Below are 144,179 nucleotides of genomic sequence, written 5' to 3' on the forward strand. Positions count from 1 at the left end.
TGACAACTTTAACAATAAAGAACTCAACTTTAAAATAAATTTTAGTAATGGAAAGTACATATATAAAACATCATGAAAAGCTATAAATAGGTCCATATTTTATGAGATAAACACTGCAATCAAGTAATTCAATCCATACCTCAACTCCTACAGAGCTGCAACTGAAAAAGGATGAAGGAAACAAAGAGAGGGAGGCAAATCCAACTTGAGGTACATCGTTCAAATCTTCTCTAGTTTTAGAAATCTCCATGGGTCCAATTCCAAAATGCAAAATCCCCCTCTCATCCATTGAAACTCTCATATGTGAATTTCTATCCAAAAGCAATGAAACTTATAAAAACTTATGCTCGCAAATTCTCCCTTACATATTATAATTTTAATTCCTAAAATCACCTTGAAAATTACAACCAAGCTCTCCTAAAGATTTCATCTCCATCTCCCCACAAAAGAAAATGAGAATCCATGTAAATAGATTTCCCAAAGGTGATTAACCCCCAACAAACCCTTATCTAAAATGTATAATTAAATAACTTAATATAATTATATAATCACAACTATATAGTATATAATTATAACCATAATGAATCCTTTTATAATCATTAATACACATATTTATAATATGTACCATAGAAGATATAAGTAATATGTGATCTACTCATATTAGTAAAAGTTGGTAATTAAGAATATCATACCTCATATGAAGTAATATTTAATTGTAAACAATACTATACCTTAGTCCCAACATTAACATTATGTCAAATACAAAATATTATTATCTATGTGACTATGAAGTAATAGATCACAACATTAATATTAATATGTATTACTTACTATAAAATATAACAGCCAAATGGAATAAAATCTCATGCCTCATAGTAAATCTAAGCATTCAAAGAGGCTATCATAGTCAACTACTAAACACATGGAGAAAACCACAAGATCAAAAAAGTTCAACCACAATCTACAAGGCAAGTCAAACCAAACTCTTGACAAAGCATGAAACCCTAAAACATAACATAACAAAAATTATATGAGAATCACCCCAGGAGGATAAATAAATGAAATGATCAAAAAAATCACATAACCAAAAGAATGAAAGTGTAAAATCACCAAAACCAAGAAATTCAAAGCAAGACAACTAATCCACCTAGGAGTCATTAGTCAAAACATCAAACGTAAACTCTAGAATAGGAAAGAATGATTACCAACTAAGAAAGATCATGATAATGCCCAATCCCAAGGTAGGGCTAATCATCTAAAAATAAAACCTATGAAAAGAGGAGTTACTTTGTGGGGACCTCGGCACTACCTTTGCAACAACAACTTTCGAGGACCTTGGTAGTACCTCTACAACAACAAATTTCAAGGATTTTAAAGGAACACTCAAACTTGTTGTAGTGCCTGCCCCTAAGTCGCATTTTAGTCTTCATTGCCAAACTCTTTTAGGCCAGTTTTATACTTGATGTTTAGTAGCATTACTTTCAGATTATTAGATGTTGTTTTACACTCAATTTATTAAATGATGAGATGACTTGGTACTCTATATTTCATGCATGTATGATGATTATTCAATGTTTTCAATTATCAATGATGATTAGTTATATGGTTTATTATCACATGTGCTTTCTTATGGATACTTACCCCATACTGCATGTGTATGGTGTGCGTGTTTGTTTTCTTTATGTATGGTGTTTCTGATGTGGTTAAGGAAGGGAGTCGTAGTCACCTGCTAGTCGGGATCTACACGATGCACCACTTCCTGCCATTGTCTATTTAGCTTAGAATATTGTGTCTGTACATGCGTGAATTTTATGCAGGTTGCAGGTACCGGGTATCGACTTCCCTGAATTGCCAGGATGAGCGTACCCTATCGCATTATCTCAATGGTAAGAGAGGGGAGATAAACTCTTAAGTCCAAATCCTAAACCCTTTAGCCAATTGTCCTAATTGATAATTAGGACAAGTATTTGAGTTAAGTACCCTCCGAATGCATCAAATGTTGTTATTTCGTGATTATAACCCTTTTTGTTTGATTTAGTATGTGTTCTTCTATGATGGGTTTTCATATGTTGCTTTATGAGTCCTTGATGTTTTTTCTATTAATTAAGTTTAATTAAAAGGATTAATTAATGATATAATTTAATAGAAAATTATTATGATATTTTAATATTTAATTATATTTAATTAATTGAGAAATTAATTAAATAAAAAGTATTAAATTTGGAAATAAAAGTTTTAAGTATAATTTTAGAATGTGATAATATTTATTTAATTTAATAATAATATATATTTAGAGTTCATTTTTAAATAAATGCTAAATATTATTATTAATTGAATTAATAAATATTTTATCAATTAAAGTTTCTTAAATAAATTAAAAGTGGAAAAGATATTAAATTATTAAAGGTTTCTAGATCGCATGATCTAAGCATGAGTTTAAATATAAAAGAAATTAATTAAAACGATTAATTAATGATTTAATTTAATAGAATATTATTATGACATTTTAATATTTAATTATTTTTTTATTTAAATTGAGAAATTAATTAAATGAAAGGAATTAAATTTGGAGATAAAAGCTTTAAGTCTAAATTTAGAACGTGATAATATTTAGTTAATTTAATAATAATATATTTAGAGTTCATTTTTAAATAAATGCTAAATATTATTATTATTTGAGTTAATAAATATTTTTATCAATTTAGTTTCTAAAATAATTTAAAAAGTGAAAATATAATTATTTAATAAAAGATTCTAGTTCGCATGACTTATGCATAAGATTAAATAAAAGAAATTTATTAAAAGATAAAATAAGTGAAAATAATAATGTTACTTTAATTTCATAAAGTGCGCATGAGATTTAAAAGTAATAAAGATTAAAAATAGAAGTCAAGTGGAATATTAAATAAAGTTATTTATTAATTCAACTTAATGTGCATGAAAGTTGAATGCAAAAGAATAAGAAAAGATAATAAAAGTTAATTTGGAGTTAACTGAGTTGTGCATAGAGTCTTCTCGGGTAAACGCACAATTAGTGCCTCGAATTGAGGAGAAATGACTTATCACAACTTTGGGGGTTCATTTTTGGGAGATACGAAGTTGGACGGGAAATTTTGGGGAGACATCTTTTGGAAGCGATTTTCAGAAGGCAAATACCAAAGAAAGATTTTGGGAAGAAGGTTATTGAGAGGAGCGAATTCTCTTGCAGTTCCTGGGGATTTCATAATAGCATCAGGATCAAGTAGGGTCTTGTGTTGTTGATTATCGATTAAATACGCAATTATCCTTTCCTGTCTTCTTCGTGTTTGGGATTTGTAAATCCGAATTCTCTGTGATGAAAGTTTTAAACTTTCAATATTGTGAATTTATTAATTGTTCGTCAATAATTTCTGTATCCATGGAGACTGGATGAATTATTAGAACCCTTGTTTTCTTGATTTAGAAATTAAGATTTATTTAGGTAAGGATTTTGAATGTAAAACTGAAAGTTCTAAGTTATATATATATATATATATATATATATATATATATATATATATATATATATATATATATATTTTTTTTTTTTTTTTCCTTGGAGGATATTGTCTTAATGAAAATTAAATCAAACTAAATTAAAAATAAACATTATTTATTATATATATATATATTTATTGTTTTAATAAAATTAAATAAATCTTATTTAAAATAAGATTAATTATTTAATACTTTTATTAAAATCGAAAATGGAGATTTGTTTTAAATTATAATTTAAAAAAAAAAAAAAAACGTTTTAAAAAGAATTACTTTATTTAATATTGTTATTAGATAATTTTAAATTATTAAATTATTAAATTATATTGAAATTTTATTATTATTTATTAATAATTTTATAAATAAATAAATTATTAATAAATATAATATGATTCTTTATGTATCATTAATTAATCTTAGTTATAGTTTGACTTAATTAAGATTAATTAAATTGAATATTTGTGTAAGCAAGTTTAATATTATAACATCGATTTTAATGGAAGCTCATATTATTGTAATCAACAAGGATTATTAATAATTTAATTATTACCTTAGATTGTTTTAGGACTTTGACTTAAGATCAATTAAGGGTAATTAGGTGTTTCATTTGGAGTTAGGAACGAGTTACTTTGTAAAGGTGAACTATGGGTTCTATCTGTTTAAAACATACGTTCAACTGGAAATGGAAACCTCAATAGTATATTATCAATTAAATTGAACTATAAAACTTTTTATTTGAAAATAAACACTGAAAACTGAAACCTTATTGTTTAACTCAACTGTATATTTCAAATCAAAACCAATTGTGAGACTATGATGTTTTCTATATATTGTTTATGTTTGAGTGTTATGGGGTTGGTTTAGCGTTGACCAGTTTAGGTTGTCCCCAGAGGCTCGGGGTTGTGAATGTGATGTTATGATGATTTGTTCTCGATCTTTTCAAACCAACCAAGGTAATGTGATAGTATGCTCTATGATGGATGTATTTACTGTTTGTTATTGCTTTCCAATTTCCTTGTGTGAAGCTGAGGTGTATGTATTTGAGATATTTGACTTAACCATTTTCGAGTCTCGATCAGTTATATTTGATAACCATTTTTGAGTCTCGATCAGTTATACTTGGTTTGCTTTTCGGTCGCTTGAGAGGACTGAAGTGTTTGTTATGTTCTTGATGATGTCATGTTTTGACTTGACCATTTTGGAGTCTTCGATCAGTATTGTAATTTACTATTGGGATACTTTCTGGTTGCTCATTGGAGAACCATTGGATTTTGTGACTTATCATTGATGCCTTCAGTTACTGATAGAGAACTGTCGTGATCATATGATTACTATTTGATATTATCGGTTGCTCATGAAGAAATGATGTAATTTTGTGGCTTATCTTTTATGATATTTTTCAGTTGCTTGTATAGGACTGAGGTGATTTTATTATGATTCTTGATTTGTAATTTCATGAGCCTAGGGTAGGTTATCTATGTGTAGTGTCGGGAAGTGGCTTGCAATGGGGATCGGGGCCCTAAGAGGCTGCCTGGAGTAACCCATTGTAAGTTGTTTTAATAAGTGAAAACATTTACACTAAATAAGGGAAAATGAACCTAATAAGATAATTGTATGTTCTCTCCCATGCCTTGAGTGCTAGTACAGACTAGGATGGGGTAGAGAGAACGCTTGGTTACGACCTTGCATTCCATAGTATGCCTCGTCAGTACGAGAGGATACTAATGGCCGCAGGGATCAGTAGGGACCCGAGATTCCTAAGGGATTGCTCGGGTAACTTCTACGTGACTTTTGCGATGACACTTTCCCGCTTGCATATTAGGTTTCCTACGTGTCTTGTGGTACCTCTGGGATTTAGATGTCGATCTTTTTAGGAACCCTTGAGTTAGCATACTTATAGGATTTCCTGGACTTAGAGAGTATTTATGATTATAGGTTTTGTTATCCTATTTGGGACTTGAGACTATCTCCTCAGCGCGGTGGGAGTGGACCATTTAGGTTCCACGCGGTCGGGTGGTAGTGCTTTTACTCTTACCATTGAGATCCGTACCGTGGTCACCGTGGCTGGAGTTTTTGTGATTGGCATTTACCTACACTATGTTCTTGGATTAGTATGATGGATGGTTAGATTTTATGATAGATGTTTTATCATTATGGATGTATGGATGTATCATGTATGGTGAATAGTTTCATATATTTTTACTGTACCTTGTATCATGGATTTGAGGATGTTGTATCTTGATCTTTACATATGTATATTCTTTTAAACCTTTCATACCCTGTGACATGTACAGTGGATGATGGAGCATTCCGAATTAATTTGCCAAGGAGCATTCAGAACAAATGTATATTATGGACATTGGAGTTTCTGATTATTCTTTTATATGTATGTGACAGTTGTTAGACTTAGAATTAATTAAATTTAAACGTGACTCAACGTCTTGGGATCTTTAAGAATTGTAACTTGCAATGTATGGTTGTCGATGATTACATGTTATTGCTTCCGCTACTATGTGTTTTATGTGTATGCTATTCATTCTTACTTTTTTTTTTTTTTTTTTTTTAATGTTTAGCAAACTTAGTGAAACTTTAGGTTAATTCTTTTGGATCCCTTGGAGGGGCGTTACACTTGTGTAGTAGGTGCAGTTGATGCCTAGTACCTACATCACAAAGATGGACAAAAAATACACACACACACACATAAAAATAATAGTAGACAATGATGGGGGAGTATGACATCATGTAAATCTCATGTAAAAGTGACTGTGATTGTCTCCCCTCATCATACTAGCACATCAAACATGATTCGTACCAACACATGATTCATTAGTATTATTAGCATACATATAATTATAACCATGTAAATGCAATAAAAGAAGGTAAATCATCATCAATGATAATGAAAAATTGACATGTAAGCATACTCAAATATATAAGAAATATTTCTAAATTATTACTCAACATGAGGAATTCCATAATCAATCATAGAGATAACAAGGATCATATCTACACAAACATTAAAGATAATGATCGTAGACATATTATTTAAAGGAAAGACATAATCTAATAATGTCTCATCATATAAGTCTAGAAAGGAGGAACACATTGTCCATAAATGATAAAATATTACAATCCTATCCAGTCTCAAGTATAACACGTAGTATCATCAAGATGGGTATACAATTAACCCTTTAGTCATTACTAGTAATTTATATAAGGTATTCATAATCATTGATAAGGAGTTCCTAACATAGAAACATATAGATTTATTAGGTGGAACCAATATCATGGACATATAAGAAGAGATGAATACTTATGAAGGAATATACCCAAAAATAATTATCATTTCTCAAACTATAATGTGTAGTTATTATAGTTAGAAAAGAATGGGTTGTGCAAACACCTCAAGAAGGATAATACTCTTATCAAAATAAACATAAAATTCCTAGTAACATTCCCTAACTTACAACATGCATATCAAGGACACGTTAGGGATGGAGGGGTATTACACCTCTCAACCATCCTTTTCACCTCATCCCTTGAACCAGAATACAAGCTCCACATACGGAAGATAGTTGTCATATCAATGTTTGTTTGTAAGAAAAAATTGGATGCCACATACTTGATACCCAATAATGCCTTGATCAAAAGGAAGAAAAGAGGATGACTTGAGGTGAAAACACTTGATAGCCACTCATCTATCACTAGCCCCTTCAAATCAATAAGTTGCTTCAATGCATCAAAGTGCCAACATGAATGAAATGCACACCTCATTTTGTGTAAAAGGGAAAGAATTTGCTTCAAACAACCCCTAACATTTAATGCACATGTGATGATATTTGCGATGTCAGTCTTCAAATGTATTGAATGCACCAAGCTCACTATATTGAATAGTATTGATGTCATCTACCATCAAATTCAACTTCTATCAAAACTCGACCAAGTTGGAACCAAATTTATCAGCAAAGAACACTACCATCTTAGACAGGGAGTCTGCCAATGCATTACCTTTTTTGTAAATGTGGGAGATGTTAAAAATTTGAAAGACCTCCAATTTTCTACAAATGATATTTATAATTTTTTCCAATTCCATATTTAGGCTTTGTAGTTGGTAGTTGCATTAACAATCAGTTGTGAATCACCTTCCAAGTAAAAGTCTACTGATAATGTTGCCCAAGCCTTCACTTCATTATTTGTGTCATCTAACAACTATTAGTTTCATTTGTGAGAATAGTTCCACTTACATCATGAGTCAAACATCTAGCCTCCAAAGGATCAGGGTTTCATTTCAATTCTCCAACAAAATATATCTTTAACTAGGGGAGATGATCTAGTAGCCGCTTAGGCTAACTTCAGGCACCTAGAACCCCTAATTCGTACGCCAAATTTTGCTTTTTTTTTGGTGAACCTCCCTAGGTGACTGAAGAGCTTAAAGCTAACCTTTTGAATTTTTTTTTGCATTTACATGGCTCTCTATAGAATTCATAGAGTGTGAGGTGGTCTAAAAATGCCATTTTAAAATGTTTGTCTGGAACCCATTATGTTCACCCACAATAGTCGCTGACCCAAAAACTAGTACTTTTTGCTCAAATGGACCAATTAGCAATCAAGAACGCTAAAAAGTGATCAACTATTAGTACCTGTGTGATTGGCTATTAGTATATGTACTTTCATTTTTTGGGGCTTTTTATGAGTGGTAATTGTGAGGGATCTATAATGGTAAACGTAGAGGTCATTAGAACATGGGCAACTACTGGATGTCTCCCCTATTCTTTCATTTGTCTTATTGAATCACTCTCCTAGACCAATTGGCTAATAAATGCTTGAAGACCCATAAGCAAGAAAATTTTAAGCTTGTTAACTAATAAGTGCCAACAAATTATTTGTAATATTTTTTTTGTAAACATGAAGATAATGATTTATAGATAACTAAGTGGTAAATAACAAGGTAATAAGGAGAAAGGTAGGGGAAACGAGCTACTTGTCGCCCATGTTTGAATGACTGGCACATCAAAATTTCTAATTACTGCTCATAAGAAGCCTCCAAAAATGATAGCACATGAACTAATAATTGATCTAATAGATCATTTTTTAGCTTTCTTGGTTGCCAATTAGTCCATTTGTGTAAAAAATACTATTTTTTGATGAGTGGCATTGAGGATTGAACATAATGGGCTCCGATAAAGGTTTTAAAAGAAACTTTAGACCACCTCACACTCTACTAGTTCTATTAAAAGAAAGCTTCGTAAATGGAAGAAAGCCAAAGAATAACCTTATGCTCTTCACTCACCCAGATAAGTTCCCAAAGTTAGCTTGAGCGACTACTAGATCATTTTCTATATAAAGCAAGGGTCCCATAGGAGGGGCTACAACTCTAATTTTAGGTAGAAGAGGTCTCATGAATTTTTTTTTGAGGGGCTAAAAGATCATTTAGAATCTTTTCCTCCAAATAGGTGCCCCTCTTTTTTAGGCCTCTAAAATTGAGTGGGATTGGGTTTAGCCCCACCAGCTTAGAAGAAATGTTTGCCACATGTCAAAAATTTATAAAATTTATTCCCACCAAAGCTAAAAATTTAGAAAGAAAATAAAATTCTTTCTTTTTCAAAATATTTCATGAATTACAGAGTCCTTTAATTTAGGAGGTGTAAATTTTAAGAAGAAATATAATACAAAATTCATGGACTACTAACATTTAAATATTTCTAAGCAACCACAACTCTATTTTTATGGAAGCCCCCTCCATGGAACCCCGACCCAATAGATTGCAATAAAAATTGTCAAACCACCTTAAACTGGGGAAACTGGTTAGTTGCAAAGGTACAACTTGTTGAAAATGTTCAAATATTTTTTAGTTCCTGCTGTACAGGAAACTATCATGGAGGGATTCACTTAACTAGTTATTAAACTTTCATTGAACAACCAATTTCATTGTCATTTTCTCCTTTTCATATGCCCATTCTGATTAATTAATCTTTCAAATATGGTGAACATGATCGACAGTTACTAGCAGCAAGGGCATGTTTGGCTTTCACATTATCCAAGACAAGAGAAGACACCAGAATTGAGGTACATGCCTTGAGGTTAGGATCATTTTAGACTTTTTCCTTATACAATGTCTTTCCCATTTGTTGCTATGGGATGATCACAAGCACTAGATGGTGGCTAGGGATTCTCCTATTTCATGCACCTCTAATGCCTATCTTTGTCTTCCAGTTGTTGTAGATGATTAAAAAAAGATAATCATTCCTATACAAACTAGCTACAAATACTTTTCTTGTGTAGAATACGTAGGATGTAGGGCTTATTGGTTAGAGGAATACAACCACATGATTTTGGGGGGAATTCAGAGGTATGGAAAACCTATTCTATTATTCTGCTACTTGTAGGTTCTAAAGGATTTGAGCAATACAAATCCACAAAGCCTAAAGAATCCCTACATGTAAAAAACTTATCACATAGAAGAAAAAGACAAGAGGAGGCAAGGGTTTTGCTTTGAAAATATGCAAATTGTATCCTCATAAATGAAAAAGATGAGAGATAATTACAAAAGATCAATCCTTATAGAAGGAGATCAAAACCCGAAAAAAGGGTAACCTAAAAGGGAAAAGCCATTTAATAATTAAGATTAATTATTAACTGTGAATGCATAAGTGCATAAAGTGAAACCTTAAGAAGGGAGAAAAGGTAATTTAATAAATGAAATTAAATTAACCTTTTTGACTAATAGGTTCTATTGTTCATTTGTTTCAGTTTTGCTCATTTGCATAAACCCTCAGGTGCTCTATTTCATGCTTGCATTGCCTCTATATTCTTGAAGTCGTGTCTATATTTTTGGTATTTTCTATCCTGTAAAGCTATAACAAGTCCACTAAAAACCAAATTCCTTAAAAGAAATACAAAGTCTGGCTAGATTAATCATTATCATGCCACCTGCACTCAAGCACTATATTACACAAGAGTAGCTAATCAATCCTGAATTTCTCACTTGATAGAATAGTTAATGGATTCAAAACTTCTCAGAATTTCGTTTCCTGCCAATAAATTTGTATAGTGCTTGAAGACTAACTACAGATTTATCCTTTAGGACTTTGAGCAATCGATTCCTTTACCTAAAATCTCTTACAATGAAAGAAAGACCAATTTTTTCCCCTCAAATTTACTCTGCCTTTAACTTCACAAACTCCCTATTCTCTTAATAGTGATTAATGAGTGAATAATGAATCCAAATAGGCTAAGTGTATATCTCTATTTTGGTTTCAAGTAATTTTTGTGACATGGGGGTTCACCATTAACTCCAACACTTTGGACTATATCCGTCCTTGCAACAATCACTACAATGAGTAATTTTCCCAAAATAGTTTATATGTTGCGTCGAAAGTAATATTGTTACCAAATAGAAAATCAACACAAGGTACATCCGATTCCTTGTATTTCTCGTTATTCAACATTGCAGCTTTAGATGAAGATTGTGATCCAAGTATATTTTAAGGATACAAAAAGCCTTGTGATGAAACTATATTTTAGTTGGACAAGGTGGAATTCTTGTTTAGGCATGACCCATAATTGGAGCCCATAATCTTTGTTGTACCTACCTATGTTTTATGTGTGAAGTTGGGATTAATGGTTGTTGTTGTGGCTGTGTTAATCCTCTTCTTATAAGCCCTATTTTTGGCTCCCACTAATAGCAACTTGATGCTTTGTAGGATAATTATAGGGATGCCCATCTATTTCTTATTATGGAGGTTCACTTAGAAATGCCTTGTTGCTTCTTCTCCACTTAAACTAGTCGATTGTCTATTTCTATTTTGCTGGATACATAGATTAGAAAACCATGTTGTTTGATGTTTCCCTTTCATATTGTTTTTTTTTTGTATGGTACTTATGCTTTTTGTTCTTATTATGTTAGTTTAGTATTTGAGGCATAGTTCTCTTAAGACTACCACAAATATGAGTTTTAGTTATTTTAAAATATATTTGAACATCACTATCATCCTCATGCATATTAGGATCATACAACTTAAAGGGTCATGATCTCTAATTCTTCCTTCCCCTCATCTAATTTTTGCCATGATTCTTCCAATGTACAGTCATTTATTATTTTTAATAGTTTACACTTAGATGCCCACACCCAGCTAATGTGGGAAAATTGTATTTGTCATCTGAAAACTCATGTAAGGTTAAATTAGCCAAATATGCTTCAATCTTGTTCTGCATACCATAAGGTAGTTTGACATTACATTTTTTAGTAGAAGACAGTAGGAGATTTTAATTCATACTTCTAACTAGTATACAAGGATGAAAGATAAAAACTACTATAGAGTCAATTTATGATGGCATTCACATCCTTCTTCCCATATATCTTCAATGATTGCAGAGCTATATTTTCCAACCATGCTTCCATGAGGAAAACAAGGATAAAAATTCTCTCTTAAATTGATCATTGTTGTTTATTACTCTAATAGGTGACCTTGCCAAGTTCCCATGCTCAAGTTTCTGGCAACTATGATATGAAAGTTTGCTTAAATCATACATACTAAGCTTAAACATAAAAAATCTTATGCAAAAGAATTCTTGAATAATAAACATGAAGGCTTATCTCTTAAACCCTAGCAAATGAGAAAGGAGAACCACTTTCATCCTCATGATCAGCTCCTTCCTCCTCGTCAATACCCTCTTCATCTGGTGCCTCTTTCTCATTGTCTACCTCTTACTCCTCTCTCTTTCTGGAATGTATGAACATCATCCTCCTCCTCCTCATTGACATCACCATTTTCATAATTCCCAATCATATAGAAAAATATTTTATAATTACAACAAAGAATACTAAGAATACTATGTCACCACTCTACATATAAACATTATTGTCCATATTAAAAGGCTTTATATCTCCAATGATATAAATTTACTTATAAAATTATCAATTCTATCCCTTTATGTTTTTGAAATAATCATCTTTTCAGAATTATGAAAAACTTAATGTTCTTTAAATCCAACTAGGCTAGATCTATCAAACATACCAATATAATATGATTTGAATCAATTAACTTGTTATACTGCTTACTATGATGTTGGGTTCTTATTGACATTGCCATAAATGTAATCTACATCTCTTCTTCTAAATTAGAACATATAGTTCTCTTCTAATATTGACTATTATAAACTGTATTTGCTTTATCATTTTGATCTCTTTCAATTTAATTTGGTGTCTTTCAATCTAATTACAAGTTGTGTTTCAATGAGATTAGAAATTTAAATTTTATATCATATCAAGAGTTCAAAAATGATCAAATCGATAATGTTGATATTGATTATTTTCTTAAACACTGGCTACTTTATTTGATTATAAATTATTTTAGTGCTCAATATTGCTCAAACAAAACCTTTGATAAAGTTGGCAACTCTTTTATCCATCCCATCAAAATATGTCACAATGTGTGTTGGTTGAGTCAAGGTTGGGGTTTGACTTGATTGAGGAGAGCTTCTCATAATGAAGCATAAGGTCACAAGGTGCATTGGCCTCCTAGCCCATGTGGTAATGGAGGAAATGTAGATCCCATTATATAACAAAATGAGTTTACAAATACTATTTCACAATCTACAATAACATTAAAATGTGTTTTATTTTTAGATTCAAATTGTTAACATTCATTTGCATCAACATATTACATCTCTAATCCTGATAATGACTAAAAAATGTAGAGAAATGTAAAATAAATATTATTTAATTGAATTCAGAAATATAAGAAATTTTAAGAACCCCTACTTATAAAATATTATTTAATTTAATCAAAAAATATAAGAAATTTTAAGAACTCCTACTTTTATTAATTTACAATCCTCTTTGAAGCTCCTTAGATTTCACATTAGCTCACATATAATTTATGGTGCAGTGAGGGTTTAGTCCACCATCTGCTCAACTAATAAGTTAAATGGATAAATTCACAAATCTGGCAAAATGTATATTGATAAAAAATTGATAGCTTCATTAATGATAGAGGGGTGGTTCAAACTAGACCACACCCAATTGGAACCCAAGCATACCAATCTACAAAACAACAAACTACAATCAAACTATTAGTGATCTTGGTCATGTGGATGGTCAAAGTCATCAACCAAGTAGATTTTGGTTACAAATTTTATTATGTTTTGACATTTACAACTCTAAAAAGAAGATTACAACTCTAAAAAGGAGATGTGGAGTTGGATCAAGGATAAGATCCATAATAAACTTAACAAATGGCACAATAGATCTTTGTCTCTTGCGGGTAGAATACAAATGTGTCAGAAAATCCTTTCTTCTTACAACATATATTATGCCTTTGCTTGGATGTTTAATGATTACCAAGTGCTGGAGATTCAGAAAGCCATTAGAAATTATCTCTGGTCTGATGGAAAAGGGAATAAAAAGACTCACTCTGTCAAGTGGAGTTGGTGTCATGCCGACAAGCTCCTTGGGGGCCTGGGCCTTAAGGACCTTAAGTTAAGTGATCTCGCTTTGGCCTCTAAATGGATCTTTCATGCTTTGGAGGGAGAGGATCCCTGGAAAGTCTTGATTTGTAGTAATATCAAAAGAGGTTATCCAAAAAAGGCTAAGTTTTGGAAGGACCTTCCCCTTGCTGACCTCATTTGTGGTGATTTTCTATCATGGTTCAAGGCTTTGTTGTGTTTAAGTCTATTTGGAAAGCTTGGAACCATGTTAGGCATTTCATCAATAACAAGGACTTCTTTGATAATAAGACCCTCCATGGTGAAAGGTCCATTTGGTGGAACCTTAAGCTGGGCAATAAACCCCTTGCGCTTACCCAAGGATGCTCTGCCAAGATATGAGGCAACTACGGGATCAAACAATTCGTTGATATCTTTGAAAAGGACACCCTTATCCAGTGGGAAGAGTTAAAGAATAAATTTAACTTACCTGATTTTCATAAAAGACTTATATAATATGATTGTTAAAGCTAGTAAGGATATCCCTACTTTATGTCATGTTGACTCTAATAGTTATCTGATTATTAAATGGCCTGGTGGTATCATCATTTCCAAACTCAAAGCTAAGGATATTTACAAAGTTATCAATCACAATGAAGATATTATTAGTCATATTAATAACATTTGGTATATTGATCTGGACACTCCCGCTTGGAAGAAACGTTTTGATTATCTCGGGAAAAGTTCTATTGATCCAAAAATTAAATGTTTTAAATGGTTGCTTATTCTTAACAAGCTTCCTATTAGAAGCTCTTTCTCTGATACTGATTATTGCAACATTTACAGAGTCTCGAAAACAGAAAGACATATTCTATTTGATTGCAGTTTTACTAAATAGGTTTGGTTAATGTTTGGTATATCTATTCCCTCTACCTTTAATATTTTTGAAATTATTATTGGTTTTATTTCTAATGCAAAAAAATATGTTAACATGTTTTGGGACATTCTCTCAGCTAACATTTTGTGGCAAATCTGGAAGTGCATAAATGAAGAAAGGTTTCAAAATATACCCAAGTTGCTTGCTGAGTCTTTTCGAATTCTCACTTATTTTAAAAAAAATTGCAGGTCCAAATTACCATGAAAACCAACAATTCGAAGTTTAAAAGGCTTCTTAAAGATGATCATGCTGCGTTCTTTGCTAATGAGGTAAAGAATGGGCACTTATAGAGACAACAGTTGGATATTATTCACATTTTCAATCAAACAGTTAAGCTCATTAGCAAGGAGGTTAAAAGGACTCCCCATAGCTTCACAGGGGAAATGATCTACATGCTGAAACAAATTCAAGATCAAAAGAACATGGTGTGGATGGAAGGCCCAATGGGTTGGACATCGTGGATGGATATGTTTGAAGGTGTGCTCCATTAATTTCTCCTTTTGCTCCTCCTCTTTCTCTTATTCTTGGGTTTTTTGTAATTCCTCTTTTGTGATGTGAGGCTTGTCCTCTGATCTTTGATACTTTGCGAATTTATTGTATGATTTTGAACTTCCTATTCTTAATACAAAAAAAATATAGAGTTAAATGTTTTATATTTCTTATTTAGATATATTAGTTAGTTTTACATTGATGTTTATTTTTGTTGTTTGTAAAATGTTATTTCTTTAAGTTTACACTATATTTTACTAGCTACTATTTTACAATCTTGTTCTATTTTTTAAAGAAAATTTTACAAATTGTAAAACTAATACTACCCCTCAAACTAATTAGATATTTTGGTAGTTTGAATTAAGTAATCGACAATTTATTTTTTTAAATCAAATATTTTAACTTATAATTGAATTGGTAGAAATTACTAGTTCATTCATATAATACAATTTCTATTGTTATTTATATATTTCCTAAAATAATATAATTATTAATATTTTTTAAATTCCCTTCAACTCTCTCCATCATCCATATAATAACATATCATTCTCTTTTTTAGCTCTCTCTTCATATCCTTCTTTTCTACCTATAAATCTCCATTTTCCTTCTTCTCTGATTATTGGCAGGGACTTTGACACATTGCATCTCTTGTTTAAGGGGGAATTACCTAATGGACATTTAATAGAATATTGAGAAGAACTTAGCTTAAATAAATTCATGAGAATATTTATTAACGCAAACCAATGTTGAGTGCATTGCATGCAAGAGGTCAAGAAAACATGGTATTCAACTTGCATCATACCTAAGCAATAAGCACATAAATGAATTGTGATAATGCAATATGGTTTTTAGCAAAGATTACTGTATGACAAAAAAAATCATATTACCACTCAATTGTGTAAACGCATCTCTAAATCAAATGGTTGGGTATTCTAAACTTGAACAATTGCTTCACATCTTCAAGTAAAATTTGAAAATTGCCTAGAAAACCATACAAAGTGATTTCTGGAAACTATAATTTTTAAAAAGACACCCAAGGATGGGGAGAATTATACAAATCAACCAAACATACATAAATGGTAAGATAATATTTATTTGCCAAGGAGCTCTCAATATGATCATAATTACCAAAGAACATTAAAAAATAACAATAAGCTATAACTCATGATAAAATAAGGCTAGATAGTAAGATACATGTGAGGTATGGTCTTGGAGTAACATATGGTCTCACATTGAATGCTAGGTAGGCAGGTTTGTTGGATTTTGAGTTTGTGTAAATTGGAGAACAAAATAATTTCTATTGAAGAGACTAAAGAGTATTATTGTATTCGTAGTGAGACTCCATTAGTAAATGAATCAGGCTTCAACTTGTTGGCCATTTAAGGGAAGTGTCGATGTAATAAATAGGTAGATAAGCAACATATAATTTCCTCATTTATTGGTCTATATGATAATCTAGTGATCTAGTAAAATTTAGCTTCTATTTTGATAATAATAATAATAATTGGTTTCTATTGACTAGGAAAGCATTTTAAAACCTTGTAATGATTGAAATCTTGAAACTTGAAGCAAATTTGAATGTACATTTTGAGTATAAGACAAACTTTTCTCATTTCTCATTTACCATTACTTTTTGATATAAAATTAGAAAATATTGTTTTGGAAAACTTTGTTTCCTAATTGATGCTTGCTTGGATATAAAATATTAATAGTTTACTGACAATGTAGTTAATTATTGAGACTAAACATGTTTTACCTGCAAAGAAAATAATCTATTTGTGAGACTAAACATGTTTTACTTGCAGAGAAAATAACCACACCACAAATAATCTCCAGCACTTGGTAATCATTAAACATCCAGGCAAAGGCATAATATATGTTGTAAGAAGAAAGGATTTTCTGACACACTTGTATTCTACCCGCAAGAGACAAAGATCTATTGTGCCATTTGTTAAGTTTATTATGGATCTTATCCTTGATCCAGCTCCACATATCCTTTAAGGAGGGCTCAACAGAGAAGGGGATACCGAGATATTTAACAAGTTTGGATGGGTCACCCCATTGGAAACCAAACTTCTCAAACCAATCAAGAGGGTTGCTATCCCATCCAAGACAAATAGATTTAGAATGGGATAGCCGAGCTCCAGATATTTTACAAAAGAAATTAAGTTTATTGATCATGGCTTCAAAATTAGACTCGGAGGCTTCATAAAACAGAGAAGTGTCATCAGCAAACTGGCAATTGATAATATCCTTACCATCATGAAGGGTGATACCTTTAACTGCAGGGGATAAAGTGTTGTCCCTAAGAATATAGAAAAGAGCTTCAGAGGCAATAACAAAAAGGGCTGGGGCAAGAGGGCAGCCTTGCCTAATTGATCTTTCCAAAGGGAAGGGATCTAACAGGGATCCATTAACATCGACCTGAGCATGAACATCTTTAAGGAACATTTTAACAATGTCACAGAAGAAAGAGGGGAACCCAAAAGCATCAAGCATCGTATTGATGAAATTCCATTCAACTCTGTCATAGGCCTTTTCAAAATCCAGTAAAAACATAGTAACATTTTGATTAGTGTGCTTAGCCCAGTCAAGAGCCTCCCAACTAGTGAGCAAGTTCTCTAAGATATATCTACCTTTAACAAATCCAGTTTGGGAAGGGCAAATGAACTTTGGGAGAATGTTTTCTAGCCTACGAGCCATAACCTTAGCAAGGATTTTATATGAGAGATTTAACAAAGTGATGGGTCGCCGGTTTTTAATAAGGGACTTATCACCCTCCTTAGGGATGAGTTTGATAATCCTAGAATTAATGTCACTACCCAAAGTTCTAGTGTCTATGGCTTCATTGTATATATCAAGAAGAACTTTACAAATCCATTTGTTGTTAGTTTTATAGAATTCCATAGGCAAACCGTCAGGACCAGGGGCTTTATCATTACTAAAAGAGTTAATGGATTGCTCAATTTCCTCAAGAGTTAAAGGCTACTCAAGAGAGGAGGCATCAATATCTGATATTCTTTTGGGAATAAGACCTCTACATAGGTCTCTAAGAGCCTCAGCATCCTGAGAATCCTCGGAGGTGAAGAGATCCTCATAAAATCGAGCAAACTCATTCTTAATAGTACCCAAATCTGTACTCATCTGGTTGTTAATCAACAACTTATCAATAGTCTCTTTAGCCTGCTTTTGTTCAATAAGATTGAAGAAAAATTTACTACCTCTGTCCCCGAAGTGAAGCCAATGAGCTCTTGATCGAACTCTAGCTCCCATAGCTTTATGATGCTGATGCTTCCTAAGAGCATTCTTAGCATGAGCGAGTTGATGACAAAGGTGAAGATCATCAAAGTTGTTTTAAATAGCCATCTCAGCATTATAAAGGTTGTTATTCAGCCAAGACTCTTTATATCTAAAGTCCTTGGCTTTCTTTTGACCAACAGTTCTGAGTAACTTCTGCTAAGTAGCAATATCCAAATTCCATCTACCAATGTGAGATAAGGAGGGATAATGAGACTCATTGATAAGACTTATTATGGAAATAGCAGAAAGGATGTCTTCATCTTCCAGAAGACTAGTATTGAGGATGAACTTACGATTACCTTGATTGTTGCGGATCAAGGAAGGTCTGAAGTTGATAGAAATAGAGATAGGATGATGATTTGAAAGAGTGGTAGGGGAGACACTCACCAAATTGTTATGCTTATCCGAAAGCACAGAAAAGAAGTTGCTATTGAGATAGAATCGATCCAGCCTAGAATAGATTCTAGCCTGACCTTTCTGAAAGTTACACCAAGTAAACCAGAGCCCAGGGTTAGCGTTCTTATTCCCACTCAAGGGATCAAGTAAAGATTTAACATTTTAAAAATTATTCCAAGTAGTTCTTTCTTGATCTTTCGAAGAAAAGGGAAGACCTCCCATTTTATCTTCCTAGTTTTCGATCATGTTAAAGTCACCTCCAAATAACCATGGGACATCTGGGAGCGAGCTGAGCCAAGACCAAAACATAGTCCTTTCAATATAGTTGTTGGCAGCATAAATGACACATATACCAAATTCAAGATTATTATAATTCACAATCAACCAAATAGCTCTATTGTAGGGAGAAATACCATAACACTTAATTCGATAACCCCACTTAGAAAAATAGATAGTGATAATTAATATTGATTAGACATTTTGAAGATTAAAATAATTTTTTTTGAAAAGTTAATCGATTTGTTACAAATTTGGAAAAGGTAAAATTGTAATTAATGCATGGTAGACATGTATGAAAATATTTGCTTAGAAATGACAAAAATAAACATCAATGTAAAACTTGAAAACTTAAAAGATAAAGTTGTAATTAATGCATGTTAGATATTTGTATTTTTGTTAGAAAAAATAGTAGTCCAATAAAAATACGATTTATAAAATAATGAAAAATTAAAAAATGATATAAACATTTGAGTTTCTTCTAATCTTTTTGATTGATTGATTAATTGAATTGAAAATTTGAATTGAATGATTCCAGTGTTTAAGAAACCCACTCACTCACTCCTTCCACTCCAGTAAACAACCACTTCTCAACCGTGCTTGGAGCCAAGCTACCCTGCAGCCCTTGTTTACAGGAGGAAGCAGCTGCAGAAATAGTGAGTCATTAAAGTTTCCAGCTTTTTGATGCCATGAATTCAAGACTGAAGCAGGTGGCAGCAGTCGTCAAGCTGTCTGCGAAATATAGATGCTCAGCATGGAGCTCAAATAAAACATTGAGCAAGTTAAATGCAGGACTGAGAAGTGAGAGTACTAATTCTCCAGTGATATTAGACAATGAGGATGAAGGCAAAGATAGTCTTGTGGGCATAAACGAAAGCTCTATGGTTGCGGACGAAACCTGCAGTACTTCTTGGAGTGAGCTGGGTTCAAAACTGAGAGCTGAGAGGATCAGTCGTCCACAAATAGCATTACCCAATGAGGATGAAGACGATGATAGTCCCGTGGGCATAATTGAAAGCTCTATGGTTGTTGACGAAACCTGCAATACTTCCTGGAGTGAGCTGGGTGCAAAACTAAGAGCCGAGAGGATCAGTCGTCCGCAAATAGCATTGCCCAACGAGAATGAAGACGATGATAGTTTGGTGGGTATGGATGAAAGCTCTATGGTTGTGGATGAAACCTGCAATACTTCTTGGAGTGAGCTGGCTGCAAAACTAAGAGCCGAGAGGATCAATCGTCCACCAATAGCATTATCCAATGAGGATGAAGATGATGATAGTTTTGTGAGCATGGATGAAAGCTCTATGGTTGTGGACGAAACCTACATTTCTTCTTGGAGCGATGAAATTGCAAAACTGAGGACGGAGAAGATTAATCACCAACAAATAATATTTCCCAATGATGATGAAGACGAAAACAATATTGAGAGCATGGAGAAAAGTTCTATTGCAGTGGATGAAACCCGCTTTTCTTCTTCTTGTTCATCTGTTCCTGAAAATTACTCAAAGTTTAAACGGCCATCATCAGTGCATTCGACGGAGGTTGAGAATAACAGAGTGAGTTTAATTGGAAGCATATGCATGCCCCTTAGGTTTAAAAAAACGGATTCAGGCCAAAGTCTTCTCTGGACTTCAATTGACATGCGGGATGAAAACTTTCGCATTTCTGGCAGGTCCGAGATGAATTCTTTAAATTTGGTCTTTGCTTTGGCACATTCAAGCTTCACTATATCTCTTTTATTTTATTTTTATTAAAAAGGTCTGCTGATATAGTTGACGAGTAATTTAAGGGTTTTTCCTTATTTAAAATAGGCGAGACGGCGCCATATTCCTGCACCGTCGATGTCGTTTGGGGTTTAGGTATGATATACATTCTCATGTGGAGGAAACTTGGGCCGTATTATAAAGCTTTAAAAGAGGATGCCGTTTAGGGTTTAGGTATGATATGCATTCTCATGTGGAGAAAACTTGGGCCGTATTATAAAGCTTTAAAAGAGGTTACCTTGACAAGTTGCAGACTCATAAATACAACCCATTAGACTTGGGCGTGCTAAAATGTATCTATATCGTTAGTTGCCGAGTTTGTAGGCCTACTTACTGTAGTACGGGGATTTGAAACTAGGTTATGCTCTTGAATTATCTCTCATTGTCATAATTCATTCCAGCGTTTCGAAATCATCCCCTGGACTGTTTAGGTTCATTTTTTTGCCGCTGATAAAGCTTAATTTCCAGTTTGCAATATCGTATACACCTGAGCTTAGATTTTTGTTAACGATCATTGTTTGGCCTTGATTCGTTTTGCTGTGAATATTATCTTGCTTTCCCGCTTATGGTTTTTGAAATTTGTGAATTTTACAATATATTTGCACTCATTTGAATTTTTCACTGAACCAGTGGATTGCTTTGACATTTGCTTTTTGGATAAAGAGACATGTCACTGAACAAGGTTTTTTGTATAGTTGATGGGATATAGACTTCTTTTCGATGATGAGAAAATGATATAGATGATGGCATATGCACTAAAGTGTGACCCAAAATGAACTAAAATAGATTAACTTGTTAAAACTCTCTGTTTCGAAGCATGAGCTTCAGAATACATGGAGAAAAAACACGTCTTTTACTGGTCAAAGATCTCATCTAGGGTAGCCTCATCATTTACTGAGTTTGGCCAAATTTTATTTGCCGACTTGAAGTCAAATTGTCAAATTGTCGCATTAGTTTTGCCAAGGATGAGTTGGGGTGCTATGGGAATACATACCGCATAGAGTTACTATCACAGTAGCATTGCCTTGGGATGCATCGTGATTACCTATGGCCCAGGGGATCAAACTGACCAGATGGTATTTTCAACATGTTGGTTTTTCTTCCTTTTTTATGGAACAACCATAAGTTCTCCATTTTTCATTTACATCTCATTATGTTGACTTTTCACTCCAGAATCAAACTGTCTTAGAGCACAGGTCAACAGGTGATCAAGATCATGAAGGAATTAAGGCACACCTTAGGCATTGCTGATATAAGTTTTTTGTTTGCCTTGTACTTCAGGCTGCCATGCAACTGATATCTTGATATATGTAAATGAATGAAATGGTTAATGATTAGTTTAACTATGTGTGACTCCAAGTGCATGCACGAGACTTCATTACCCTCCAGAAGGATAGGGAGAGGGATGCAGACATAAGATGAGGTCAAAATTGTCATTGACGCCAAAGTTCATGCCTTTTGAGATAAGTTGACCTAGATAGGGTTTGTTGTTTTGGTCTAGTGCCATGGACAATAGCTTTAAGTTTTAAATAGAGCTTATGAAATTGTAAATATTTAAACAGGTTGTGCATACCCTTTTGGGCAGTGATCAATAAAGAAGTACAATTTTGTTGTTTGAGTAATCATTATTTATTTTTAATTCTAATTGGAAATGTGATGTAAAATGGATCTTAATTAGATCTCATAATGTATTCACATGAGTTAGAAAACTAAAACCAAAACAGCATCAAGTATGGAAAACACAAGGGGTAATTTTAAAGGGTTTGAACCTAGAGGCACCAGATCTAATATTGACTATGATGAATGACACCTAGGTCTGACTTAGAAACCTTGAACATCAGGTCAAGAGTCGAAATGAGATGAGGAGGGAGGACTAAGGAACCAATCATAGAGAAGTTTCATATAGACCCGAGTTTAGCATAAAGAGTGAACATAGAGTTACCTTAGAAGCTCGACGTCATTTAGGAATGAGAGATTAGGTAGTGCAAGAATTATCCCAAGATATGAGAAAGCTTAAACCCCCAAAGTTTGAAGGCTTTGCATCAACTTTCAAGAGACATTGCCAATTCTTGGATAATTGAAATGGAAATTTACTTTGAAATAATGTGTTGTTTTTCATGGTGCTTGTTTGATCGCAAGCACTGATTTACCCTCCCAAGTCCAATTCATAGACAATATCTGATTGTCTCCCTCGAGCACTACTTTTTTTTCTATAAAGCAGATAACGTGTGATATACATTATTTATTGCCCAGAGGAAGATCTGATTGTTCTTTATATATATATATATATATATATTGGTGGCACCCCTTTACCAAGGATCAGCATACTTGGCCCAAATAATTAATTCAAATAATTATATTATATTATTGAATGATATAAAATATAATTATATAATTATATAATATAAAATATAAGTATATTATAATATTTATATCATAATATAATTATATTATCTCAATAATGATATAATAATTATATTATCAACATATTGATATAATGATAAAATCTAGACAGGAACAAAAAAGAGAGAGTAGTCTGTAAGTGGTTGTTTTGAGGACGCTTTTCTGCATCCTTGAAACTCTAAAAACTACCTTGCTGGTGTCTTCAGGGCAATCTTTGTGGCTTTGTTTTTTCTTAGTGGCCTTTGTATTTATTTCGTTGTCTTGGGTTTCTTTTTGCGTTCTTGGTTAAGTCTGTAGTTTTTTGTATACCATTGCTGTTTGCTTCGTGTGTGAGTGACATTTATTTTCTTTTGTGAATGTTGTTTGGAGTCTGACCTTTTTGGTTCTCCCACACGTTTGATCTTTTATGGCAGTTAATGAGGGTACTCTGCCATCAGAGAATGGGGAAAATAAAGGTACTATTGCCAACTCGACTGCACATAATTCTTCAAACATTCTTGTGGCAGAGAAATTTTCCTATAAGGCAGTTGTTGTTGGTATTTCCATCCCAGTGTGCCCACCTACGACTTCGTTTGATGGCAGAATCTCCAGAGATACAAATTTGGAACCAAGCAGACGGTGCTAGAACCAATGGACGTGGAATGGGAGTCGAGTGCAACGTTGAAGATGCAGGTTCCGGAGGAGGAGAAGAAGGTAAGGCTCTTGAAAACTCTCTCCCAACGGTGATATGGTAAGAGCTATTAAGAATGAGCAATCTAGATTGAAAAGTTTTGCTTTTTTGTTTGTTTGTATGGATAATAAATTTCTGCCTGTATGTAAATTTCTGGATGATCCGATGAATAATGTGTGGGGGCGCAAGCTGGGAATTCATGCGAGTTTTAGCGGAATGATTCAAAGGGGAATGTTTGTTGTCTTTCTTAAGAACCATGCCATGCAAGAAAAGACCCTCAAGAAGGGATTTGGAATGTTGGTTAGACACTATTTAGGGCCTTCCCGTGGAACCCAAAAGGAGACTTTGAACAAGTTCTGGCTAGGTCTTCTTCTAATTGGTTGGAGGTTAAGAACTCCCAACCGGAATTCTCGCCCTTTCTTCCCCAAATTCTTAAGCCTATTGGTTTGGTTTTGCAAGTTGAAGAATCCAGAGTGACTCTTCCTCACCTCAATGCGAGAGTTTTGATTGCTCTCTAAGCAGAAGTTGATATACCAAACCAAATTCAAGTAGAATTGAAAAATGAGTTTTTTACTTGGGAAATCTCCCTTCTTGGAAATCTTGCAGCCTGTTTTCATTGTAAACTTAATGGATACAATAAGAAGGATTGCCCGACCTTAAAGAACATTCAGAAAGATTTTTCAATTAATCACAAGACAAAATATTCTCAGGAGTTGGCCGTACACCCTCCTAAGGCTAATGCTAGCCCTGATATTCAAAATATCCCTAAGGAGTCTCCTCCGAAGAATGCACCAGAAGTTTCTGGGTTTATCTCTCTTGCTAACCCCCTTAATGAAGAGGAGTATGATGTTATTGTTACTTAATTTTAACACATGTTAAAATTCAGTCATGAAAATTGTATTTGCTAAAAGCACTTTTCATTTTATATTTGAAAGAATATAAATGTCCTTGTATTATTCAGTTCTTGAATATACAACTGATATTTTACAAAAAGAATGAAATGCTGAAAGCAAAGTATCTCACACAAATCGTGAATACAATTGCTGTCTTTCATACGTACTAAGAATAAGAAAAATAAAACATATGGGAGAAAGTCAGAGATAACCAGTCATTGCCTTTAAGACTTTGACTGCTTAGGTGTTCTTTGTTGTCGCATTGTCGCCCCTGGTCCAGCTCTCAATCCGGTAAGCTCCTGGTTCTTCGTTCCCTTGCAAGAGAAAGAGGTGGGGTTAGATCTTTACGATCTAAGCAATGACTAGTTATCTACAGCTACATACTCACACATGTCATATTTCTCTTATTTTGAATACATACAAAAATAGCAAGTGTATTCTAAGTGCTCAAATGCAAATCACAGAAAGGTAGTTTGTGAGTGTCACGAGCCCATGCTCGAACTTCATAAAACTATTTCCAATATTCTGTTGAAATGAAAAAGAATGCTGTACTGTATGAAGCAATAAGAAATATGAAGGAGATACAAACTGAAAAGTCATGTGCAAGTCAATTTTGTAAAAGAAAGCAAGCAGGCATTATATTAAAGAAGATACTATACTGTTACAGGTGAACATCCAAATGAAAAGGCCATCCAAGAACAGGGAACATATTGAACCAATGAGTGTGAAATTCTTTGCTCCATACAGCTTTAACAAGAAAGTGGAACTATCAAAATTGCGAATGAAAAGATCATTTTACTCATTGGTGTCAGCAGTAACAATAAACAACAAATATTTCAGAAGATAACCAACAAGAAATACTTCAAGCAATGCTGAAAGTTAAGGAGTTTTCATTGCAAATGTAGAGCATGCTACAGGAGAATGTCTTCGAAAAACCTCAAGATGCAGATGCAGATGTATTTTAAAAGGTGGATCAGCAGCAGCAGTAGCTGGATTAAGGCCATGATCTCAGCTCTAACTCTCAATCCAAGCAACCCAAATACTCCTGTTTACTTATTGCCTAGATTTACAAACAAAGCCACAGTAGAAAGGGACTGGAGAGTCCCTATTCAAATACCAAAACAGTTCTGGTTAATGCACACAGCAAATGCATATGAAGAAATAACAGATCCAGAGAATGGCAATGTTAAATTGTTGTACAAGCCTGCATCAGCACTTACAAATGGTTCTCTTTTAAAAAAATGTTTGGGTATGACTGGACTCAAAGAAGACTTGACCCCACATACCTGAATAAGCAGCCATTGATAAATTCAAATGAAGACGTGGAGGAAAATCTAGATCTACGGCCAAATATGGGAGATATTATGTTTGCTTTTGTCGTCATCCGACTCAGAAACCCACAACAAAATCACAGTGACAGTATGGAAATTCCAGCATAAGGAAATCAATGTCGGCATCAAGTATAGAAGGGTTACGGCAAATAATATGCATACGAAAACCCTCAAGTTTATATGCAAGTGCAGAGAAAAGTTTCAATAGCATGGAAGATCCATATTGAAACTTCATGGAGTTTTAAAAGAAAAACCCCATTTGGGTTTTATGAAATACGATTTTCAGAGTTCCAAAGGAAAAAATAACAAACCATCAGCATTGCATAATATAACAGTATATTCAAACTTAATACCCTGCAGATGGCTTCAATGTTGTCTATTTGACAATAGAAATACAAATTATTCATGGCGGCTGTAAGGGATACAATAACCCCAGTTTTTGTAAAAATGAGCAAATAATCTCAATCTCAAAAACCCACAATGAATCTTTTCAAGTATCTTTCATGGCGGCCAAAGAGAAAACAGAAATATGCATTTGCCAACTGGAAACCCAGGAAATGATCAACACATTTTTTTTCAATGCTCACAAATATATCAACAAATTGTGCTTCCAGTTTAGCACAGAATGGCAACCTTAGTTATTGGATTCATGCCCTAGAGGCCGGATCTAGATTCGGGTCCGATCCGGATCCAAATTCGTGCTTGGATTCGTGCAGATCCGGGTAGGATCCTTGTTTTACATAGTGGATTCGTCCGGATTCATGGCCCACGAATCCTGACGAATCCACTGTGTAAAACAAGGATCCTGCCGGGATCTGCATGAATCCAGGCACGAATCCTCAAGGATCGACAGGTTTAAGTGAGTCTAAGTTATTTAATATGACTTTTTAAAATATATTATTTTGCTTTCTAGTGCTAAAATGACCTTTTTATGCATTATATATACTAATAAATGAGAGAAACAAATAAATAAATAAATAAATAAATAAATAAATAAATAAATATATATATATATATATATATATATATATATATATATATATATATATATATATATATATATATATATATATATATATATTCACGAATCCTCCACGAATCCTAATCGGGAAAAAAAATAAAAATCACGAATCCACGGATCCGATTCACGTGCTAGTTGGGGCTTGGGCAAGATCAGTAATATATATATATATATATATATATATATATATATATATATATATATATATATATATATATATATATATTCACGAATCCTCCACGAATCCTAATCGGGAAAAAAAATAAAAATCACGAATCCACGGATCCGATTCACGTGCCCGAATCGGATTCGTATCCCGAATCGGTAACTAAGATGGCAACTCAAAGCAAAGCAAATATGTCTTTCATCCATGAAAAACGTGCCTTTCAAATGAGAGCAAAATGTTACCTTCCATGGCGGCTTGAAATGATCGAACAGCAGCAAGATATCACTTAAAATAACTTCAAAAATGGCGGCTTCACACAGCAAAACGTGTCGAGCAGGAAAGAAAAATGCAGACTTCAAGCAAGCTCAAAAACCCTAGCCGATTCCCTCTTACATTTCTCCATGCAATGTGAAAATGCAAGTGAAATCTGTTTTAGGGTATTCAAACTAATATATTTCCCTTTCTCCATTTCATAAAATTTGAAGTCCGTGGGGACTTAAGTGGGTTTATTTCCCATTTTCATTTTTTCACAATGTTTGTATATGCCACGGGTTATAAGTGTTTTTAAACACTTATTTTTTTTTGCAAATCATATGAAAATAAAAATATATAATAGTGACTTTATAAACTATTTTATATTTTTATTTAAATTGCAAACCTTTATAAACATGTTCCCTATATTTACTATCTTTAACATTGAGGATAAGTGGATAAGTGTGACCTGTGTGTAAAGGAGGAGAAAGAGGAGAAAGATTAGCTGAAGACTTAGTACTTCAAATCTTTTGAATCATGAGGAGGGATTATAGGGATTTCAATTTGGGTCGAATTTAAACTTTGACCAAGCATTTTGGAGGTCTTTATGGCCAGTTAGAGCATTGTTGGGGGATTTTGACATGAGTCATGGGTCTCATTATGACTTAGTGCAGTTGTTAGGAAGTGAGTCATCTTTTTGATAAGTTTTGACTCCCTTTTTGTAGCTTGGTTTCCTAATTTCGACCAAGAGTTTTGTATTTAGTATTCTGAAACTGTGATACCAAGGATGGATGGATGCAGTTCTGAGAAGATAATAGACTATTGTGACATTTGATCGTCCTTTGTATGCTCATTTTTTTGAGTTGTATCTTTGAAGTTGATGTTCGTTGACCTTTGAAGGCATAATACAGTTAGCTGGATCTACTTTGGGACTCATTTTTGTGTGCAAGGCTGGTGATTTGATGTTTATTTTCTGTGTTCTATCAAGAACCTTTAAGTTTATGTCTCATTTTTGTACCTATATGTGCTAGTAAAATCGTTATTCATAGGTCATAAGTTGTGTAGTTTGATGAAATCATATTGATTATGGTTTATATCTTTCGATATTATTCATTAAAGCCCTCTTTTGAAACACTTTTATGCAGAGATTTTCATCAAAGTTGTATCTCATAATTGATTGTATGTCACATCATTGTGTTGTTAAACGTCAAATCCTTCATTATTGTTTTGGTGTATCACCTTTCTGGTTTAAATAATCCTCTTTTCGTACTTCCTACCCTTTTTCCTCATAAGTTCATAGTATAGGTGGAATATCATATAGCATTCAACAGGAACCGGCCTAGAATCCGGAGGTTCAGTCACTTACATAGTTTACCCACAAACTCGTGATTGTTCCCATGTTCACCAAAATTTCTAAGTATTTAAGTACTTAATTTTAGGGTGCAAATTCTGGTGATAACAGTTATTCAAGCAAGATCCTCCCCTGTATGTATTCCCTAGACATCCATCGGTTGCTCCCCTAAGATCTCCCTTGGTCTGATAGCTCCTCCACCTAGGAAGAACGCTCAACAAATTGCCCTTGAAACTATTGCTGCTAGGGCTGAAAATATTAGGAATTCTAATGCAACATGTTTGGTGCAGATTGAATCCCCACTCGAATCACCCCTTGTTGCCGTTCCTATTGAAGGCACCATCCAACCTAGTGAGGAGGTTTGGATGGCGGACAGTTCCAAGATGTGGTTAAGAGGAAAATAATGTCTGATTGGCCTTCTATTTCCGAAGGAGAAACAAATGCAGTTAAACTCAAGACCCCACAAGTGCTTGAATGTTTTAACAGGCTGTATAAGAATAATAAACCTACCTTGTAATGATGAACTACTTAATATTCACAACTGGAATGTTAGAGGTATGGAAATGGCTGACAAGAAATTCTTGGTGAGAAAATGGTGTAACTCTCTTAAGAACAAGGATTTTATTTGTCTGGAAGAGATTGAAGTGGTTGGCAAGTAGGCTACTTCTAACCTTTATCTTGTCTGGGACAAGGCTAGAGCCTTCTAGTCAAACCATGATAAGGGTAAAGGGGGTATTGCCACTATTGTTGGGCCTAAATTCAGTCAAAGTATTATTGATGATGGTTGCCCCTCTTGTCACAGAGCTCTATGGGTTCTTGTCAAAATTCATGATGATATAATGGGGATTTGTAATGTTTATGCTTCAAATGATTACAGGGAGAGGGATGGACTGTGGGAATGGCTCTATGCCCATCTTCCGAAGGCACATTGGATTTTCGCTGGAGACTTCAACATGGTGGAGCACCCACAGTCGGAAAGTAATGAGTTCTTTTTTTGGGCCAGATGTAAAAGGAAGCTTAATCTTATTGACCCCCTTGAAGGTAGAAGAAAGGATCCTCAGAATATCTGGTTCACTTGGTGTAACAACCAACTAGGGAAGAAAAGGGTGTATTGTAGACTTGATAGGGTCCATTTCAATTCCTCCTATTTCTCTGCTAATGATGCTTCCCCTATAGTGGTTCCCTCGACCTCTATTTTCGTTCATTCTCCCATCTCTATTTCTTTTGCCTTATCTTTAGATCATTCCACCAAGAGTTTGGCTTGGCCTAAAAATTCTTTTAAGCATAATGTCTCTCTCCTTGAAGATGAGGATACTTTAGAAGCCATTAGATCTGCCACCTCTTTATCCAAGTTTTGCAGTTAAGTATTGTACTCTTCAGGAGAAAGTGCTTTGATTCAGGCTTCGATTAAAGTTTTTCAATTTGCGGGTAAGAGATATGCTTTGGATAGGGCCATGAATGAATATTCATTACAGTCAGAGTTGAAAGATATTGAATGGCATTTGTAGGAGAAGGGTGTTGATAGTAAGTTACAAAGCATGCTAATTAGAACCAAGAATGAGCTCAGGAAGATCCAAATTTATAAGATTCAAGGGCACAAAATAAGTGCTAGTATGAACTGGCTGAATGAAGGTGATAAAAGATCCAGATACTTCTTCAACTTTATCAAGGTCAAATAGACTAGAGAGAGGATTGATGGGATTCATGATGATAATGGGATGTGTTCCTCCCAAGATGATAATGCTAATGCATTCTTCAAGTTATATATGGGTCTGTTCTCCCCTATTGTGCACTCTCATAATGAAGATGTCCTCAATAAGTGCTTGCAGTTGATCCCTAGGAAAATTGATAAGAAAGATGCTAAAATTCTGAACAAGAATATTTCTATTAATGAAATTGAAAGATGCTATCAGAGATATGAGTAATGGTAAGTCCTTAGGCCTTGATGGTATCCCTAATTTTACAAGAAGAATATTGACAGTATTGTGTATCATTTATTAGATCTCTATGATGATGCATATTAGAAAGGCATTCTAGGAGAGGACATTAATAGAGGTGTGGTGACACTGCTGCCTAAACTTGGTGATAATACACTAGAGAAAAATTGGAGACCCATCACCTTGTTAAACCTATCTTAAAAAATTTGTTAATTTTCCCAAGTTTTCCAAATATGCTGTAACTTGTTATAGCACTTGTAGAATTTTATGTGTATATCAAGTTACCTTCTCAAAGCATATGCATATGGTTTTAAGAGGCATGTCTCAATAGAGACATGTCTCTTTAACTCTCTTTAATTATCAATAACATTTTCTTATTGTCATGATAAAGAGTAAGCTATTGAATTATATATATAATATCAGATGTCTAGTATATGTATATATTAAATGAATTAAGTATTTATCCGACACACACACACACACACACACACACACACACACACACACACACACACAAAGTACCTAATATATTTTTAATATATATTAAATATCTTTAGTGTATTTTATCCGACTGAAACTACGTTAACATTAACACTCCCTCTTAGTTAGGGCGAACAAACATATAGGCAAATATTACACCATTGGTAATGTTTAGGAATGACACATCGGGGAAATCTTTGATCAGAAGACTTCCATTATATGACATCATATTAGTATTGGCCTATTAGAATATCAACACATGATATTCACCAAATACTATTTTGACATCATATTAGGTAACACGATTACTGGCCCATCACAATATCAACACATGATATTCACCAATGACTAAGAGTAATGGCCTATCAAAACATCAATAATTAATATGCACCAAGTACTCAATACAGTAATGGCCTATCAGAATATCAAGGCAAGATATTCACCAAATAGCTATCATATATCTATACAAACAACTTATAGAGCATCAATTTAATGACATCTTACACTTAGTTGTTGATTGACAAGATAAAGCGTTTCATAGTCTATTTCAACATTTACATAAAATGCATATCATGATTTAAGTTATTGTAAGATTGTCACCTTCCAATAACTTCTACAAATACAATTGATAATCATTTGGAAGTCATCACTTCCTCATGATGTACACAGGGGCAGGCTTATACACGCATGGCATCAAAAGTTCGCATGAAGTCACCATGAATACTATCATGTGGTGTTGTCATGACATCCAAAATGAAACATATCAAAGAATAAGGTTTTCACCTCAAGCTTATCTTTCATAGACAAGCATGTATTACAAGGGATTGCACTTGGAAATTCTTCTTATAAAGAAACACAAACCTTTTGACCTCCTTGTCAAGGTTACTAATAAAGAGTCAAAACTCCCTCTGAGTTTGATATCAACTTTTCTAACCTCTTAGCACTTCTCCGATGAAGTGACAGACTCCCTCTGAATCTATTATCATCCCTCTAACCTCTTGGCAGAAAGTCGTGTCATGCTTCCCTAGTAAATAGGTATCCTGATAGCATAAGGCCTTCCAACCTGCATGCATGAAACTTTATCCCATGAATCATTGTCCTTTAATTGCTATAGTTTCTGATCATTGGAGAATCCGTCTCGACATGGTCTACTCCCTCTGAATCAATACAACCAAGATCATCAAAATTTTGACTGAGGCATATCTTCTATCTGCTCCCTCTCTTTGTCCAAGGTTGCCTCCATTGAAGTGTCAGGCTCCCTCTTAATATAGAAGGATACTTCATAATCTTAATCATCAAAGATATCTGCTTCAAGAGCCTCACATTATCCAACATGATCATCAGATGACTAATGAATTCGAGATCAAAATGTCTTTGGAGTTATTGGCATAAGGTTGAGTTCTGCTCAATATTTAGTAGCATGTGTAAAGTACCAATCTTCTTTTCTTGCAAGAACATTTTGGGAAAAAGATCAAGGCAAATAGCTCTAATAGTATAAATAAAAATAAAAATGAGAGATATTTACTTTATTAAAATATGATACTTAAAATTATACTCAAAAGAATACTTATCTCATGCAGTCAAAGAATGATGCCATAATGGTGAAATTCCTTAGGATTTGGGACTGATTTTAGTGTAAGAGAGTTCCTCCTCATCAAAACTCTACTTCACATACTTTTATATTTTTCACTTCCTTTTGATTCACTTATATTTTTATATTTTTATTCTAACTTTTCATTTTAACATATAACTGGAAGAATAAACCCAACACAAGCTCTCCATGGCTTTTCCCTCCTTGGAGATGAATTTGCCAGTAAATCACATGATGAAGATTCACATGTACTAAGAATTGTATAGATGTCTCTATAACTCGGTTTGCGGTTTCCAATGTATGTGATTTATGGATATGTACATAATTGATCTCCATTTGGTAAAGCCCAATCTGTATATATACTATGGATCTGCTTCGATGACCTTTTATAGTTATCTCAAATACATAAGAAATGGTAAAAAACCCGCACAAAAAATGTCTCATGCACATCCCATCATAGTGTCAAGCATAAAACATAATAATAAAATATCATTGGTATAATTTTCTTTTGTAGACTGAAGGTCCCACACATGCAATACCAAAAGAAGGCGTCGACTCAGAAATGTTAAAAGCATTGGTGCCTATGACACAATCCTTAGCAAATGCATTCATTCTGATTATTGAATGATTAATCCCCAGTCTCTTGGATTGAAATGGACCTTGTTAGGTGAGACCACGTATTTTGTTTTTTCATAGAGTGAATTTGTTTATAAATTATAAAAAATATCTGATTATCAACTTTATGACCATCTATTGTTTAGAAAACATCCTTTATATTGCCAGGTTAATCTCCCCATGAGGCTTTTCATGTTAAGTTTGACTTTCATCAGGCATACCTCCTGTTTGATGGACCATTTCCTCTTGACACTAATCAACGATTTACTCAAAGGCCTACTTTCAGACAGCTTCGACTTGCAAACCTTTTTGCCTCCATTTGGGCTTAGCTTCATTCAATGGCAAACTACAAAGCCCCTATTTGGGTGCATTTGTGCTTGCACTTCGAAATTGACAAACTTAAATGTTTGCACTAAACTTTTTTTCATTCTTTTCAACGAGTCGTGTGGCTCATCGTCATTTTGCCTGACTCTCTAGCCGGTGGAGATATTATCCTTCTCTATTCGAAGCTTCTCATCCGTGCAAACATTGACGATCCAAGCAATTTATATTTTATGCCTTTGATCCATACCACAATACATTGCCCTTATCATCTATGTAAATCATACTTCTTTTGACACTACGATTCTTATTACATACTGTGAATATGCTACAACATGAGCCACATTGCATGAGACCACAATTCTCCCCGCACAGTGATTTCTTGGTAAGAATTAGCGAGTCGTTGAATCAAGGGTCATCCAACAACATTAGCTCACTTCGATGAGCCGCCCAACACATTCAATACGTTGTGAGCTTGGCTTTTCCAAACATGGATGCTTAGTAACACTATATGTGTTATTGTTTTATACTATGAAGTCTATTGTATTATTAATAACTTGTCGTTTATAAACTTCCTCCGATTATTGTATGTTCTTCATGTCATACATGTTGCTCACATATTATCGTCTTTAAAATGGTCAATGACATATTAAGAAAGCCTATTCAACAATCGATTCTTTATTGACATGTGCACTCTCTATTTGCCTTTTCTTTAGTTATGATATATACCTCCACATTATAATATTTGCTAGCACTGTCACCTCTGCTGCAACAATTCAAGGATTTCAAATTGATGTGGCTTCCAAAATATGGTGAGAAGGTACACATGGTGGTCTTACCATGAATTCCTTTATGCGCGATGTAGAGAGAGTGCATTCATTAGTTGCTCTAGTCACCATGAATTCCTTTATGCACGATGTAGAGAGAGAGTGCATTCATTAGTTACACTAGAATCAAATTTGGAATTTCCTCTGCCACATTGGATATCCACACGGATGTGCTCACTTCATCATTCATTGACTCCTGCTTCAGTGACTCCTGCTGAGTAAAGATTGCAGCATGAGATTGAATCGAGGGTGCACGGGTATTTCTTGGTATGGGTTCACAGATTTGCGAAGAGTGTCTGAACAAAACTCGAATTTCTGAAATCATATCATCTGTATGCATCAGTTTCGTATTAAAGCTCTGATACCATGAAATGTTTTCCAGGTTTTCCAAATATGCTGTAACTTGTAATAGCACATGTTGAATTTTATGTGTATATCAAGTTACCTTCTCAAAACATATGTTTATGGTTTTAAGAGGCATGTCTCGGTAGATACAGGTCTCTTTAACTCTCATTAGTTATCAATAACATTTTCTTTTTGTCAGGATAAAGAATAAGATATTGACTTTTGTGTATCAAATATTTGAAATGAATTAAGTATATATCTCATAGATATACAAAATATTTAATATATTTGCATATATATTAAATATCTTCAGTGTATTTTATCTGATTGAAACTACACTAACATTAACAAAATCATTGCCAAAGTTCTTGCTAGAAGGCTTTCCTCTTTTCTTAACAAAGTGGTGGCTGTAACTCAGACTGGTTTTATTAGAGGCAGATATATTCTTGAGAATCTTACTGCTAGTTGGGAGGGCATGAATTGGGACAAGTTTTCTGGACAACAGATTCGAATGATGTTGCTTGATTTTGAAAAAAGCTTATGATCGGGTTGAATGGCCATTTGTCATTGGTGTCTTGAAAACCTTTGGATTCCTACAGTACTTCTGCAAATGGTTATCTGTTTTGTTCGAAGACTCTTCTACTGTGATTGAAGTCAATGGGTTTTCTGATCCTATCATGCTTAAGAGGTCTATTAGATAGAGCTGTCCTATTGCCTCTGCTCTCTTTGTCATTGCTGCTGCTGCCCTTCATTACATTTTGAGGGCTCCTAGTCTTTGTCCTCCCCCAAGAGGGTTCTCTCTTCCCAATAACGATTCTCTCCTCAACATGCAGTTTGCAGATGACACCAACTTATTTGTTGATCTTTTGAGGCCAATTTTGACAAATACCATTAATAGGATCCAATTCTTTTGTTCTGCATCTGGTGCAAAAATTGCACCTCAAAAGTCAATCATTCTTGGTTGGTTTGATGTCAGTCCTGACTGGCTTGTGGGAAAGAATTGGCCCTGGGTTAGTCCGAATCATATTGTGAGATACTTGGGCATTCACTTTGCCATTGACCCCTCTAGTAAGGACATGTGGAATTGGGTCCTTTACAAGATTAATAGCAAGCATCTGAAATGGCAGACTCATCTGCTATCTCTTGGGGGTAGATTTCAGGTTGTTCAAAACGTGCTTTCCTCACGTGCTCTGTGCTATTCTTCTGCTTGGCTTTTTTCTACTTATCAGTTTAATCTGCTTGAAAAAGTGTTGAGAGAGTTTCTTTGGTCTGATGGTTTGGGGGAAAAGAAAAGGCATTGTCTTAAGTGGGACTAGTGCACCATTCCTAGATAGGATGAAGGATTTGGCCTCTAGGATGTTAAGCAACAGGGCATTACTTTGGCTTCCAAATGGGTTTTTAATGCTTTGGTGGGGGATGAGCCGTGGAAAGTGCCGATAAGGAATAGCATTCACCTTTCTGCTATTCACAAAGGTAAGAAGTGGAGGACATCATTATCATTAACATTGTTTTGAAAGACTTCAAAGTCAAGATTTTTGGATCCAAAGTATTTTGTTCCACTTGGAAAGCTTGGGTTTAGGTGAGGAACCTTATTTGTTCCAAATATGCTGTAGGTGGCCCTCCTACTTATTTTGTTCTGGATTGTTCTCAATGGTGGGGGACATATCTTAGTTCCAAACCTCTTGCACTTACACAATCTTGCTCAGCCAGGAAATGGGCTGAATTGAGGGTTGTCCTTTTAAGGGACATTCTTGTCAACAACTGACTGGGTTCCTGTGAGGAAATCAAGGATAAGTTCTCTATTCCTGCTACTCATAAGAAAACTTACTCTATCATCTCCAAAGCTATGGGGCCTTGGTTTCCGGGCAAGATCCTCAACTGTGATAACTTCATTTTCCAGATCAAGTGCAATGATGGGGAAATTTTTAATTCTATGACTACTAAGAAGATCTATAACATGCTTAGAAAAGATAACTACATTATTAAGAGGATTAAGAGTGCGTGGAAGATGGACTGGCCTTGCTCTAGATGGATTTTTACTTTGATTATTTTTCGCACTCACATGTGGAGTCTAAGAAGTTATGTTTTAGATGGCTCCTTTTGCTGCAAAAGCTTGCAATTGGGTCTGTGTTGTCTCCTGCTGCCATCAAGACCGTTTCCTGCTCTATTTGTGATTGCCCTGAATCTTTTCAACGCCTGTTTTTTATTGCATTAATGCTAAGAGAATTTGATCTTTATTTTTTCCTTGCATTAATAATTGTAAAGATAAATCAGGTTTGTCTATGATTGATGCCTTGACTGGTCTCTGTGATATCTTTGATTTGCATCTAAACAAATTCTGGTTTGCTTTTTCTTCTGAAATCTTATGGTACTTATGGTTGAGGAGAAATGAAGAGATTTTCCAAAACAATAGGAGAAACCTTACTGAGTTTTAACTCTAAACTCAGTCATTTTCATATCATGTATCAGGTTTCTTTGGTGCCGGACATTCCCAAAGACAGGTTTATGATACTGGTCAGAGAGGGAGTGATGCTGATTTACAAACAGGACATCCAGTCAGTCAGTTACTTTAATGTCTACAAAGATATGCTTAATCAGGAGGAGCTCGAGTTGCTCAAGGAGTTCACAAACAGTAAGGGCATTGATATTCAAGCTCAGAACCAGAGAATTGTTGAAGAAAGAGCAAAGAAAGCACCATCTTGGGAAACCCTATTCCTGTTGGTCCTGTTGTTGAATCTATTTCAGGGACTTTTGAGACTGACAGAGATGATGTAAGTTATAGCATCATTGGAGCTTGGGATAAATCTAGCAGTTCATACTGGCTGATACTGGTTTTATTGATTTTGCTCTTAATGTTTATAGTTGTACAAGTGATGTAAAGCTCCTTTCTTTTGGGTTGTTGAGGTGGTACCTTTGGTGGTACCCCCTAGGTTCAGGACTCTGCGCAGTTTGGCCATTGAACTTGCATAATTTTTCTGTGTTGATTGTACTCTCAGTTTAATACTCTCTTAATAGGAAAAAAATAATAATATCAATATAATCATTATATCAGAATAATTATATTATCACAGCCTTTATGTTATCTATGTCGGCCTGAAGGAATCCAACCATAGCTACAATAACATCAAAAACTCGCTCTAAGCTAGGGAGGAATCTTTCTCAATAACATCTGGTTCATCCACCCAACACTAACAGCAACACACCCTCTTAGCTAGGGAGGATCTTCTTAAATATCTGAGTTATAATGTCTACCATGGCTACCCGCAAAGGTGGCTCCATCATGGCTACTCCCATGAATGAACAATGCAAACAAACACAACTGTTCATCATGGAATCGTTCACGTAATGTCGTCATCTCACGATGACGAACATCGTAGCTATTCTTAGATAGTGATTCAACACGTGTTTAGTAATGGAATTAGTCACGTGATTTCCACCATGGCTAGTCCTAGAATGGGATTGGCACAAGGGCACACCTTGGTGAAGACCTTGATGAAGGCAATGAGGTTACAAGACTTCAACAAGGAGCAAAAACATGTGTTTGTATGGCCAAGTTGCCCCCATGAGGATCAAGAGGTCCTAAATTTTGTAATAAGTCCTATTTTGTAAGGCCTAGTGACTTAGGATGGGTTATAAATCCTAAGGTATACTATGGTCAAATGGACGAGGGTTGGGTAGATTTGTGTAAGAGGGGTTGAATTGATCACTAACATATTTATGTAGGGTCTAATGCACCCTTGGTAGATTCCTAGGATGTCTAGGAAGGTAGTTTTCAAATTTTGTTTAACAATGTTGTTACAAAAAGTTGCTGATTGTCTTTTGTTTGAATATTGGTTACCCAACATTCGTAACCTCCCACAATTGGTTGTAACTGGGGGGAAATCAAGAAATTGATGTAAACAATCAATGGAAATAGTGTGGAAGAAGAATTGATTGTGAAGATTCATATTTCAATAAAGAAAAGTGCATTTTGCTATGAAATTGACTATTATTTCCTTCTCTATACCCTTGTATGGATTCAAATATGAAATCTAACTCAATAGGAAGTTGGAGAAATCTCTTAGCTTTCTATTGAACAAGTTAGAGGTCTTGAGGTGGAGTACCAAGGGAGAAATCATATCACAGTCACCTACAGGTCGTTATTTTGAAGAAAAAATCTCCTTATCTCCAATGTAACCGTTGGAAAAATTCCAAACCAGGTTCAAATAAGAGGTAAGAGAGTGTACTTTAATTTGTATTTGGTTTTAGATCGATTGGTTGTAATTTTGGAGAGATATGAGTAAAACCCTAGCTAGGCATCTCAATGTGATTGGCAGAATTAATTAGAGAAGAAGCAACAATCCCCCATAACTTTCAATGGACATTGATTCAAAGCCTGAAATTGGAGATTTAGTGTCATTTTGAATGCCCCTAGACGTTCCAATGATTGGATTGATCTAAACCCAAGTTTAATTGATACTTTGTTGAGGGCTCCAATTAGGCCTCCAAAACCTAGATGAGGGTTTGTAAGTTTGTGGAGTTGTACAAAGATTCAAACACCGTCCTTTTAGGGAAAGTTCAGCACTACCTTGTTACAAAGGAATATGCAATCACATTGGTAGGTCCCTTGGGAGTTTTGGACACAAATTCACAAAATGTATCTAGACAAGGCTACTAGGAAGACTGCACTAGTCAGAGCAGTTTAGGTGGTGGATGGAATTGAAACAAAGTAAAAGGTTGGATGCATTGGGGAATGACAAGTGGATATTTTTATCGTTGAGAATACATCCTAAAGCTTGAGAATAGATTGGAGTGACCTTGCCAAAGGAGGAGTGACAAGAACGCTAGGAGGACAAGGGTGCAACAACACAAGGAAATTTAGATATTTGAGAACAACTCAGTAAGGGTTATGGGGAACACCAAAAGATGAGTTGGTAAAACAAGAGGAGACACTTGAAGGTGTATGGTTTTGAGGTTGAGTACTCCTAATTGAGGGGGTAGAAGTATTTGTCTTGATCAAACCTAGGCTCGTCTTGAAACCAAGTTAGGTGGGAAGTTCAAAGCTCTACATCAATTGGTCCATCATGGTTACTCCTATGAAATGAAACAAGCAAGCACAAGTGTTCATCATGAAATCACTCATGTGATGTCATCTCACAATGGCAGTCATCGTAGCTACTCCTAGAGGGTGACTCAACATAAGTGTTTTAGTCATGGAGTCACTCACATGATCTCCATCATGGCTACTCCCAGATGGTGGAACCACCATTGCTAGTTCTAGAGTGTGGAACAAGGGCTTTCACCTCAAACTTCTCCCTTACAGAGAAGAATGTATTACAAGGGTTGACACCTCAAATTTCTCCATCTCAAAGAAAAATGCTGCAAGGGTTGATACCTCAAATTTCTCCATCTCGGAGAAAAATGCTACAAGGAATTGCATCTCAAACTTCTCCTTCAATGAGATGATTTCATTAATAAGGGACTTTCGCTTAAACTCCTATCTCACAAAGAAGAATGCATTAAGCAAATCTCCATGATGACGTGGTTCTCTCTGAAACAAGTGTTTTCCTTCTAACCTTCTTGTCCGAGGTTACGCTTGATGCAATGTTAGACTCGCTTTGAATCTGATGTCTACTTTCTGGCCTTCTCGTCCAAGCTTGCCTCTGATGGATTGTCAGACTCCCTTTGAATCTGATATCAACTTGCTGACCTCCTCGTCCAAGGTTGGCTGAGCTGGATTGTCAAGACTTCCTCTGAATGTTAATTCGTTCTCTTTGAAGAAACTTATCTAGATGTGTTGCTCACGTGGACTGTTGAAGCAATTATAAAAGAGGCGAGATCTATATTAAACACTTTTGAGAAATTCATTATTTCCCATACGTATCGAGAGGCTAACTCTTGTGCTAATTACATCGCCAACCTGGGTGTACAGGCGAAGAGGATGATTTATTGGCAAGATAATCTTGCAAGAGATCTCATTTTAAAAGAGAGAACCAATGAGGACAGGAGACATTGCCTCATTGGAAGCTTAAATAAAAATGATGAATATGTTAAACCTGTATTGTGATAATTACAAATTAATGCGAAGGAACCTGGCTGTAAAGGGTATTGATGAATGACACTTTCTAGGCATTTTTGGGTCTTTTTTTCATTTGTCTTGGCATTACCTAGAGTGCTTTGGTTTTCAAAGAAGTGGGTGTTCATAGTAGTTACAAAACCATGGGCAGAGAACCTAAACGCTAGAGTTGAACTCCTATTAGGAATGTAGGGATATGCCATATGTTTGGGACTGGTTGGAGAAGGGAGGGGTCAACACTTATCTTGAAAGACTTCATGGCTTCAATCCTGAAGCTACTATGGAGTTTTTCAAACTTTGGAGGGAGTATAATGTTACTTTATATGGGGTCTCCTTCCGTCTTAATACTTTCTTTATCTTTAAAATCACCAGTCCACTGAGCGAAGGTTTGAAGTTTTTTAAGGAAAGAAAGATTCTTGAGGAGGCTTTGCCGAAATTTCTCAACGATGAAGCATAAAGAAAAGCGTTGGTTAAGGTGGGCAATTTCTTTTCTAATAAGCAAATTAAGCCTATATGGCTGCACGTTTGAGTTGTGTTAGGGCCTTTTTATGTTAGATAGTAGAATGAAGTTGGTTTATTGTTTCAATTTCGTCTTTCTTAACCACTTTCGCTATGGGGACAAAATTTCTTTTCCCTAATATATTATGAAATCTTTGAACAAGAGTGTGGTTAGCCATAGAAAGAAACCTACTTGCCCCATCTTGCATGAAGGCTTCATCCTTCTCTTTGCAGAATATTGTCAAGCCGGATCTCCCAATGCTAGTTTGAAAATAATAAAGGAGGGTGGTTCTAGAAGCAAAAACAAAACCCTCGGTTCTAGTATAAAGAAAAAAGGTATGTAGAGTGATGATACTAGGATGGATACAGGGGATGAGGAGGATGCAATCTCGATTGACTTCTAGGATGAGAGGGAGTTGAAGGATTTGTGGGAAGACAATAGGGATGGTATGGAAACAAGGGATGATAGTGACGAGAATCTCATTGTTAAAAACCAAAAGTCTCCCTCTGCAACCAAAATAAGGAAAGTGGATTCTAAGGAAAAATCAGTTCGGGTCATCAATAATAGGAAAAATGAAAATAGAAACGAGAGTCCCATTATCAACATTGTTGGGTACTCTACTTCATATTCAGAGGAAGTGCAATCTGTGAAGGAAATGAAGACTTTGGGGATTTTGTGTTAAATATTAACCATGATAATCGTATTGGTCTGAAAAGTGCATACTGCACCTTAATCTTCACCTTTTGTATCACACGTGGCATATATATATATATATATACACTAGACTTGTGTTAGAATGGGCGGCGATCCTTGGCAGAAATTATATTGTGTACTAACTATAACAAATGGTTATGTTAGTTAAACATTGTATTAATTCCTTCTAGGTGCCGATTTCTTCAAGTAGTGTTTGGGCCAATCTAGAGAGGGTCATGTCCCTTTAAGGGACATGCCCTTTGGTCTTGATATAAAGGGTAGGTTTTATTGTAGTTTGAGGACACACAATAAACACAAGTCTGCTCTCTCAAGCAATAATACCTATACAAATATATTGCAGATATAAATCAAATTTAGATCAAAGTTAAAGGTGATAACTCCTACCTTTAGAACATTAAGAAGATTATTTTTAGCAAGTTAAAGGATATTATATAAGTCTGAGATTTATTATAGAATTTGCAAAATTTTTACATGGTATCAGAGCTCTGGTAGTCGAACCTAGGCTTTGCAAATTTAAGCAATCAGACCTTAAACATATCTAGCACCTTTCTCGTACCTTTAGTGGCATACACAATTAGACCCAAGGATAGGTTTGATAGGAAAGAACACTTTGATGCTTGGAAATTCAGAATCATGACGATTCTTGAAGAAAATGAAGTAAAACAATTTGTTGATAAAGCATCCAGACAACCTCCAGTTGAACCTCTAGTTGAACTTGTAAACATAAGCTGCTGACTCTATCAATTTGTTTAAGAGCTTCTTCAAGGTTCTTCATCAACTGTTTCATATCCATATGGATCTTACTTAAGCTGTTAAGCCTCTTCAAAGTAACTGTGCTTTGATACTAATTGTTAGAAATAGGGATTACTGGGGGGGGGGTGGTGAATCAGTAATCTACAAATTTTAGTTGCCAATTGGATATTATTACTTACTTTAAACCATGCATATTAAAACAATAAAGTAATGCTGAACAGTAACAGTAACAATGCACAAAGATAACTCATAATACCGTATTTTGTTAACTAGGGAAACCTTGGCCAAGGGAAAACCTCGGTAGGGATGACACCCACTAGATAATATACTGATATATAAGTTCCTTGTTAGAGGATGGATTAGGAGTCAATGAGAAAATTCAGTATAAGGAGTCCCTGTTAGGAGACTTTGAATCCTTGTTACGAGATTCCAACCCTGTTAGGAGTTGTGGTATAATGTATGCAAGAAGAGCTCACTGCCTAAACATGCAATTTCAGCTACAAGAAGAGCTCACTGCTCAAACAAGTAATTTATTGTTATCTTCTTGCTTTATTGATCTCTGATCTTCAACTCGATCTCGGATCATCAAATAGCTCATATAAAACTTCGCATACGTCGCTTTCATAAAAGTTCGCATATAGTCACAATTCGCAATTCATACTGGTACTTCAATTCAAGATAGCTCCTTTCTTATCACAAAATGTCCTTTGCATAAATACCATGCCTTTACACAAATTGCTGCTGGGTCGGCTAAGACCACAAACCACTTTTCCAAGTTAGAGTAAACATCTAGGATGTCGGCCCTAATTGGAAAAGTAATTATTTTGTAAACAAAATAATTTTTTTCCTTCAATTCTGCTGTCCTGTTTTGCTTCAAACATGATTCTCTTTGTTTTGTACAGTCTGTACTGACTTCTGAGGTTATACGTGTCATCATCAATATGTGTACTCTCTCCATGTAGCTTCGCTAGTCATAATATGACGTGTGCAACAAGTTCTAAACAAAACAATATATTGCTGTAAACCAAATTCTATACTTACACAATTTTCTGATTACCAAACACTATCTTTATTTCCAAGGTTTGCTGTGAACGTGTACATCATGTGTTGCCATAAATAACAACAATTACATATTACTATTAGCCAATTGTCAACAAAATTGGCAATTAAAAGGGTCAATTTCACTATGGGGCTTAGTGATTTTCATGTTTTGTTTAAAATTGGGCCATTTTGGGGGGCTAACTTAAGTTTTTGTTTCCCTTTAGGCAAGTTGGCCCACTTTGGAGGTCAATAGGAGGATATAAGAAGGGGCTTCCTCCTTCTTATTTACTCGTTCATTTCCACTCCTCTTGCTTGCTTGAGCGATTTTTCCTCCAACTGGGCGAATTTCTCCTTGGCAGTGATTTTTGGAGGTCTGATTTTCCATTTTTGAGCAGCAATTTCTTCCTCAGAGATGGGCGATTTCTGCCCTAAGGCGAATTTGGAGGAGAAGATTTGATTTTTTGCAAGATTGGCAGCAATTTTTTCCTCCAGTTATGACGATTTTGTTTGGTGGAGAGGCAAGGCGATTTGAGATCTGATTTTTTGCAATTGTGGGCGAATTTAGAAGGTTGAAATTCTGATGTGGAGCAGACTTTTCTGCCCTAGGGCAGCAATTTTCCTTTAAGTTGGGCGATTTTGGCAAGGAGGTCGAAATTTGGTGAAAGGAGCAGATTTTTGCAAGTAATCCATTTGCTAGGGCATCATATTTTGGAGGACTGAAATTTCTGAGATCAGATATGAATTTGAAGGGGCCCGATTCTTGGTAAAAGACATATTTAAGGTAAGATTTTTGTTCATTTTTAGAGGTGAAGATTGGTTTTAAAGGTGGATTTTATTCCTTGTTCTTGCTTGGTTTGTTTATCTTATCTTCTTCTTGCACTATTCATCCACCTCTTCATCATCTCCATTGATAAGCTGAAGATGAGAAATATAAGTGTAGATTTCATGATAGGACATTTGTAGAGGCAGAAATAAACTAGACCACCCTAGGATTGAAGTTGGGAGATATAAGTGTAGTCCATCCTAAGGTAATGAAGAGGGTAGAGATAGGATTTGGAGAGGCAGAAATAAACTAGATTTCATTGATAGAAAGAAGTTTAGAGATTGATAAGTGTAGTCCATATCATTTAGAATGAAGGGGCAGAAATAAGTGTTTAGGATGGTGGATGTTAGTACAAACAAGAATCCAAAGGGAACGAATACCAAAAAAGACAAGGAAGACATGATGCCTAAGACCACCTTCGTCTCGAAAGTGAGGCGAATAAATGACACCAATCTTGGCACGGTGAATATGGTACAGTTGAAGGATAGATTGGAGGAAGGACAATCTCCCATGGCGAAGAAGATCTACAGGAGCATAATTGTACATGCGGCGCCTTTCCCTCCTACCTTGCCTTGTATGGAATTGGTAATGGAGTGTGCATCCCGGTTTGATATTGTGACCAAGTCCATTTTTGAAGGGAAGAGAGTGTTGGCTAACATCAGCGGACAAGTGGTTGAAGATGTATTCAATATTCCTCAGCATAAAGACATGACAGTGGTAATGATGGATCAAATAACCAAGTTCTTTTAGGATAATCAGGAGGCCTACTTCAATCATCTAAAGCAGACTTGGTTACACGAAGGCAAGAAAGGAGTTACCAAGTCGTCAAAGCTCACCAAGTTAGATTTCAAATCAGAATATGGCGACCTTATTATGCTTCCCAGCCGAATCATGGGCGTGGCTCAAGGTATGCAATTCGAGAACTGGATGTACTATTTTATTGATGAAATTGAAAATGGAAAGAGAAAATTTGATTGGACTAGAATTATAAGTGAAAATTTAGAGTTGCAACTATGGACAATACAAATTCAAAAACAATTCTACATGGGAGCCTATCTTATCTATCTGATTGCGAGAGCATATGAAAATCCTGGACTTAAGACCTTAGGAGTGATTGACAATGGGCTGGGGAAATGTTTGGTGTATGAGTGTTATCTACAACTTCATTTGCACAACACCAAAGATTATAAGATGTTTTATGATGCCTTTGCCATGAAGACGGTAAGGATACTGCAAGGGACACTTGCTAGGAGGCTCTCATTGGAAGCGGAAGCAAAAGTTAAGAAGTATGGGAGTTGGTTCATCCAATTTCCGCAATTCACATATATTAGAGTAGCAGGAAGTACGGTTTGTCCCAAGAGACTTCCAAGGTACACACTGAACAAGATAGTTTTGATGGAGTTGGCTAGGCAACTTGAGCATTATGACAAGATGATGAAACTTAAAGGTGAGACCGAGATTACCTTCTCATTTGGGATAGGCAATGATACTTGCCCCAATCCTGTCGCCTTTGCAGTTGCGGAGAAGGAGTTAGAGTGGTATCATCTAGGATGATATAGAGCAAGACAAGGATTCGATCTTAATGGTCTTATCAAGGCATTTCACGAAAACACATTCAAACATATTTCTATTATAGAAGATTTTTGGGCCAATGCATAGGATGACTTTCATGTGAGAAAGCTAGCTTTCTCAAGGTTGCCAATGGGCATGATGAGGGAAATCAGATGGAGAGGCCTTGATATTCCCAATCAACTAGAAGATGATGAAAATGTGCTAAGAGAAGATTACAATACAGTGGATGGAACAAAATTGGGTCTAGTGGATTGGGATGATCATCAAGATCCTTTCTTAGAGGCAGTTATGAGGACAATTGATCTACACCATGAGTCATGGTACAATGATAAGTTAAGTCAATTACAAAGTTAGAAGGTATGCCTTACTTATGAGATAATGAAACTAGAGGATAGAGGTCCAGCGGAGTCAGTCAAACAGAAAGGTGGGGGCAATAGCTAGCAACAAAGAGCAGTTAAGAGCAAGAAGAAAAATTTGGAGGTTGAGAAAAGTAAAGAACATCGGGAGCCTCTAGCAAAGAGACAAAATGCAACACCGTTAAGGGAGAGCATAATTGAGGCTAGGAGCCAAGAGGTTAATACAAGTGGACAAAGGGTCTTGGTAGAGGTGAGCTCTAATATGGAATCAAGTGGTTACAGTGACAATACCGAATACTCTCCTCTCTCAGAGAACCGACATGGAGATGATATGACAGTCACTAGTGAAGAAGAGGATAGGCCAATTGATATTGAGGAAGTAAGCTAGGCACTTAAGGCCTTTGGTGATGCTTTGCTAGTCGAACCGAATCTAGATTTGGGGAGATGCACTGCACCGCTATGGTTAAAGCAAATGCTTATGCCAAGAGGCGAGGTGGTGACTGTCCGAACAGTTGAAGATATTCAAGGGTTAGTGGAAAAAGAAGATAGTGAGAAACAAAAACAAATTTCCAAAACGATGGAAAAGGTAATCAAGAGTGATGATGAGGGTCACCGAAAAGTTCAGATTGCTATACCAAAGGTTAGCAAGGCAGTGGATGAGATTGTAGCCCAAGAGTATGAGATAGTAGAGCATAACTTGGGAAGAATCATGGATGACATGGAGTGTGAGGAGATCCAAGAAGGCATGGTTTCAATTAGAGAAAGGTTGAGAAAGGCAAACGAGAGGAATATAAAGTTGGAGGCCAAAAACAAGTATTGGAGAGATTGCTAGCCTATCCAACAGTGGCATCAGGCAACTCTTCCACAAGATAGTGGAAACAACATAGAAGAGATATCGGGTCAGCTGCGCGAAATCAAAGATTGGATCAGTGATATAATTCAAGATGGGCGAAATTTCTTGCCTTCCTTTATCTTGACATTCAGGTCATTAGTGGCTATTAGAGACAAATTTAGAATATTTGAAGGGGAGTGGAAGGATTTCCTTCTAGTCAAGGACTTGGCCATTCCTAGGCTACAGGTAGTTATTGGGCTATCAGAGAGATATTTGGAGAGAATCAAGTTGGTGGATGAAGGAGGAATGAGTACGGTGGAGTTGTGTTATGTTGCCTTGACCATCAGATTGAGGATACTTTAAGAGATATGGAATGAGATTGTACAACATAGCCCAAGCGTTAACACTTCCATTTCAACCATGATGAGCGATGTTGGGGTTGCACTTGATTTTGAAGATATCAAAGAGGAGAATGTTAATGAGACAGAGTTTGGATCGAGATTGGATGAGTTGGGGAAGGTTGCCATCAGGAAGAAGCATTTGGGCACCGTTGCCTCCCTCAGTGCCTTTATCGGATATGCGAAAGAATATGAGAAGGATCATGAGAAGACACTGCTAGCAGTGAGCAACATGATGAATTCAGTTGAGCTCAAGATGAAGCACACACCTTGCCCTCCCATGAAGGAAGTCAATGATAGGCTAGCCAAGTTTATTGCCTTGGCTTAAAAGATGAAGGAAAAGGGTAGAATTATATTAGAGGATTATTTGATGTAAGCCCAAGTAGCAAATTCTTCTTTCTTCTTGGGTAGGATAGGTGTCTGATTCTGATTAGCTATTATTTTGGTGCCTTCTCATTGGTTACCACTTTCCCTTTTTTCGTTTGTCCATTGATGAGGTAGCATTTTCTCATTGGCTGATGGGGTGGCAACCCTTGTTAGGGTTTCTGGGATTTGATCTGGATCATTGATTTTGCCTCTTAATCTCTACCATTGGTTGTAATTTTGGCCCCTATATAAGGCCATTTGCTTTCATTTGTAAAGGGTTGAAGAAAATTGTTGATTTAGATAATACCAAAATTGCTTCTCTTATCATTGTTGTGTCTTGCATGGTGATTAAGAACACTTGGTGTTATTGCATAGTTTCTACTTCCAGTAGTTAAACTTAAATTCCATTGAAGTTGTTAAAGTAGATTTTATTTCAAGAAAGTTGTTCTGCAAGAGTAATAGTAGATGGATAGTTGTATGGTGATGTTAGTGGATGTTTGATAGGGATCCATAAACTAGGCTGCTAGCATCCTAGCAGCTTGTTAGGAAGCCTTGCATGGTAATCTAGTCTTTTTTCCTTGAATCATTGCATCTATGGAGGTAGCACCGTTGGTAAGCTTTCATCAAATATAATCCTCGCCCATTTGCTAATCTTTCCATTCATAGGAGTAGAAGTAAAGTTATGAGTAGTGTAGTAGTTGGAGTTCATTCAAGAAGAAAGTTAGAAAATTTGAGCATTGGTGACATACAAAGCCTCCATCATCGCCATCAACATTATTTGGCGCTCATATATGTTACACAGCTAGATTTCATCATCATCACAGCAAAAGTTTAACATCCTTGAAAGAACAACGTAAGCCTGCCTATGTGATTAACCAACAAATCACATTAATATAACTGAGTTACTATCCACAGGTGTAAGGAACCTTGGAGTTTTTCTCATGTTCTTCATGAGTATTTACTTTTCAAGAGAGAGTTGAGTGTTTGGTATTCTATATCAAGTATTCAATTGGTATATGTTATGTAGTGTTATAAAACTGACATCAACACATACTTGGTTTTTTTTGCCAACAACCTCGAAACCAAAACATTGAGTCATGTAGAGTTCATCTTGCAACTCTCCATTGAGGAAGGTATTCTTAACATCCATCTGATGAACTTTCCATCCAAACCGAGCGGCGATGGCAAGAAGAAGATGACTTGTACTCATCTTGGCAGTAGGAGCAAAAGTCTCCTCATAATTAATGTTGTGCTGCTGGGTGAACCCTCAAGCAACTAATCTGGCCTTATACTAAGTTACCATCTGCATGATACTTGACCTTATAAACTCATTTGCAACTAATGAGTTTCTTCTTTGGAGGAAGATCAAAGATAATCTAGGTGCAATTCTTCGAAAGACTGTGGTATTCTACATAGCCTGTTCCTATTTTAGACTCCCTTTGGCTTCTTTAAATGTCTGAGGATCATAAATACTATGAAGGTTGGCCATGAGAGAAAAATTTACTATATGTAGCTGCTTGCCCTTAATTCTAGAAGATCTACTCTCAATGAGCTCATCAAGACAAAGGTCAGTGATAGTCTTAGCCCACCATTTAGGTTGGAGAGTAGATATGCCAGCATTAGGAGGAGGAATAACCAGAGCTGGAAAAACTGAAGGTGGAAGATTAGCATCATCAAATTGAGAGTTTGCATCATCCTTCCCATCAGGTGGACCTAACGGAAGACAAACACCCAAATCAGAGGCCTTAAAAAGCTGATCCTTAGAATTTTGCTCAGACAAGGAAGATAAAAAGGTCCTCATTCTTCATCAAAGACAACATCACAATTGAAGATTTAATGAATAGTGTCTATATCAATCATTTGGTAAGCACTATGGTTATCACTACAACCTGTAAACATAACCTTTAAATCTCTTAAGGATTTCTTCTGATTCTTTACATTTTAAGAAGTAAATCCATGTTTTCCTAGAGAAATCATCTATAAAAAGTATATAGAACAAAAATCCTCTAAGAGAAGGAACAGACATAGGTCCACATAAATCTGAGTGGACTAATTCTAAAATATTGTTAAATTTTTGTTACATCCCAATTTTTGACCTAGCTTGAAATATAGCCGTTGAGGTTCGTGTGAAGCCAGTTGGCAGTTTAATTTAATATAATTTGGCGAAATGGTAAGATGGTTGTTATGTTTTCAAGTGAAGATATCATGTTAGTTGATCGTTGATTGCGAATTCATGGAATTAAGATGAAAGGTTAATTCTTATGATTATTTATGATTAAATAATATATAATTTAATTATGAAGAATTTTCCTTGCAGTAGGCATATCGAAGGGGTGAAAGCATTGTCAGAAAAGAATTAGGCAGGGCATCACCATCACTGGGTAGATGGGTAAAAGACCTAGCTAGAATACATCTACAAGACTTGCATGAGTTATTTAAAAATTTAATTAAATAATTCGGTTAAAATATATAAACATATCTCTAAGGATTTTAATATATCTTTCATCATAATATTTTAATTAATATTTATAAATGTTCGTATATGTATAAATGATTTGGCACCATTATACTTTAATTAATAAAGTAATGTTGTTTGTATATATAAGATTTTAATAATGATCGAATTTTAACAACATTTGAATTATTTATTTCGAGTTATATTCTTTTATGCTTTCCTTGTTTTTTATCGATTAAATAATTGGAAATTAGAATCCATTATAATCCTCCAACTTATGTTCTTGCTTTTAATTGATTTACTTTGAAGGAATCAAATGGTTACCTTGGAAATGCGAATAGCTTCTTTATAACTGTTGGGTAGCCGTAATGTCGGCTCAAATTTATATTTGGAACCTTTAAAGTGTATCGGTAGGAAAAAAAAGAACCTTGTAATTGGCTCTCTTTTCATGCAAAATTTTTTCATCGATTCGCTCAGTTTATTATGACATTAACCCCTGAATCTGATATTACTTGCATCACTCACTGATGGAAACCAAAAAGGGTTTGACTTGTATTTTTTTTTTGGAACCATCAAACGTAACTCGGCATTCAATTTGGCAACATCATTCACTGCGGAATTCATAGCAAAGAGGCGGGTTAAAGACAAGTGGAAGTTCTTTTTGATTGTTGTGACAGAGTGTGTCACGTGAGGGATGTTTTAACCTTTCTTTACTTACCTTTTCTAAATGTTGAGTCGGCTTAAAGTTAAGAAAGTACAAGTTCTTTGATTTTAGTAATCTTGCAAGTTGTCGTTTTTCTTTCATGGTTAAGATACGAACTGAGTTCAAACGAATTCGCTTTTTCCAAGTCCTTCCAAAATTTTAACAGTGAAGTCACATAAGGCATTGCCGAACCTAGGTAATTAGTATTCTCTTTTCATGTTAAGTCAATGCATATAAAAAGCAATGCATGTATATGCTTTCACCGCTGGATTCTCTGTTTCTTTTAATATATTTCTTCTTTGTTTCTTTTAATATATTTCTTAAGTAAAACAACAGTAGTATGGTATTAGAGATACCAAGTCCTTAGCATGATGTTTGCTGATTAATATGAAAACAAAGATAATAGATTTAATCATTCTGGAATATATTATACTGATGTAGTCTTGCCGTGGAGTTCTCAATAAGTGAAATTCTATTCATCTCAACTTAAATCCACTATATCCTTTATATCTCACAATGGATACACCTGGAAGTCTATGCTGTAAATATTTTGTGATAACTTAGGAATTGAAAATGGTATATTTGTCTCAGAACTTTGATTATCAAATGCAAATCCTTTTCAAGATTGTAGTATTCAGATTAATGATTAGTTATCAAATTGGCTATCCTTTAGATTGTTATCAATTATACATGCAGAATCCTTATAGATGATAGAAGAATTGAGATTATCAGAATGAATTCGATTTGCAAATAATCTTCTTAATATGTTGGTTTGAATTCTATTAATGAAGAAGTCATACATATCAAGATTGAAACTATATTGTAGATGAATTAACAAAATTGATGCTCTAAATTCAAAAAGTTTCTGAAAGTTTTAGATTACAAAAATGTGAAATGCTAGAAGCAATCATTTTCCATAAATTGATATCTTGTTTGAAATTCGCTGATTGAATTTCTTAAAAACTAGCCTTGTTCATGGCAGGTGATAACCTAGAAACCAAAGTATGGATCAAAATAAAATAAACCACTGAATATAGAATTTAACATTCAATCCTGAAATTTTTAAAGAACATAATCATTTAACAACAGAGAGTGAAATCATAATCATAATCATGTAATCTTCTTGTATAATTGATAGAATCAGTTGTTTGAGGATTCCAAACACTTGGGACTCACCCGACTGTGTAGCTAAGAAAATGGGTGACGAGGTGAGAGAAAGGAAATCTACAACAACATGAAATAGTAATTAGTTATGATATTTCAATGTTATCAATTAAATATGAATTAATAGCTCATGCACATTCTTGCTATTGTGATCTCTTGCTGCCAAGTCGTATGGCGTGTTGTATACCATGATGCCCAGTGGATGGTAAGATGTTCCTTGTCAATTCCAGGTAGGGAGGGTCTTTCTCATTAGAGATCGTGTGGGGATATGTTGTGGTCTGAGGTTGGGTGGTTAAGCTCCTAACAATGTTTCACCTCACTCAAGATGTCGAATATGCGTTAGACAGAGATAAGCCTTGCATTCAATTGTTTATCCGCTTTATCTATAACTTTATCGAAAACAGGTATTATCATTCTTGTTTATAGAAGGTAAGATTAAATTGGAATATTTCATTGTTATCATCATTTTACTTTCATATAAATGAATCTTGAATATAAGTATTTATCTATTCTTGAGAAAAATTGTCATAGATAAGCAATCGGAAGGAAAAGAAATTCGAAGCCCTAATTGATTGTGTGATAGCTAGAAATGATATAGTGGTAATGGAAGCCCTAACTGAATCCGTGGTATTGAAAGCCCTAGTTGAATCTGTGGTCGTAGAAGCCCTAGATTAAATCCATCGTTGCGGAAGCCCTAAATTGAATCCGTGGTCGCAGAAGCCTTAAGTGGTAAAGCGGTATCAAAAGCCCTAAATGAACCGATGGTAATTGATGCCCTAATTGGTAAAATGATATGTGATGCCCTAATTTAAATTATAATGGTATTTAGTTGTAATCATCAAATGATTTTTTTTTAAGATAGCAGTTTTTAGATGATAGTCGACTTGTGAATTTGTTATAGTGTTTTTGTGGACTAATTCGGGTGGTTGCAGAAGCATCCTTTGTTGATTTTCAGTCTCAGTTTTTCCCAGGTATGTGATTTTCAATTTCAGAAGTAATTTCATTTAATGGAATTTCAAGTATTTAGTTAAGAAATTTTCTTTAATTGATTTTAATGATAAAATCTTCTTCACATGAACATGAATGATGTAACTGCCTTCCTATGAAATGAAGTGGTAACTGTATTCCTTGAGTAAGTTGAATGATAAATTAGACTCAGGAAAATGGGATGTTACAATTTTGTAGTGTTCATTTGAAATGGACTTTGATGTTTTTACCTAGTGCACATCCCTTGCATATGCTAGAATGATCTTTATTTAATTTAGGTAAACCATTAACTATCTTCTCCATAGTCAATAAGGCTTTGAAGTTTAGGTGCCCTAACCTTCTATGCCACACTTCATTTACATCAACAACTTCATGGATTGAGGCTTGAATAGGTTCCATATTTAATTCATACAAGTATCCCTTTCTTTGACCAATCAACTTTGATTTCTTAAATGAAGAGTTCTTAGACCAATTCATTACTTTACCCTCCATGAATGCAGCGTTATGTCCATCACCTTCAAGTGCTGTAATAGAGATTAGATTCTTCTTGATTCCTGGTACATAGAGTACTCTTTTGAGATGAAGAGAAATACCTGACTTTAGTTTCAAGGTGCAGTTCCTAATTCCTTTGACAAAATGAGTGGAATTATCACCTATTGTAACTTCGTCATTAACTTCTTCTGATATTGAGTCTAGTGCTTCTTTGTATCTTATAATGCCTCGAGATGATCCACTATCTATTACCCATGCTTTGCTTGATACTTCATTTGATAGCACTGAATACAATACATGTTTCTCAGGATCATAATTTTCCTCTTTCTTAGTAATGTGTGTACAATTTACTTGCTGCTTTGTATTCTCTGGTCAACTTGCTTTATGGTGTCCAAATTTCTCACATTTAAAGCATTTTACTTTGGATAAATCTCTCTTAGGTTTGTGATTTATTTGATGAGCCTTCTTCTTTTTACCTTTGTAGGAATTTGTGTTGAGAATATGAAGTTCTTCATCTTCAATTTTCAATTTCCCTCCTTTCTTGAGTTGCTTAGATTCTTCTTGAAAGCAATCTCCTTTAAATCTATTGAAATTTGGAAGTTTGTCTCTAGCACTTATTCCTTGTGAGAATATTTCCCATGAATCTGGTAATCCATCTATTGCCATTAATGTTAGTTCTTCATCATCAATTATGTACCCAGTGATTGTAAGTTAATCTCTAAGACTAGCTACCGTTAGGAAGTATGAATTCATAGATTCTCCCTTCCTTATTTTTATACGATTTAGTTGCCTTTTTAGTGAAAGGGTTCTAGTTGCATTATTAACCTCATATGCATTTATTAATGCACTCATCATATTGAATGATGTCTGATGTTTCATTAGCATAGATACTATTTCATTTTTAACTCCATCTAATATGATTTTCATGGTTTCTTGTTTCCTTTGATCTGGTTAGTTTTATAAGGATCAGCGTCAGGTTGCTTGGATTCCTTATCAACAAATTGTGTTACATCATTTTCTTTAAGAGCCATCATAATTCTGAATTTCCATGCAATGAAGTGGTCTTTTCCATCAAACTTGTCTTTGGGTTTGACTGCATTGGCCATTGTAGGTAGAAGGATGTTGCTTACATATGTTTTAAATCTGATTATCAATTTGCTGAGCCAAGGTTTGACTACTAGAGCTCTGATACCATATTAATTTTCTGCAAATTCTGAAGATATAATACTGATGTAGTATTATTACCTTGCTACAAATCGATCTACTATAATTCTGGGCTGAAAGTTATTGTTCTGGAAGTCTGCAATGAATTTTGGAGATTATATTATATTTCTGCACTAAATAGCCAATGAGTAGATTGCTGGAAAAGCAGATTTAAGATTGTATTGTGTGTCTTCTATCCACAATCTTGCTCCTACTTATATATTACCCAAGAGTCTTGCCTTTTCAAATAGACACAACCCCTTCTAGGTCGGCCATCCATGAAACAAATAACTCCTCCAAAAATTTGTGCCCTTGCTCTTTAACTAATAGTTAATACTTAGTTAACTACAATAGTCAATAGAAGGCATATAAATATGCCTAGCAAATCGCCGATCTGTTCTAAGGGAGATGTAATTATCATGAGACCATATATAAAGGAAATGACATACATTTAGATCTATCTGATCTAAAAAATCAGAGCATTAATATGATCAAGTTATCAGGATTTAACAATCTGTCTATCAAATAAACACCATAAATACTCAAAGAATGCATCCTGAACTCTTATGTAATGGTATTTACTATTAGCTAGAGTAATGTGATCATAGTATTCCCAAACTGGAATTTGAAGACGATCTCCTTTGGTTGAAATCCCAGAAAAAGATCCCGTAGTAGGAACAATATGGACAGGATAGGAATTCATGTAGAATGGTGCTGATGTTCCTACATTGAGCAATTGGTCACAAAGCGCATTACTTATAAGTTCCCCCAAAAAGATATGTTCCTTATTATTAAAGATTTGGAAAATGAACTTATACTTCCTTATTATCATTGCAGCATGTTCCTATTTTTACAGATTCGATAGACCATGTTTGATGATTAGCAAAGGTGTTGGAAATCCCACGCTCAAAACTTTTCCTCTTTGCTCCTGCATGCACTTATCTTATATAGGAGCTTTGTTCCAATATATTTGCATTGGTCTTGGATTTCTCATGCGTGTTCGATGTGTATATCTCCAAACCTCTGTCATGCATCTCATATGCCAAGGAAAAAGAATGACTTAGAAGTCGTGTGAAGCACCACATCCTCCTGAGAAATACCTTTGACACTTGAAAATGATAATGTGTTGCTCTCATGACCAATAATATCGTGCATATATTTGCACATCTTCATTGGTTTCTCTGCTTCCACGGTTTTTCTCCACCTTGCAATAAACATAACACCACATTAGATGCTAATGACTCGTACCAAGTGATATGCATCTCATACTCGGGAGGCCCTATGAAGTATGAGTGCTAAGGTTTCTATGATCGTGCATATTGGGAGTTCCATCTTCTTCATACGCACAAATCCTTTCTCCTTTGCACGTGCAACAAAGCTTAGAGAATTAGTATCGAACAAGATTTAAATCAGTAGTTAGATGAACCAAAATCCAAGTGCCTTATCCTAGAATAGTTTTCATTTCATCATCGGATATCTGAAATATATTCCCCAAGTCCGAAGGTTTCCATAGAACATTATCATAGGCTCTCTACTAATTGTGACCAATGAATATATCATTATCATAAGCAATGATATTTTTTAGACAACTCCGCTGTGTGATCTCCAATGATGGCATATTTTCAAGTTCAGGATAGCTGCTATAGTCACCATAGATCTCGAGTAGCTTGAGATTTTGGAAATCGCACATCAATGACATGGTTTTTGTTCCACCGTTATCTAAGAATCATTTTCAAAGTATCAAGAACCCCTCTTCCTCTGTGATGTCTCGGAACGCTCTGCAAGTGTAACAATGATAATAACTATCTCACATCCGCGAGCCTCAATATATTCACTCATTATATCGAGCCCCATTCCTATTGAAGGATGTAAATCAAGATTCTTCATTCTCTGCCATTCAACTCCAAAAAATGGAAATTATCTGTTGTAAATGGTTATTCCTCTTCGATTTTGTAGCTTTTCAAGTTGTAAACTCTAACTTAGTCTCCATACATACACGATGGTTTGCAACCTTCTACTATTCAAAAACTCCTTGGTGTGATCCGATAAGGAAGTGGAGAGAAATACACGTGGATGTGTGTCTAAGAAATATGCATTGCCATCCTTTTCACTTCAATATATTTGTATTTGCTTTGAATCTCTATAGCACACCGTTTTTTCAGGCTCAATTCTTGTGTTCTTTCTAAGCAATTCCTGTTCGAAGTGTACCTTATGTTTTCTCAACATTCTTCTCTAAACTGTGTAAATTTAACAACACCAAAATCATCTCCATCTCCACTTGTATTTGTTTTTCACAATGAAAAATGGAGACCAAAATTTGGGCTCCATCAGGGTGAACAACTAGGGCCAAAGGCACACCCAACTATCCAAACCACCTTGCAGAGTAAACTCAAGGGAAGCAAAACACAGAAACAACACCAAGGAGAGATGGAAACAAACACTTTTATTAATTCATCGAACGTCCAGCATAAATGCCCAGCTGTAAGGCCTTTTGGGTTACGGCCAGATACAAAATATAGCTTCAAGATCTACAATCCATCTTCAAACTCGCAACATCTACTCTGACTCTCTAAGTCCTACCTTCCCCATAAACGAAACCAAATACCTCTACTTATACTTGCCAAAATGACTTACATAAGATTCTAGAACATTACATAGAATAAGGCCGACCTCAAAACGCTCAACAAGCATTCCTAGACAAGATCCTATCATTAAATTCACGATCTAAATTAAATACAAGAGTTGACTCCCACTAAGAACCAAAAGCACAAACAACTCGGTCAGTGAAGGACCTAAGCAACAATAACAATAGGCTCACTTGGCGCACGAAGAGAAGCTCGATCAATATAGGAAGAGCTCAGTTCATACTAGAGTAACTCAGTTGACATTGAAAGAGCTCGATTGACATTGAAGGAACTCGATTAATAGTGGAAGAGCTTGGTTTACACTAAATTGCTTGGTTTGAATTGCAACTCGGTAATGTCTGAAAGAACTCAGTTAAACTGCCAGAAGGAATGAAAGTGCAGGATTGCAATGAAACCCAGGATGCTCCTGCATCACATATATATATATACACACACACACATACACATACGTATATATGTAAATATATTTATATAGCCACTCATGTATTTATTTACATACTATAGAATAATATAAAGAAAACTTTGAATATATAACATACCTTATACACAATACACATACCTTTATGACGCCTTTACCACCTTTTAGAGCTGTGTTGCTTCTTATGCTAAATATATGTTAAGAGGTATGCAATTATATCTCTTTTGTTATCTTATCCTATTTTCTCCTTCAAGTACGTTTCTCCTTATTTTTCTTATTGAATGGTGATTTATAAATCTTGTTTTATTGTCATCTATGTCCTTCTGAAAAGTTGCAACCATTCATAATTACAACCCTTTGGAAGAGTCGCATCCTTTTATCATTTTAACCTTTTGAAAAAAACCCTTATTTTTTTATCATTCCTTTCCTCGTCCATTAATCCTTCTTTAACTTCTAGCTTCTCCTCTTCCTTTTTGTCGCTTTCAAACAATCTCTCCTCTCTTTTATATCTTATTTTGAAGGAGTCCCAACTCTTTATCTAATATCTCTTGACCTTTCATTAGATTTAGTTAATATATATTATTTTATTTTAGATTATTTTTTTGCTCAGTCATTTTAAGTTTATTATCATTTGTTAAATCCTATACTTTTTACAATATTGTTTTTTGTAGTTAATTTTATTGATCTATTCATTCATTGTAATTTTTTTGTTGTTTATTTTAAATTCTTTTATTGATAATAGATTCTATTATATGTTATGAATTATATTATAATAATAATATTATATTACTGATTCTTATTTTTAATATTTTAATATATGATTTTATTACTATTATTAATTAATTATTATTAAAATTCTATTTTAAAGGGGGACATGCCAGCCAAACGTTACTGAACCAACCCATATGGTTTTCAAATTCAACAACTTTGCTCTTATCACCAGTCATATGGCGAGTGCATTCCCTAACACCTAAGAACCCCTTTTTAAGGCATTTAAGGTTATGTGGAAAATCATTGCTTGAGCCATTGTATTAGTTATTTGGTTTCCAAACAATTTTTTTCTTCTTCGAAAGATTATAATTTCTGTTTTGTGGATTTGTAAATACAAGTTTTGAAATTTTTTGCTACGTTGCCAACTTTTTTACATCTAAAGCAATCCAATGTGTTACAAGAAATTATACAGACTTCCATTTACAAAGCTAGGCTGTCTTCTAAAATTCAATTTACATTTTTTTCCCTTGTGTCGCAATTGATTACACCAAAACAATAACCATAGGAGTGCAGATTACTTTTAGAAGAGTTATCTTTATTTTTAGCCTCAACTTGGTTTGAGCATTGTCCTTCTGTAAATTCAAGGCCTGTTTTGTCCTTGTGGTCTTTCTGATTGTTTAAGAAATCTGTCAGTGATTATGCACTTCACAAAGTCAGCAATTAATAATTTAAAGGTGCCATCTATTAAGGAGTCACATACGTTTGTGAAGACATGTACTTTGAAGGATATATAAAAGCTTGATGCTGTGTATGATGAGACGGGTAAAGGAGATAAATGTGAATGAGTAAGTGTATGCTGAGAAGAGAACAGATAAAAAAGGAATATAAAAAAGAAGTTAATTAGATGTACATTCTACAAAATCTGCATAATAAATACAGACAGTTCTGTGGTTTGCAAACTGCATACAGTCAGATCTCTTTCACAGCCAATACCATCAGACAAGTCAGGAAGACATTTGGGTCATAAGGCAGACCTCTATGCATCTCTGTGACTGGTATGAACAATATTGTCCATGTTAATTATAATAATTATAAATCTAATAAGAAGAAACATCAGAAAGTTATCCTTAATTAAACATACTTGCTTAAGCTAGTTATTATTTCTCTGCTAGAGTAGAAAAGCAGGTATCCAATAAGGGAGAGGCCTGTGTAAATCCAGCCAACAGGTCATTCCCAAGACAGGATAGGGATCAGCGTCCCTGAGCGTCTTGTGGACATGTCCAAGAAAGGCTTAAGAGTTTGGATCTATAAAACCTTTAGGGAAGCCATTGTGTTTGGTGTCTAAGTAACCTATTGCATCTCGACATTCTCCTTGACTGGGATTTTAATCGGAATAGCATGATCTTCTCAATTTGCATATAGCTTATACACTAATTTACCTATAGTTGTTATTTTTATGGTATGAATTAAGTTAATTCAATTGCAGCAAACATAGATTCATTTATGCATAAGTAGTTGAACTTACTTGGGGACATTGCAATTTTTTCTGCACTATTGCTTCCTTTTTGAGTTCCATTATTTCACTAAGTGCACATTCTAGCTCACCCTCAAGATCAACTTAAATTTCAGATTCTATAATACTTTCTTATTGATTTTCATGTGGACTTATGAATGACATGACAAGTACTACACAAGGAATCCTCCTAAGATGGATATTTTAGAACAGGGTTTGGCTCCAATACCTCTTGTAGGATTACAAAGATCATTGAGAGGGGGGTGAATCTATGTTCTTAGGCAAATTTGAATTTAGTTCAACTTTTAAAACAATGATTCAGAACTTCATAAGACTTAAGTTTTAAGTAGTAAAGCATATATTATCTGACACTTTACAGTGTAAATCATAGATAACACAACGATGTTATGAGCGGAAAATCCTCTTGAGGAATAAAAATCTCTTGGAAATGCCTCACTAGCTTAATCTCTAAATTTATAGTTTACAAAGGCCTCATTGGCTGGATGGTTCTCACTGAATAAATATGGCTCATTGGCAAGAATGCCTCACTGACAGTTTGTCAAAACAATTCACCACGATATTCAAAATATATAAAAATAGAGTTTCTTCTCTGTGTCTTTGAGTTCAAATATTCTAGACCATATTCAAAAGATTCCAGTTTCACATTTTTATCTCTAAATTTACAGTTCAATAGAAGATTCCAATTGTGTTCATAAGCTATTATTAAGTTGTGAACATATCAAAGGACTGTTTGCCACTTCTTTTCTACTCATCTAAATGAACCTTTACCCTCAAGTTTCCTCTCATAGCTATTCAAAAATAGAAAGAAATGCCATCACAAGTTTTACCCTTTTGTAATATCTACATAGAAACGGTTTTATTGATGTTGGAGTTTGATTAATATTCTCACTTATCCTTTGGATTCCTAGTTTGCTCCATGTGTAATCTTCACTTAATTATATAATTATAAACTTCTAACACGTTTTAAGTTTTAATCATTGCAGACTTAAATTATATTTTTTGGACGAACTCGCAGATATTGCTAGGAAACATTTGAGGTTGACTCATTGTGTATATATTTCCGGTGAATTTGACTCGCAGCAATATCCATGGGTAAAGACTTTGCACAAATATACTTTCCTCCAATTTTTAGTATAATATCCTTGATTTCTGATGAGGTAGATTTTTTCTTGAAAGTGAAAATATTTCATGATCACTATGTAGATGTACAAGACAAATCTCAATCCTACTTTGCATAACCATCAATGCTAGAGTGCAATAATTTAAGTGATCTGAATAAGTTGGTAGCTCAGACAACAAAAATAGTAGTTGAAGAACTTAATATTTTATATATAAAAGGTGTGCAAAACCAAATTAAATGAAGTCATGAATTAGTGATTAGCTGAAAAAAGATTGTTATTTTTTACTGAGGGTGTAGATGTATACCTTTTAAATTGTATGCATGCTTTGAATTCGGCTCTTATAGCTTTACAGGAATAGAAAACTTACCAAAAGTATTAAATTGGTGTCTAGATGGGAATGTGATGATTACCATATTTGGCAGCAATCCACGCCCTTGAAAATTGAAATGAGTTGGTGGACAACAACAACATTTATCAGAAGATTGATAATATTTATTGAATCTATCTATTTTAGCTAATATATCTGTTTGGCTCAGAACTCGGCTCATTACTTGAAATTCAATGCTTGGATATGCCTTGGAAAACTTAGGTAACAAGTTAACTAATTTTCTTTAGAGTGTAGCATACATAGGCACCAAGGTGTGCCTCAGACTGTCATTCCTAGGGTCCTTACAAATGCAAAATATAAAAATGTAGAAAGGTACATAAAAATATTCCTGGAAATCTTCAAGGCTATGTCTAAACTTCCATTTAGATAAGCTAATCTGTTCATGGAATCATTAACTTAATTTGTTCATTGGATCTTTAGGTCCTCCATTATAAGCAATGGGCTTCACTTCTCCTAGTTTTCGCTCTAGATGTGGCAACTCTTGTTTAGTTTGGCCATTGGGGAGCCACTTTGATTTTTATGAAAGTTGACTTGCCTTCAGCGCTTGAAAAAGTAGAATTTGTTAATTCTCATCTATTTGATTGCTGTATAAGTGATACGGTTTATAGGGACTGCATTTTTAATACAAGGTTTCAATTCTGTGCTTTACAATTCTTTAGCAACATCTGAACTGTTCAGTAGTTCTAGAAAAAATAGAGGGTTCATCCTCTACAACAGGAAGAGAAATACCAAAAAACTTTCTGAGATATTTCACCCAATGAAGAAAGTTGAACCCTTTTGAAGAAACCAGAGAAGTAATGAGATTGGCATTACATCTAGCTCTAACAGAGTTGTGAAAGAACATTATTCTTATGCCCTTCCTATAACCAATCAATTTTACACAACTGTTTCCAGAAGATCCCTTGGAGTTCCCATTCCTCTAGTTTTTTAATTGCAATAGACTCTTCCCGACAGAGGTCCAAGGAAAGCTTCCGATCTCGAATAATCTGAGTAATAGAGTCAAACTGAGCTTGCGCAAACATTTTGTTCAAGTGAAGATTCCATCTTTTGATCTTATACTTCCCATATTCCAATCGCTTGACAAAAGAATACATAGCTGTGCCATGGGAGGGCTCCCTTTCATACCACCATTGAATTATTAAGTCCTGTAGAAAAGGGTCTTGTAACCCCATAAGCTGAAATTTAGAGGAGAGACTCTTTCAAAATTTTAGGAGGAAGCATGGAGATTTTAGTTGGCCAGTGATCAGACCTTCTCCAATCCAAGATCTTTACAGCAGTATTTCATCTATTACTCAGCCAAAAACATGAGACAAGAAATCTATCTGGTATCTCAGAAGATTGCTTACACTTCCTTCTCCTATTAATCCAATTGTAGATACCATTAAATGACATCGCATCAATCAAATTTAAGAAGTCTATATTCTCATTAAGAAGATTGGCCAAATAATGCAGCCCTGCCAAACCTCTTTTTCTCATCCAAACCATATGTTGCAATGAAATCTGCAGCAATAACCCAAGGAAGAAAGTGTAGTAGAGAACAAACCGATTTGTTATGAACCTGTTGTGTGGTTTTCACACCATTGCCCCTTTGCAAATGGGGACCCCCTCTTTTTGCTTTAGGATTAGGAGTCTTCATCTTAGGTGGTTATAGTTGGCAACATTTTCAAGTCTCCAATTCTGAGGTTGAGTTTGAATAATTTTGGCTTGCTGGGAAGTTTGTAATAACCCGTTTCCAGATATTACTCATTTTTTACCTTGCATTTATATTTTAGATTTATAAAATCCATTCATATCCCCCATACTGACATAATACTTCTTTTTATATAGTAATAAGAGAAGAGACACGTCTTTTCATTTAATTTGTATATTATATTATTAATATTAATATTATATTATTATTTATTTATACAATATTATTAATATTAATTCATTATATGTACTTGAATTGGATGACTCATAACCTATATGCTTAATATATTAATATTTATTATTGTATAAAATATAATAATAGTTGATATATATATATATATATCTATATATATATGTTATTATTATTTCAATATGTATATGTCTATAATGATATATTATTATATTTAACCTTAATATTATTCTATATATTTTAGATTTAAATATATCCAATAGTATATATCAAAGATATTTAATATTATTTTATTTATTATCAATAATATTTGTATTTTATTTATTATAAATAATATTTGTATTTTAAAACTAGATAATAATATTATTATTTTAATAACCTAATATTGGTAATTAATCCTTATTTCCTATTAAAACCCATTCTGAAATTGGGACATCATAGTCCTCCCCTCTCGAATTTGCTTGTCCTCAAGCAATTGATTTGATCCTCATTAATTCATATTCTAGATTCATTCTTTTTCCTGCATATGTGTTAGGCACTTGCAAAGTAGACATGTTAGTATATAATATGATGTATAAGAACATATGAATGAAGATACAAGGTAGACACATAAATGTATGAAGGCACGATGCAAACACAAGGTAGACACACGAATGCATGAAGACACGAAGAAGACACAAAGCAAACATATTAATGCATGAAGACACGATGTAGACACATAGTATACATGTTATATTCTTGCTTACAATTGAAAATAAGAGAAAGGTAAGAAAATGTTTTACCCCTTTGATTGTGAATGTCGTGCTCCTTCCTCCTGTCTCGAAATTGAAAGTTCTTGAAGATGCATATTTTAAACAACTTTTCTATAGCTAGTACTATAATAGGGTGTATCATTCCATAGTCGATGGTAGATTTACTGTTGCTCGAGGTTGGACACACTCAGCTTGGCGCTCCCTCAGATTTTAATCCATATTGGGATTCTCTCGCCCCAACACAACCAATTTACTCCTCCCCTTGTGCACACTCCCTACCCACTAGGAACAAGCTTAATTTTGATGTGGATGGTAGATTTACTGCTTCTCGAGGTTGGACATGCTCAGCTTGGGGCTCCCTCAGATCTTAATCCATATTGGGATTTTCTTTTGCCCCAATGCGATTGATTTACTCCTTCCCTTGTGCACACTCCCTATCCATCATGAACTTAAGCACAATGATTTTAATAATGTCCCCTTCTGAGACCTTTCTTTATAATTCATAAATTCTTTTGTTCCTCTAGTTTGCAATTATAACTTTTCATGCCAATTTTTAGTATCATATCCACTCGAGATCTCCCTTTAATTTGATCTTGAAATAATAATTTGACCTTACAATGAAAATCTAAATACATTAAATAAGGAATCTCATAAAGGTCATCTTAAAATCCAAAAAATAAATAAATTAGAAGATGATATCACTATAATGTCTTTGCTTACAATCTACTTAGATTTTTTAAGCTTGAATATAATAATTCCATCTTAAATTGAGAGAAAAATACTTAAAAAATATAATTTTATAACGAAATAAAATATTTAATAGAATCAAATCTCAAAAGAAATAACTTATCTTGATTTAAGTGATGGAATGCATTTCATCTGATGGAGGAATTTGATGGATTGACCATGTTAAGAAATTAGCTCCTGGTCCCACCTCCTATATTCAATATTCACACTTTTATTATAAGTTCTTTTTCCTTTGTTATTACCTCAAATATTCTTGTCCAATTGTTTTTATGTTCTTTCACTTTTAACTTGTTTTCCTTTCTTTGTTTGATAGTATATGTAAATGTTTGGTGTAGGTGGAATCCTTGCAATGCATAGTATGCCCTCAACTGCTCCTCATGCTCAAATGATTATTTTCCACTCAAATCGTCTTTAATAAATATTGGAGTTGAATGTTCTTTATACAGTTTTGATCATCATAAGATTTTTCCTCTCATATATATGGCAGTAGTGAGGGTACTATCACCTTGTATTATTATTATATTTCATATCTCCAGCTACCATTATCTTATTTACTCTCCAATGAGAATTATTATAACCTTCTCTCTTTGACGTCCAATACTCCCTTCTTAGAAAAAACTCAATGTCTGAAATTCATTCTTCTTTATTCCACAATCTAACCTCTGATGATCCTTGAATGATTTGGGGCTGCCTTTATTTATGTTACAATGAGAATGTCAGCCATATTGTAAAAGCTATAACTCATCTCTTCAATATCCGTAACCCTTACACTTCATTCATAATCAGTGATAACTTATATTGCAAACTCAGACGATAACTTGGAATTTTTGCAGAGACGGTACTAGATATGTTTGCCCAATAATTTTATTATATTAATCTCATATTTATCCCGGATAAGTACTATTGATGATCAATATGATATATTGACTAATTGTAAAAATTAAATAGTTCGCAGATAATCTCTAATGATATCTTATTGATTGTTAATCAATATCGCTTTCATTTATTTTCCTTCATGTTCAGTCCCGGATTCAACTCATATCTGCAGTCTTTGAATCAATTCTTACTTGACAAGAAATCATTGTTTATCATTGGATGCTGATTATCGTTCTCCTTGCCTGTATATCGATGGTTTCCTCCCATAATCCAGTTGTTGCAATCAAATCTGAATGCCGCAGACTTAGTGCTTCATTGTTGGCATACAATATTGCTTTCTAGTCGTCTTTTCCTTGGTTAGTATTCCCTAATTTGCTGACTGTATATTCTCTTGCTGAGTCATCATAACCCTAAAAAAACTTCTACTTTATTCCAACTGAAACAGCTTCAGGACCTCGCCTGCCAAATAATTACTGAGAAATCGAAACAAAACCAAAACCCAAACCAGTTATGTAGTAACTGAAATAACCACGCATCAGTTTGAAATACAGTTGTCGGTCAACTGGGATCTCACAGCATCAAGCATGTAGGACGTGCATCCATTGGTAAATCATGTGACAATTGGAAAAAATAGTGGTACGGCAATTAGAAATTTAAACAGGAAGTTGTGGGCGGGGCGGAGGGAAAGAACATGGAAATTGGAATAATTTTGCAAGGACCCCAAGACTCATTCAGTCTTGCACTGTACTAATGAATGGTTATTGTTGTTTAGGCTTTATGGACCCTTTATTTGTAAATTATGAATATTAAATAATGTCCGTTCAACTTATTAACTTCCAGATCTGTAATCATATTCTTCAATGATGATATGTTTGTTTCTTGATCAGAATGACAGTGATGGGCATATTATCTTTGATTTGGCCAATACCAAATATCTTCTATCACCTTATTCTTTCTTTGTTTGGCATTTTGAAACATACAGAGATAGGGATAGGTGCAATGTACAATAAATATACTGTGGAATGTAGTTCATAGGAAATCACCAGCCAAAAATTAAATTGGTGATCATAAATTATGTACTAGCCATAATGATTGTGAACTATACTAGGATTGATAGAAGCCCACATAATAGGGTATTTAATTTTCACATCCGAATTCTATAATGTTGCATGCTTCAATATCAACCATTTAATGATAACTGAGATTAAATCTTCCTTCACAGGATGGCAAGATCATACTCTGATACCAATTGTAATAACCCGTTTCCAGACATTACTCATTTTTTACCTTCCATTTATATTTTAGATTTATAAAATCCATTCATATCCCCCATGCTGACATAATACTTATTTTTATATGCTGACATAATACTTTTTTACATAATACTTCTTTTCATTTAATTCTTATATTATATTATATTATTATTTATTAATACAATATTATTAATATTAATTCATTATATGTACTTTAATTAGGAAAAAGAATTCTCACATTGTAAAATAATGTGTTCTTGGCAAAACTGAATATGAATTCAATGCTATCCTTAATTTTGATGAATTAAATCATCTTCAATCCTTTGCTATTATGCCGAGTCAGAGGTATAGAAGCTCTCACACACTTCCCAAACTACAGCCTTGATGCTCCTCTCGTGTGGATCATGCACAACCACAAAGTGATCCTTAGATGGAAACATTATGAACATACTCGCTCTTTTACCAAACATTCACTAGCCCACCTAGAACTTAACACGAGCTTGATTTGAATTTCACACAAAACTGTTCCATAGTAAGAGATGGCACGATATACTCTAGAAATGATTATCACTCCCAAGAGACTCAAAGATCCTACCTTTGACAACTTCACAGTCTGATATATTGTCAAAGGAGACACTGAATATATGCATCCATGTCTGTGACCATGCCGAGGTGTGACCTCTATCCATCTGTGCCTATCCCACCGAGCAAGACTTCAACTGGGAATGAAGACTATGATAGTGAACATGAACAATACCTCCAAGCACATCGTTTGCAGTAAGGCTGAATAAGTTTGGGCGTCAAAAGCAATAACTAGGCTCTTGGTTCCTGCTAGCGAAATGTTATCGTTGTACAACCAATTGGAGCTCATCTATAATTAGTTCCCCTATTTGCACGAACAGGAAATACAAAAATTATCTACCAATCTGAGTCATAATAGCTTCAAAAATTCGTGATTGATGAGCTTCAATAAAACCGTATGTGAAAGATATTTTTCAAGAATTGGTGAAAAGATGGAAAATACGAGAGGTCTCTCAAACATAGAGAATCATTATCTTCGGTTACAAAAACAAAACACACATCTTTGGAAGTTCTTGTGTGAGTGTCTTGAGTGACACATTACAACCGTATTCACCATGATGGGAATGACGACATAACAAATCCAAAACCGACGATGAAGTAATAACGTGCGATGCAATTATGATGAAATGAGCATCAATACACACTTACCAACAGTCAAGAAGTGGATTAGGGAAGTCTGAAAGAAACGCCTTATAACATTGAATCTTCAAAACCATTCGTTCAACCTCATCTTGATAACTAAATAATCTTGATATAATTCTTGACAATGTTCAACTTATGCACTTCTCGGGATTTGACATTACTCCAACTCTTCGATTGCTTTGTATGATCTGATTGAACACTTCTTCTTTCTGAACGCAACATGAAGAAATGGCAATTGATCATACATATTGAACTAAAAATAAACTAATAGCCAAGGAATGCTTGATACAAGGCTAAACTCTACGCATGTACGAATTTGACATTTGTGCCAAGAAATTGAATTTCTAGACAAGGCACATTATATATATATATATATATATATATAGAGAGAGAGAGAGAGAGAGAGAGAGAGAGAGAGAGAGAGAGAGCTAATACTAGCTAGAGTTAATCCTAAAAAAATATTCAGATGATTAAATTTCCTAGCGGAGAAAAAAGAAACTACAACGGACAAGATTACTCCTAAACAATTTTCCAAAAAAACAAATTGAGACTTCGCTCCAAATACTGTAATTCCGAACTCCATGCTCAAGCAATTGTTCGATGAAAGATTTGAGGAGTCCTCTACATCATTTGGTAGACACAAATCCTATGAATAGGCGGTAGCAGATAATCTTCACCCTTTAAAACATGCTCTTTATTTTTCACATATTCGAAATGAAGAGCGTTAAAGTTTGAAGAGATGTCAAGAACCAGTCTGGGAATAATATAAATGCAACAATAGGATGAATAGACCCAATGCCTCCTTATGGATACAAGAGCATGAAGTGTAATAGTGTCCCTCAACAAAAATATCTGCAAACTTTCACTAGCTATTATCAACTAGGCTCTGATACCATGTTGGATTTAGCCCATAAATCAATGATAAATGACAATAAGAAAAGAGCCAAAATTGAAACAATAAACAACATAAATACCTTAGGAAAGCCCTTCTAGAATGAAGGGAAAATCCTAGCCACACATCAAAATATCATTTTATGGATCATAAAATGTTGAAGTGTACAGTTCTTTCGCTAAATGTGATATATATAACTCATAGAAAGACTCTTTACATTACAATTAGAGGTCTCTTGAGTTTCTCAAAATATAACTCTTTATTTTAAATACAATTCTGTGTATTGCCACGCCTCAACACACGTTGAATGAGACATGTCACTACATTTAATATTACAATTTAATTATAAATGTTATTTTTAGCTGAAGGTGAACATAATGGTATTAATGCCTAGAGATGAAGATGTCTATCGTAGCTACAAACTCCAACAGGTGGAGCCGCTGGTGAGATTACATCTAATAGAGTCCAAGTCATCCATGATCCCTTGCATTCATAGTTAGAAGTAGAAATAGAAGTTATAAGTTTAAATTGGAGTTGAAGTGGAAAATTTGGAAAATTAGAAGCTATATTTTCATTGCACATTGTGAAACAAAATCTTTAGAAGTGCAAGTGTTGATATCCATTGAATGAATAGCATAAGTCTCTTTGTGAAAACCAACATATCACATCATAAAACTAAGTGAAGTCCACAATTAAGAAGGAACCTTGAAGTCATTTCATGATCTTACTGTACAAGCTTAGCTTGAGTGATGACCTTATATCAAAAGAGGATTGGGTGTTTGTTGTTTCTCCTCGAAACATTTTGGTTCTTGTTGTTGTAGTGGAACAAAACTCACATCAATGGAACCGAAACTTGAGATTTGCGCGAAATATTTTTAGGAGCATAAGCATTAGTCAATAGACAAGCTTTTGTTAAGTATATAACCTGATAATCTCCAGATCTGAAAGTGCAGATCGCACTTGATCTTCTAAACCTAAATATCTACGTATTGCTTTATGTATATGCTCCTATCTTCCTCTGCTGAGGCAGTGACTTTCCATAAAGTTATTTAATATTAAGCATAAATCTAACACAATGTGTTATTAATTAATGTTGAATTAACTTGCGAATTGCCGGTTTAATGAGAAGTCATAAAAGCTGACTTAGGAAAGAGATATGTCCTTTGAGGGTCACATCTTTTAGTCAAGATATTTAGAGGGATTGTATTGTAGTTTTGAAGGACACACAATTACAGTTCAGTCTGCTCCTTCAAGCAACAATATCCAATACATATATATTGCAGAGATACTTCCATTTCAGATCAGAACAGAGGTTGATCATTCCCCCTTGAATCAGAGTTTGAGAAGTTCATTGTTTACCACATAAGGATTATTGATGAGTCTGATTAAAAGCACATAATTAATAGAATTTTTACATGGTATCAGAGCTCTGGTAGTCGAACCTAGGCTCTGCAAATTCAGTTATCAGACTTCATATATATTTAGCAACTATCTCCTATCTTCAATGGCATACACAATCAGACCCGAGGATAGGTTTGATGGGGAAGAACACTTTGAGGCCTGGAAATTCAGAATCATGATGATTCTTGAAGAGAATGATGTAAAAAAATTTGTTGACGGAGCATCCAAACAACCTCCAGTTGAACCTCATAAATCTACTTGGAGTAGAGGAAAAAGAAAAGCCATTCAAATCATTTTAGATGGAGTAAAAAATGATATCATACCCATGCTTACAAAATATCAAACTACTTTTGATATGATGAATGCATTACAAAATGCATATGAGGTCAACAATGCAACTAGGGTTCTCGCACTGAAAAGGCAATTAAATCACATTCAGATAAAGAAAGGAGAATAAATAAATTCTTACTTCCTAAGGGTTGCCGGCATTAGAGATGAACTGTCAAGTATAGGAACCACTATTAATGACACAAAATTAACACTAATGGCTATAAATGGATTACCAGATTCATGGGAGACATTTGCACAAGGAATAAGTGTCGGGGATAATCTTTCGGACTTCAACAAACTTAAGAACGATTGTCTTCAAGAAGAATCCAGAAAACTAAAGAAAGGAGGGAAACTAAAAATAGAAGATGAAGAATTTCATGTTCTTAATACAAATTCCTATAGGGGCAAGAAGAAGCATTTCATGAAGAAAAAGGGAAATCAAAAGAATGGGAAACCCAAGAAATATCTATCTAAAATAAAGTGTTTCAAATGTGAAAAATTTGGACACTACAGATCTAATTGTTTTGAAAATTCTAAGCAACAAGCGAACTGTACAAATGTTACTAGGGAAGAAGATACCTATGATCCTGAGAATCATGTATTGTACTCCTCACTATCAAATGAAATTTCAAGTAAAGCATGGGTAATTGATAGTGGGTCTTCTAGACATATAACAGGATACAAAGAAACACTAAACTCTTTATCAGAAAAGTTTAATGGTGAAGTTAACATTTGTGATAATTCAACACATTCCGTTGAAGGAATTGGAAATTGCACCTTGAAACTAAAATCAAGAAATGCTCTTCTTTTCAAAGGTGTACTCTATGTACCAAGAATTAAAAGAAATTTAATCTCAATTACAACGCTTGAAGATGATGGGCATAATGTTGCATTCGTGGATGGCAAAGTATTAACTTCGACAAAGAACTCCTCAATCAAGAAAGCGAAGTTGATTGGTTAGAGAAAAGGATAGTTGTATGAATTGAATATACAATCTAGTCGACCTATTCAAGCCTTAGTTCATGAAGCTGCAGACATAGATTAAATATGGCACAGAAGATTAGGGCATCTAAATTTCAAAACCTTATCAACAGTGGAAAAGATGGTTATTGGGTTGCCTAAACTAAATAAAGACCACTCAAGTATATGCAAAGGGTGTGCTATGGGTAAGAACACCAGAAGTCCTTTTCATGATAGTACTTGAAAAACAAATAATGTATTAGAATTAATTCATTCAGATTTATGTGGACCTATGTCTGTTCCTTCTCTTGGAGGATTCTAGTATTATATTTTGTTTATAGATGACTTCTTTAGGAAAACATGGATTTACTTCTTAAAATGCAAAGAATCAGAAGAAATCCTACAGAGATTTAAAGAATTCAAAACATTAACTGAAAACTTTTTAGGGCATAAAATCAAAACCCTTAGAATTGATAACGGAGGAGAATATACCTCAGACTTGTTTCAAAGGTTTTGTAAAGAATCGGGGATAAAGAGGGAACAGGCTGTTCCTTATAATCTAGAACAAAATGAGATAGCAGAAAGAAAGTATAGGACAATTATAGAAGTTGCTAGAGCTATGATTTTTGATCAAAATCTAGAATATTATCGTTGGGCAGAAGCCTCTTGTAGTGCTGTTTATATTCAAAATAGAAGCCTGCATTCTTACCTTAGAGATAAAACTCCTGAAGAGGTATTTACTAAAGTCAAACCTAATATAAGTCATCTTAGGATTTTTGGGTGCCTTGTATATATCCATGTTCCAAAAGAAAAGAGAACCAAGTTAAAATCATCTGGGAGGAAAGGTATCTTTGTAGGGTATAGCGAAACATCTAAGGCATAAAGGATTTTCATACCTGGATAGAAAAGTATTGAACTTACTAGGGATGTTATTTTTGAAGAAAATCTTGCATTCAAAAGAATCCTAAGTTTTGAAGAACCTTCTCATTTATCTAGTTCTGAAAGAAATAGTGAATCTGGGTCCCCAAGGGAGTTCCGAAAGAAATAGTGAATCTGGGTCCCAGAGGGAGAACTTAGAAGAAATTGAAGATGGAATTCACAATCTGAATCTTGAAGAAATTCAAAATTCAAAGAAAAGACCACTTTGGGCCATTAAAACAGTCGAGGCAGCTCAAGACTTTGCTGCACCTTTGGAAACAGTTAGAGAAAGCAAACGACCTAAAAGGTTCTCTAGTTATACAACAAACATGAGTGATTTATCCAAAAGAGAACCAACCAATACTTCTGATGCTATTAAACATATAGCTTGGAAAGAAGCTATGATAGAAGAATACTAATCTGTTATGAAAAATGATGATTGAAAAATTGTTCCAAGACCTAAAGGAAAATTTGTTGTCTCTTCCAAGTGGATATTTAAAATAAAGCATGTTGCTGACGATAGCATTGAAAAGTATAAAGCTAGATTTGTAGCCAGAGGATTCTCTTAGAAGGAAGAGATTGATTATGAAGAAACCTTTGCTCCTGTTGCCAGATATACTTCCGTAAGGTCAGTCTTAGCAATTGCAACATCGAAGGGATGGAAAGTACATCAGATGGATGTAAAAACAACATTTCTAAATGGAAAGATTATAGAAGTATATCTGGAGCAACTTGATGGATTTGAAACTCATGATCCTAACGCTTTTGTTTGCAGGCTCAAGAAAGCTCTCAATGGGGCTTAAACAGGCTCCCAGGGCTTGGTATGAAAGAATCGATAAGTATCTCACCAGCTTAGGATTCTCCCAGAATGAAGCCGATCCAAATTTATATTATAAAAGAGATAAAGATGATATGGTAATTTTGATACTGTATGTTGATGATTTACTAATAACAGGTGATGATCATCTTATAGGTCAGTGCAAGAAAGATCTAATGAGAGAATTCAAGATGAAAGATTTGAGACTCCTTACATTACTTCCTAGGACTGGAAGTACAATATAATTTTGACAGTATCATACTTAATCAAGGGAAGTATACATCAGACTTTCGAAAGAAATTTGGAATGTGGAATTGCAAGCCTATGTCTTCTCCAATGGAGACTAACCTACATAAACTTAAGGAAGTAGCAACAAAATCACCTTCCATAGATTCTACTCTCTATAGACAGATGATTGGGTCCCTTATGTACTTAGTAAATACAAGACTAGATATTTGCTATGTTGTTAATGCCTTAAGTTAGTTTATGTGTGAACCAAAGGAGATTCACTTGGTTGTAGTTAAACACATTATGAGATACTTACAAGGCACTCTTAATTTTGGACTCAAATACGAGAAGGTTGGCTTAGGCTTACATGGATTCACTGATTCAGATTGGGGTGAAAGTGTTAAAGACAGAAAAAGTACCTCAGGATGTTGTTTCAGTTTAGGATCAATGATGATATCTTAGATATGTAGAAAGTAGTCTTCAGTGGCTTAGAGCTCTACAAAAGCCGAATACATTGCAGCAACGGTGGCCTCTTGAGAAGCAGTCTAACTAAGGAAGTTACTTGTGGGATTATTTGGGCAAGCCATGAATCCTACAATTATTCATTGTGATAATCAAAGTTCCATCGAGCTTTTAGTGAATCTAGTTTTTCATGACAGATCCAAGCATATTGAAATTCCTTACCACTATGTAAGAGATATGGTAGACAGGAATTTTGTAAAATTAGAATACATTTGCACTACACATCAGATAGCAGACATACTCACCAAACCTCTCTCTAGAGTGAAGATAGAACACTTCAACAGGAGACTTGGTATGGTTGAGTTGTAATCCATTTGTACTCTTTAAATTTTTTAATAAAATAATTTATTTTGTCAGGCTATTGACTATTATGGGCTCCATCATTTGTAGTCATTATTTAAGAGGTGACGATCTCTGAGATAATGAACACTTGTATAAAAGACATTATAAGAGGTGACGATCTCTTAGATAATGTACTAAACAATAGAGTTCTACTGTAAGATCTAGATGACTTCAAGATCATATTGTGATGTAGACATTGCTATGTCTTTAAGTCACAATTTGGATAAAGGAAGAATGTTAGTATTCTCCAGATTTATCCTGTTTTCTAGTAGATCTTAAACTCTGGATCAGGTTGTGATATAGAAATACCAGTATCTATGATTCACAACTCGGATAAATGAAGAAAGTAAATCACTCTTCAGATTTATCCTGTATCTTATCACTAGTAGCAGTGATTTGTCATAACACAGATTTAGTGACATGACATTGTATCATGTGTTCTATGATATCACATACTAAGAAGATTCAGAGATATATAGAGTATTAATTCTTGCTTATTCATCTTTATTGATGTTGTTAGATATGATATCTCTCTGTGTGATTATCAAGTTAAGAGGGAGTGTTAAGTATATAACTTGATAATCTCCAGGTTTGAAAGTGCAGACCGCACTTGATCTTCTAAACCTAAATATCTACGTATGGCTTTATGTATATGCTCCTATCTTTCTCTGCTGAGGCGGCAACTTTCCATAAAGTTATTTAATATTAAACATAAATCTAACACAATGTGTTAGTCATTAATTAATGTTGAATTAACTTGCAAATCACCAGTTTAATGAGAAGTCATATAAGCCTACTTAGGAAAGAGACATGTCCTTTGAGGGTCACGTCTTTTAGTCAAGATATTTAGAGGGATAGTATTGCAGTTTTGAAGGACACACAATTACAATTCAGTTTGCTACTTCAAGCAATAATTTCCAACACATATATATTGCAGAGATACTTCCATTTCAGATCAGAACAGAGGTTGATCATTCCTCCTTGAATTAGAGTTTTAGAAGTTCATTGTTTACCACATAAGGATTATTGATAAGTCTGATTAAAAGCACAGAATTAGCAGAATTTTTACAGATTCACCCGTCTCCAAATTAGTGACAACCATGAAAAGAGAAGACCGACTTGAAATCCACCATTGAGGGACAATCCTTCTAGGATCCCAAAAGAGGCCTATCCACTTGAATTGCACTAGGCATTGAAGCACTAACATACAACTCGTGGCCGAATGTAAAAACTTTATTTATCATGGCATCAATTGATAACTTAGTTTCTTGAAGGAAAACAATATTAGGGAAATGAGAAGCAATAAATTCCCGAACAATCTTTTGTCTAGGGATGTTGTTTAACCCCCTTACATTCCATGATAAAAATAAGTGTTTATGGGATTAGGAGAAGTGGGAATCAATGGGCTTTGCAAACACCAACTCAACCAATGTATCTAGAATAATCTTGACCTTCTCTTGATCAATGTTTTCTCCACTCCTTAAAGCTTTGTCTAAAGGTCCCTTTTTAAGGGGCTTCTGCTATAAGCTATAATAGGAGAAGCTTTGTTACTTAGAATTTGAGGCCACCTAAATAGAAGGAAGAGCTGAAGCTCCACTTGAGACCTATTGAAATATTTGGCATTAACTACCCGAGAAGACACATTTGTAACCATCTATCCCTCGTGTCGATCCATTGATGACATAGTCTGATCCTCTCTCTCTCTTTGTTTTCATCTAGCATTCCCACCCTGACTTTAGCCCAATAGAAAGTTCAATTTGGATTCTTGTGAACTTGTTAAAAGTTCCCTCATTTTGTCTATCCAAGTTCTCTTTTGTCCTCTACCCTTATTGCGGGCCTTTACAAGAATAAATCCTGCATTATCAGCATGTCCTTTAGATAGAGGGGCCTTCGCCTTATCTTCCTTAGGGAAAGAGTGAAGGGGTTTGGGAGTGATGTAGTTAAAGGCAGGAGAACCGCAAAGGAGATGCCCTAGAACTCAACAAATAACCACACAGTGGAAGAATAACAATAACACAGAGGTTTAGATCCAAAACAATACCAATTCTAATAATAGAATCATAACATTTACATCCATCATGCCCAACTATAAGGCCTTCCGGTTTACCACCAAATACATAAGGAAAATACAGCAATATTTCTTCAAGACCTCGCAAGATCCAAATACCAGTTAGCCTAGACCTACAATCTAGTAGAAACCACAAGAAGAATCTAAACTTTTGCAAGCCACCAAGCAACCTCCTTGATTTCCAAGCCCACACTTAGCTACTAGCTCTGCTAACTTCGCTTGTCTCAACTACTCCCTGTTGAACTAAATGACTCAAGAAACCACAAGACCCTCTACTTGTACAAAACCAAACCACAAGTCAGCCTAGCAAGTTACATTAAATATACACTCTTCTTAAATGCACACTGAACTTGCAAGTTAGCCTGACAGACTAAATTAAATAACACATATTACAAACCCCAAGTCTACAATGCATAGCTAACTCATAGGACAACATAGTAGTACATGCCCTTAGGCATAGGTTTATGTGTCATCCAACAATCCAAATCCAAGAGCGCATAAGCCAAAATCCACATATAGAAGCTTGCAGAAACAATCTCCAAGGTCTGCCAGTAAATTAGGAACATGTTACCTGCAGCCACCAAAAAGACTCTAACTCCAATATGATCACTCCAATCGTTATATGCACTTAGGATAAGGTTCCCCATCATTCCTTGAACACATCCCCAACCACGCGAATCATAGGTCCACAAATCCGAGCTCGATGCCCATGCATATAGGAGTGGTGACTACCCTAGGATGCTCCTACATTAGGGAGTTGCCAAGGGGGATGATTTATTTCTAGGAAATCTTCTTTGTAAATTAATATATCATGACATTTTCTGCATCTAAATAGCAGAGTCTCGTACTCTAGCTATCGGATTGAAGAAGAGGACCCCAAACAAATTTCTAGAATCTCGTAATGGGTTATCTAGATTCTAAATCAACTTGTATACAAGAGTGCCCACAAAACATTACCTTATGGTTCAGAGTTTGTGTAACCAAAACCATAGGTTTTCCAAGAAGCAATGAGATTGAGTGTAGAATGTATTCTCTCCAAAATTGTAGCTAAAGCCTTGACAAACGGATCTGCAAAGGTACTCGCAAGGGGGACTCCTCAACAGAGTTGAAGCCAACATGTTGAGGTTTGATAAGAACCCCACTTGATTGAAGAAATAAGGGGCTCCTTCAAAAGCCCTATTACTATGTGTCATGCAAGAGAAAATCAATAGAAAGTAATTATTACCTATTAATAATAGCTCCATGTCTCCTTTCAGATTCCAAACCCATTGTGCCCAAGATTTCAAAACAGTTAATGAAAGTTGGATACCCATGAATTTGCATATGAGGGCATGATTGCACCAATGTGAAACATCACCTAACACTTGATCAGGTTGGATACTTAGAACAAGGCATTTCTGAGCCCTCTTAAGACATGCATTCACCTCTTTTATTTGAAAAATCTCATTGGAATAGATCCTTTCCATAGATTTTGGGTTGCCTATGTTCACCTTGGCATTTGCATGCAATGAAGAAAATGTATTTGCCATCTGCATATCTCCAAAGACTTCCCGAGTCGGAGATATCTGCTTGTTATCAAAAAATATTAGCCCCATGAAAAAACCAGCACCCACGGTGCACATTTTCAGATCCCAAGCTGACCACAAAGAAAGAGTTGAAGCCTCACTTAAGACCTATTGAAATATTTGGCATTAACTACCCGAGAAGGCAAATATGTAACCATTTGCCCCTCCTGACGATCCATTGATGACATAGTCTGATCCTCTCTCTCCTCGTTTTCATCTACCATTCCCAGTCTGACTTCAACCCAATAGAAAGTTCAATTGGGATTCCTACCAAATTGTTAGAAGTTGGCTCATATTGTCTATCCATCCAAGTTCTCTTTTGTCCTCTACCCTTATTGCGGGGCTTTACAGGAATAAATCCCACATTATCAGCATGTCCTTCAGATAGAGGGGCCTTCCCCTTATCTTCCTTAGGGAAAAGAGTGAAGTGGTTTGGGAGTGATGCAGTTAAAGGCAGAAGAATTCTCAAAGGAAATGTCCTAGCCCCTAATAACAACACAGTGGGAGAATAACAATAACACAAAGATTTAGATCCAAAATGGTGCAGGGGCACTTAGGAACAAACAAACTATTTGGAATAACAAGCAAACCATGGAGAACATGAAGGAATGCAAGACATCTAATGGCTATCAGAGGTCCAAGGAGGTCAAAGGGATCCTAAGTGATGCAAATCATATCAACTATGATGTATAGGCTCCTATAATGGTTTAAATACCATGAAATGGCTTTGAATGAAATAATATCCTTGAGAGGATTAAATAAATAAAATTTGGACCATTAGTGTCCTGAGGTGTCTAGGAGGTGCTAGGAGGTTAGTTGAGTTTAAATAAGTCTCCTAAGTGTTGGAAACACCTTAGTGAGCAAAGTTCATAAGTTTTAGTTCATTTTAATAGTTTAAAACTTTAAATGTTCAAGGCATAATGACTAGTAGTCATTTAGGAGGGAAATGGAGTTTTGGTGGTTAAAACACTTAACTACTCCCTCAAACCAATTGGAAGAGGTTGAGAAATTTAATATTCAATGTTATTTGTATTTTGAGACTCCATTGTAAGGGCAAGGAAGCCTGGAGTGTATGGACATCAAAAAGATTTAATGAAAATCAGTTTTGGATCAGCATTTTCATTGTTTTAAGCATTGATGTTCTTTGTTTTGGTTTGAGAGCCATCATAGAATAGATTTGTAGGTTTCAGTAGGTTATTGGAGGACATTTTTACACGTTTTAGAGGGTTTGAGAGTCATTTTACATGACTGTACTTTCATGAACAGCAAAGTAGTTTGAATTTCTGAATTTTCCTTTCATTGTTTTGAAGCTTTTTTGGTAACTAATATCCATCCCATGGACTCAAAGGCCTAGAATCTATGGAATGATGTATACTAACCTTGTATCATATGAATCTAACCTGATACATTCAGCAAATTGATTGGAAAGTTTGATCACAGGTTGGAACTAGGAGTGTTCCCTTTGAAAATGATGGCACAAGTGTAGCAGTAGGAGTTTGGGTCTTTTTATGATTGGAATAGATTTATATGGTGGATTTAATTGTGAATCAGTCACCAATTGATCTTGGAAAGGTTTGGAAGAGTGAGATTGGAGAATCCTCAAAACAAGTGTTTGAAGCAACCAAATTGGGGCTTTTGGTGTTCTATGTGTTTTGAGTCTAATTCCTTTTATATTTAGAGGTTTTGGAACATTTCTTGATACTGTCCAAGAGTTGAGACCTTGGGGATACGTTTAAATGGTGGTTGCTTTGTAAAATCAGCAACTTTCGAATGTATTTGCAAGGGTACAGGCTGAATACTCTTATTTTGTCCAAAAGACCAATACCTAAGGTTAAGGTATGCTATAGAATGGCCAAAAGTGTATCTGAATATGGTTTTATTTTTCCATTTGTTTTGGGAAAGTTTTGTGTTTGAAGACAAAAAAGGCTAAATGCTGATTTTTAGGCCTCATTAGGCTAGTTTTGAGTTTTTTTGTCCTTTGCGAGTGCAAGATAGGTCAAGAAACCTTGAAATCACTTTAATCTATCCTTATATACCTTAAATAACTCAAATCCATCATTGGTTTTTGTTTAGAGTCACCTTGGTTGGGTTGAGTCTCTTAAAGCCATTTAAGCACTTTAGGAAGTTGCAGGTTTGTAAGCCAGATTTGATAAAGCCATTTAAGCACTTTAGGAAGTTGCGGGTTCGTAAACCAAATTTGAATAACCTATCTTGTGTAAAAGGTCCATCACCCTTTCCTCTGCAACACAAAACAACACCAATTCTCATAATAGAATTATAAGATTTACATCCATCATGCCCAACTGTAAGGCCTTCCGGTGTACGGCCAAATCCATATAGCAAATACAACAATATTTCTTCAAGACCTCGCAAGATCCAAACACCAGCTAGTCTAGACCTACAATCTGGTAGAAACCCCAAGAAGAACCTTAACTTGTTTTCGTAAGCCAACAAGCAACCTCCTTGTTTTCCAAGCCCACACTTAGCTACTAGCTCTGCTAACTTCGCTCCTCTATGCTGAATTGAATAAGACACCACAAGAGCCTCTACTTATACTAAACCAAGCCACAAGTTGGTCTAGTAGGTTACATTAAATAAACACTCACATTAAATGCACACTCAAGCCACAAGTTGACCTGGCAAGCTAAATTAAATAACACTTAGGAAAAGCCCCAAGTCTACAATGCATAACTAACTCATAGGACAACATAATAGTCCACAAATCCGAGCTAGATGTCCCTGGATACAGTATTGCTGACTACCCTAAGATGCTCCTTCATTAGGGAGTTGCCAAGGGGGATGACTTATTTCTAAGAAATCTTCTTAGTAAGTTGACATATTCATGACATTTTCTGCATCTAAATGGCAGAGTCTTGTACTCTAGCTATTGGATTGAAGAAGAGGATCCCAAACAAATTTCTAGAGTCTCATAATGGGTTATTTAAATCAACTTCTATACAAGAGTGCACACAAAACATTACTTTATGGTTCAGAGTTTGTGTAGCCAAAACCTTAGGTTTTCCAAGAAGCAATGAGATTGAGTGTAGAATGTCTTCTCTCCAAAATTCCAGCCAAAGCCTCGACAAATGGATCTGCAAAGGTGCTCGCAATGGGGACTCCTCAACATAGTTGAAGCCAACATGTGAGGGTTTGATAAGAACCCTACTTGATTGAAGAAATAAGGGGCTCCTTCAAAAGCCCTATTGCTATGTTTCATGCTAGAGAAAATCAGCAGAAAGTAATTATTACCTGCTAATAATAGCTCCATGTCTCCTTTCGGATTCCAAACTTGTTGTGCCCAAGATTCCAAAACAAGTAATGAAAGTTGGATACCCATGAATTTGCATATGAGGGCATGATTGCACCAATGTGAAACATCATTTGACACTTGATCATGTTGGATACTTAGAACAAGGCATTTCTAAGCCCTCTCAAGTCATGCATTCACCTCTTTTATTTGAGAAATCCCATTCAAAGAGATCCCTTCCATAGATTTTGGCTTGCCTATGTTCACCTTGGCATTTGCATGCAATGAAGAAAATGTATCTGCCATCTGCATATCTTCAGAGAATTCCTGAGTTGGAGATATCTGCCTATTATCCAAAAATATTAACCCCATGAAAAAACCAGCACCCATGGTGCACATTTTCAGATCCCAAGCTGACCACAAAGAACTCTCTCACACACAACAACAAATAATAGAAGAAAAACAGTCAACGAAACCCCCATGTATTGTGTTTCACGACCAACTCCAACACCCTTAACTGGCTGTGAAAACGCCTCCCCCAATGTGGATCCACAGAGGAAATTAATGGGACCCCCACCTCCACTCTTTTGGCCCTCAAGCGTAGACACCCTTCCCCCTGACCATGTAGAAGAAACAAAACATAGGGCTAGGACACACATGCGCTAGTAGCTGATCAAACATAGTTAGTTGTCCATGATCCAAAGACACAACCCAAACGTCCTTGCGCTGTCAATTCATGACGAATGCAATTGTTGTTGAGGCATGTGATGAAATTTTTTGATATATTATTTTCAAATGTTTTTTAATTAAATGTTTACTAGGTTAAGGTAGAAATCACAAACCCTTGATATGCAATTGCCTTAAATTGATCTTGAATAATTCAAATATATATTTATTTAAGATGTAGAGCATGATGTTAAGCTTGGGATCACATGGTTTAAACAATTGTTCAAAATGAAAAGAAGTTATAAAACAAAAATATATATAATTACAAAAGAAAGATTTAATGTTTGAAAAATGCATATATAGAAAGCCTAAACATTCTCATTCACAAACCCTTTTGATTTTTTCAGAAAATACGTGCTATAAAGTTGCTAGCTATATTGCAGAATTAATTTTTTTATTGGTGCCATCATAATACTATAATTGAAGGTAGAACGTAAATTCATAGCAAATATTGAGAGTCAAAATTTGGATTCAAAATTAATGTATTTCTCCATTTCAAGAAAAGAATGAAATGGCTGTCATTATTGGAATAATAGAAACAATTATTTTTTTCTAAAACAAATATCTGTTTTGAAATGGACAATTGTTTTCAAACAACTGTGGAAACCAAAATAGATATATATTTATTCTAGTGGAGAATTTCAGCGAGATATTTTTGACCGTTTTTTTGACTCAACTTTTTTCTTTCACCCGTTGTGGACTCATGAAGAGCATGATTCTAGTTATGATGAACATAGGCAAATCTGCCAGTCTGTCTATATTTAGAATTATGTAAACTTTGTCAAGTTTGTGTCCATCATAGGTTACAAAGTAGAGCAAAAAAGCAAGAGTAGCACATTCTTTGGTGCTAAGTCACTTTTCTATGGTAGGCCACCATTTAGGCTTGCTTTGTATGCTGTGGCAAAAATCGACTATTTCCACAGGAGAATTTACCAGTTATCAAGGACGAGTTTCGAGGCATGACTTCTATGGGAGTTCTATAAGTGTTGGAGCGAAGAATCATGAGGCTCGTCTAGAATTTCCAAATGCCCATGTAGGTTGTAGTAACTTGTGATTTGCAAATTGCAGTTGGTGGAGCTAGTGCTAGTTTTGATGAAATGCACAACTCTTTTATTGAACTCCATCTATTTTGCTAATAAATTTTGTTTTGAGGACACCTATGTCTTCTAGGTATAGCTCAAAATACTAATGTCAATAGAGATAACTATGATAGATTTTGTAGTAAATAGTCCAATGTAATAGTGTTGTTTGGTCATTCTAGGATCTTTCCTTTGAAAGAGAGTGAAGTGGTGCAATTTTTTTGAACCTCATATATAATACAAGCTACTGAAATACTTTTTATACAGAATAAATAGTAGTACTACAATCAGGTATATGATTGATGAATATGATCAAACACATCCTTATTAATAAAGTTAAAAGTTCAAATTGAGTTTGACTGTGACTGTAGCAATGAGGTTCAAGGATTAAAAAATAGATGCTACATGATCATAATCAATAAGCGTATTGTCGTTTACATGAGTTGATGTGTGACTAATTGTCCATATCTAAGTTTGTTAAAGATATTAAATTTATGTGATATGTAGTTTCTTGGAAAAACTAGGATTCATCCCTTCTGTGTAAAGCTTTATTTTTAAAATGTGTTTATATATCATTTTTCTTATGGACATTACAAATATGAAACTCGCAGTTTATAGATGCTAACACCCTCAAATTTGCAGGTAAGGGCAAAGGACCTCAAATTTATTCAGTGGCCTGATACTCGTAATACAGGTGAAGATTTTATTGTTGATTAGTTACTATTACTTTGCTAGATAATTAATTTGAATGACACGAGTTTACAAATTTTAATCTTGGTAGATATTTCAAATTGAATGACACAATAACACATTTTGGGAGCAGGTATCATAGCCTCTTGGTTTTTCTCAAGCCATTAACAGTGTCAAAATATCTTTTGACTTCGCATCTCATAATTTGTACAAAACGTTATATTTCTATCGGTTTCTTTTAGTCTTCTTTTTCATATCAAGGCTTCCTGCACAATAGCTCTAGGCAACTATAATTTCATACAAAATGATCTTAAAGGCTTTTTTTTCTTGGTAATAGGCACTAAACACTATTACATCCTATCCAAACCTACCAACTATCCATACATAAGGCATTATCTATAATTCCTATTACATATCTAACTTTAAACAATACCAAATAGCATATCCAACATCTGACCATGAATAAAATCAGGAGCATAATTCAGTCTCGGTCCTTCCAAACGCTGCACTATTAGACACAATCAACTTCATCCCCAACTAACTATTTGTAATGATCCCTTCCTGTACTAGTTTTCTATAATGCAATTATAAGCTGTTCTTAGAAGAAAGTATCACCAAACGTGTGAGTTTAGCTTCCATTGCTTGATAAAAATTCTTATCCTCTATAGACCATTAATTATTGCTAATTGATTTAATTCTATGTACTTCCTTCCTGTTAATGTTCTCTATGTATTCCCTCCTTTATGGCTTGGGTCATGGCTTTATTTCCTTATCTAAGGGATACCATTTAACTCTTCCTTAATTTACTTTAGTTCATATATCCCTATAATCTCCTTATCATACTATGTAGGGTGACAACTCACATTAATCTCCTTATATCCTTATTGGATACTTTATGTTCTATCCCCCCTGTATTATCTTACATCTTTGTCCCCTTATTATTCTTATGTATTTACTGGAAACCTTATATGCTCTCTCCTTTTCAAATTTCATGCATAATGATAATACATGACGAGGGTGGTAAATTGCTTTTTGTTCCCTATTTTTATTGGCTGCTTCTTATTTATTATGTCCTATGTCTTTACCTTAGATTTCCTTGACCTGCTGCCTTTTCCTTTTTCCCCATCACTGGCTTTTGTTATAATCCTTTTATATCTTCCACCTTATGCCTAGTGAACGTATATGTAGAGACCAAAAGGTAAGTTTGGTGCCTCCTCACTCCTTGTAGGCTCCTCCCAATCCAAATGCGAGGGGCATCCCTCTCATGGGGGTTATTATTATTTTAATATAATTTGATCAGTGCAATATGGGTAGTAAAGTAGCAAATATTGTTATTTGTGAAATATATAAATAGAATATTCCTATTGCCTTTATAATAAACATTGTTAATAACTGCATTGAATGAAATATTAGTGCTATCAATATATTCAATGGATTATGAATATATTCACATATTTGTCAATGATATTATTGCGATCAGTCAATATTGATTCCTTACCCTTCAAGATGACGTGTAATAGTTCTCTAACAACGTTGTAGTTAAGGTGTTGTGATCACGAGGATTGTTCACTCATGCCATTTATAACTGATGACTTCTTTGAGAGTTTATTAAATCAATATTATTTGGTGTCTCCATTATGTTATTTTATTTCCAAATAGCTATAATATACGTTTAATGGTACTGATAGTTATCATATATATATATATATATATATATATATGAGAGATAATAATACTTGATTATATATTATTTAATTATATCTTAATCATATTAATAATATACCGTGTTATATTATTATTATATATTTACTTAACACATATTGTTTTAATCATATTATAATAATTGGTTTCCATTCTCAGAGGGATTATGACAGTCCACCCTTCTTGACGTTGCTTGCCCTGAAGCATTGACAATTTATACAAATCTTACCAAGAAGAGTCAATATATATAGTGATGCAAGAAAACGCAAAGTATACATACTAATGCATGAGCACACGAAGCAGACGCATGAATGCATGAAGGCACGAAGCATACACAGTGTAAACATATAATATTCACATTGTTCAATTCTTTGATTAACCCCTGTAATTTACATTTTCAGGGTTAGATAAATGATTTAAATATATTTTACTTATACATTATCTTCTCTGATTGTGAATCCTGCAACCACAAAGTGAACATATATATGTGTGTGTGTGTGTGTGTGTGTGTGTAACATGCCTAGACATCATTAAATAGATAACAGCTTGTTTTCAATGCAATTAACAAGATCTAAACTGAGGACAAGAAATTGCATTTAATTTACATTGTCATCTAAGGTTCTCAACATTTAAAAGAAATAAAAGTACATTACAGTTATGTTACTAAAGAAAGCTGCATATATATATATATATATATATAGAAGTAAAAAATTAATAAGACAAGAAAGAAGAAACTTACAAGAACTTCGTAAATTGCAGAATGCCTTAAAGACTGAGATTGTTGGTATCAATGAGGGGAAAAAGGTATCACAGGGGTGTTTATCCACCCAACCATGGATCGTAACTCAATCCCCCTTGCCCAATTCATTCTTGAAGTAAGCTCGACCCTCCACAAATTAGTTGGTTGAACCCTTAGCCAACTGCCATCTTGGCTTCACACCTGACTTCAATTGCAACTGGTGATCTTATTCTGAGTGTCATATTATTTGTGCACCTTGGCCAAGGACTTAATAGAATATAGAGTAGGCATCTCTCCATTCCCACTTGCACATAGGTTCAGGATTAGTTCAGATATCAATGGTTCTTAATGGTCAAATCTAAACCATCTAGTTAGTTTACTGGCCGTTTACTTCATGGCCCAGCCCAATCTATCAAAAGATCAATTAAATTATAGGCTCTTATAAGTAACCCATTCTAGACAATTCAGAGTTCATGATGGGTGTCAACATAGTTCATTGTTAGTTCATCGGGTTCTGCGTCTTGTATAGAACAACTTGCGTAAGAACTCTTGTATTGCTATGGTCATGGTGACTACACCCAATTAGTTGTTTATTTTGGTCCAAGTAAACTAGTTTAAAATCTTCTCTAAAAGATCATACTACTGTAGGAGACTATTTCACAAGAAACTCGAAAACAAGTTAACATATGCAACTTAAGCATTTCTACATTCTCGGCTCATTTGGCACAGATTAAACATCAGCCTTAAGAATTTGCAGCAAGATTCATTCTAATGAATTGATTCTTCATAATAATAAATGTTTTCTAGTGGTTCTCTCTTGTTTATCTTTTCTTCTTAGTTATTGGATTCGAGCCCGGGAGGTTGGATTCGGATTCGGATCTGATCCGGATTTGGATTCGTGCTAGGATTCGGACAGGATCCTTGTTTTGGATTGTGGCTCCGTTTGGATTTGCGGACCGCGAATTTGGATGAATCCATAGTCCAAAACGAATCCGTCACGAATCCATGCAGATCCTCACAAATCCATCATGAATCCCCAAGGACCCAAAGACCAAACTTGGAATAAATATATATAATGTATATATTTTTTTACACACACACACACACACACACACGTGTGTGTACTCACGACACATTATATTTTTTTACATATACATATATACACACACACACATACACACACTCATGAATCCTAATGGGAAAAATAAAAAAATCACGAATCCAACTCATGCACCCAAATCGGTAACTAAGCTTTTCTTCCTTTTAAAGAAATGAGCACTCTTTCATAGACTTAAAGGGTTTTAGTTTCTTACTACGGAAATAGTACAAAGAATTTTCAAACCAAAACTCCTGAGTTATGGTTGCATTGTCATGAGGAAAGAACTTTGAATAGATAAGGTTATTGAAGCAGCTTATTATACTACATACTACCATTCTTTTTGTTTGTAAGCGATGAGATCAAACTCATTTAACAAAAAAAAAATATGAACAGGATGAACAAGATTATAATATGATGTCTTAACTCTCTAGACTCTATTGCATCCACAGTCTAGACTCAATATTCTCTAGTTTGCAATATTCTCACACCATTTTTCACAAAGTAATCCCTTAACCTAAGCAAGTCCTTGTTCTCCTTGAGAGCTTGTAAACCATTTCGAGAGTCATCCGAAAACTCTTCCATGGTCCCATTCCCTATCTTCCCAGAAATTTGGTCAGTTGTTAGATGCATGCATGGAAGAATGAAATTCCAAATGCAGATGCTTTTGGAGGGTCCCTTATTGTAAAGATCCTTATGTCAATCGTTTGAATCTGAACACTTGGCTTTAAGAATCTTTAGCTACATCTGATCTCGACAATTATAAATACTACGTACCAACTTAGCCCCAAGGGCCTTGTTGGGTGGATATTTTGCAACTGATAGTTTTTTCAAATCGAATTGCAAAATAGATAGACCCGCCACAACATATGAGACAAAGTCTCTTATACCTTTAAGGGAAAGCTCCCTTCTCACGGTGCCTTGGATCAACTCAAGGTAAGTAAGAAGTTGAGAGATTTTTTAAGGGGTGTTACCAATATTCTTTCCTCTTATCTTTCAGGAAAGAATCCACCTACCCTCGGGGTGAGTAATGGGCAAGATGAAATCTCTAACTTCATTTCTATATAGTAGCTAGAAACAGTGATACCGATAAACCAACAGCAACTCAAGGGTTGGTTGAAAGTGTACCGGTTTGGTTCTAAGCCTTGTTTTAATCTATTCTATAAGAATATCCTCTACCATTGAGGCGCAAAGACTTCTAGAAGTAGGGAATTCTAACTATTAATGTGAATTGAGACAATAATACAAGCTATAGTCAAAGCGTCTAGTCCATGTTTCACCAAAATTGTTCTCAATCAAAGCTTCGGCTCTGATTGCTTCTTAACTCGTTATGCTCAATTATTTAAACATACATTAACATGAATCAAAGATAATAGATGCAAATTATAGTCAAAGCTTCTAAGTTGTACTATCACAATTGCTCTCAAATAAAGTTTGAGCTCCAATTACTTCTTTGTATTCACTTACAAATTATCATGTTTAGTAAGGACCTTGCATCCCATTTTCTCTAGATCGCTTACGATCTCCATTTCCACCATTTGACAGCCTTTTAAGGCTCTCTGTAACTTCGTCAAAAGCTTTCCCAGTATCTCCTCCTTATGACCTATGAGTCCCTTGTATTTGTAGAACATATCTAGAGATGGAATGACGTCACATGAAATCAAGACATCTAGATCAATGTCTTCCATTTGATCCCAAAGACCCAAAATGTCTTACAAGATATTGGTTACTTGGTTAAAGGAAGCAATAATGTCATGTGGTATCTCCTCAACACCTTTGATACTTTCAAAAACTTTGACTACATCTTTGATGGATTGAACTCCTTCGTAGATAACTTCTTCGAACCAAGCCTTTTGCTACCTTGACTCCCTGATTCACCTGAGTTGTTTGAGATGTGATGGCTGTAGGCTGCAAAGATTATTGACAGATGACCTCATGAAGACGAGCAAACTCTTGCTTCAGCTGATTCTTCTTTTTCCAAAGCTTGTGATTTCTTTTTGAGAAATTGGTGAGTGTATCTTGGGCATCTTGTAAACACCCCAGCCGTGAATGTTTACCAAGTTTAGTTTTGGTGAACTTGTAATTGAGTGGTTAATTTCCTCAGCCAGTTTGTCTACCAAAGGCTCTGCAATCTCAACATCTTTAGTCATTTTAGAATCAACAACAATTCTTGAAACAACCTTGGCCTTTGAAGATTTAGATTTATTCTTCTTGACACAGAGTATTTGGGGGCACTACAACCTTTCTTCTTTTCATGGTGATTTGTACCAACCATGTAGGCAGATTAAAACCTTCATCGGTTGAAACTAGAACAGTGGCTACAATAGACATTGATCTTGATTGTATTTCTGTTGTCACTATGCATTTGTCAATTTGCGTAGCTGGACTCATGGGTGTCCTTTGAGATGATTCTGTCATGAACATCTCGAACCTTGCAACTGAGGTATCAAGTTGGGAAACTTGACCAACTGTGAGAGTTGGAACATGTTCAAAAATATTGCACAATTCTTGTTGGAGTCACTGTTGCCGTTACACCAAAAGCTCAAGCTTTCAATGAACGTCACAACAACTAGAAACAATGATCCACATGAGGCGGTTAAGCACATGTCACAAATCCATCGGTCTATTAGTTGTACGTTTTTAGTCTTCAAAACTTTAATTTTATATTTTATAATTTTTTTTTAACTTTTTATATTCCTATAGGTAATGGTGGAAATAACAAAAAACAAAAGACAAATGTGAATATACAATTAAATTTTCTATTGCTTTGTTTACTAAATTTCCATTTTAATTTTGTATAGTATTGGTTCTTTGTATACCATTTTTTTAGTTTAACAAATATCCTAACCTAAAATGCAATTTTGAAATATAGATAATGAAGTCTTGCAATGAGAAAAGAGAGGTTGATTCTCAATTGATATAAATCTAAGTTCCCTAGGGACGCATACCCGGCCTAAAACTAGGAGTTTCGGAAACGAAGATGTCCCAAGGACGATGGGACGTCCCCTAGCCGTCCCCAAAAAGCGCAAATTACCAGGGGACGTCCCCAAAACTTGGGGACGACTGAGAAAAAAAGGGGGACGATTGGTAGTCCCCAGTATGGAAAGGGGACACCTAGATGTCCCTCAACCGTACTGGGTACGGCCAACTGTCCCCAATTTTTTTTAAAATTTTTTATTTTTAATGCAAAAAAATTAAAAAGTGAATATTAAAAAATAATTATAAGGCTCCTTACTAGGTCGCCGAGGTGGGCCCCACTCCTCCAAATCTGGTAGAGGCAGAATAGGGGCAGCAGTGTGCTTCATTTTTCTATGTTATGTTTTTTTTGTTGAATGTCAACATTATTATGATATATTGACACTTATTACTTTATGACAGCCCTCTAACCTTTGGGCATAGAGCTTTAGGTATATTTGGATTTAGATTTTCAGATTTATCATGATTATCATTATGATATTGTTCACTGATATTAATATGCATTTTGGCAATTGAGTACTGAAATCGGATATTATTTCCTAGATGGCATTCAAATGTTGTATGTTATGGTTCTATAGTGCTTAAATGACATGCTTTGTACTTAGTTTCATATGAATGACATGTATATTTGCAAATTTCAATATATATTTTAAAATTTTCTTATATATATATATATATATATATATATATATATAGCTGTCCCCGTTTGCCGTCCCCCCCGTCCCCAAAATCGCCAAAAAAATTCGCTGTCCTGGAAACCTGTCCCAGTGTCCCCCACCGTCCTCGTACCAGAAACTCGGGGGAACATAGATATAAATCTTGAGAATAGCATGCTCGTTATGAAGATTAATAGTTGTTCATAGACATAAAAAAGGTGTAGATAGATTTTGACAACCAATAACCTCCTTGACAAACTTACAAATATGCATAGTATGTAAAGAATGTTATGCAAACACTCTTTTGCAGTCATCAAGCTTTAATCTTACTTGAACAACATGGACCTTTGTAGACATCAAAATAAGGTGTAGATAGATTTTGACAACCAATAAACTCTAAAAGATTACAAATATGCACAATATATAAAGAATGTTATCTACATTCATCAAGCTCTAATCTTACTTGTAGGAGGTACTCCAACAAGAAAGTGATACATTTATTCTTGTCAATGAACGACATGGACCTAGGTGAACAAGTGTTGGTTCCGAAGTGGAAGAGATACTCATGACTAAAATCAACCCAGTATGACAAGTTAGTCACAAATACTACATAAATTTATAGACAACATATATTCCTATTGGAAAGTGCTAGTAATATTTATTATTGATGTATTATGTTATTTTTTTACCTTCAATCACAATTTTTTTTGACATGGGTTTTTCTTTTATCGTGTTAGTATTATGTTTCTCGTTCAAAGTTTGTTGTATAATAGTCTATTGTCTAATTAAGATTTATATTTATTAATTAGTTTTTATATATTATTCAGTAAACATAGAAAATGATAAAAATATATTTTACATTATCATATTGCAATTATTATTTATCAATTGATGCATTATAAATTAAATTTTATATATTATTTTAAAAACATAGAACATGATAAAATTATATTTTATATTAGCATATTGTAATTATCATTTACCAATTGATGTGTTGTAAAAATCAATTGGTAAATATTAATTAATAGAAAATAGAATTTTTCTTTTTTTTGTTCTTTTGCAATAGTTGAGAGGACTTATACATCATTTTTTAGACAGTTTGTCATTGATTGATATCTTTATGAGTTCATTATCAATTGGTGTCTTTTTTATTTTATCGTTAGTTGGTGTCTTTTTGAGTTTTTCATTAGTTGGTATCTTTTTTAATTTATTATTGAGTGCAATGGGTTCTTTTTTATGCCAAGAAACTTAGGTGGTCAAATGGTCTCCTTAGGTTGGGTTCCCATTAGGGGGCTTAAGTTCTATGCATTATGATCAAATTTGAAAGAAAAACTAATATATGAGTAATAGTCATTTATACTTGAATATTATAAAAACTAAGTAGCATTTGTTAGAATATATGAATATTATAAAAATTCATTGATAATTCATTAACTCATTTGTTTAGGTGACTAAAATATTAGTGACCAATTGTTTAGTCATTTATTTGATCATTTATTTAGTTACTTATCTTTGTCTAACCATGTATTTTATTTGATGATCAAATTAGTCATTTTTTAAAGTCACTTATGCTTATAAATTGAAAAATATTACTAGAATTTGATCACATTTAGTCACTTGACTAAATTTTTTAGTCTTGTGACTAATTTTCTTAGTCATGTAGTCATTTATTTGCTAAAATTCTACTAGTGAAAGCTCTATATATTGCACTTGTTCATCTTCTCTGTTGGATCCAATAGGTTTGATTTTCTTTTTCTTTTCTTCGAGCTGAATGCCTTTACCTTTTGGATCAATCTGGGTTTGAGCTTTGGTTTGCTCTCACTATTTTTGTGTGCAGATCATTTACATTTGTTCTGCTATTGTTTTCCAACACCTTATTGTTTGTTCAATTGCCTCATTATCTCTGTTAGAACAATTGGTGCAATGTTCTCTTGAGCAGCAAATTCTTCGATGTAGGCTTCCACATGTGTCTTTCTTTCTGATGGGGCATATTCTGGCCTAACCTTGGTTAGTGCATCATTGAGAATTCCTTTGAGTTTTGCAACTCCATCTTGCCATCATTTCAGTATGATATGCACTAATTCCTTTGGTAGTTCATCCTTCACCTTTGTTGGTAGTTCATTTAAGGTTGATACGCTAATAACACTGTTTGGATCTTCCCTACTTATGCGTGGATATCTATACCTTATTGTGTTGTAATTTCCATTGTTCTATATCTTTTAAAATTTCTTCAATTGAAAGTGGAGGAGGTAAGTTCTTACCTTTCTTTGCTGGTTTGGATGTCCTTGATGATGATTCTCTAGTAGATGAGTTTGATTTCCTGAGGGTTGGAGATGGTTGCTTCTTTGCCTCTTCTCCATTCTTCTTTCTCTTGGTTGTCTCTATTTTCGCTGGTTGTGTAGTCTTGGCCGCTTGTCTACTAGTGTCCTTCGTGATCATCTCAGTTTTAAGTGAGGACGACCCTCGACCTTAATCAATGTTAATTTCTATATTTGCCTGTCTTAGTGGGCTTGGTGTTCCTTCACTAGTGAGTCCCGTTACTTTTTCCATGGTGACTTTCTTGCTCGTTCTAGTTTGTGCTCCCTTTTCTCCTTTCTTCTTACTAGCCTTTCTTGCATCCTTCCTCGCTTGTTCTTTATCCTTCTTCAATCTGATGACTGAGCTCCTCATTTTGCTTGTGTTGCACTTTGGTAACTTTTGGTCTACAAGTATTGACAATAGCATCTGAATAGAAGGTTTAGCTTCTTTCGTCATCTCATACTAGAATGCTGTTAGCTAGTGTATCCTAGGCTCTACACCTTGCATCATGCACTAATCCATGAATGCTAGAAATCATAATTCATTTTTGTATTCTTCCACTAGGGTAAAGGGTATCCTTTCCCTTCTTTGCATATCCTTTTGGATTTTGTTGAAGTATGACCTAAATAGATCATCTCTTTTGTCTCTTATTCGCATATACATGTTGCAGACTTGTTCAATGACCGGTGCTTCCTTTGACCAATTGATTGATCCTAGTCTAGGAAATTCTCTTAAAATAGAAATATAGACATAGCAGAATAGCTCAATACTTGAATGGATGAATGTTGTAGTTTTCTTTGGTCTTCAACGGGTTTATCATTAATTGTTTGTGTAACCAGCCACTTAGGTTGAGTGGGGCATTTTTGTGGATGATGTGCTCCGCGCCGTATGTTGCGCTATTAGGTATGCGATTCTCCCTATTGGAGTAATAGATTCTGTAGGCCATCACCATTGCTGCAAACTTCATTTCTGAGGCTAGAATGTCATCAATGACAGCTTGTCTATCCTTCCTTGCTCTGGTGACTTTTACAGATTTGTTGAGCGGAACCTTCCCTAATGTTAGCTTTGTCCTAGAGCCGTTGAATCTAGTTACCCTCTAGATGACTTCTTTGGTGATCCTATAATGCTTGTCTAGCCACATATATTCACCATGTACTCTTCTTAGCACAAGTTTTACCCAATCATCCTGGAAAAAATCAGGAATGTCCATTACACGATGTAGTGTAGTGTTAATTAGATGTCTCTGTTCCTTTTTCATTCTCTCATTATCAAGGAAATTAGGAAATACCTATTTAATTTTTTGACTCCCAACTCCTAAATGTTTACTTTCAAGTATGACTCTTATCTTTGGTGAGCAGTACATTGGTAGGTGGCAAAGACTATTCTCTAGTCTAGTTTGCTACGTCTCCCTTCAGTGAAGTGACCGTATAATTAGGTTCATCAAATTTCTTGGTACTAACCAATTCAATTTAATGGATTCTTTGTACCATGATGGTTTATGACTGTTGAGTAGTGGCTTATACTGTATCAATTGTCACTGATTACATTTCTTCACTTTTGCATCTGCACCTTTAGGTTAGAACTTTCTCCACTCATAAAATGGCACGCAAATGATAGATTAATGTTTTTACAAATGCACAACTCAAGAATTCGAGTTTGCAAAGTGGGAAATGGCTCTTTATTAGCCTATTTATAGCTTTCAATAAATAACATTAGGTTAACGTTAATTTACAATGGTAAACACAATGCTTACCTACTACTAACTTGGTCATAATTCCTACACACTCCTGTCTTGTTAGAGGTACTCCTTGCTTTTCCATTCTGTCTAACAACTCCTTTAAGCTTGTATTAGCTTTATTCACCTTCAAAGTCTCACCTTCAACTGGTGAGCTTTCAACTTCTTCAGGCTTTGCTATTACAGCATTATCAGTCTTCTTGGTCTAGATTTTGTTGATGTCCTTTCTGACTTCCTATTTTTCCACTATCTTGTTCTTTCCTTTGCCATTAGGGTTTCACATCTCAAATCCATTCTTTGATCTGCATTCTATGGCAAGGTGACCTATCTTGCCATAGTAGTAACAGGTCATGCCTATTCCCTTCCAAGGTCCTGAATGGTTCCTTGGGACAATTATTAGTTTGTAGTGTTATGAAGTATGTCCTCTATTCTCATAGGTTGAGCATATCAGTGTGGTGAATTTGTTCTTCCTGCCAAAAATTGATGTTTTCTGGGATAGTTGGATTGACCTTTCTTTCGATCTACAAACTTCAGCCTTGTGTATGTACTTGTTACAAAAGTAATAGTATCCATCAAATCTTTTCTCATTTGGATGAGATCTACACTTATGAGCAGAGTGGCCATACTGGTGGCATAAGTTGCAATACTCATAATAGGTATTCTTAGTCATGGGTGCGACTTATTTATGTCAACATACATTAGAAGTGTGACCTCTTTTACCACAACAATGACAAGTTGGTTTCTTAGGTTTCTTACGTTTTGACAATGTTTCATTTCTCTTTGTTTGTTCTGGTCCTTGGTTCGATAAGACTTGCCTTCATTGGTCTTGCTAATGCCATCGTAGCCAAGACCAGTTGTGCTCTTGGTCTTTCTCCGAGCCTTGAGTTGCTCATCTATCTTTCTTGAGCTGTCATTGAACTTTTTTAGCTTCTCATTTCTTTCATTGGTGCTCTTTAGTTACTCAGTCAATTTGTGGATTTGCTCATCCTTTTAACTTGCATCCTCTTCATCTGTTCTCTTTGTTTCTAGTACTCCCCTTAGAGCATTCATGGCTTTCTCTATTGCCTTTGCAATATTACCTTTCTCCTTTTGTGCTTGATTGAGCTTTTCTGATGTCTGCTCTAATTCTTTCTTCAGTTGTGAGATAGATTTGCTTAGCTTCTCATTGTCAGTAATGAGATATGTGATGGTTTCCTTTAGTCCATGTGTTCCCATGTGCTCTTCCATTTGCTCAATGATTTCATGGCTCTCACTGAGTTTCTTTCTCTTTGTCGGTGATTCTCTTTTCTTTCAGATCTTCAATAGTATCAAGAGCTTCCTAAAGTTGCTTCTTGTATTTCATGGCCATTATCTGATCTTCCCTCAAGCTGTCAAGCTTGTTGTTACTAGGGTCTTGGCTCTAATACCAATTGTTTGTCCCAGTCGGTATCGGGGGGGCGAATCAGTATGCACAATTTCACTGGTTAATTCATAAACTTTTCTAATAAGACTGATAATAACTTCTTAGCTAATAACACAACGATAAATGCAGTTGGTTAAACCATACAATCTCACATACAGGAGCATACATCAAGTGGCATACAGGTTTATATGTGGAAACCATTGGCAAGAGGATGAAAACCATGGTGGGGATATACTAGCCTTTTACTATAGATAAAATGTTGCTTGGTTGAGAGCTACAACTTGTTCCTTTTGAGAACACATCCGGTTAAGATGTCTGCAACCGGTTAGGATCACAACATCCTATTATGGCTACCTTGTTAAAGGATTTGAGCACTCCTAAGAGGCACCTTGTTAGAGAATTTACAATATGCTTGCTACTGAAGTGTTTATAGCTTACACAATGATTACAATGACTAGAAAGCAATCCAATATTGATGTAAACTGTATGGTACACCTTACCTGATAGATCTCCAAAGTGTACCAAGAAGATATTATGATCTTCTCTTGCCTTGATGGCGCTCTTTATGATGTTTGCTATATCACTGCATTCCTTATCTGTGTTGCCTTCTCTATAGTGCATCAGTTTGTGTTGGCTAATTGTTCTGTATCTGCAAAACATCTCTCCTATGTTCGATCTTTTCTCTTCAGTGTCACATTCCTTTTTTTTCATACACATTTCAAGAGTGATTTTTTTTGACAATATATGCATTCTTCCTTCTATGGGTGTCGAAACCCTAAAACATCCCACTCAAAACAATTTGAGTCGCATGTTTGAGTTGTTCATGAAGAACCTATGACACCAATGTCATAGGGTCTAGATTGGTAGCCCTGCCAATCTATGCTAGGTCTAGCCATAGCCCATTTGTCCTTTCTTCTTTCTGCCATTTTGTCAGAGCTTCAACTACTTTTCGGTTTAGACCACGTCTTCTTTGTTGTGTCATTGCAACGGTGACTCATCATGCTGATGATGACTCACTACCTTGCTGAGTCCTCATCTCAACACATGACTTGACCGGTTTAGATGTCTACCAGTGATCATAAGATGGTATACTCATGCTTGATAGGTTGTAAATCAATGAGATCACTTAGGTGTGCAATATATTAGCAACAGTAACAATCTTTCTTAATGCCTTTGAGATTTGTATGGTCAATAACATGTCCATTCATTTGCGGCCACCAATTCATAACAATAAAACAATACTAATGATGTCGCTTCTCATGTGGTAATTACTGTCTCAAACATACAATTGACTTATTATAATTAAGGCAAAACCGATTTGTGGATAATTATTCAATACAAAATTTACAATAGTCGATCCAATCAGATTTATTAAGATTGACCAATACTAATCAGTAATCACTGATTAATGAACATTAGATAATGTTAATATAACTCAAATGTATATGTGTATATTTTTATATATTCCTCCTCTTATTATTTTTGAGTTTCCACGCCATGTAAAGGTCCATTCACAATTAATATAATGAAAAATAGAAGTGTAAACCTACTTAGCAACATGTTAGGGGGTAGTTTTGTACACAATTAAATAGAATTGCATAGTTTTGCATACTTTTTGCATCGGTAAAACCCTAGCTCTGAAAATTACATATATGAGGAGTGATTCTTGTTGAAATGTGCAATTTTGTGAATTAATTTCATCTACGACGATGGAGTCAATTGTCATATTGTGTTGAATGCTTGTGCTATCATTAGTTTTTTGGAGTTCGTCACAAATAGCTGCATAATATCTCTATAGTGATGAATCGGAGAAGGGAAATTCTACAGTACATTCATAGCAATTTGTGTCGTGCACACACATTTGAAGTGGTTGCATGATTTGATGAACTGTGAAACATCTTACCGTCTTACTAAGTTCTATCGACAATTGCATTTGTGAAGTTGGTTGCGGTGCTCTAGATTTCGTTGGTTTCTTTTACACAAATCGAAGGTTTAATTCGCAGGCATGTTGCTGTTGTGGCTTATGTCGATTTAGGATTTTGTTTCCACGCAATTTGCTTACAATTCTTATTACCTTATCTCTTTTACAATTTATTTACATATCTAGATAAATTAGGAATTCATAATAGTTGTATGTTAAAAATCTGCATTAATAAGAAAACATAAAATACAAACATATTGTTTTCCACAAACCTTTTCAAGTTTTTGTAGAAGTACAAATTGATCTTACAGAACCAACAAAGGTCTCCTTGTGAATAGAAACAATAGTCTTAGAAAAGTTTACCTCGTTGATCAAACCAATCTGACTTAAGCTACAATGTTAACATATCTAAGATATTTACAGCCACCTAATAGTTGAATTAACTATACTATAGTAAAAGAATATAGGAAATAGAAATTATAAATACAATTATTAAAGAGAGACAACAACCATTGGTAACTTGACCAATGCCGCCATCAAGGGTCGTGACCTTAGTCGACGACCCATGGTCACTACCTTACACATCGCCCACTCATATATATATGAGTGGGGCTTAGGAGCAAGAAAAGACAAGAAGATAGTGGACAAGAACAAAAAAGATAATCAATGACAACACATAATAAATATTGAAGCATGAGAACTTTGAAACACAAATACTGGACACATCAATGACGTGCCAGAGAAACTGGAGTCAAGATCAAGGAAAGTAAATATATTTTCTTTGTAGAAGATAGGGATAACAATAGGAAAAGGTTGGAATCGATGGACCAACAATAAACATTAGTTGCGGATAGAGGATAAATAACTGTCTAAAGGAACAAAGCTAGTGTGACGTGGCAAAGGATGTTTATTGTAACAAAGAGGAAAGAGCACAACGATAGAAAGTAATCAATAAGAGTGATGCGTAGAGTCTCACAAGAATCAAACCAAATAAAATAATCAGAAATCAATAATAAAAATAAATAATAAGTTCCATATTTGATTTGAGAGAAAGGAGGGATAAGTTAAGAAGAGCAAAACAGTGAAAGAAAATATAGTGAATTAAAGTGGTAAGAGAATATAGTTACAGAATTAAAGCAACAATAGAATATGTTGCAGAGTTAAAACAACAAGGGGTATGTCTCATTTTGATATTTGTATTAAATATATGGTAGAGCAATCACCATTTTAGAATTATTAATCATGCCTGAGATGAAAACTTATAGTTCTCATAGAGACCAAGTGGATCCTTGGTAGAGGACATCTATTTTTGGATGTTGAGTTCTCTTGGAGAGAACTCAAAGATTAGAGGGCACTGAGAAATGAATGTCAGGATTCCAAAGAGGAATCTCAAAGAGAGATTTGTAGAGAATCTCTTGGAGACTATATATATATATATATATTGTAGTGGTTAATCATATGCATATGCTAGAGATCAAAGGCTTGGTTAGAGTTGGGATCTCTACCAAGTTATTATTGTTAATGAGTCGCTCATTAATAGAGATCCCAAAGGCCTTAGAAAGACACTGTCCATATCATGGTTGCCTGATCGAGAGCTATTCTCATCAAAGGGGTTTGTAAATTTGACGAGATTTCCATCTAAGGGGTAGGTGGGGTTTACTAAGGGATTAGCAATTAATGATTTAATAATTATTTACCATGTTTCCTACTAACATCTATTGCAGGTTTAGTAAATAGTTGATTTCATATTAATATATGTTTACATTTATCTTTATCATCTACTAACAATTGTTACAGGTTTAACCTTCATCACTCAACCTAGAAGCAGGTACATTACAAGGCCTGTTAGCTTCCATCATAAAACACTTCCATCTATTGAAACATCTGCCAAACCAATCAAAATCATGTTCTTTTATTTTAGTCTCCTGAAATAAAGCTAAATATGGTCTCACTTGATCAGAACATCTTTTGATCAAGCGGATTTTGTCAAGGGCATTGCAACCCTTGACATTCTACTAAGCACCCTCATCGTTGCCGAGAAAATGCATGGCCTTTTCCCTATCTCAACTTGCCTTAGCCTGAAGCAGTTTCTGCTAAAACCAGTAGAACTTGCTTGGAATTGCATCCCCATTTCTTCTCTCCAATCTTTACCTTGATGTCCTTTGCTTTAGTCTGATCTAAAGACCTTTTTTTGGAAATCCTTTTACACACCTCTAGGCCCAAAAAATCTCCTTCCTCCTACTCCTCTTCTAAATGAAATTTTGTGTCAGAATCATCCATATTACTACTTGAATCCCTTACACCCTCAAAGGAACCATCCACATTTCAAATCAGAGATTTTTGGATATCCGTAAAAGATCCTCTGTCTTTCCATGAGGATAAACTGACTGCCCTCACAGGTTTTACAACCAAAACATTCCTCTACGTGCAAACAAATTGTTCTCCTTTTTCATCCCTGGGTTTTTCCATTCTATTATTCCGATTTCTATCTTCATTATCCCTTAAGTTCTCTACCATCTATGGAATCCCATTATTTAACTTACTATCCTCGCCCCCTCCAAGTCTTTGCCTATGTGCTTATTCAGAATAGTCTCCCTTAACAGAGAGCCACTATTCCCATATTGTGGATGCTCTTGATCCTGTAAAGAATGTTTACTCCTCGCTATTACACAAACATCTTCAACCTCAGCAGACAAATTCCCCTTCACATCGTCTCCAGACTCCATCATTGCCAATCTTAGATGATCATTCTCCCGTTCAAACAGAAAGTCAATAACCCCCTTCTGATCCTCTATCTGCTCATTATCTTGCAACTACTTCCCGAAAAGGACTTCTTCCTATTGAGCTGAAGCCGCCAACCTCTTCACTTTGTTCATCTGTTCTCTCCCATATCTTTTTTCTGAAAGATGGATCACCCTATCCACCTTTAAGTCTTGCATAATCTCTTTTCCTTTCCTATCACCTTTACATGCATCAACCTCATGATCTTCTTGCAAACATTTCGAGAATATTTTGAGCTCCTCTTGTATTGATAAGGATTGTCTCCATCTCTCTTTATCCATTTAAATCTCCATTGTATCGTGCCGTGCATGATAAGATTGCCATTGGATACAAATTCTAGGAAACATATGGAAGTTTACGCTATCTCTCTTCCATAGATTTTACTAAGGATCCTAACTTATCTCCGATAAGCTTCAAAGTTTCATTGTGCCAGTATTCCTTTGGGAGATTTCTTAACCTGATTCAAATAGGAAATTCTTTGATCTACTCCTTTTGGGGATCAAAATTTGGCTCCCATCTCTTCATGTAAAACCCTAACCCATCAAGCATATAAGTACCACTATTCAAGATCAACTCTCTATCTTGTTCATTTGAAACTGTGACTAATAAAACCCATTTATAAGGGCTTTTAGACTGCAAATCACCCCGTTGTTTTTCAAACCATGCCTTTATCTTTCTATAGATCAACTATTCACCTCTCTATTTTATTAAAAAAGCATGTCCTCTGAATAAATTTAACGACTCTTTCCATTCCTTCTCATTGATTAGTAAAGAGATAGTGTTGCAATGAATTTGTGTAGGGTTTACCTTTTTTGTCTCCCCCCGATTGTATACCATTTTCGGCCACCCTAGCTTTTTTGCTATTGTGCTGAAGTCCACCTTTCCACCCAACTGTGTTGAAACAAAATGTTTTGCAGCAGGGACCACCATTGACTGAATTTGGTTCCTCCGATTACCATTTTCTCCAAACTTGGTAAACTTCATCCATCTTGCTAGCTGCGCTTTGTCATTATCCTTCCATTAATATCCTTTATTTGCCTTTTTCCTTCTTTTAAATAAGCACTTGGAATGATTCCCTCCATCGTAGTTCAGACCTGAATGCCTTTAGAAACCCTTCCTACTCTGACAGTCCATAACGGTTAGAGATTTTAATTTTTTTGATTTTTAACTTGTTAAATGAATGTAAATGTTCAATTTCAAAAATTAAAGCTTTTCAGATAAGGGCTGACTTGGTTTTGCCTAAATTTGGGCCAACCTCGCTTTATCAACAAAATTTTGTGTTTAAAAGTGGTTTGAACTTTGTTTTCTCTCATTCAATGCTTTCTGCTTCTTACAACCTTATCATAGTGTAGTTGTTCAAGGGTAAATTTGGGTGGGGAGTGATATCCTGTATCTATATCCTACTGAGCTTTGAAACGTGCATATTCATTAGGGATTTCCATGAGCTTCGGTTTGGAACCAATTGCCTATCCTTGTACAACCATGTACAATCATGGCACTTCCATTTAAATCCTGTTTTATTAAAGTTATTGAAAATTAAAATAGACTAATACTAACTTTATCAGTAGTTTTATTTTTATATTAATTATTACTAAGACTATTATATTAGTATAATATTTTTCATTAACTTTGTTAATATTGTATATCGGCTCTAATATTCATGGCTTTAGATGACAAATGTATAGTTATGATGTTTATATAATTTTTTTGTATAGATGAACGGAAAACAACTCAAACCCCACCTTATTTTTACAGATCCATTAACTGATTTGCAAATCTAATTCTCTACCAGATCCAGAAAATGATTAACAAAGCTGAACTAGGATTTGAACTAGAATTGTTAACATAGCGAAGGAAAAGGGGTGAACCAAGCTGCTTAAATCAAGTGGCTAAGCTGCAATTTTCTTTGCCCTGTACAGAGGTGGTTGAGTGAAACAAAACTCCACCTTGGCTGATGCTCTTGTGATTTTCTCCTAGTCTAAAGATGTCATGTGTGATTTTGGGATGCAACTTGAATGATTTGACTATTTCGTTTTTTTTATTGGCACACTTTTGACTAGTTTATAATATTCATGATTGACTTTGCCCAAGTTTAGGTTTGCAAAGACACTTAAATCTTCCACCCAATGTGCATCTCAGATGCATAGTTGTTAGCTTTGACCACCAAAAGCTCAATAGGTCCAGAATTTGACTCAATGAAAATTTGACAAATTAAAGAGTTAATTTTTTTAGGAACTTATTTCTTGCAAAATTTAATTATGAAATTCATCAACTGAAACCACGAACAATACAAAATAAATTGTAATTTGAGTAGAAAATAGCATTATGAAGTGAAATCTTCATACAATAGAAAACTGACAACTAATATCAATTTATGTTGATTGCCTTTGAGCATCATCAACATAATTCCGCGATTAACTAGCCCTATACTGTAATTGCCAGGTGTGATCTTAGGCTAGTTTAATTTTGTTGAATGTGAGAGATTTGCATTATTAAGTGCTACTAAATTGTTGATTCTTATTTCTATCTTAACATTTGGATAGCCTATGAACATTATCAGCATAATTCATAATTTATATATTACTAAACACAATATTTTACGTCTTCCTCTTCTCCAATCTAGCAAAAACTTGTGAAGAGTTTGAGGTTCTAATCTTCGGAGTTTTTTGAACTCTTCACTCAGCATAGAAGGCTGTGCTTGTGGCTTTGGCTTGACCTTCATTTTGCTAGTAGATGGCAATGATTACCCCTTTGCCTCATCATGCCATCCAATCTATAGCTCATTTTGGTGCACCCACATCCTCCATTTCTTGACTCTCAAATCAAGAATGCCATCTTTAGTAAACAATAGGAGCTCCTTATCTTGCTATGCTCAATTTCTATAAGTATTGATGTCATCCAAATCAATGTACCTCTTTAATTTGGCTTCAACCCATCTTGTTAGATGTTGAAGGTTGTATTTCATAAAGACAAGGTCATTGACATGTTTCTGACTTATTTTTTTAACTCCTCTTTGTGTGAATGTCCTCAAACAAATTTTCTCTCTTCTTTGTGTGGATGTTTTCAAACAAACTCTAATTGTGGTTGCATCTAGATGCTCTACGAGGTTGGCGCAAAATTTATTAGATGTTGAAGGTTGTATTTCATAAATACAAGGTCATCGACATGTTTCTAACTTATTTTTTTAACTCCTCTTTGTGTGAATGTCCTCAAACAAATTTTCTCTCTTCTTTGTGTGGATGTTTTCAAACAAACTCTAATTGTGGTTGCATCTAGATGCTCTACGAGGTTGGCGCAAAATTTAGAGGGCTAACCTTTAATTGTTCTAGCTTTTGCTCAATGACCTCCTAAATGGGATCAAATATAAGGTTATTCCTCTTGAAATAATTTCAAATGGACAATTTGTCCCTATCTAGGGCCTTATAAATAGACCCACATTGGGTTTTGATCCCCATCTACCAAACAATGAAGCTCTGACACCAACAATTTACAAATTAAAAAAAATTGAAGTTACATATTTTCAATGAATGACTAAAACTGAAAAATAAAATATTGAAAATGAATTTAGAATTGAAGTTCTGAGGTTACCTTCATGGTCATTGTAGCTCTTTGTGCAAAAGGACTATCAAAATATTATGCTTGTAACCCTCTCTCCTTAAGGCCTCATTAAATATGATGTGTCTGGCCATGCTCAACTCACAAACGTCTAATTCAAGGAAGTCAACAAACAGATAATTCTTTTCAATGTTAGGAAAAGCTTTGCAAACCTCATGACACTCAGTCACACCAACTCTTTCCCTTTGGTTGGATCTCTTATTGAATTAAGAACACGAGTGATAGCAAACAATTTTTTCACACTTCATCTACAATCAATTTTGTTTATGTCCTCAAAAGAAGGTCAAGGAAAATTGCTGCACAAGAGGTCAAAAAGAGGGACCGATGCCTCTCTTCAAGCAGTCTTTCAGCTGCCACACATGTTGTTGCTTGGTTAGTTATGATTTGAATTGAATTCATTATGCCCGCTTCTATGGCAAGCTTTTCCAACATTAAACTCAATGTTTCTGTATTTTTCACTTTATTAGAGACATCCAATGATTTTTGAAAAAATAACCTTACCATTTGAAGCAAGCAGAAAGTTGTTGATGGTGTGGTTCTTTCAGCATCTCACCCACCTGAAAGAATAGTGCACCCATACTTGTGCCATTTTTTCTTTTGTTCTTCCACTACTAACTCTGCCTCTTCAATTGTATATGTGAGCAAACTCCCATTTAAGTCTTTCCGAGAAAGTGCCTTGTAGCCTTATTTGCTACTGCCAATGTAGTTATCAAATTCTCCAGTAAGGACTGCTCACAACATTGAAAGGGAGGCTATTGAAGTACCAAAAATTGGCACATGCCTTAGCTATTATCTCCTAGTCCTTCCTCGAGCATGAGTATATTATTTAATCTCATGAAAGTGTTTACAAACACCAATACAATAATAATCTATTTATATATGAATATTATTGATTTTATAAATAAATAAACAAATAGAATATCGACTTTCCTTGGGTCCGCACCAATGATAAACCTCATTTTCATGTTGTCAACCACCCCAATTTAAAATTCTAACATGTATATAAGGAGGTTCCTTGTGTTAAAGAGTATATAGGTTTTCACGCATTTATGGTGCTTGCAGCTTATGTCTACACATGCACATAGCATGATTATGCATTTCTAGATGAGCAGGTAGAGTCTATTATTGTTTTCTTACTTGTGCATTTTGTAAACTGCGTTGGATGGTTCTATCTAACCTCACACCTCATTGGTGCATAGAGCTTATGTACATTTTTTAACATCTCATCTCGGCTTATCTCTTAGTTAATTCTCTCCCTCTTTCTCTCTCTGTGGAACTTCTTGCATTCATAATCCTAAATTGAGAGCATTGCTCCAACATGGTTTCAGAGCCGTTTGATTTGTAGCTCTTCCCTTTGAGACCCTTCCCCAGCCTTCATTGAGATCCCAACTAGTGCAGGTGTGTACTTGTTTTGGCTTTATCTGAGCCTCTGCAGATTGGCAGAAGCATCAGTTTGTGGTGGGTTCAAGTTCGATTCTATCCCAGTGCAGTATTTTCTTTTTTCGGTGTTGTTGATTTTTCAAAATCAAGGAGTCCTTATTATCATGTTGGTGCATCAACTTTTTTTGGCTTGCACTGTTATTTCCTTCTACAATTCATAGTGCATTATTGGGCCTTCACTTTTCCTGGCACCTTGATTGGCCTATTTTGTGAATTAAAATTATTGCCAGGTGTGATCTTAGGCTAGTTTATTTTTGTTGAATGTGAGAGATTTGCATTATTAAGCGCTACTGAAATGTTGATTCTTATTTCTGGCTTCACATTTGGATTGGTGGGTTCAATGAAACTTGGACAGATGCTGGTATAGCGTCCTACCTATCCTTTGGCAGGAGCTTTATTGAAGGGCAGATTCATTTATTGATTGGTAACACATACATATTACTTGCTACTGTTTGTGGACTGGAGTGATAGTCAGGATGCTTCTGGTGTATTTCTGTCGCAGTTTGTGGTGCTTAGCAGGTGACTTGTTGGATGTTGGTGTAGTGTGCTTGTCAACTTGGTGCGTGTACTGCCAACTCATTATCAATTGTTCCCTTGTGGGCCCACATTTTTTTTTGTAGCAAATCAGGTTTTATGCCCTTTTTAGCCTCATTCGCTATTTTATCTTTTTGGACACTTCCCTTATAATGTGATGGTTATCTTTCAGTTGGTCTTCGAACAATTCACTTTACTTAAAATGGGGTTTCCTTTGAGGGGGAACTACAGGTAATGGAGCGGTTTCATAGCACCCATCTTAATGAGCTTCAGTTATTGCTGTATTTGTATAATCTCGTTCCTTTTCCTAGCTCATCTCATCACAATATTATCTAGAAAGTCTATAGGGGTAATTTCTTTGGAGTTATCTTTGATTATATAGATGGTGATCTTTTGGAGTCATTCATTTTAAGTGCCCTCATGCTCTTTGGACTCACATTTGGGAGTTATATAGAGATCATGGTACTTTTCCATTTCTCAGTGATTTTCTTTCCGATTTCTGTGCGGCTCCTCATTTGTCAAGTGTACAAGCACCATTAATTACGAGTGACTTATACCTTTTAGCCATGACCACATTGTTCGGGAGCTTTATTTGAAGATCACTGAATTGGTAGATTGGAAAGAACTGTGAATGTTGAAGGCAATACAATTTACTAGGTATGGAAGTTCCTTGCCACCCAACGAAGCATAGCTTGAAGGATTGCGATTAGATGTTAGAAACACATAAGTGATGGACCTAAGGAATCTACCATATACATGAGATCCTGAATTGTAGTATTTAGCGGTTTTAGAGAACATTGTGTAGGGTTGACACCTCTCACAAGGTGCGAATTCATTAATCTTGCCCATCAGGACAATTGGAGTGCCTCAACCTATCACATCATCAACAATTAGAGGGTGTAAAGCAATTCCCTGTAGCATATTCATCATAGTGCTAGGTCTCTAACTCATCATACCGATCTAATTAAGTTGTTGTACCTATAATACTACCTCTATCTGCAATTGCTTTGTGGTTGACAACCATAAACTCCGTAATCTTTGTTTCAGAACGATTTTGAGCAATAGTTCAGGTTAAAGATTGTTACTATTTCAGTAATATTTCTTTATAAATTCTATTGTTATTGATGGTCATAAAAAATAAATTTCTAGTCCAGAATTGACAAAACATAGTAGTTTGTTTATTTTTTCTATCTATTTTTTTTAATGGGTAATAGGCTGAAGCCGTGATTAGTTATTATTATTTATCTAAGTTGCTGGTTCAGATTCTGGTACGCATTCGGGTTCAAGATTTGGGTTCGAAATTCACCTAAATTTTTTTTTGGCTTGGGTTCGGATTCGTTTTGGGTTCATCCATACAAAAACATATGTTTTTAAAAAATATGTATGTGCGTGTATATATACGCAACAAAAAAAAATCCATACTTGAATATGCTAATAGTAAAGAAACATAGTAAAATACACCACCAAATCTATGTTTCAGTTCAATAAAACATTAATTGCATGATTTAGCCATACATACAACTTGATACACTTGCTTGGTCACATGCATGGAAAATATTTCCATATCAAGGGGACAGTTTGAGAATGAAAGGAATTGTCAAAAGATAAGTGCAGTTATCTGAATTTTAATTGTTTATTGGTTAGAGCATTTCTAACCAGGCTGTATCGAAAGTAGAGACAAAAATTTGAAGTCCCGGATTCAAAGATATCATATCTTTTTAAAGACATTTCTCTATAACCATCAATTTAGATGTCACCTATCGTCAATTTGGATTTCCTTTATAAGCAAGTTTTCATTTTCATACACAATTGAATAAATGACAAACATCTTTTTTGGTCTTTTTAGTGGTCACAATAGGGTTGGGAGGACAAAAAAACACTTTTAAAAAGTCCAAAAAAAATGTTCCCAGACCAAATTCAGCCCAGATCTAGATAGCAAATTCTTCAAAATTCACTGCAAATTCTGCCTGGGTTCCTCTGACAGAATTTGCATCAAATTCGTAGTGCTGCAAGAGAATTCGGAGAGAGTTTGACAAGGACCAGACTTTGTACAGAATTGAACCAGACTTTGAGGGTTGCTAGATAAGATAAGATAATGATATTAATGTCCAACAAAAGACCAACAAAGGGTCTATGGGACCGAATAATTACAATAATGAGGCTGACAACAGTAGGAGCACACAAAGGTGTCCGGGAAAAGAAATGCAACAACAACAACAAGATAAAGCATCAAAGAACTAGAAAAGAGGCGAAGAAAGAGACTAGGAGTCCTTTCTAGGCGAAAATAAGTCAGTCACTGAATGATATGTATGTCGATGAGTAAAGGCCGTGCCCTGTATGTGGCCACTAGTAGAGGAGTGTCGCCGATTTTGTAGCCAGTCTAGGACTTGACACATCTGGAATGCCTGGTAGATCTAGTAGAGCTAGAAGGCCTTTTCACCCCACGTAAAAGAGATAATGGTGTGAAAAAGGCAGTAATGAGCTGAGTAGATGAGTGTCGATGCGGAAGTAGTGACTGGATCATGCTGTTACGGAGCATAGTGGTCTCTTGAAGATAAAGCGCAAGATAGTGCTGATCATAGTAGTTGAAGAAATCATAAAGAGAAGCAATCCCAAAACAAGAAGAAAAATCTCCCTCTGATCTCATAATAAATAGGGCAATGGAAAATGAAGTGTGTCTTAGTCTCCACCTCACTCGGAGTGCAAAGCCTGCAAATCTGCTCTCCACTGTCAATATGATGGTCAGTCTAGACCCGAAGATGGTGAGACCCAACTCTGTAAGATCCCAAAGAGATATGTAGAGCATGAGACTATCTCCGGGAAAGGTAGCTATGACAAACAATAATACTATCAAACATCTCTAAAAGGTGCTTCGCGTAAAAGGAAATCTATGGGCGTAACCTGCCAGGAGGGTTAACCCAGGTAGTGGCAATGTACTGTTTGTAGATGTCAAGTCTGACATGCTCATTCAACTCCTACCAAGATGGGAGGAGATGAATCGGGGCATCCAGCGAGAACTGAAACGGAGGGAGGCGGTCAATATCAATCCCAATCGAACTGAGCATAGAAGAGGCCTGTGCATACCAACAACGTGCGCGAGAACCAGACTCAGTGCTCGCAGTAGATATAGATGAACAAAAAGCTAGATAGGAGTACCGATCACGATCACCAGGATGATCCGCAAAGCCACGGAGACGATGGAGGAGCCAAACCAAATAAAAAATGGCCGCAAGACTGAATGGATGAGCACCGAACTCTGCAAGAATGATACTATGAGGAATAAACCTATAACATCTAGAGAGAATCTGGTAACTTAGTTATTTGTTGAGATTAATTATTATTATTTGTTAAGCTTGAGTAGGCTTGAACCCAAGACTTCCCAAATGAAAGGTTGACAACTTACCGTTGTGCTCTAGGCTATGGCCTTCATTTTTCTATCTATTGGTAATAGGTTATTTGAGATAACTTTTTTTCCTTGAGCCATTATAATATAGTACAAGTGATCCTAGATTATCATGTGTATTAACCTAGGATCAAATCCTTCTCTGACACAACATTAGGGATGTGAGAATTCTTGGCTTGCTGTCTATAAGGAAGAGCTACATCGTCTTGGACTCACATTTCTGTTGGCTGCATGTGATTGGGGTTGATTGTGTGCGTGCAAATGAACTAGGCTTGGAATGGTAAAATGACTAAATCTGATAGAATGCAACAGATTTAGAGTGAATACACAGAATAGTAAAGCATCTATGAGATAAGATACAAAGAGGAACCTAACATTGAATCTAGAGCTGATTGTACTGGAGAAAGGTGTTGGGAGCCTATGTTTGAAGGTGACAGAGGCTCAAGGGATGGCTGGAAATGGAATTAGGAACCTCTGCACACGTGTCGGAGCATTTGGGTCAAACTAGCAAGACAGGTGTTGGGCACCCCAACCTCAGGTTTTTTCGTGATCCAAAGGCTAATGGCACTTGTCACTGCTTACTTTTCTATTTGCATCTATCCTGTTGCGGGAAACTTGTTTTTTTGTATAGGGGGTTCGCATATGTCAAAACATGTGTTGGTGTTCCCACACCAACAACAATGATGAGATAGTGTCTGTCCCGAGGACATAGGGCCTAGGCTAAATCAATGATGAATGCTGAAATGACAAGATTACCTTAGCAATGAAACCCTCTCAAGGAGTTCCACATAAAGTTGGTGACGCAATGCTCTTTTTGGTAGTTCTGCGAGTGCTAGGGCAAAACATAATAATAAGAAATGAGAAGCATGAACCAATATTTTCTTGAAATTTTCTGCTCTTTAGTTTCATGCTTATCGCTTAATGATTACTATAGATTGGACTAGATTAGATTGTAGCTTGGACCTTCTGAATGGTAAAGGTTTTCTTTATATAGGAATCAGAAGTTTATTTCAATTATAGCCTATAAAAATCAAATGTGAAGTTTAAGACTGGATAACAAACAACTCGATCAACTCCTACCAAGGCATCACCTATAATCTTTATATGGCCGAGGAAACCAAAGTCAAACTTACATTGAATGTCAGCCTAGCACTTGAAGATTCATTTATTCGTATTTTGTTCGTACCTATTTAATACAACAAAGAGTTGAAATTAATCTTCACACTTGGTACTCTTCTGCAGTGAACAATTCCCAACCAGAAGCAAAAGTTAAAGCTAAAATGGAAAGCACTACAGTCGATCCAGTGAAAGATTCCAAACCAGAAGCAAATGCTAAAGTGGAAAGCACTACAATCAAAACAGTGAAAGATATCACCACTGCTCAAAACACTCCAACAGCGGTCAAGGAACATGCAACATCTAACAAACCCGTTCCATCAAAAGCAGAAGTAGCTGCAGCCACAAAACCTCTACCTAAGCCTTTGCCCGAAATGATGGCAGAGGACGTTATCCCCAAAGTAAAGGCCATACTTGAAATGGAAAAGGATATTTCTGATATTGAGCTTGTATTTGAAGACAACAAGGTTTGTAAACTAATCCACCATTTTTCTCCTTGCTCATTCAGATCATAAGTTATAATAGTAGGATATGATCTGTAATTCTAACCATTACTTTTTAAAATCTGAGCAGCTGGAAGGAAGCTTTGCAAAGGGAGGAAAACCTTAATAGTTTGTAGGTGACCTTTCTGGATGGGACAGTTCAGGGTATGTATTATAAACCTAATTCAATCTTCTTTGCTGGCTCAAACCTGTGATCCAACATTCTGTAAGGCCAAATCTTTGAGGCTAACCTCCTCCTCGGTTCTTAACGTACATCTGATTTTAAGTCTGACTGCCTTCCCATCACACTCACTGATCCCTCATCAGGATAGTTTGGTAAAAAATAATGAAGGTTGCAGGTACTAATCTTAGGATGCCGAGGAAAGTTGTTCTCCAAGGGCATGCAGGAAAATGCTAGTAAATAGCTATATAAACTAGAGGAAGAGAAAACAAAGAAACCGGTGAATTATGATTTACCCAAGTTAATAAAGTTCAATATGAAAGCAAGTAGCAGAAACTGAAGTGAAAGATCAGAAGAGAGGAAGAATAGAGCAATGAGAAGAAGAGAGAGAATGAATGACATCCACAAGACTGAACGGTCTAGGGATCAAAGAATAAAGTCTTAAATTATGTTCACATGCCTGTTAATGTCAGATCCTAAATGGATCTTGACTAGAAAGCTAGCAGTTTCCTTTATCTTATCTTTGTCAAATAGATGGTGCATGTTGTCAACCTTGTAACTGTTTTCATACTGAGTACGGGTATCTTCATAAGCTGTGCATTCCATGATAATTCTGTCTCCATCACACCCCTATTGCAGAAAATGCAAGCTCTCTGCTCATACTTCCTTTGGAATCTTTCACCTACCGGTCTCACTTCTAAGATGAAGTGATACCACCCTCCATTGTGCCACAAACAACCTTTCTGTTTCTTTAATAATCACCCCTAAATATGCTTAGTCACCATGTTCACAAATTGGATTAACTCTGATGTTATGTGTTTTCTTTCATCCAATGTCAAAGAGTATATAATAAATCATATTTTTATCTTATTTAAAATATATTGTCGATATCTATCTTTAGTTTAGGATATTGCATAAATCTGATGTTATCCATGTTTTACCCATTATATAAGAGAAATCCATTGCATTCTTGATTATTGTTACAAACTTCAGCAAATTGTTGTTTCTATATTCTTTTGAGCTTGCAGGAAAATAGCTGTGTTGAATGAGTTCTTTGGTGCAGGTCTTGAGGCATTTTCACTTACATCAGATGGCACACCTCCTAGCACTTTTGAGCCCTTTCTTACTGTTGAAAGGAAGCCTACATCAGCTTCAGTAGCTTTTGGGATTCATGAACAACTATGCTCACAGGATTCTGCCTGAAAAGCCAGTAGAAAACAAACAGTTAATGTTGATAATGTTTGTAATTATGATTGTAATAAGGTTCAGTAAAGATTTTTCAAGAGAAAATGGAACTTGTTCCCTGGCTGAGGTTTCTATCTATGGCTAATGAACAAAATATATTTTAATGTTCATTGTACTGGCTTCTAGTGGGATGTATCTCATTGGTGCAGGGCACCTCCCTATTTGATGTTTTGATGTGCTCTAGGGTTGGATTAGGTGTTTGGGTGTGTGTTGGAATAAGATGCAATGGGTTGGATGCAATGTTAGTCAACTTCATGTTTGTAAGAGCCCATAGTGCTCATTAGGTGATTTAGGGTCATTTTGACTTTAAATAGTGAGAAGTTGCCATTTTAGTGTAATGTGGGTTTGAGGGGTGTTTTAGGACCCTACATATCCTATCCAGGGTCATGGAAGTCAAACTCACCCATCGAGTTGACAAAATGAGTGAAAATGCTCATAATGCAAATAGTTGCTAGCAACTTTTGCAACTTTTGCAAGAAATGGATAAAATGTAGTTAGACCAGTTGTAACTGCCCATGCTTGGGACATAAGCATGGATTCAATGATTTGAGGTGGTTAATAAAGCTGTGGATTGCAACAATTATCTTTGGCACTTCTCTATGGATGATTGTGACAACATCTTTGTAAACTGTATTGTTTTCTAGCTATTGTATGACTATACATATTGGCATAGGATACTAGACCCCAAGGGGATGTAGTGATTTCAAGTAGTTTTCATTTGCAATAGATAGTTTGCTTTCAAGTGCTTGGTATGTAGAGTTAAAGAACTGGAAGGTCACTCGTTTGTAAGTGATAGTTATAGAGTTGTTTAGTTAGAAATGGCTTTAACCTAAGAACCCACTGGTGGATTTGATTGAACCCATGGGGGATGTAGGGTTAGAGTCTATAAATATGTTTTTTTTTCCCCATTTTTGTTGTGGCAATGGATTTCCTAGATTAAATGGGAAGCCCTATGGCTAATTGTTGAACACACGTGAGCCAGGACAGGAATAATAGTGATTTGGTATGAGCATCCATGACCCTGTGTGAAGGACTTGGCGGTATTTTTAGATGTCGTAGATAGCCTCCTAAAAGGATTCAGAGGTCGAAGGAGTTGAATCAAGGTGTGGAGATTAGTTTGTCAATTGCTTATGCTGACTGGACTAGAGGCCTAATTAATAGGCTTAAAACTAGGGCCCGGTGGAATTTAGGGTTACAGGTGCATCCAAAAGTTAGGACATTGGATTTTGATAGTGCTCATAGATACTTTGAAGACTTTCAAGGTCTTGTGTGGAGCTACTTGGAGAATTTGGGAGCAATAGGCCAAAACAAGAAAATCAAACCTACTAGGAATTAGGCAATTAGGCCTCCTAGTGAAACTGAGACCAATTGGATTGGTAATGAGTCAAGAAGTGGGGAAAAGGATTAAGAATGACCTTTGATGGGCCAAGAAGACTGTCAAGAATCTAAATAAATGTATGGGAAGATCCTAAGTAGAAGTTTGGAATTCTAGGAGGGGAGCTGGTGAAGAAGACTAGGCACTTGGGAACTAGTTGGACTAGCTAAGTCTAAAAACTTTGGAATCTTCTAAAGATCAACTATACCTTGGAGGAGAAGTTGATAGTGAGGGTCTTGTAGATCGTAATTGGGGGAAGATCCAATAAGAGCTAACCTTTGGATGGTTAGGGTAGAGAGAGAAGCATTTTGAGTGAGGAGAACTTAGGATATTAGACCCTCTGCATCACTCATTGAAGAGGTGGACTTTTTTGTTTTTGTTTTTTTGAAAAGCTATTTAAATACATATCAATCAAGTGTTTGACTATCAAATGAGTTGGAATTTATATCAATGGAAAACTTTTAGTTAGCAGAATTCTCACTTAACAAAATTTCCTTTCCAGGTTTAGTTGCCTTTACCCCATTCTTATTATGCTCTTGATCATTGATGCTCGAAATATATTATTGACTATGCTTATGTCTGTTGTCCTTCATTTTGTCATCATAAAATGGAGACAACAAATACAAAACTTTTCCAATTAACTTTCATATTTCTCTAAGGCAACTCATTATAAGATTGACAAAGATTGATCAAAAAATCATCCCCAATCCATATAGTGAGTTTTTTTACTGAAGGCTCTCATCAAGTCCTTTTTGTTTTTTCAGTTTGTTAGTCTATACTTGATATTTGAGGCGTTCAAAGTTTTTGTTTTGTTTTTGATGTTTGTTTGGATTACTTTTGTCTTTTTGTTTCCTTCAATCTATTGCTTTGATCATGCTCTCATTTAAAGATATCTTTGAGCTTAATCATAGCTGTTAGTCAAAAGTTACTTGATTTTTGAGGCCTTCAAAGTTCTTTTTGTGGTTTTGATGTTTGTTTGGATTGCTTTTGTCTTTTTGTTTCCTTCAATCTCTTGATTCGACAATGCTCTCATTTCGAGATATTTTGGGGCTTAATCATAATTGTTAGTAAAAAATAATTAAGTTTTGATGTTTGTTTGGATTTTTTTTGTCTTTTTGTTTCCTTCATTCTCTTGCTTCAATCATGCTCTCGTTTCGAGATATCTTGGGGCTTAATCGTAGTTGTTAGTCAAAAGTAATTAAGTTGTTTGTGCATATGTAAGGCAGGTTTAGAAAACCCACTGCATATTTTAAATATTGGACATTATAATTTTATGTTATGTTGCACTTTTTGAAATATATGACTTGAAATCACTTTATGTTATGTTTTTAAATTATCTAGTTTCAGTTTTTGACTTTTAATTTATAACTTGATTTAAGTTATTAAATTGCACTTTATATTCTTTTTTGATGTTGAGTTGTACATTAACGTTTCAATTTAAATCACTTAAGTGAAATTTCAAAATTTCAACCTATTTACACATGTAAAAAATGTTGGTGTAATTAATAAAGTAAAACTCCCTTAAGTGAATCAATTAAGCATGTGCATGTTGCCCCACTTCTCATCTTGTACCCATTTTTCAAAAGTGGAAGGTTTTTGTGTTTTAGTTTGATCTAGGTATGTCTAAGTCTAGTCTTTCCTCCTTAGGTGAAAAGATTCTCCATTGGATTTCCCATCTTTCCCTTCTCTCACATTTCACGATCGGGTGGGTTTCTCCTTGATGTCATATGGGTAGCTAAATACCTAATTCGATGGAGATTCTTGCGTTTCATGAAGTTGTTCGCAAAACTGGACTTGTTCACGACTTGTCTTACTTTTTCCCATGAAAGAATGACACTTGCGAAAATTGAATATTGTCTTATCCTCGGTGGGTTTTAAACCCATGAAGGTGATTCCTCGCAACGGTTAACAAATGAAGATCATGGATCAAAATGAGAAGACAACAAGTTGTTTTATGAAAGATCTTTGTTTTCATTGCAGTATTGTACTTTGAGAAACACTTGGGATTCATCATGATGCTCAAGATCACCTTAAGCGAAAAACCTGAAGGTGACTTCTCCTCAGCGGGTTTGCGACCCATGAAGTCCGTTTTTTGCTGAAAGCAATTGTGAAGGAAATAAGCAAAGAAGTGGTCCCTCTTTTGACTTTCGCAGTCCTTTTGTGGTTTTTTGAACCTAGAGAAAAGGTTAACTCAAGAGTTAGAAGGTAAATAAAGCATGAGCAGAAAATTGAAGATTGCCTTCTCCTTGTCGGATTTTCAACCCATGAGGGCGATTTTTCGCATTCACAGAGAAAGTGACTTTTAAAATAGATTGGTTTCGCAAATTGCACATGAGGCATCTCAAGATGTTAATAGAAACAATCTAACCGCTCTTGGGAAGGTAAACTAGACAAAATATGGCTAAGTGGAGATTTCCTTACGGAGTACTTTGTTCTTAATTTTTCAGAACTAAATGGAAAACGAGAAGGTAAATATGAAAGGAAGGAAAGTTATCGTTGGGCCAACGGAAACAATGAAAAGACATTGGAATGTCCGTTAGGGACTCCTGCATTTACTAATCCAACAGATTTATCCTTTAATTCGTTCGTGTGGCGCGGATCTTGAAGATTAACGGGTGAATTAGGATTTCTATATAGAGGGAAACATAACAATGTTTCAAATTACTGTTTTTTCTTGAACTGTTATGCTATTGAATTGCACAACGTTTTCAAATCTCTTATACTTGCAAATTCTATCCTTTGCACTTCCTTCAAGTTCAAAGTTTCGATTCACTTCTACCTCAGATATAATGGCAACCAGATTTGTTAGGTTTGACGGACTTAATGGGACCAAATCCACATTGCAAAGTTTCACAGATACCTTGCTCCGTTTCTATGACATGCAAGATTTTCAAAGGAGGTTGAGGTTGGAGCCAATTCTTCCTATAACCGAGAAGCTCCGAGGAAGTGGGCTAGTGGAGGCAACTGGGTTTCCGGTGGCAGTTTAGGCTCTTGAGTTGATTGTTGAATGCATAAATCACTACAACCTGGATACCAGACAAATTATGCTGCCTGATCATATAGTTCTAATCTCTATTGATAGGCAAACTGTAATAAATTGCCTCCGACTTCCAGAACGGGAGGAGTTTTCTTAGTTGATAGTAGGAGGAGCAATGTCTCAGTTCTCCTTGAAGAAAATGCTGTGGAGACAAGAACTTATGAGATCCTAGTTTCAAAAGCTGTGGGACACCAAGAGTAAGGTTCCTAAAACTCTATTCGGCACTGATCTCAAGCTTGAGATCGTAGATATTCTTGTTCTCTTGCACAGATTGAAAAGTGAAGAAGACACAAGACAAAGGATTTGAACTTATGAAGGGACTACATACAAATTCCCAGACTAGTGGCCAAGGAAAAACACTTATTGGGATCAATGTCATGAAGGATAACTTTTCCAAATTTCTGGATAGTTTGTTTGATATATCTTCCCGTAGTCAAAACAGGGTTGCTGAACTCTAGGCACTTAGCGGATGCATACACGTGGCCATAGAGGAACTACCAACTCAACTAAATGCTGCAAAGGAGTTAGCCAGAGAACATTCCAAATGGCTCTTAAGGTATACCAATATCCACATGCCTAGGCATGAAGAGCAAAAGCCAAAAAGGGGAAGAAGTCAAAGTGATTCACATTCTGCCTTTTCTTTTGTTTTCTTTTGTAATTATTGAAATGTGACAAATGGTGCCTTGCCATTTGTCAATCTTGAGAAGATGAATCGATTGAACTTCCATTATAACGGTCATCTCGAAATTGTAATGTATGGGATTGAAATATTAATGAAAGGTCGGCGAATTTTTGGTGTGCAGTAGTTTATGTTGCAGAGATAATTGAATGGTATTTTATATCAATTATTTTCTGTTCCAGTTTTGTTAGATTTAGTCTTATGTTTTCTCTTTTGTTTGAATTGAAGAAAGGAAAGAACAAAGTTTCATTCCCCTATTTCAAAACAATGAATGAATGTGATAAGTAGTGTCATTTTTCATTCAAAAAGAGACCCCTTCAACACTCTTCGTTTGTTAATTGCAGTTTAGATTCATATTAACCTAGTTCTAACTTAGCTCCGTACTAGTTATTACTCAGTTAAGCTTTGTGAATTCGTAAGATGTGCAGATTCATAAACTTGTTTGGATATTCAGATTTTTTTATTTGCCTAAGTTAGATTCTATTTAGGTCTAGCTTGGTTCTACCTCATCTGTTCTCAGGTCAAGAACATACCTCGAATTAGTTCAAGAGAAAAACATCATTCATTCCAAATCTATCCTAGGGAGTTGTACCTAACAATTCAGAGAAATGCTAATTCATCCATAAGTGGCTTTTCAACTGTTCGTAACCAAATATTGTTGCAAGTTTGGGCGTTTAAGAGTTATAATTAAAAAGAAAAAATCGGTTTACCAACAGATTTTTGGCAACTTTGCTGGGGATACGAATAGTCGCTTGACTAAAAAAGCCTGTGTCATGAGGAAAAATGGTACTACCTCATGAAAACATTATTCCAGTACTCCAACCTAATCTTGGTTTTCAAGACGATTAAGAAGACATAATTTCATCCCTAACTACATTTGTTTGGAGACATAGGAGGAACGTTGAGCATTACAGGAACGCTAACCAAGTATTGGAAGAAGAGGAGAGGAGAGCTGAAGCTTTAGAAAGAGTTGTTCAAAGGAGGGACATCCGAAGAGCAGAAAGACAATTGAGACAAGCAGCTTACAGATAAAATTAACTTGGCATCTTGGAACAAGCAAGGTTCCTCAGAAGTACCAAGGAACAGGGTGGTCAAGACCCTATTTTTGATAAACTTACAGAGCTTGGTTTTCCCATCTTAGACGTTTGAAGGTAGAAAGGTGAAAAGAAAAGTCGGAGTAGACAACCTTCCCCTGTTAGGAGTCAAGGCACTAGTACTTCGCATTCTACCTGTTAGGTATCGACCCTGCACAGAATTATTGTTCCCCTAGTTGTTAATTTCCCACCATACACTGCCAGAACAATCATGGCTGCTCCATGGGCCGCAACAACAGGACCTAAGCACTAACAACTTACCATGCCCTCCTTGCTAGTTCAAGGAAGAATTTCCCAAAATTCTCAGGAGATGGGAAGGTTACTATAGATGAACATATTAAAGCCTTCTTCGCAAGTACTCACATCTTAGGTGTTGGGCATGAGGATGTTGTCGTAAGATTATTTGTGGAAACCTTAGTAGATAGTGCAGCAGATTGGTTTTATCATCTAGATGATGGCTCAATAACTGATTGGGATACAATGAGAATGACCTTTCAGACAAGGTTCAAAACTACGCAAGATGAACATGCCTTGTTAACACAATTGACTTCAATTATAAAACAATCCACCATGAGTATGAGAGATTTTGTTGCCAAGTTCAATAAGATTATTAGCAGAATTCCAATTGTTGATAGAGCTATAGCTAGTAATTTGAAAACCTTCTTTATTAGTGCGATGCCTCCAGATGTCAATTATGATTTGAGAAGAGCACATCCCACGGATTTAGTAAACACACAAAAGAAGACAATTGAATTTGAAGATGATTTGATTTCCGCAAGAAAATGGAAGTGAGAACTTCAAACTAAAGGAAGTTCTAGTAATACTACATCATCTAATGAGATGATTCAAAAATTGTCGAATGAATTGATAGCAGTAAAAAGACAATTACCTGGATTCAATAATTCTTATCAACGGAATTATCAAAATTTGCCAGGGAAGAACAATGATGGAAAATATCTGCAGCTCATAGGCTCGCAACCTAGGTTGCAAATTGAAGCAACACCAAAGAAAGGAAACATGTGCGTCTTTCACTTGACCACAAATCATGATAGTGAGAGTTGTCCGGAGACTGCTCGTATGATGCAGTTATTATCTACCAATGAATTGAACATTGCAACTCCTTGTTCAGAGTCCGATTCGTATTCAAATGGCAACTCTGGAAATTTATTTAATATTGAATCAGATTTCAAACCAAAAGGCGAATGTTATGCAACCATCGATGGAACTTCATATACAGTGCTTAGTCGGGGCCAAAAGCTGAAGAATCAATCCTCCAATCATGCTCACAAGAATGATTCCAATCCTTCGGCAAGTAATGTGTATATTGATCAAGGAATATACACTTCACAAATGGGTAAGGACAAAATACCTTTTGATTTCATTCAATTATGTGAAGAATCAAAAATTCAAATTTCCCCTATAGATTATTTGAAGTCTCACCCTTCTGAGTTAAAAAGATTGGTAGACCGGTGTAAAGGGAACACATTAGATTTGAATCATAGTGTGATTGTTGAAAACAGAGATGAAACCTTGACATCTGGCCTGTTTAATCAAGAAGATTCTACTGTTTTAGCAACATCTCCTGGGCAAAAACTTGACCCTTTTTATATCTCATTGTATATCAATGGGTGCAAACTAAGCAATTGCATAATAGATTCGGGTGCATCAGATAATGTTATGCCATATTTCGTAGCTAAAGCCGTGGGTCTCAATCTTACTAAAGTGCATGGGAGGTGTTATTCTATTGATGCCAAACAAGTCCCTTTGCTTGGGAAAATCAAAGATGCTCAAGTAGCCTTGGCCTCACATCCAAAGAAGAACCTCTTATTGACTATCCTAGTAGCAGATATTCCAGCAAGCTATGGACTTCTTTTAAGCAGGAGTTTCTGCTGAGAGTTAGGAGAAGAAATTAAGCTGGATTGGTCCCAAGCAGTCATACCTATCGGGAATAAGAAAGTTAAGTTAAAACCTGAAGAAAAGGAAAAATTCACGGTTCTAAAATCGGATGATCCTAAAGCCCAAATCCTCTATCAAGAGCTAGAATTTGCAACTACATGTTATTTACTGAAGAGGCTCTAGATGAACAAAGAGATGAAGATCAAAGCAAAGGAATTCTGAATGGGGACAAAGATGGAACAGGCATATGGACACTTGAATTTGATGGAAGTTGTGCTTCCTTAGGGTCTGGCACAGGTGTAGTGTTGATACCCCTTGAGGGAGAACCTGAGCCCTTGGCTTTCAAATTAGAATTTAGGAATACGAGTTATATTGTAGAATATGAGACTTTGTTATTGGGGATAATATAAATAAAAAAAAGAAGAGTAAAGATCCTGAGAGCTTAGGGTGATGCAAAACTCATTGTCAGGCAAGTTAAGGGACAATATTCTGTGAAAAATCACAAGTTAAAGAACTATAGAAATAGAGTTTGGGATGAAATAGAAGGCCTAGATGGCTTTTCTATTAAAGCAATGCCAAGGGAGATGAACACCAAAGCTGATTCTCTAGCAACTTCTGCTTCTTTGCTACTTCCCCACCCATAATTCAAGGATAAGAAATACCGGATTGAAATTGTGTATCGAGCTTCTATTCCAAACAATGTAGAGTCTTGGCAAGTTTTTGAAGATGACAAGAGCTTACAGTTGTTCCTAGAAAATGACAAATCCAATTTTGCACACGAATCCAAGAATGATAATCATGAAAGCTCTAATGTTGAGAAGAATCAAAATGATAAAGTTCAATTGCAAGGTAATATCATTCCCCCATACTTTGTAGCCTTGGAAAAATTGTTTAATAGACATGATGCCTACATAAAGCAGAAGAGGGCAGAAATAGGACCTACCATTGGAGAGTATGAAGGGGTAAATATCAGAGACACTCATGATCCTAAAATGATCAACATTAGAAAATGTTGTTCGTCTGAAGAAAATGAAGTTGCGAAACGACTCTTCATGGAATATAGGGATGTTTTTGCTTGGAGTTATGAAGATCTAAAATGCTATTGAGGTGGGGAGGTAAAACATCAAATTCCACTCAAACCTGATGCGGTTCCTTTCCAACAAAAGAAAAGGAATTATAATCCTAAAGTCACAGATGCCATTTTTTGGGAGGTAGATAAAATGTTGAAAGCAAGAATCATCTACCCCATCCATCACTCCACCTGGATAGCTAACATAGTACCAGTCAGAAAGAAGAATGGAGAAATAAGGATCTGCGTTGATTTCCACAATTTGAACCAGGCGTCTCTGAAGGATAATTTTGCCCTTCCCAATATGGACTTTTAGGATAAAGTGAAGAAAACACAAGACAAATAAAGGATAAAGTGAAGAAGACACAAGACAAAGGATTTGAACTTATGAAGGGACTACATACAGATTCCTAGACTAGTGGCCAAAGAAAAGCACTTTATTGGGATTAATGTCATGAAGAAGAACTTTTCCAAATTTCTCGATAGTTTGTTTGATATATCTTCCCGTAGTCAAAACAGGGTTGTTGAACTTCAGGCACTTAGCAGATGCATACACGTGGCCACAAAGGAACTACCAAATCAACTAAATGTTGTAAAGGAGTTAGCCAAAGAACATTCCAAATGGCTCTTAAGGTATACCAATATCCATGTGCCTAGGCATGAAGAGCTCATCCCAAACATAGTTGCTGCCAAGGCCTACAAAGCAAAAGCAGAAACTGGGAAGAGGTCAAAGTGATTCACATTTTGCCTTTTCTTTTGTTTTCTTTTGTAATTATTGAAATGTGACAAATTGGTGCCTTGCCATTTGTTAATCTCGAGAAGATGAACCGATTGAACTTCCATTGTAATGGTCATCTCGAAATTGTATATGTATGAGATTGAAATATTAATAAAAGGTCGGCAAATTTTTTGGTGTGAAGTAGTTTATGTTGCAGAGACAATTGAATGGTATTTTATATCAATTATTTTCTGTTCTAGTTATGTTAGATTTAGTCTTATGTTTTCTCTTGTTTCAATTTAAGAAAGGAAAGGACAGAGTTTCATTCCCCTGTTTCAAAACAACGAATGGATGTGATAAGTAGTCTCATTGTTCATTCAAAAAGAGATCCCTTCAGCACTCTTTGTTTGTTAATTGCAATTCAGATTCATATCAACCTAGCTCTAACTTAGCTCCGTACTAGTTATTACTCAGTTAAGCTTTGTGAATTCATAAGATGGGATTCATAAACTTGTTTAGATATTTATAAATTTTTATTTGCCTGAGTTAGATTCTATTTAGGTCTAGCTTGGTTCTACCTCGTCTATTCTCAGGTCAAGAACATACCCCGAATTAGTTTAGAAGAAAAACATAATTCATTGCAAATCTATCCTAGGGAGTTGTACCTACCAGTTCAGAGAAAAGCCAATTCATCCATAAGTGGCTTTAGAACTGTTTGTAACAATATATTGTTCCAAGTTTGGGCATTTAAGAGTTATAATTAAAAAGAACAAATCTGTTTACCAACAGTGCCATATTGCAATTTTAAGTCATGTAAGTCTCATGTACGTAATTACATCCAAGAACCTCTCTTTTTGCTTGTATTTTCTCACAAAAAAAAAGTGAATCGTGGTTTGGTAGGTCGATAACATGTTGCATGTGACATGTTTTTGAATATGCAGCGTGTAATGCTTTCCTAAACCACATTTTGCCTTGAAAAACTACTTGTTTCTTATCAAAATAAGTTGTTCGGGTGGTTTTTACATGCATTTTGACTTGCAAACCATGTTTTTCCCTCTTACATGCTATATGCAAACATGCAAATGGCTTGGAAAAAAGTGATTTTCATAGAAATGCAAACATGCAACATGCATTTCAAACCACAATTTTAATGAGAGGTTATTTTAAATATGTTAAACACCCCTTTCACCACAAATTTACATGTAAACTTATTTTTCCCTCCATTTGGGCATCCAAGTTCATGAGTGCATGTTCCTTGCAAATGCATCATATTTTAAATATGTAATGGGCCACTCAAACACCCCTTTTTGCTTGGATGTTGGCCTTTATGTATTTTCTTTGCAAATTTTAAACATGCATTTGTTCTTCTAAACCTCGATTTGGGCATTTGAAGGAAAATGTGGCATTTAAATGACCTTCTAAAACTCGATTTAAGGCAAAAGCTTTTGGTGCGAACATTAATATTATCTCCAACATATGCATTTGTTCTTCTAAATCTTGATTTGGGTGTTTAATGCAAAAAAACTACATTCAAGAAGGCTCTGAGAGCATGTTTTGAACCAAGACTAACATCTTGTGTGTGCAAAGTACTTGCTAAATCTTGATTTGCTTAGATGTTGGGAAGGAGAATGATTTGGTGTAAACATTTATTTATGTGCATGCATTTACATCTCTAAAACTACATTTGCATTGAGAAGTCATTTTCAAACATGCAAATCACTTGGAGAAATGCAATTTGCACTTAGGAGGGCGTTTGCAAGCATATTTGCATCATTCAACACGTGCATTTGCACTTGGAAACCACAATTTAGGGTTGGAGTTTGTATTTTTCAAAAGCATTTCATCTCTACATGCAAACACATCTCTAAAACTCGATGTTGGAGAGAAAAGTTTCATCTCAACTTCTTGCTCCAGGTTTTTCTCTTTGCTCTCAAAGGAAGTGTAAAATTTCTGATTTGATAGCATTTCTTGATCATGCTACTTATTTGTTGCATTCTTTTGCTCTTTATCTTCGATTTGTTTGAATGCAACCCTAGATTTTTGTTCCAATATATTAAATAAGTTAAAAACTTTCATTCTTTACAAATGCAAGGGTTCTTCATCCCAAAATGGATTTGCATGCAAGTTTGAAGTGTTCAAACTTATTAAATTGAGTCAAAGCAAGAGGTATGATCGTCTTTTTCATTTCTTGTTTTTGTATATGCTTTGGTTGTTTTTTGTTGTTTGTTTTAAGTTTGAGACGAAAAGTTGGAATTTTCATCAAAAGAATGCAAGTATCCTTCATGGTTTTATCTTCTTTATCCAATCCATCACCCAAAATCATCTTAACTCCATAGTTCCCAAATGTGTAATTGGATTTCTAAAACCCAGTTGCATATTTACACAAGGTAAAAATAATGAGTTTTCACCACATGTAAATGCATCTCTAAATCCTGATAATAGGGAAAAGCTCATGCTCAACTTGCATTCTAAGTCATTCAAAACAAAAGGACTATTTTTCCTACATTCAATCCACTTTGTGAAACCCAATTTCGGCCAGTATTGACCAAAATAAAAGTTGTTCCAACCATTTCCAACCTTCTAAAGTGTTCAAAAAGTATCTAATTCATACTTAGAACACTTATCCTCCATTTAATCTGCTCTCATTGTCCAAATCTTGAAACCCTCATGGATTCAATTCCATTGGATTTTTCATGTTGGAGTGAGCTCTTCAAGTTAGAATATGTCAGAATTTCTTCAAAGAATAGTGGTGTACTTTTGAGAAAACATGCTTCGAATCAAAAGAAGAAATATTCATATGGTCTTTACTTTCTTGTGTTTGTCTTTGAACCTAAGTTTGTGTGAGAATGTGCCAATTACTTTGAAAAAATAAAGTAAAAAATCACCTAAAATTGATGGGAAAGTTGTTTTGAGTTTACATTAAGACATCATTAAAAAGGTCTTCAAAGTGCAAGAAAATTTAGAATGGGAAATATGATAAAGAAGAACTCACAACAATTGTGGAATAAGAAAAGCTTCACTACATCAAGTTTTCAAATGACAATTGACAATTCATCAAAGAGAATTAGGAGGTTATTAAAAGATACAATATTACAATTATCAGAGTGATTGCAGTGACTTAGCATACTCCAACATTTTCAGCTTGGTAGTTTCAAAGTATAGATTGCATGTAACCCGATTACATGTACCCTCAATCATATAACCTAATAAATCTTCTTTCTTGTTTGACTTAGTCAAGGTGGTTGAGTTTCTCCCACCTTTTTGTCCTATTTTCTCTCACTCCTTTGCCTAAATAAAGGAGTGTCTTCCATTGTAAATAATATATTTTTAATATGCAAGAGAGCTTTGCCAAGTTTGTGCAAGCAAAACTATGATTTTGTAGTACAAATTTGAAAGAAAAGTGAATATTAAGAGCAATTTGTTTCAAAATTGTGTCTGGAAGCAATTGTGGTAGTTCAAATTGGAAGTTGTGATTGAAATTTGTGTTTCTATCTTTAGTTCATGTTAGTCTTGAGTGTATGAAGAGAAAAGTGAATATGAGAATCAATTCATCTTGAAGCTGTGAATGGAAGCAACTATTGTGATATAAACTAGAAGTTGTGATTGTAGTTTGCATCTTGTCTTATATTCATGTAAGTTATTATAATTAAGGTACTTTCATGTCTATGAACTTGAATAGCTTATATCATCCCATTGTCACCCATGGAGCACTGATCTCTGCCAACGCACTAGTCTAGGCCTAAGACAACAACAACTGTCATTTTAGACACAATATATTGGATGTCCAAGTCCAATACAACAGGTGCACCTTTGGAATCGTCAAGGACTCGTTTGGTGCCAACGTCTTCAAGCAAGTTCCAACTGTTTGACAGATTGTGCATCACCTAGCTGTAAACTATTTGACAAAATGCCCGGTCTATGGTAAGGCTGTGAGCTTTTAGGGGCACTTTCTTTTATAAGATATGGCACCCTTATCTGATCCATCTACACTCTAGCAACTCACTAATCGCTTGGCTACAATGGAGTCTGCTAATGTTGTCTTACAAAGTGCTGTTGCTCAATCAACTTCACTCTATGTTAAAATCACAGAACGGTTGGCTTTTTTGGAATCCGAGAACTATACAAGATACTGTGCAATCTCTAATTGCTGAAAATACATGCTTCAAAGCTAATCTGGAATCTACTACCATGCAGCTCAAGGAGTTAGACACTATAAAGGAGAAACAATTGGAGATTGTTGATAGGCATTCTTCATTGTTAATAGAAATTGAATTAAAAGTGATGTCTTGGGCTTCTTTATGCAGTTTTGCGGTTGAGGTTACCTTTCAGGTGTTGAAAAGTTAGTTCAAGGGAAGATGGACGATAAGTGGGTTAGGTGGACCCGTGAACTAAACTTACGAGTCTGTGGTCTCTCCTCCATTGATGATCCATCAATTGTTGGATACTCCTTCCTCAAGGATCAACTAGACATTTTAGACATCACTCTTGACAGGTGTTGGTTAGGCCTTGATGGTGCTCTCCTCATCTAGTTCCTCTCCCTCTCTAACAAGTTGCGGGCTCTTAGGGCAAAGAAAAAGTTATTCTCTTTTTCCCCTAGGATCTACCTAGATGAGGACCTCACCAGATCACATATCGCAAAACTCAAGGAAGCTCGTGCCCTTGTGGTAGCAAGACAAGACGGTAAGTATGTAGTCATCAGAAATCTTAAAGCAGTAATTTGCGACACCTTTCCTAGAGGATGGATTTCGAGGGTAGCCTCTACAGTCAAATGACTTGCTTATCGGCAGTTGAGCACAGGCTCTTTGTGTCTCAACTGTTGGAATGGTAATGGCATCCTCTGGTTTATGCCTAGCTTAGTTAACGATGCTATTGGTTCTGCTGACCTTTTTACTACAGAGACACATCAAAGCCCCATGCATCCTCTTCCTGTTATTTCTGGCTATCAGTGGCTCTCCTCTTTTAGAGACAAAGTTAGGTGTTCTGGTGGGGTTAGAGGTTTTGGTGGGGTCACGTGTCTTATTCGAGACCAACTTTTCAGTAGAATTTCCTTGGTTCACTCCGACAACTATGCCAGATTCATGTGGATTTGCATTGATTGAGGAACCCTGCTCTATATAGATACCTATATCACTATCTGTTACTTCTCGCCAGCATCTTCGTTCTATGTAATTAACAACACTGAGGGTGGGGACCCCTATGAGGACCTTCTTGAGCATATTACCAGATTCTTTGCCATGGGGGACATCATTATTTTGGGATACTTTAATGCGTGGACCAGAGACCTACAATCTCCTCTCCATGACCGTAGGTTTGATCTCATGTGTACGATTGCTTCTGATCTTGGTTTTGTGGGTTTGCTTTGGCTCTCTCAGGATTGTCAGGGGCCCTTCACCAGGCATGGTCGTAATTTTTTATAGCTTTCTGAGTCTTTTGATTTAGTGATCTTGAATGGACTCTCTTGCTTTCCTGGATCCGAACTCTTCACTTGTTGGCCACATCATGGTGGTGCTAGTGTTGTTGACAATGTTCTCTCTACTGCCTCCTTCATCCCTCTCATTGGCTGCTTTACCATCTCTTGCCTTCCTCTGGCTAACAATGCCCTCCTATGAATTACCCTTCGGGGACCCCTGACACCTTCTCCTCCTTGCTTATCCGCTTCTTCTTACCCCCCTCTTCCCTCCTCCCATGCTCACACTTCTTTTCGCTTCTCCAATGGTGACGCAGAGCTCTTCATCCATCAACTGAGACGACTTCTCCCCTAGTACCCCTTCCTCGACTCTGGGGACGTGACCTCCATGTTCCACTTACTTGCGTCTGCCTTGTGGGAGTCTGGCCTTCTCTCCATTCCCCACCGCACCTCCTCGCTCACCCCTTGTCCCACTCGTAGGTCTTGCCCCATGAATCGATGGTTCGATAAGGATTGCAAATCCTTTCATTACATGCTTCACTTTGCTCCACCCACTACTTCCTCCTTCTCCTCTTAGTTGAGGCTCCACTATCACCGCTTTCTTCGCCATAAGAAATAGAAGTTCACTTTAATGGAGTGCAAGTCTCCATGTGTCATGTTCTTCGAGTCCCCAAAGCTGTTTTGGCACACCATGTTTCCTTGCCATGCCCCCCCTCCCTTTACTCTGGACTTTCACTCCCTTGCCTCCCACACCTCCACACTCTATGATATTCCTAGCTAACCCCCCTCTCCATCTCATCCTCCCCCCACCCATTGTCAGCTCTTCTCCTTCTCCCACATTAGTGAGGCAGTTAGAGTTATGAACAGTAGTAGAACTGCAGATGATGAAGGATATCAAGTTGAATTCTTCAAGTTGGGTATCTCTATCCTAGGTCCCTTTCTTACAGTGCTCTTTAATCGAGTGGTTTGTGTCAGCTTCCCCAACTCTTAGTCACGACATATTATCTATCCGATCCATAAATCTGGGCTAGCCTATGACCCTAGAAACTACAAAACCATCATGGTTGGACATACCTTTGCCAAACTCTATGCGACTATGCTGAACGGTATCCTATCCAGTGAGCTTGATCAGTGACATTGTTGGGTTAGAGGTCAGGTTGAGTTTCGTCTAGATTTTCAGACCGCTGATCACATTTTGACTTTACGGGCCATCATTGAGGAGGCTTGCCACCGCTCGATCAAGGTTGATTATTGTTTTGTTGACTTCGACAAAGCTTTCGACTCTGTTCCTCGGGTAACTATCTTTTAGCGTCATAGAGACATCAGGATCTCAGAGATTCTTCTTACAACTATTATGAGGTTACAAGCGCATTGTGTGCATATTCAAGACTCCACAGGGCTTCTCTGCTCCTATCCAGAGCACTATTGGGGTTGTCCTCTCTCCCCCACTCTCTTTAGCATCTACATTGACGAGCTTGAGGGTTTTCTCTATGATTGTTCGCTCCTTGGTGATGGTTGTTATTTACATCAAGTATTGTCCTCTATGGTTCTACTGTTTTGGGCCTCTCTCTCTTGGAGTCTGATTGGGCCTCTGTTGAGAGAGTCCAAACTTTTTCCTTTGGCGCATTATCAGATGTCACTGGTTCACACCACACAACATCGTTTTGGCTGAGTTTGGTGCTCACCCTTTCAGATTGGGGACCATCTTTGATGTACTTTGGCTACTTCATCGGCTCCAGAGCTTTGCTGATTCCTTTGATGATCATCATAGATATTCCTACTTGGCTTATTGTTCCTTTATTGGAGTTTTGACTTTGGTCACAGATCTCGTTGTTGGTACACCCATGTCTCTGCTCTCCTAGGCTCAATTGGTATTACTTTGGATCATCTTCCCCCCTTCCAGTTTTCTCTAAATGCTCCAACTCATCTTCTTCCACCTTAGCGAGAGTTGAATGAGCATGTTAGACTTGACATCTATAGACAATATGTTATCACAACCTGGAGGAATCCCCCAAGTGGGCTTTGTCTGCACATGGCTTTCTATGTTGAGCACTTTCTTGAGATCCAGGATGAGATCATCTTACGTCCCTGGTACCTCACCTGTCGTTGGACTCATGAGCTTCACATCTCTTTGGGTTCTTTTAGGGTGGGTTCTCACTAGCTATGTATTCAGACTGATCACTAGATTGGTAGGGAGAACAGGATCTATCGGCTTTGTCACATCGGGGAGGTCGAGATCGAGTCTCACTTTATTTTTTGTTGTCCCATTTATCATTAGGTTTGAGGGATATTCTACTGTTTGTTCAAAGAGTGTCAGTCTCTTTCCTCATTCTTCAGATATATTGACCAACATTGTTTTGCACTCTATCTTTAGGAGACCATGCAGCTTCATGAGCACACTATACAGCTCCAACTTTTCTCGACATTGACCCCTACACAACTTATCACCTCTTTCTTCAGTCGTGCAGTTCCTGCCCAAGGATTAAAGTGACTTCTTTGCACTATCTCAGTTCACACTAGATCTGTGAGACCCTGCATAGATTACACTTGGCAATGCCCCTCTAGTAGACCTAAGAGGTGACCTTCCAGAGTACCTGATTGCCCTAATGTCCACCTTTCCATTCTGGACTGGTCGCCTGTGAGGAGTTCTTAGCTGTTGTTATTCTCTTGTCTTGGTTTTTTTTTTTTGTCATTTTGTTTTCACGTTCTTTTTGCGGACACCATTTGGTGCTCCCTTTGCTGGTGTTTTCCTCTTTGTACTGTTTCTAGTCCCTTAGACCCTAAATGGTCTCTTGTTGGACATTAATAAATTCTTATTTTATCTTATCTTATCTACTTCTAGAAGTTTGTGCACCCTAATGATAGAGATTTATCTTTGAAAAATTGCACATGAGTAAGTGAGCTTCATATCCATTCTTATAGTGTAGAAAAATTAGAATAGATATAAGTTGATACATTTCAATTTGTGAGTTGGTGTGAGTTTACCAGTGTCATTGTTTCAAACTTTTAGATAGAAATGTAGTTATAGAGATCCACTTGTGTATTACCCCCTCCGAAAGTAAGTGGATTCTTTCCTTAAACACAAGGAAAAATTATTGGTGACACAAAAGTTCTCTAAACTTCTTGCTTACCTTGAGTTGATTCAAGGAGTAGTGAGAAGGGGGAGCTTTCCCTTTAAGGGGGTATATCCAAAATATCTAGAATATGATAAAATCAATGGATAAGTAAAAGGAATATCCGGGGACCTTAAACTGGTATCTACATAGTCAATAATCATTTATGGGTAGAGGAAAAGGGAATTTTATGGAAAATAATTTAAAACTTCATTCCTTTGAGGTGTCCTCCATAAATTATTGTAGAAAAAAATACTCAATAAACTATATTTTCATAGAGTATCACATTAGACTTAGGGTTCTCGATAGAGGAATCATGACATTGGAATTGGGTTCATGTAGTATTTACACTGAGTGAAATTTGGCTAGGAGTAAGTTTTCGTTAGTGCGGCCTTAGCATTCCTCTTGGTTGGAGTTCCCTTTCAGCTAGTAATAACTTCCACTCATGTTAGAATTACTACCACTACGTAGATCTCTTTCTATTGGTTTAGAATATTGTTGTTTTGTTACAAATTGAAAAGCAATATCTCAATCATTTCAATAATGGCAAGGAGATCTTATCAGAATAGGAGTAATAATAATGTAGTTTAAATATCTAATATTTTTTCTTACATAAATATAATTAGAAGATGTAAGGAGAAATCCCTTGCGAACTCAATTGGACAAAGATCTTTAGGCTTTAAACACTGCCCAATGTTAGGAAGAAACTAAAGATGTTTTCACCTTGACTATTCGGTCTATTGATGAAGGTTGCTCCCCTTAACACCACAAACACATAACATAAACAAAGAAATAAAAAACAATTTGCGAGAACAAAATATGGGCTTCTTATTATTGCCGCAAATGTAGAATTACAAAATTTTGAAATACAATATGGAAACCCACATGGGTGCCTTACAATAATTTGCAACATAGATATGTGAACTATCACCTAGAGATGTCCTAGAGAATATATGGGCATGCCTTAAATAGGCATTTTTATATGGCCTTGGGAGTTTCTAGACATCAAACCCTAACCCTTAAGATTGACTAACCCTAAAACTACATATAGAGTCAGCCCGATACACCTTTTACAATTATTTGGATAAATTGGTTGGCCCAAATTCAAAAGGTCATAACTTTCAAACCATTTCTCTAATTGGCTATTATAACCCCTTTTCAAAATCTGCGACTTTTGATCTACAAGGCTTGACTAGTGCAAGCTCTAGTTGACACCATTTTAGAGCCCATCCGGGGCCACTATGGTCTTCAAAAAAAAGCTTGAAGTTTTTATACCAAAATTGCATGCCATAAATCTACAATAGCTTCACGCATACTCTTGATATAGAATTGAGCCTCAACTGACAGGTTGATGTATCCGAGATAAACATCCACCTCTAAAATTAGGACATTTCGAGCTTGTATGACTAACTTACGAAGTAGAAAGCCTTTAGAAACAACTCTATGCTGAGACAACCCTTATTCAAGAAACAAAAAGGAAATATTTTTTTGTTGATGCAAGATTGCTCTTACACCCAGGATGCTCTTGCATCATCTATGCCAATGATGGATAATGATATCAAATGCCACCGAGGATGGAGAAGGATATAAGAAGGAATTGATTGTGCCATTCACATGGATAATCAAGGATATGGATCAACTATTTAACTGAATAATTAATATATTCTTATAGCTTGGTGATAGCGAATGAATTAATATTACACTAGATATCTACGAGCTTAATCTACAAAAAAACACAATATGATTCAACTAAAATGTTGATCATAGTCTTTTCCAACTCAACAAAAAAATCCGTGGAAAGTAAACCCAAGGTAACAACATAAAAAATTGAATAATACTCTTATCCACTTCAAATCATTTTTGCAAGATTTTAAGATGACAAGGAATGCCATGTTCTCATGGGCGTTGATTTTGATGATAACAAAGGTCTGACAAAAGATAAAATAATTTGACAGAAGTAATCGTCATATTGAAATGATTGATAGAGATTATTCACCACCAACAACATATTATAATTACAAGAAACAAAAACTGGAAATCCTTAAATCACAAGCAACATAAAAGTTAGTCAATATATGTATTCAAGTCTCCCATATAAATACAATATTTGTAATGTGCAATGACAAGTCATGAACTGAATAATCTTATTAAGTGAGGAGTATAAGATTAACATGTGGAAGTACATTGAACATGATAAGGATCAATTTTGATGTCATGAAGAAATTAGAGAACACTGAACTTGCGTAGCTGCCAAAGTTTGATATTGTCTAGAAGGAAACAATGATCTATAAGATATAAGATGAAATACAATAATGAAGTATATAACAATAATATAATGAACAAATGTGTACATTACAAGGATTACAAGAAAGATTTAAAGATTTAGAACATATGAATGGGCTCCAATCAAATAGACATGGACCAAGCTTAAGAGAATTATGCCGAAGATTGAAATCACCAAATTATGGACATAAAACAAGATAAGATTATTTTCTCATTTATTTTGTGAATTTCAGATTAATTTTATGAATATATTTTATTTTTATATTGTTGAAATGCACTGATATTCTCATTTAAAGACCAAGATATTATTTTTTAAGGGTCAAATTAAAGGAAGATCCTAAGAAGGTCCAATACAAAAAAAATTGTAATGAAAGATTATAAGTTGCGACCTTGAAGGAAAAACAAATTTGGGATTATAAAGAAAGGTCTTTGAAGGAGACATTACCCAAATCCTTTGTGCTTGAATTTATGTATAGGGAAAGTGCATAGGGGGAGGAGTAAATTGATCATGTTAGGGTAAGAAAATGCCAATATGGTTAAGATCTGAGGGAGTCCCAAGATGAGTGTGCAAAATCGAGTAACACTAAATCTACCATCCATAATGGGAATTAAGTATGTACCTAGTGGGTAGGAAGTGTGCATAGGGGGATGGGTAAATTGGTCATGTTGGGGAAAGAAAGTCTCAATATGGATAAATATTTGATGGATCCCCAAGCTAAGTGTGTCCAAACTTGAGTAGTAGAAAATCTACTGTCCATTATAGAATTAGGCCTCCTATTGCAGTACTAAAAAAGAAAAGCTATCAAAATGTACATATTCAAGAACTTTTTGATTTCCAAATAGTAGAAAGGAGCATGACATTGACGATCAAAGTTGGTAAAAAGATTTGCTTAACTTTTTCTTATTTCAAATTGTAAAAAAAAACCTAATAAAGTTTTAATATCTATGATTTGTGTCTACATCATGTCTTCATGCACTACTATACCTACTTCATGTCTTTTCTATATCTTCATGCACTTGTGTGTCCACCTTGTGTTTGCATTGTGTCGTCATGCATTAACATGTCTACTTTGTGTCTTCATTCATATGTTCTTGCATAGGCCATCATATACTAACACATATACAGGGAAGAGAATGAATTTGGGATATGTATTAATTAAAGACCAAATTAGTTGCTTGGGGACAAGCAAACTCAAGAGGGGAGGACTATGATATCCCTACTAAAATTAGATTTAATAACAATTATTATTAAAATATAAAAATTTAAGTAATATATAATAATCATATTATAAATAAATAATAATATTATAAATAAATAATAATATTATAAATAAATAATAATATTATAAATAAATAATAATATTTTATTATATAGTTTAAGGAAAGATAAATAATAGATAAGTTCATAATATTTTTTTGTAATTATATATATATATATATATATATCACTATTACTTCTACATTATCATTTTAGTTTGATTATATACTATTAATGATAATGAAACAAACTTTAAAAATAAGTAAGAGTCATGATCTTGGATAGACACCTCTCTTCCCTCTCCCACACATGTACAAGGTGAGGAAAATGAGAACAATAAAAGGGGGGAAATCAACACATATAGTCAAATCACTAATGGAATTAGAGAATATATTTTGCATACTCACACTATTCACATACATTACTAAGCCTTATATGATATTTTGCTCATTATTAGAGAGACTAGGGAAGGGGTCATCACACTCTTCCTTGTTGGCTGATCAACACACACACTTCATATCATGACTTTTTTCCTTCTAATTCACACTTTACCCCAACTTTGGTATGCTTGGTGACTCTTCTATCTTTGTTCAGCTATTAACAACAACCGCATTCTTGTTCATCCCTTATATAGAGGATTCTTACAGCTTAATCACATTCATTAGGGTTACCTTGAATTTCTCTCATCTATTCGATCACATCTTAGCTTGCATTCCTTGAATCTTCTACTAGGTAGAATATTTTATGTATCATGCCAGTTGTAATTCACCTTGGAACTTGAACTTTTCTTGAATAAAAAACCTTTCCTTAAATCTTGTACATGTTATTTTACCTAACCAAATTCATCCATCGATTTCATTAGCAAACTTATTTCCTTCCTTATAATCTTCTAGAACAATCCCAATTTACGTTTGATGTCATACCATAATTGATCATCTTTTTAAACCTATGTTCTTTATTTACCGAATAACCTCATCAACTCAGTTAACATTGATCACATGATTAATAATATTTTCTTGGTAATAATTGCTTACTCAGTGTACAAACATTCTTAATTTACTAACACCAATTCGGTAAACATTACATTGAACAATAGCATTTGCATATCAACCAATATTTCTAGCTCGATAACACAGACTAATTTCTTGTCTTTTCACTTCACGACTTTCTTCCTTCATTACCAACCAATATAAAATACTTGTGCATCACCTTAACTCTTCATCAAATCATTTATAAAAATCAAACTATTATTGCCTTGTCAAAGACCAATTCAATAATTGTAAATTTAAGCTCTCACACTTAATATTACTTGTTCATCTGTTCTTCTATATTCACCTAATCATTTCCTCACTTAACATTACACACTTCAAATGATATGGAAACTTACATAAATTAGTAAGCCAATAAGTTTGACATCAATGACAACATAAATTTTGATCCAATTCTCCTACACACCTTTCATAGCTCGATTATCTAACTTTCCAACATTAACAACATCAATATCAGCCAGGTAGCAATCTCCCTCTTTGGAATTGATGGAAACACATGAAATATATCATCCGATACCATAAAGTTACTAGTCTTCATCAACTATGATCTTTCTTAGCAACACATTACATTATCATATTCTCCCCCTTAGGATTATCTCTTGTTTCTTAGCCATCTCACATCTTACTTCTTTGCTTAATGTTCTCCTTTCATCTAAACATCTTCCCTTTGATAAAAAATTGATTTATTGTATGCTTCAATCCCATATAGTTCTTTTCCATCATCATGTGTTCTCTCCTTTTTGTCGTATACTTCATCTTTATGCTTCATTATTTCACTCCCCTTTTGCTAATAGATTGCATATTTCACACACACACACACACACACACACACACACACACACACACACACACACACACACACACACACACACATATATATTTTCATTCTCTCCCCTTATAATACTTCTCCCATTTCTTCATTCACTTCCTCATTGACATCAATGCCAAAGGTATCTATAAACCTTATTTTCTATGTGGTTGTACCTTGTACCTTGCTTGTTCTAAATGCTTCTGTTCATACCTTTCAACTTTTCATAAATTTAGGCTTCTCCTAAAGAGTGAACATATGCATCAACTCACCAGTAGATATTATGATAAACCATGGATTGATGTAATATGCAGCTTCCTCTAATGAACACTAGATAGGGAATGACCCCTAGTTTCCTCTTAAGTACTCAAAAGTATCCTTAGGTAATGGCTTAGTGATAATATTAGCAATCTACTCCTTGGATTTTACATTTTCCAAATTTTTTTTCCTGAACTTGTTCTCTTAAATAGTGACACTTGATTGATATATTCTTTTTTTTGGAATGCATCACATGATTCTTTGAAATATTTATAGTACTTGTATTGTCACAATAGAGTGTTATAGGACTCTAACTTCTTCTTGTATTCCTTCAAGTAACTATTTGATCTACACAATGTTATACCAATTGATTGCAATAACAACAAATTCAGCTTCAACAATTACCTATGAAATACAACTTTGTTTTTTCCTTAAGATCCTCCACTTGTAATTTTCCTATCATCCATGTTTCCTGCCCAATCAATGTCAGTGTAAACTTTTAATTCAAAATATCCATCTTTCTTTCTACCATTAACCATAGTCCTTAGTTCCTTTCATATATCTAAAGATCCTCTTCATAGTAGTTAAATGTATCTCTTTAGGATTAGAATAAAATCTTTCCACGATGCCAACAACATGACCAATATCAGGTCTACTATATACCAGATATTGTAGTTTTCTAATCACCAATTTGTACAATTTCTCATTTATTTATATCTTCTTTGACAATTTTCAACAAGTTATCATCAATGTTCAAATTGGTCTTAAGCCTTCCATCCTAGTAGATTTTAGGATCTCCTTAATGCATATAGATTGTGGTATGTAAATTCAATGTTTGGTTTGTAGAACTTGCAATTCAACGAAAAAAATTGATCTATCCAATTATTGACATTTCAAATTTCTTCCTCAATTTATTACAAAATGATATACACATTGGCTCATTTTCTCCAAATATGATATCATCAACAAAGATTTCAATAGTTAATACCCTATCATCATATTCACTCAAAAATAGATTATAATTGTCACTTATTCTAATGAAACCTATTCTTATCAAGTAAGAGTAGAGTCTTTTATACTGTGCTTAGGGTGCCTGTTTCAAATCATACAATGCCTTGTTTAGTTTGCATACCATGTCTTTTTGATCTTTGTCAACAAATGTTTTTGGTTGTTCAATGTATACTTCTCCTTCTAGTACTCCATTCAAAAATTTATACTTGAAATCCATTCGATAAACTTTGAAACCTTTATGAGCAACATATGCAAGTAAAATTCTCACACTTTTTAGTCTAGCAACATAAGAACATGTCTCACTATAATCAATGCCTTCTTCTGGAGCATAAGCTTTGCAAACTAATTGTTCTTTGTTCCTTGTCACATCTCCATTCTCGTTAGGCTTGTTCCTAAAAACCCACTTAGTTCGAATAACATTTTTGTCCTTAGGTCTCGCTACCAATGTCCATGTGTTCTTTTTTTCAATTTGATCTATCTCTTCTTTCATTATAGAAACCCAATATCGTTTTCTAATTCATCCTAGATGTGCATTCTCTCTTAACTTCTTTTCATAACTCATGCATTTTTATTTCCAATTCTTTGATTTGCTGAATGGTTTCTTCTAAAAGAAATTTGCTAAAGAAAAGGATAAGTTCTTCATTTTTCAAAAATTTCTTCACTCAATGAGGGTTCAACAGGTTCCTCGGTGTCTTCTTGTTGTAGATTGGGTACAGTATCAGGTACTCTTCCTAAACATATACACATTTGATAACATTCAATTCCCATTTTACTATCTCCTTCATTCTTGTCTACAAACTCATCAACCCTTACATTTGCACTTTCCACAATCTTGTTAGTAGCCTTATTCAAACTTTTATAAGCTTTCTCTTTGTGGAATATCCTAGAAATATACCTTTGTCTCCTTTAGAATCAAACCTTCCATTCATAGAATCTTCCAATATGTAACACCTACTTTCAAATATTTTAAAGTATCTAAGATTAGGTGTATGTCCATACCAAAGTTTATAAGGAGTTTTGTTTGTACCTTTCTTCAGTTGTATTCGATTGAGAGTGTTGACAACAGTGCATGTGGCTTCTTTCCAGAATGTTTGTGCAACCTCCTCATCAATCAACAATTTTCTTACACAATTAACTATTGATTTGTTCCTTTTTTCATTTGTGTTATTCTGTTGTGGAGTTCTAGGTGCAGAGAGTTTCTTCTTGATTCCATTTTCGTTGCAGTAGATAGTAAATTCACTAAAGATAAATTCACCTCCTCTATTAGATCCTAAGCACTTATGTTTCTTACCTATTTCCTTCTCAACTCTTGCCTTATATTATTTAAACATTTGAAATGCATCAAAATTTTCTTTTAGAAACATAACATACATCATTATTGAGTAATCATCAATAAACAAAATGAAATGCTGATCACCAAAATAGCTTTTCACTCTCATAGGATTACATATATCAATATGAACTAACTCCAATATATCATTAGATCAGTAAGAATTTATTGAAAAAATTGACTTAGTCATCTTACCAATTTGACATTCCTTACACATAACTTAGTCAAACATTCTTAATCTCGGTAAACCTCTTATCCTTTTCTTCTATCTGGCCTTGATCAAGTTATCAAAATTTACATGACAAAACCTTATGTTCCATAACCAAACATCTTCACTTCTTGAAATCAGACATTTACTTGTAGGATTTAGATAGAATAAGTTACCTTTAGATTGATCATCAATTCTAATAAAATCTCTAGTAGCATCATAGGTCTTCACCTTTCAATTTTAAAATTCTAGTCGGTGACCTAAGTTATTCAATTGTGCAACACTCAACAAATTGTGCAAATGCCTTTGAACCCAATAAGCATTAGCAAACTTATTCTTTTCATTCAACATAATACATGATTTTCTTCTTATAGAACATGGGGCATCATTACCAAGTTTAGGAAATCCTCTATTATATTCTTTTATGTTTTCAAACTTTCCAATATGAACAATCATATGATGTGAACAACCACTATCAATAATCCACGTATCAGTTTTATCAACTTAAGAAATAAGAGATTTTTATCTTCATACCTTTCCTTTTTTTGAATCATCTTTAATAGCAACATAAACAACTTCTTCACCCTCTTCTAAATCATCAAATTCTTCATCGGTTTGGCCCTACTCATCTTGGTAACATGACTTGTTTCCTTTATCTTTTTTGTCTCTAACTCATTGGTATTTTTCTTGCCTTCTTGTCCTTCTTACCATTTCTGTCATTGTCAAGAAACCTAGATGAAATATGACCAATCGTTTTACAATTAAATATACAAGAGGTAATTTACCTTTGTACTTTCCTTTTCCTCTCAGTAGTCTCTTTGCTAACAATGCTTCCAATTCATCTAATAATTTATATTTGGATAGTAAATTGTCATAATCACTTCCACATGTACTAGAGTGGTTATCTTTGTCTCTTTCTTTCCTTGAAATACCAATGGTTATTGAAGATTTAAAAGAAGTCTCTATCTTCGGTAAAATATTACTAGGGTTATTAAGCTCAAATGCAGTCATCCTATCGATGAAAACATCAAGGGTAACAATATTGCCAAGTATGGATCTCAATTCTTGAATAGAAGATACTCTAATAACATATATAGGTAATAGATATCTAAGAATTTTTCTTACCATGTCTTCTCACTAATGATTCCACTGCTCCTTTGATAGGATCGACTGCCTCCTTGATTATGTTATTGCATTGTACAATGTTCTCACATTCTTGCATTTTCATGTCATCAAATTTTACTCTAAGACTCTCAACCTTTTCCCTCAGTACATTCTAATCACCTCCATGAACAAGAGTGAGTTTTTTCAACATCTCTTTAGCAGTAGAATAGTTTTTGACATCTTCATATTTGGCATCACTCAAAGAAGCAACTATCTCAATCATTAAGGTTTATGTATTTTTTCTTTTCACTCATCTATTTAATTCTGATAGGTTTAAGTGGTGGAAAAGTACAATGATTGTATAGGTAGTATAATGTCTAATATCCAAATTCCATATAAGTACAACCTCATCCTTTTTTTCCATGAAGGAAAGAGTTTCTTGTTCAACTTGGGTACCTCTCTCTTATACATCTTTAGATCTTTAGCTCAAGTCTTTAAACTTTTCCTCTAAGCACTAATAGCTTTGATACCAATTGTTGGATAACTGAGAGGGGGGTGAATTAGTTATCTCAGGTCCCTTAATTTTTTTTCATCTTTTAAAACTTATCAACAATTAACTCGGTAATGCATTCAACCAATTAACAACAATATATAACACTATGCATATAAATTAGTAAATAACATCTACATACTCATAAACACCTAAATTTTAATGTGGAAACACAATTTGGGTAAAATCCAACGTGGAAATTATCACCCACAAATAAATTCACTCTTTTGAAGTGATCTTTACAAAGATCCAACCATGTTAAAGGTTACAAAGTTTATTTGCAAAATGTGGCCTTGTTAGGGGATTTTCACAGAAGATTAATTAGATCTATCATCCTATTCATGAGTAGCCTAATTAGAGGTCTTAGTACATTCATTAGAATACCACCTTACAAAGGATTTACAAATAGGATTGTTAAATCCACTCGGCTAAGAGAATTTTTGCTATAATAGTTGGAAAGTAATATTGAAATGTTCTGTATGAAATATCACTACCTTTTCTTATTCAAATCTCCTTTCTGATCTATTCTCTTCTTCAAAACCTTCCCTTTTTTTTGATCAACAAACACATTCATATCATCAAAACCTTCCCTTTTGTCTGATCAACAAACACATTCATATCATCACTTTCCTCCTTCTGATTCATACTTTACCCCAACTCTGGTCTACTCGATGATTTTTTTGTCCTTGTTTGACTATCGACAACAACCTCATTCTTTTTCATCCCTTATATAGACATTTTTTGTCAATTAATTACATTCATTAGGGTTTCCTTGAATTTCTCTCATTCTTTCAATCACATCTCATCTTACATTCATTGAATCTGCTACAAGTTAGAACATTTTATGCATTGTGCCATCTATAATTCACCTTAGAACTTCAACTTTTCTTGATTCACAAACCTTTCCTAAAATCTTCTCCGTGCGGTCTTACCTAACCAATTACATCCATTGATTTCACTAACAAACTTATTTCCTTCCTTGGAATTTTCTAAAATAATTTGGATTCACGCTCGATATCGTCCCACACTTGATTTTACCAAATTTGTTCATATTTTCCAACCTATGTTGTTCCTTTACCAAATAGCCTCATTGACTTGGTTAACATTTCTTGCTCGATTATTACCATTTTCATGGTAACACTTGCATACTTGGTGTACACATGTCCTTGGTTTACTAACACCTACTTGCTAAACATTGCACAAAACAATAACCTTCTCTTACATACCAATATTTCCATCTTGGTAGAACACACTAATTCCTTGACCTTTTACTTCACAAATTTCATCATTTATTACCGACCAATGTAACATCCTTCTGCATCATCTTAACTCTTCATTAAATCATGTAGAATAATTAAATTGATATTATCTTGTCAAATATTGATTCATCAATTTCCCATTTAATCTCTCACACTTAACATCACTTCTTCATTTTTTCTTCTATCTTTACTCAATCCTATCCTCGCTTAACATCACATACTTCAAATGATATGGAAATTTACATAAATTAGTAAATCAATAAGCTTGACATCAATGACAACATAACAACTGATCCAATTCTCC

General features: G+C 35.1%; 1 protein-coding gene across 3 annotated transcripts; it reads left to right on the forward strand.

The window, feature by feature from the left end:
* Positions 1 to 19,845: 19,845 nt before the first annotated feature.
* Positions 19,846 to 114,949, forward strand: LOC149552092 (uncharacterized). Of its 3 annotated transcripts, XM_089787561.1 has the most exons (6): positions 19,850 to 21,008; positions 62,007 to 62,115; positions 85,001 to 85,052; positions 112,588 to 112,928; positions 113,035 to 113,108; positions 114,188 to 114,949. In XM_089787561.1, the coding sequence occupies exons 1-5, from the start codon at positions 20,026 to 20,028 to the stop codon at positions 113,068 to 113,070; spliced, it is 1,521 nt and encodes a 506-aa protein (XP_089643687.1). In that variant the 5' UTR covers positions 19,850 to 20,025; the 3' UTR covers positions 113,071 to 113,108; positions 114,188 to 114,949. The 3 variants fall into 3 exon arrangements, with proteins under 3 accessions (XP_089643690.1, XP_089643689.1, XP_089643687.1); XM_089787563.1 differs by lacking the exon at positions 62,007 to 62,115 and having other exon boundaries at positions 19,847 to 20,892; XM_089787564.1 differs by lacking the exons at positions 112,588 to 112,928; positions 113,035 to 113,108 and having other exon boundaries at positions 19,846 to 21,008.
* The last annotated feature ends 29,230 nt before the right edge of the window (positions 114,950 to 144,179 follow it).

The sequence above is a fragment of the Cupressus sempervirens genome, chromosome 6 (genome assembly GCF_028749045.1).
Source record: "Cupressus sempervirens isolate cs-2001-9-10 chromosome 6, ASM2874904v1, whole genome shotgun sequence".
Lineage (NCBI taxonomy): Eukaryota > Viridiplantae > Streptophyta > Pinopsida > Cupressales > Cupressaceae > Cupressus > Cupressus sempervirens.

Excerpts from the sequence above, each read along its gene's own strand:
- LOC149552092 (XM_089787561.1), top strand. The coding sequence starts at position 20,026 with ATGAATTCAAGACTGAAGCAGGTGGCAGCAGTCGTCAAGCTGTCTGCG. Across the intron at positions 85,053-112,587 it reads GCCTGATACTCGTAATACAG|TGAACAATTCCCAACCAGAA; the intron begins GTGAAGATTTTA and ends ACTCTTCTGCAG. Across the intron at positions 112,929-113,034 it reads TTGTATTTGAAGACAACAAG|CTGGAAGGAAGCTTTGCAAA; the intron begins GTTTGTAAACTA and ends AAATCTGAGCAG.